The sequence below is a fragment of the Adiantum capillus-veneris genome, chromosome 23 (genome assembly GCF_014529385.1).
Source record: "Adiantum capillus-veneris isolate H3 chromosome 23, ASM1452938v2, whole genome shotgun sequence".
NCBI classification, from domain to species: Eukaryota; Viridiplantae; Streptophyta; class Polypodiopsida; order Polypodiales; family Pteridaceae; genus Adiantum; species Adiantum capillus-veneris.
The window spans coordinates 106654828-106799006 of record NC_140953.1 but is presented as its reverse complement, the minus strand read 5'-3'; the positions used below and the strand labels follow the sequence as shown (position 1 = coordinate 106799006).

The 144179-nt window shown below is 42.9% G+C and overlaps 1 protein-coding gene, 1 non-coding gene and 1 pseudogene across 4 annotated transcripts; 1 reads left to right on the top strand and 2 right to left on the bottom strand.

Moving 5' to 3' along the window:
• Positions 1 to 31321: 31321 nt before the first annotated feature.
• Positions 31322 to 77958, bottom strand: LOC147428314 (pentatricopeptide repeat-containing protein At3g09040, mitochondrial-like). Of its 3 annotated transcripts, none has more exons than XM_086496918.1 (2): positions 77378 to 77958; positions 31322 to 34620 (listed from the first exon to the last, which is right to left on the bottom strand). In XM_086496918.1, exons 1-2 carry the CDS (start codon positions 77471 to 77473, stop codon positions 32155 to 32157), a joined length of 2562 nt encoding a protein of 853 aa, XP_086353044.1. In that variant the 5' UTR covers positions 77474 to 77958; the 3' UTR covers positions 31322 to 32154. The 3 variants fall into 3 exon arrangements, with proteins under 3 accessions (XP_086353044.1, XP_086353045.1, XP_086353046.1); XM_086496919.1 differs by having other exon boundaries at positions 31322 to 34624; positions 77378 to 77957; XM_086496920.1 differs by lacking the exon at positions 77378 to 77958 and having other exon boundaries at positions 31322 to 34361; positions 34532 to 34624.
• TRNAG-UCC (transfer RNA glycine (anticodon UCC)) lies at positions 31370 to 31441 on the bottom strand. The gene has a single exon. It is a non-coding gene; the product is annotated as a tRNA-Gly (tRNA).
• On the top strand, positions 67421 to 70525 carry LOC147428315 (uncharacterized; annotated as a pseudogene).
• Positions 77959 to 144179: the final 66221 nt, after the last annotated feature.

Here is a 144179-nt window from a genome sequence, read left to right as displayed (position 1 = left end):
AAAGCTTAAAATTGATTCTTTGAACAACAAATCCTTGCATGAATTTAGTAAAGGTGTTGATGTATCACCAAAGGTTGGAAAGAATGTTAAATTTGCAAATGATTTTGCATCCACTGACATAAGTGTGCAATCATTCATGAGTCTAAGGGACACATCAAACAGAATGATGTTAGCATTGTATGGTACACATAATTCATATGCACACTATGTAGACCAAAAAGGAAAACTGTACAAAAAGGATCAACATACTAGCTCATAAAAGTGCGTCCAGTGATAGATCAGAAAGGATGGTTCATTTCAAAAGAAAGAATCTATTATAGCCCATCCTCTCTAGAGCTGAAGGATATTACCCAAGTGAATCCAGAAATTTGTTCAGAGCCAAATTCTCCTCCATCGGAAATCAAGCTTCGATGTTGTGACCAAACAAACATATACTTTGACCAAAACAGTCACAGGTATAGACGAGAGTCTAGCATCTATGATGCCTTGGGTCCTGAAACCACAGAAGCTCATATCATAGGAGACCCATGGGATAGACAATATCAGGGCAAAGATAATGTTATTTATAGCTTGACTTGGGGTATAATTTGTCATGTTTTAAGGATATACATAGGAAACTATGTAGAAGATTTGCAGATGCCAAACATCAACAATGCTATCCAAAGTGTACCTTCACAATCCCAAAAGGTGAGATTGTACCAGAGCGAAACAATTTTGAACTCTTATAATGAAGCAAGCTATAGTGATCACCCTAGGAAGGGGGAGTTGTAAATACATCAAGCTCAGCTTATGTACTAGGAAACGCTACACCAGTTAGAAGCCCTAGAGCCTCTAGCCAACAGACCCCTTCAAGGCAGAAACCATTGAACAACCATATGGTTGTTGGAAGTTTTCAATTGACCAAGGTTCTCTCAGAATCTCCAAACAAATGTGTATATGAAGATCATCAAGGACAGAAGTTTCAGTTGATCTTCACAAGTCAGAGTCAAAAGCCGATAAGTCCAATAGTGTTCAAATAGCTACATGTGATCAAGCTCACATATGGATATCAAGATCCACATGGTAACGAATACCAACAGGTTCATGACCTTGTACAAACCCCTACGGATGGCCCGACGAAAGTCAAAGACTATCCGAAGATGATGCAAAGCCTCAAGCTGCCAGAACAGGTGACAAAAAAGTCAAAGTCAATGGGAGCTAAAGTCCAGAAGGCTACACAAAGGTCACCACCAAAATTTCCTCCAAAGAGACAAATTCTACTAGACAGTACAATGGATCTTTTAAGGTCAAAGGTTACTCAAACGCAGGAGGACAATGCTCAACAATTGCAAAAAGGTGCAATATTATAGCCAATGGAGCCAACATTGATTGAAGTAGATGGTCAAAGCAAAGAAAATGCAAATAAAGTTCAACCAAAGGATGCTGCCACAACAAAAGAAGTCAATACAGAAACGAGACGATCAAGTGCAGCATTGTTGGTGAGAACGAACAAAAGCTGTCAAGAGATGTAAAGCTAGATTTTCAGTTAGACAAGAACCTCATGTCTTTTCGCACTTGGAAAAGATGTGGCCAACCACAGCTGGAAGATGCTCCTAAATTTGTGAGCATATCAGAAAACAAACGAGCAGAATGTTGGGGAATCATCTCCACCACCATTGAAGTAAGTTCACAAATAATCACAGCTCAATTCCATACCACAGCAAAGGATATGCCAGACGACATCATAGTGGGAATGCCAATGGCTCAGGAGATGCTAGAGATACAAAGTTCAAACATGATGGAGTTTTCAGAGACAACCAAGAATGGAGATCAAGACTGGTCACCCATGGACGACAGCACAAAGTCCTCAAGCACATTTAGAATGGAGACTGATACCAAAGCAAATCTTATGGAAGATGATTCATCTCCATCGGAAAAAACTTCAGAAGAGCTTAAAGCAAATCAGGCAATAAGAAGTGCTGATTAAACAGAACAAAGAGCACCCACAATAGCTATTGATCAGAGAATGCCACCAAAGCTAGAAGTTAAGAAGAACAGGGTTGCAGACAACCAAGAAGAAATAGGAAGCCCAAAGATCAATCAGACAGTGCCAGTCAAATTAGCAGACAAAGGTAAAGCTAAAGTGGACCTTCCACCGACTAGCAAAGAAGTTGTGACAACATATGTCTCTACATCAAAGAACCCTCATGGATCAGCTTCTTCAAGCGAGTCAAGCTTTTAAAACTTCAAGTCAATTGATGAACCAACTAAAACCTTTAAGGAGACACCCAGAAAAGCAAAGGTATATCAGCCCAAATACTCAAGAAAGCAAAGAAAATTCAAGCAAGTGTTGGTTCCAAGCAGTTTAGTCAAAGTCAATGATCCGGTTTGGATTAAAGACAAGAAATCAACACAGAAAGACAAACACATGGGATGGATAGCATCACAATGGAGCTTAAAAGAACAGGAGTACTATGAAGGTAACAGACACATATGGGTACCAAAACCAAAGCATATGAAGTAACTTCAAGTCCCTCCCAAGAAAGAAGTCTCACAAGGTATCAACCTCGACAATGTCCTAGAATACCTAAGCAGCAGGTATACGACAAAGCAACATCGAAAGATGCTAAAGTCAACCACAACTCTCAAGAGGATACAAAAAAAATATGGATCTCAAAGAATGTTCCTCTTGGAGAAGGATTCTACACATGCTATACAAAGATTTGGCTACCAATTTACCACAAGCCAACTGCAACTATACCAAACCTGCATGAAGATCTCAAGAAATCAACAAGACCTACAGCGAAGCAAAGTCAACAATGGAGATATAAAGGTCATCAAGAGATTTGGATTCCTAAGTCTTCCAATGCTCCTAGTCAAAAGTTAAATGTCAACGATCAACAGAGGCCTACAAAAATCAACAGGCCTATTTGGAAAATCAAACAGATGATGGAGTCTTCACAATCAAAGAAGGACGACCCAACCAACGCAAATGCAGATTCAAAGATGATAAAACATGTATAGCAAAAGAAACCTTCAATGCCAACTTGGTCCTTCACTAATCCTCTTTTTGAGGATTCAAGCTAACTTTTACCTAAAAAAATGTTTCTAGTAAGCTCAAGAACGTAAAAAGTCAAGTCCCCTGGGTGCAAAAAACACTCTTTGGCATAGTCAGAGTCGGGCTACTGAGCCATGAAATGAGCAAAGCATTAGTACCAAAGCTTCAAGTCATATTAAACTCTGTGCTAAGAGTCATAGTTATTAGGCTTACACTCAAGCTGGAAGAGTTGAGCATATCTAAAGTCATGTTGCTCATGCTGGATGAGATGAGCATAAGAGTCAAAATCTATTTACAATTGGTGGAGTGTCGTAGAGTCCAACACTCACGCACAGTGCACAGTAAGATGAGAGCACATATCCTCGTCAATAAAAACCATTCTTAAAGGGGTGCCAGCTTGCAAAGCCATGTCATATGCTTTTATAGCTACACCATCTTTCTAAAGAACCTCTCAAAATTTTTCTTGCACAACATATTGTTTCCCATGCATTTCTGTGTATGCATAAATAGGATGTTCCATCATTGGACACATGCGTTAGACACTCTTTTTGCTTCCACCTATGCACCTTGAGTGGACTACAACGAGCAGCAATCAATGTCATGCCAACCAAAAAAGCCATGCAGTGGAGTCACTACTGGGCGAATAGGAAGCTTGCGGATGGCCCAACACTCCCTAAGGCTTGGTGTTGACCTTCATGATAAAACCATTATGAGCGCCAGCAAAGACCTTGGGACACGACAATCGATAATGGTAAGACAAAATTCAATGGAGTCACTACTGGGCAAATAGGAGGCTTGGTGACTGCCCAGCGCTCCCTATCGCTTGGTGTTGACGTAGGTGTTAAATCCATTACAGGTGACATCAAAGACCTTGGGACATGATAACCAACAACAAAAAGTCAAAATTCAATTGAGTCACTACTGGGCGAATAGGACGCTTGGGGATTGCCCAATGCCCCCCATCGCTTCGTGTTGACCTTGGTGTAACTGACGAAGAAGACAATGGTGATGTGATAACAAAAATACAGTTGAGTCACTACGGGGCAAATAGGCCGCTTGGGGACTGCCCAACAATCCCTATCGCTTGGAACTGACCTTGGGGTTAAAATCATTACATGTGACAATGGAGTCAGTACCGAGCAAATAGCAGGCTTGGTGATTGCCCAACACTCTCCATTACTTCGTGCTGACCTACATTGTTTAATCCATATCTATCAGCAAATAATCCCTTCAGTACTTTATTACTATTTTTCATGCTAATAAGTACTCCAATAACGCGCGTATCCCAAAGGCACTTTTTTCCCACTAGGTTTTTTTCCTTTGGTCATCCAGGTATTAGACCCTAATTTAGAACCCCATCATTCTACTTCCCTTGTACATACTTTTCATAAATAAACATCAGTCTCATCATTATGCTATTACAACGGACAAATGCAATATCATCTCTCACATCAGACATATTCGGACCAATGAAGATGCTGCAACAAATTGAACCTCATCAATAAATTCAATGAAAAATGAAGACAATCAGTCCATCAACAACCAATCAAAACCTTCCCTTGCCTCCACGGACACCTTTCAACAGTGTCCGAGGACGGGCGCTAAAATAGGAAGGGGGGAATGTTAATTGAGTCAATGTCAGTTAACAGAAGCTGCTAAAGACCGAAGACGCACGAATGCACATCGAGGATGAATGCAAAGAAGCAATAAAGATTGGAGTTACACATTTTCCACGTTTTTTCAAAATGCTCACGTATTGTAAATTCCCAATTTATTTCAAGCCATTGTAATATTTTAATGTGTTACGGGCTCAATGGGAGTTCCAAGTTGTAAAGAATAGGTCACTTACTGTGCCTAGGTTGCCGATTCAGTAAGTGGTGAGCCCTAAAGGCCTTGGGTGCCCGGACTTACATTAATTATCAATCCGGAGGGATGAGCTACCCGGCTAGGGCATGGAAACACACACAGTTAGTGAGCTAATCGTGGCAACACAAATGGTTTAACTCTACGAGGTGAGCTTCTTGGCATATGGAGGAGCTAAGCCACAATGAAGGTCCATCTCCATATCCACTTCTCTTTACCTCTAATCAACCCAATCACACACACTATGATTGCAAGACGCACACAACACTAATCCTATCATGCAACACACTAATCGCAAGCACACACACATAGATCTATCAAGCACCACACTCCAATCAAATCTACATGCACACACAAGCAAAAGAGGGCAATCACACAAGATTAGAGAGGGATTAACCACTAATTAGTTAAGATCTAGTTAATCTAAGCATCATAGGCAATCATGAGAAGCATGAGAGAGGCATGGTGAGAGAGAATGAATCATTGATTAGTGTTAATCAAGTCTCATGAGCAAGGAGAAGCTCAAGGAATCCATAGTCACACACCTCAAGAGCTCTCACCAAAGAGTGCTCTCAACAAATGAGCTTGAGAACCCTCATTTCTTTTACACACTGCCTTATATACCTAGGGTAAAAATATGCAATGTCCGGACGCCCAAGGACTTTAGGGCTCACCACTTACTGAATTTGCAACCTATGCACAATAAGTGACCTATTCTTTACAACTTGGAACTCCCATTGAGCCCGTAACACATTAAAATATTACAATGGCTTGAAATAAATCCGGAATTTACAATACATGACCATTTTGGAAAAACGTGGAAAATGTGTAACTCCAATCTTTATTGCTTCTTTGCATTCATCCTCGATGTGCATTTGTACGTCTTCGGTCTTTAGCAGCTTCTGTTAACTGACATTGACTCAGTTAACACTAGTTTTGTCCAATTTCTCATTTGATATTAAGGTAAATCATTGTATAATACCAATCTTGTTGCAATAGATATGTGTTGGAGCTAAAGAAGAAGAAGGAGAGAAAAAGAAATTTGTCGATTGTGAAGCTCAAATGAGACCAACATGCACTCCACCTTGGGCCCTATCTATGTTGGAAATTGTTTCTTGAAAGTCCAATTAGGCCAAGGTCAAATGTGCTCACTTCCATCCCACACAATGACAATGTCTCATACATGTAGCATGACTCGTATGTCTCCCCACCTAGATAATCAAACTCGGTGGCAGCTTTGAGATCCCATCCCCAAACTCCTCATCGATCAAAATTTTAGCTCCCGCCTTGGAACCCACCCATTGGTAGTTTTTCTCCTCGATCGATATGTTGTGCTAGTCCACGTAATGCTCATTGGTGAAAATACAGGGATTTGATGATAGGTGATAGAGGCACACTTGGGAAAAGGTTTGAGTAGGGTAACTTGTGCTTGTTCATCCGTCGGTTGATATATGGGCATTATTCACTTGCCCAAATAGTTTTCTTTCTTATTCCTCCACAACCCCCTCATTTGTTTGAACCATTGTTGTTTCTTAAGTTGTAGTGATAGTAGAGGGTGGGCTTGATGGCACACGTCTCTCATTTGATGATGTCAAATGCAAATATTTCTCTCTTGCGATTGAGCGAAAGGGATCTCATCCACCTTCTCTTGGCCTTTGGAATATTGATTTTATAAAGAGTACACTGATTGGGAGAAAAGAGCAATTGAGTCAAAAAGAGGGGTGGAGAGTGATTGAGTGAGAAAGAGGGCCAAAGAGGAAGATGCCCATAATATTGGTGAGATGGCCTTTTGTAATATTTTTTATGGTTGGTATCACCTAATGCAAGAAGCTGGTAAACATCTCTCTCTAGTTTGGAGTTTTGGATTTGCTCATGCATAGCTCCCAGGTAAGTTTTCTGAACCAGATTCGACCCGTTTTCCCAGGTTAATCGGCATGAGTGCATGCAAGTAGCACTTCACAACTCAGGTACGCTTTGTCTGTGAAATCACTATAGGTATTTTTACGCTCCTACTCGACAAGGTTGACATTTGATGGGGTTAAGGAGCATGGCTCCATACGAGGCTACTCAAGCCTAGGGTAAGCCGAGCTAGACATAAAGATTTGTTAAAAAGAAAAGGTACGCACTGAATTCAACACACACTACCACACCACGAGGTGATTCATGCAAGTCGCCAACTTGGCAAGCAAAAGTTGCTTTGCTCAAGCAAGGTCTTGAAGCTACATGCAATTTGATAGCTAAGTTTCTTGAGCTATCTACTGTCCACATTGGGAAATTCAAGGAACTTTTATGATTCTCAATAAGACACACAATTCGGCAAGGCGCTCTATGAATAGGTAGCAAGTAGGCATGGCCTTGCTATCAAGTAACCAATTCATGGGATGACATGAATAGACTAAGAGAGCCTCAACGTAGGTAATCTCTTGTTTGAACACCCAAGAAAATCTAGCATGACTACCTTCTTTGGGGTGTTGGGAATCTCTCTCTTATATTCCTAGAGACATATGATTATTTTAAGATTCAATTGTGAATAAGATTCCAACTTGAGGGGATCTTTTAGTTAATTCATAGCATCGATTGTGCTTATAAGAGTGATATTTCCAGGGTTATGACCCAGATAATGCAAAATCATGATGGTCATTGATTGGCCTCTTTACAGTTGTACTTTCAAGGAAATAAATCCTCAACCTTCCAAGGCATAGTGCATAAGTTCATTATTGGACATAATAGATTGTGTTGGTCATCATCAACTACTAGCTTAACCAATTTTCATGCAAAATCTAACTAGGTTAAAAATTGCAAAATATAACCAAGGGGTAAGGGGTTACTAGTTAAATACCTTTCAACTTTGGATAGTGCAACTGATTCCAAGTAAGTGGAAAGTATTTTCAACCTCTAGATAAGCATATGATTTGGTTTCAACTCATTTCTAAATATGCTTTGATTGAGTTTTCTCGGTAGAATATATATGCTAGATTGCTTCCATCCATTTTGATATTAAGACATATGACAAGGTTATTAGTGTACCAGATACAATTATGCACACTGTAGTTACATACCTACATGGTAGGGTTTCATTTTTCTCACGTTGTTAGTCACAAGGGTGTAGCATGGTGTAAGAACTCATGGAGTTTGATGTAGCCAGTGTGGAGCAAGGTTTATGAGGATCCCTCTCACTCATGTCGGTGAGTGTTTTAAGTTACCTCCATACACAAGTACACTTGTACTTGATGGATGTCATACTTCTTGACATCATTATATGAGACATATTCCACATGTAGAGAACATGAGTCTCTGGGACTGACATTGGTGTCTCTTTATTTAATTATGTGTCGCGACAGAGTCCCTACGTGCTGGCCAAATCCGTTATGAAAACTATTTAAAGCACGCAGTATTAGGAGCAATTTCAACGGCCAAAAATTTTAGGTACTTAGAAAGACTTATTGAGGTTACAAGTGCTATTGAAAAACATTAACGGATGGTTGTTTGCACGTATAGCAAGACTATGTATTATTAATGAAAATAGTTCATTGTTTGTGCCTAGATGTGATTTCTTATTCACATTCTATTATTGTTAAAACGTTTTAGCAAGGCTTGCAAATGATTGCAGTAGGAATTTGTTAGCTTATTTTTAGAGATATTTACCCTCCTCTTTCATGTGTGCTATGAGCATCAATTCACCATACGCATTGGCAATTACAATCATGAAAATGGAGGTTCGGATCTGTTTTTGCTAAGTGCATGCACACTAGGTGTTATGGGACCTAGTGCTTAGCAAAGGCTAGTCTAGAGTAGCATGGAGATTAAAAAAATTGATAGCTTATGAAGTATTTCACACTTTATGTGCCGTATTTCTATGAGATTAATTGTGGGTCTAGAAATCACCATCAAAGGTCATGGCTCCATGTGTGATTGTAGATAAGTTGATCAAACTTTGCAAAATTTATCCAGTTCCCTATTCAATCTCTAAAGTAATCCAAGTTGGTTGTTCCTAACATTGTTGATTACTCAACAATGTTGCGAGTAATTGTGACCCAAGTTTATAGGTCATTTTTGGAAGACTATTTGTAAACGATCAGGAAATGCAGCTTAGTATTGTGAGTCATCCAAAGACGGATATGCAATGTACAAGTGCTAATATTGTGCTAAAAGATATTCTAAGTATGTACTTCAGCACAAAGCAATCCAATTAGAAAAGTTATCTCTCTAGTTGGAGTTTTCTTATCATGAGGAAAAGTATGTTGTAACTAGGTTGAGTCCCTTCATGTTAGGCTAGGTTTTCAACCTCGATCACTAGATATGGTGGGGTTGTTGACTGATGAGAAATGATATACTCGTTGCTGATTAGTTATGCCATCCTGTTACTTTCATGAAAAGTGAGAAGAGGTACTCTTCTAGACACCTCTCAACTGTAGGCACTCATTTAAAGTACTCTAGTGAGTTATAAATCGAGTCTCCACACTATGTTGGTAAGACCGGTTACACGAACGATTGCAAATGGAAAACAATGTGAACAATCAAGATGTTTTCTTGGTTACATTGAGCCTCCTACTAAACCGTGTATCGGTCAAATAGACAGATAAATCTGTGAGGGATGGCAATGTGGAAAACATTGGTATTCTTACAAAGATGCCACCACTTTTGTTTCAAGGACGGAAACGCTTCTCCAAGGAGGGAATAATATCAAGCCTAAGGGAAGACTGGTTAGACCAAGGGCCATGATGCTCATCTAGTTCAGGGGCTATATTTAGCAGGCCAAGGGTCTATATATAGCATGGATGGGTGGAGAGATGCATGCATCACTTCTTAGTCTCTTAGAATTTAAGGGAGAAACTTTAAAGGAATCCCCTTGATCTACATACCCTTGAACATGGATGGCTGGAGAGATGCATGCGTTAGTTCTTAGTCTCTTAGAATTTAGGGGAAAAATTTTAAAGGAATCCCCTTGATCTACATACCCTTGAACATGACTCAGAGCTTTCCATGTTAAGGAACAACTAGAATTTCTTTCCCTTCAAAAGCTCCATTTCATACGGGCTTCTCATTAGGAAAAATATGGACTCTCCTTGGGCCTTTTTTATTAGTGAAGGCTTAAGGGAGAACCAATGAGAAGGCTCTTGGGATATCACCTAGAGGGGGAGGAATGGTAGGGGTGCAGCCTAATTGTCTCCCTCTTTAATGCTTGGTTCTTAGAGAGAGGTGGGAGGTAGGCTAAGGGGGGGGGGGGGGGGGGGGTAAATAGGAGGAGAGAGGTGTCATAAAAGAGGGAGGGACCCCCCAAAAAAAAACGCGCATGCTTAAAAACCAAAATTGAATTTTTTTTAAAAAGTTCCAAAGTTGATCCATTTGCCTCCAAAACTGCCCCAAAACATAAACTAACTTAAAAAAGTCAATTTTTCCCTCCAAAATCCACTTTTCTCTCTCTCCCTCATTACTTTTCTCTCCCACACTCTCCCTCTTCTCCCTCCTCCCATTCTCTCTCTACAGTCAAGGCAGTCATAGCCAAAAGCTTTCCACCACTCTCTTCCTCTCTCTCCATAGCTCCCCCTTCTCTCACACCTCCATCAACCCTCTACAGTCCCACACTCCATAGCCCACAGCTCCACTATCCTCTCTACCTCTCACTCCTCCCCTTTTTCTCTATCTCCACTGTCAAAGCCACCATAGCCACCATAGGCAGCTCACCTCACCCTCCCCTCAATACTCAACTCTTTCAAATCCCTTCCTAAGCCCAACTTCCCAAGCATGTCCACGCATAGACGGCCCAAACCAGAGATAGAGGAGATTGTGTTGCACAACACAAAAGACTCAGAGGGGGTATGGATCCCACAAGTATTCAAGAAGGGTGCATGGATCTACATGCATCTGTCACGTGCTGGACCTCATCGCGTACGGTGTCGAGGCGTATTGGAACGTCATTGGAAGGGCCGGCTATTGGCATTCAAAGAAACAAAGTCTGGAATGGTGGCCATCGTGCAACACATCTACAGTGCAGGCACCTCATTGTAAGTTTTCATGGTTTAGCTATCCCATGCATACGTCATGTTTACGTTTATGTGATCATTATGTTTAACTAAGGGCATTTGTAAAGATGTTTTTCCATCCAGCTTAGTTGAGGAGCAGCCACTTGAGTGCCTCTCAGGCACGTTCATGGTTGTGCATGCTCACATTGGGGAGCTTATGTTTCCTAATGTTTCATCGAAAAAACTTATCGAGCAGCAAATATTCATGTACTCGCACAAGTACGTGGTGCTGAAGTCAAGCCAAAGCTATGGTAGGTTAGAAGCCGTGGAGACACCCTCATTGCAGAGTGCAGAATGGCCAACTCCAAACCATTGGGCTTTGCTTTCTTTCAAGCGCAAGGTGCTGCAAGATTTCCAAGGGTCCCTAAAGTTTGGTAAGGCAACCAGAGGGGTGGGTCTCAGTTGGCATTGTCCCATTCATTTGTTTATGCATGCATTCCGCTCTCTGCCGATTGTAGAAACACCAACAATGTTTGTTTGCAAAGAAGTTGACATAGATGCAATGGACACCATTCTAGGTGTCAATTGGGGCTATGTTGACGGTTTGCATGATGGTGACCGTTATAAGTGCAATGTGTCCCCCACACAGCTTTGCCTTCGGTATTTGAAAGCAAGGTGCACCTTGTATGCACGGTTTAGCTATGACAGGTGGATGCACAAACGTGGCAAATAGATACCCTTGCAGCTGACAGCCGAAGAGATTCAATCCTTTGAAATTCGTGTCCGCATGCCCAATAACGAGGTGGAGGTGGTTGCAGTGAATCCGCATTGGACTCTTGCCAATCTTCGGGAACACTTTGTCATAATAAGATTCGAGGATGTCGGTAATGCAAGTTTCAAACTAGAACAACGCAAGGTCTGCTTTGTGCTTGCTTAGCTACCTTTTCTTATTTTTTGTGGGTTTTTGTATTTTGATTGGCCATTTTTGGTTGTATAGATTGGAAGGCGGATGGAGGCCACTATGCTTGTTTACAAAGATTGGGCTACAGACGAAATCATCTTGTCTAAGTGAATTGGCTTGTAACTTTAATCGTTTATATATTGGATATTTTATTAAAGATTTTGAAAAGTTTTAAGGTGTTGTACTTGATTTTGTACTTGAGTTTTAAGGTGGTGTAAATTTATTTTTTAAATGCATATTTTTTATTTTTTTCGAGATGGAATATGTCTATATAAGGAGGACCACCTCCTCATTTCACCATTTTCATCCCAGCATTGCAGAGAGACCTAGCATACCCAATCACGCAAAGAGAAGAAATGGCTGCTACTAGTGCTTTAGATGCATTCCTTACTGAGGTTGGGCATGCAAATCGCCCTGAGCTTCAAGCATCAACCCAACCCGATTTGGAAACCACCTTGACCCTCCACTCTCAATCTCTTGAGCACATTACTTCATACATTTCCACGTGCATGGGGAGATTCATTGTTGAGTTACCAAACCGGCTAGGGAAATGGGTCCCTGAAGGCCTTCTCCACCACATCTACCAAGGGGACAGGCCATTTCATCAGCGGCTTGCACGCTTTGCCACCATAGCACAACCCGTCGGACAATATGTGCGGCTTGAAGCTGATGATGTGCGAGCAATGCGTAAGGGAAGGATCGGAAACACTTTTTTCTCTGTTCAGGCCATAATGATCTTCCTCCTTCACGAGTGCCCAGCAGGCCCTGACGTAGTGCTACCTCACTTGCAGATCGACGGGGTATTGGCTGATCTGAAGGACCCCAAGCCCGTGGCCATTGACTCATCCGCAGAGGAGAGGACGCTTGCCTTGACCTATCCTGTAGGGATTCAAGGCCTCTTGGAGGCCTCTCCATCAGTCGGTTCATCCTCCGGACCGCCAGAAGGAATCACCACACGGGATGCCATCCCCGAGGTAGAGATTACCCGCTTCTCCTCCATTGTGGTGGGTGGGGAGGAGTTTGTGTTTATGCACGATCTGGAGAAATCCTTTGAGCTTCGCATGGATGAGTGTTTCGCCATCCTCGATGCCCATGGCAAGTTTGATCTTGATACCACCACCTCCTATGACGATGATCTCCTATTGCCCATGGGGAATACTTTGGCGGACACAGTGGCGATCGCACAAGCCGAGGTGGCAGCGGCCGAGCAGGCCAAGGTCTCTGAGGAGGAGTTTGTGGCCGTGCAAGCCATGTGTTTGGCTAAACGCACAAGAGTGGATTCACCACCACCTGCTGCAACACCTGTTTTGCTTGATCCAAAGGGGAAGTCAAGCGTGGATCTTTACTTGCACCCAGATGCCGATGAGGAGGATCGTAGACAAGAGGTATAGATGCTCACTTACATTTGATTGTTACAAATGATTTTGTTAATGTTATATGATAATTCTGTGCCATATCTCAGAAAACCTATGTTCTGCAGGATGTTCTGGAGGTTGACGCCTGGGCGCAATGGTCAGGGGGGAGGAGGATGCCGTTCGGACCTCAAGCGGCACTTGCTCACTACCTCGGCACACTTCCCACTGGTGTCGTGGTGTTTGTCCATGCCGACTACTCTCCCAATGGTCGCTACAACATTTTTGCTCTCCGTTCACTCTCCAAGGCGTTGTGTTTAATAACACTTGCCCAAACGGCCAACCTTGTAGTGCTTGTAAAGAAAGATTTTGCAATATCCACTTTCGGTGTAAACTTTCGTAGGCGCCTTATTGCCCATGTCGGCATGAACCAAGCTGTAGGGGTTAATGACACCCAAGAAATCACAACCACTTTACTTAACAGGGAGCCACCCCAAAAGGCCAAGCGCTAGAAAATTGTAATTAGAAAGATCCTAAAGCAAAAGCCGGATATCATGTAAAGCATTGATTTCTTTAATGAAACTACTTTTTGCTGTCTATGACTCTCTTTCTTGCAAGGTTTTGAATTTCTTATATGTTGGGCTTCCATTGTGTATGAGAAGCACCATAATTTCTCCTATGACTACTAAAGGGTCTGGCAGGCATTAAAATTTAAAAAATGCATACTTTGTTATATCTAGGCTTCCAAAGTTATGTATGTGCCTAGTAAAGAGCTTGGAAGTCCCTAAAATATGCTGCCACAAGGGCGCGCATTGGGGCTTTCCATCAGCTGATAAACTGTGCAAATGCACGCCCTTGTGGCAGATGAAATTGGACACATCTAAGAGCATACCCAGGTACAAAACAGAGTGACAAGACATTAATACCCAGTTGCAAAAGAGAAAGACATGGATACCCAGGTAACCTTAAGCCCATCTTGCCCCAGATACCTAAAGTTGTATCAACAAACCACAAGAGTAAACTGTGGCAATATCTAAGCCCTTTTTGGAGTATAGGAACATACCCAGTTACAAAACAGAGTGACCAGGTAACCTTAAGCCCATCTTGCCCCAGATACCTAAAGTTGTATTAACAAACCACAAGAGTAAACTTTGTGGCAATATCTAAGCCCTTTTTGGAGTATAGGACTGACATGGACTAAGGGGGGATGATTGCCAGCAGCATCTATGCTAATTGAAGCATTGAAGCAAACAAAACATACTTATTGCTTGTCAAAATTGTCTGGAAACCACTGGAAAGTGTCTGGAAAGCACTAGGAAAGGCTGCCACAAGGGCGCTCTTTATGTCCATCCATAGGCCTCTGGAAGCCCCAAATGCGCGCCCTTGTGGTAGCCAATTTGGGGGAATTCCAAGCCATTTTCAACACTTTGTAGATGTTTTTGCCATGCAATAGTGAGTCACATAGCATGGATACACCAGGAAGTGCATGCCCCACTTAGCCAAGGTGCTAAACGTAGGCAATTTTTCACAATAACAAGCTAATGGCTACATACATACAATAGAAGGTAGACAAAAGTTGAACCAGTGCTACATTGCATGGTACAGAATTAAAACAATACAATGCGCAGTGGGGTATACAATAAAAGACGATTATATTCAAATTCTTCCCAATACAATGCACAGAGTGGGATATACAATCAAAAGACGCTTGTATTCAAATTCTTCCCAATCTTGGAGTTCCGTAAATACAAAAAGGTTGATGCCTAATTACAAGCTACTCCTCATGGTGCAAACGGCGAGCAAGCTGCATATCCTTGGGCATAATGGTTACACGCTTTGCATGGATGGCAGAGAGGTTAGAATCCTCGAATATGCCAGTTAAATATTGCTCTGCTGCCTCTTGGACTGCCTCTATGGCCACGGCGCCCATCCAAAACTGAGTGTTGTACAATTGCAAAACCTCCGTGCATAGCCTTGCAAAAGGGGCCCTCCGAATCAAGAGCTCGGTGCTCTTTTGATAGTGTCGAATCTCCGCAAAAGCATGGCTGCGCTTTCGTACCTTCTGAGGTCGACGTGGAGGTGCATTTTTGGCACGAGTCGGGGCAGCTTGCTTCCTCTTCTTGTAGACAATGATCTTTCTCTTTTTTTTCTGCACAGGCACTTCCAACACCTCATAATCTCATTCCACCCACTCTCCATCTGATTCGTGCTCTTCACTATTGACCGAATGTGATGGTGTAGGTCCACTCCCTTTAGGAAGTGTCTTACCCCCAATAGACATGTGAGCCTGATAAGTTTGTATTTGGACGCCAACCCATGGGGCATCTTCATCCGTTTGCGTCTCTTTGGAGCCTTCTGATGGTTGCTTTTGGCTGTTTGTTTCTTTGCCCTGGTCGCTCTCATCCTCCCTGTTGCCATCAGAATCGTTGGAGTCCGATGAATAGACAACAAGGCGATGCTTCCGTCTCTCTTTTGCTACTGTAGAGGACTGGCCATGCTGATTTGAAGCTCCAGCTTCTTTTGTGTGGACTTCACCTTGAGCTTGTGAAGTTCCAGCTTTTGTTGCTATACCTTTGAGTCGTTGACCATCCGGCCCCTCTGGATATGCAATCCTAGCCGTTTGTTTTGTTCTTGCCATGGTAGCACCTAGTAGGGAAAATGACAAAATGAGCCCCTTCAACCTTTAAATAGGTTTTTTTGAGATTTGGGCCCTTTCACACTATGCGGCCAATTGAGTGAAACTCAAATAAAGCAATTGAATTTAACAACTAAACGTGGATCATGCGGACGGCTGATGCGACGCCCAAAGCTGCCTTTTCGATATTTAGTTGCACGCCAAGCTTCACGGCCCAGGGACGCTCGCGAGCGTTTCCACTTCTCGGATGCTGCAGTACGGGAAGCGTTGCGTAACTGCTTTGCTAACATCGATTCTCTTGCTTTCTCAATAGTACGAGTTCTCCCAAAGGTGTGCCTAAAAAACCAGTTAAATATCTCTTGGAGGTAGTTGGAGTGTGAACTACCACCACCATGCCGAGTATTCTTGAAGTAGACTCCTTTTGCTCGATAGTGGGACTTCTCCATGCCTTGTGTACTCCATATATCAAGCGAACCATAGCGGTCCATGAAGTATGCACCATGCGCATAGTGAATGTGCTAAAACAACCGAAAAGGAGATAAGCGAATAGAAAAGTTGCATTTTCAAACATTGCATATGTATTAAGTCCGTTAAAACAAACCATGTAGTGTGTAATCTTGCTTTCAGACCATCCGTCCTTAGCGGCCTTTGTGAATTCTTAAAGCACCTTCTTGAACTCCTCTCGCTGCTCAACGGTGGTGCTTGAAAGATTCATCAATTGCACAACCTTTTGAAAGGATGACCATACTAGCTTGCGTTGGTTAGCAACCTCCACATTGGGATCTTTGTCCATCGTGCATGAACACAAATCTTTCCACAACTCCCACCGCTTCTTACTTGCTAGATCGACACTTGCCTTGGATACCTGCATTGGAGACTTTGACATCTTCTTGAAAAATCGACGTGCCTTGGCTCCATTCATGGAAACCTTCTGTGCCACCTCATATGTCTTCTCCCTACAAGTCTCTGCTACAATGTTCACCCTTGATCCGTGACATCCAATCTCATTAAGGAGCGTCTCCACCCCCTGCAAGGAGTCTTTTGACCGTTGAAGGGGCTTCATTGTGAAAGAATAATCAATGTGATCCTTTAGGATCCTATCAAATATTCGCATAAACGCATGCAATGTACAAAAGTGAACATTGTTGAGGGAGAAGGGAATTATGGGGTTCCACCCAGGATCTTTGCTATCCCTATTGGGCACCTGCAGCATATCACATGAAAGAACCAAAGTTTGCCACTCCCTATTTATATGGTCATCATTATCTTCGTCCTGACCTTCCACTTGAGTTGCTCGACTTGTCTTGTGCCCTTTCGTACAGAATGGACAGGGAAGTAAAGAATTTGCACCTTGTTTGCATCCAAGCATGCACTTTATGGTCTTTAGTGTTGGGGTATAAAGCCCAATGTGGTCGCCCAGGTAAGCGGGCGGGCCGCCAGGTATGTACACATATTCTTTTGTAAAAACCTAATAAGAACTCACTATGCTCTACACATTATAGTAGAGCGAGTTCACCATATCGTCGTGCTCTTCTTCTCGCACTCTCTCTCGCGTCGCACTTTCGCTCGTACTCCTTCAACTGGTATCAGAGCTCAGATCGAGGCTCGGGGCAGCACTCCAGGAGGCTAGAGTCACCAACTCAGATTGGAGTGAAATTCGACAGGCGAAGACACGGCCCCAAATCTCATCATTCTGAGGTCATCTCGGCCACCGTTCGGCTTCGACAAAGGTCTGCGCAGGCCATTTTCGACTACGTGGTCTCGACGGGTGCAGATCCGACTCTGCAAATTTGGGGTTTTCGGCCTACGACTGCAGGTGCTGAGGATATCGACAGTCCCAGAGTGTTGATTTGTGGCTGTCTACACATCGAAGGACGGCTCATAGTTCTTGGAGGCGTGTCACATACGACACGGGCGCATCCACACACAGACTGCAAGCGACATCCACTAGTTCATCAGGTAGCTTGTGTTTGCTGCTTGATATTCCAGATTTCATCCTGACATTGCAGGTACTTCCACATGGGATGTATTGTCAGAGATGATGTATGTTTGTTGAGGGTTTGCTGGCTGTGAGTCACGCAGCAAACAACCGCCGCAGCGGTTACTGCATACAGTGGGAAATTTGTGGATGTATGACTTTGTGGGAAGTCTATGTACTGTCAGATTTACTGCAGCCTTTGTTGAGGGTCGAGTGAGGTTTTATTGAGCTCGGGGATTCTCGAATGTTGAGATCCTTTCGGTGATACAGGTCTTGGAGCGATCCCTCGAGCACCCTTAGATAGACAGCTAGGATGTATTGACTGTGAGTTAGACAGTTGGAATTGCATCTTTGCTTTACTGCCTTGGAGGCATTGTCGCAGTCTATGCTTACAGGACAGTGACAGGCCAGTCAGAGACAGTACAGGTGCAGGACAGGTTTACCCGCAACTTACAGTGTCAGAGAGACAATGTGTTTTTGAGCTGTTTTTGGTCTGTTTTTTGAGTACACCAGAGCCATTTTACAAAGGAGACTCTGCCGAAATTTATGCATAGTCTGAAGCTTTCTTGGTTCATTTGACAGGTTGATATTGGTTAAGAGGTCAGTTTACAGGGGAAACTCTGCTGAATTTTTCCAAGGAAAGTAAACTACTGTGAAGCGTAGCTATGGCTGGATCACAGGACACTGCTCTTTACAATATCAAGAAGCTGGATGGAACCAATTTCCCATTGTGGAAGAAGAAGATTTGGCACGTGTTGGTACAAAAGAAGCAGATAAAACCTATAAAGCTCAAGGGGATAAAACCAGAAGATATGGACGAAGATGAATGGAGCGAAATGGATGAATTGGCACTTTCTACCATTATGCTGACTTTGGCAGAAAGCGTTTACTTCAATGTAGCAGACGAGATGTTGGCTTATCAAGCATGGTTAAAGCTGAGTGATCTTTATGAGAAGCAGAGTGCAGCTTCACAGGTATACTGGCTTAAGAAGCTTGTTGACTTGAAGATGAAAGAAGGGACACCTATGTCCAATCATCTGAATGAATTCAACACAATCTACAGTCAATTGTCAGCTCAAGGTGTCAATTTTGATGAACCTGTTAGAGCTATGTTCCTGTTGATCACATTGCCGGAAAGTTGGGACACTTTTCGCACAGCTTTGAGTAATTCTGCACCTCCAGATGGTTTGAACATAGCAGGTGTAGAAGGAAGTCTGCTTACTGAAGAAACCAATTGAAAGACAATGGACAAAGGCAAAGGAACAGCCTTAGTTGTCAGGGGAAGGACCAAAGAAAATTACAAAGGTGGAAAGAGGAATCAGTCTCGTAGCAAGTCCCGCAGTGCTAAAGGCAACAGTGACATAGAATGCTACCATTGTGGCAAGAAGGGTCACATAAAAAGAGATTGCAGAGAATGGAAAGCAGAAAAAGGCAAAGAGAAAGCTGAAGACCATGGTGAGAAGAACAAGTCCTTAGTGAAGATTCAAGAAATAAATGTGACAAACACTGTTGCAGAGGATGACAGTCTAGTGTCAGGAGACATCTACTTCTTGAAGAATACAATGGACTCAGCTCTTCTTACATCATTTGATGGAAATGCACTGAGTGACTGGATTATAGACTCAGGGGCATCACTTCATGTGTCTCCAAACAAGGAGTGGTTTACCTCTTATGTGACCACTAAAGATCATGTTCGGCTAGGCAATGGGCAGACATGTGAGATCTTAGGTGTTGGAGATGTTCAATTGAAGTTTCCGAATGGCTCTTCTTTCACGCTGAAGAATGTGAGACATGTTCCTGCAATTACAAAGAGCTTGATCAGCACAGGTTTACTTGATGATGTTGGCTACGTCACCACTTTTGGACAGAACATGTGGAAGATATCCAAGGGTTCTATGACAGTAGCACATGGAGTAAAGTCTGGAGGACTTTACATGATTTATGTATCAAATGTCTCTAAAAATGTAATCAATGTAACCGAGCAGCCGAACGTTTCTTTGTGGCATAGCCGGTTAGGACATATGTCCAAGAAGGGAATGGAAATCTTGTCTCGTTCTGTTTATTTGCCTGGATTTTCATTTAATGATTTTGAATTCTGTGAACATTGTCTGTATGGTAAGCAAACACAGCAGCCACATAAGCATAGAAGCAGTAGAAGAGATACACAGTTGGCACTTGTTCATAGTGATTTGAGTGGACCTATGCCTAACCTATCTCTAGGGGGAGCTTCTTACTTTATGACATTTATAGATGATTACTCGAGGAAAGTATGGGTTTACTTTCTCAAGCACAAGGATGAAGCGTTTAGTGTTTTCAAAATGTTTGTGACACTTGTGGAGAATCAGAGTGGCAAGAAGCTTAAATGCTTACGCACTGACAATGGTGGAGAGTATGTTTCAAAGGCCTTTCAGGACTTTTGTGAGTCAAAAGGTATAAAACGTGAACTTACTGCTCCTTACAATCCTCCTCAAAATGGTGTTGCTGAGAGGATGAATAGGACCATACAAGAGAAGGTCAGAAGTATGTTGTCTAATGCACAGCTGCCAAATGGGTTTTGGGCTGAAGCTGTATCAACAGCTGTTCATCTTGTAAATAGATCTCCTAGCAAGGTTTTGCAGAAGGATTCAATGCCAGAGATGGTATGGTCAGGCAAGGTGCCCTCATACAAGCATCTCAGAGTCTTTGGCTGTGAGGCATATACTCACGTTTTAAAAGAATTTAGGAACAAACTTGAGCCAAAGAGTAGAAAGTGCATCTTTCTAGGCTATGGTAATTCTGGTGAGATGGGGTACAGACTTTGGGATCCCGAATCCAGAAAGGTTGTCCGCAGCAATGATGTTCACTTTAATGAATCCAAATATCATTCTAAACCAGAGAGGGTTGAGGAGATTAGAAGAGTTGTCTTCCAAGAAGATGGACCTGCACGTGCAAGACAAAATGTCAGGGCTCAAGAGGAGCAAGGACAGGATAGAGTGGAACCACAGGTTGTGGCTGAGCCTGAGCCACCTATTGTGCGCAGATCTGGACGTGTCACGCGACCTCTTGATAGGTTTGTTCCATCTATGAACTATGTCATGTTGACTGATTGCAATGAGCCTTCATGTTACAAGGAAGCAGTGCAAATGAAGGACTCCGGGAATTGGCAATTGGCCATGCAGTCAGAGATGACAGCTCTACATAAAAACCAGACATGGAAGCTAGTTAAATTACCACGGGGCAAAAAGGCTCTACCCTGTAAATGGGTTTACAGGTATAAGATCACCGCTCATGATAGTCAACCAAAGTACAAAGCAAGGCTTGTTGCCAAGGGCTTTAAGCAAGAACAAGGCATTGACTTTGATGAAGTCTTCTCTCTGGTGGTCAAGATGACTACATTGAGATGCTTTCTTGCATTGGTTTCCATATTAGATTTGGTGTTGCACCAAATAGATGTCAAGACAGCGTTCTTGCATGGTGATTTAGATGTGGAAATTTACATGCAGCAGCCAGAAGGGTTTGTTGAGAAAGGCAAGGAAGATTGGGTATGCCAGTTGTTAAAGAGTCTTTATGGCTTAAAACAATCACCGAGGGCATGGTACCATAAATTCCACAAGTTTATGCTTTCTCAAGGCTACAAACGTAGTGAGTTCGATCATTGTCTATATACAAAGAAGGCTAAGGATGGCAGTTGGCTGATCCTTATTTTGTATGTGGATGACATGTTGATTGTTGGCAAGCACTTGGAAGAAATTTCAGCTTTGAAGTCAAAGATGGCAAAATCGTTTGACATGAAAGACATGGGTGAGGCAAGTCATATACTTGGTATGCGCATTGAGAGAGACAGATCAAAGAAGTTGATTTGGTTATCTCAAACAGAGTATATTGACAAGGTTTTGCAACGTTTCAATATGGAGAAGGGAAAGGCACTGAGTGTTCCATTGCCACCATATGTGAAACTTAGCAAACAAGATTGTCCTGTGTCTGAGGAAGAACAGGCTGAAATGGATAAGATTCCATATGCGTCTGTAGTGGGTAGTTTGATGTATGCAATGATTGCTACTCGCCCAGACATTGCATTTGCAGTGGGAGTAGTAAGTCGATACATGTCAAACCCAGGCAAGAAACATTGGGAGGCAGTGAAAGGAATATTGAGATACCTGAAAGCTACAAAGAGTATGCGTATATGCTATGGGAGTCAGGAGCTAAGTGTAAAGGGTTTTACAGACTCAGATTATGCAGGTGACTTAGACAACCGAAGGTCTACGTCAGGGTATGTCTTTACATTGGCTGGTGGAGCAGTATCATGGCGTTCTAGATTACAAGATTGTGTTACTCAGTCTACTACAGAGGCTGAATATGTTGTAGCATCAGAGGCATGCAAAGAATCAATTTGGCTTAATCAACTAGTAACAGATTTGGGAATCAAAGAAGAGATGCCTATGTTATATTGTGATAGTCAAAGTGCTATACAATTGGCTCGCAATCCAGTTTATCACTCAAAGACAAAGCATGTGGATGTGAAGTATCATTTCATCAAGGAAATGCTCGAGGATAAGCAACTTTAGCTTGTCAAAGTTCACACCACAGAAAATCCTGCTGATCTACTTACAAAAGGACTTCCCTCAGAGAGCTTTGCGCATTTTCGCAAGCAGTTAGGTGTAGGGTAGTACATCACTTTTCTACATCTCTTGTATATTAGCTTGTATAGTAGCTTCTCTCACACTTAAAGTACCACATTGGACTTTAAGTGGGAGGTTGTTGGGGTATAAAGCCCAATGTGGTCGCCCAGGTAAGTGGGCGGGCCGCCAGGTATGTACACATATTCTTTTGTAAAAACCTAATAAGAACTCACTATGCTCTACACATTATAGTAGAGCGAGTTCACCATATCGTCGTGCTCTTCTTCTCGCACTCTCTCTCGCGCCGCACTTCCGCTCGTACTCCTTCATTTAGATCACCACCTAAATGCCATTCAACATCAAAGTCCCCACGTCCTGGAACCATGAGCTTCTCACCGTTTATTTGAGCTTTAATGACCTCTGTGACCCATGGGATTCTACTGAAAATCCATGCAAGGACTTCATGTGTCTCTTTCGGAACTTCAATTGCACCAAGCCACCATATATCCTTCTCTGATTGCACACTAAAAGAGGGCTTTGTCGCTTCACTCGAACTGCAAGATTGCTTGGCATAAGCTAGGGCTTCATTCATAAGCGTGATGCTCATTCTCTCCAACTTTCTCCCTTTAACAATTACACACTCATCCAACTTCAGCACGAACACAAGCTTGCCTTCAAGAACTGCCAACAACATAAAGCCTCAGATTGCTTGTTATGACACATCATAGAGCATGTAGACAACTCTAAACTAACCTGCATCACTCAAATTGTAGAAAACAACCATGGATTGTTGCAATCGTATCAAGTCCACAAAGATATTGTTGAATTTGGTGTAAACAAACCCTTCGGTCCGCATCACACTGTTAGAAACAGTACCGCTTCCCTTATCGCGGCCCTTCCTTCCTTGTGATTTGCTACGGTGCGGCTGAAGAGGCATCGTGTCTTCAATATACAAGTAGTCCCCTAATCGGTGAACAACATCTTCATTTGACACCTTCTTGGCAATCTGCACTCTGTGAGGAAGTGGGAATAGATTTTTCGTGACTCCTCGACTTCTTAATGCATCTTTTAACACTTGATGTATTGCTTGATAGCCCTTGGTACTAATCCCAACAGCATCACAAATATCCTGAACATCTAGATCAGTGACAATATTAGAAAAATCACTAAGAACTCTCTTAGTGATTGCGTCTTTCAAGTGTTTTGCCTCTGGAGCATCAAGCATCCCAATAAAATCCTCTTTGTTGAAACAAGAACGAAGTAAAGTAGCCCTAGCTTTCGCATTCTCGCCGCCGCACGTTTCTTGGACGAAGTTCCTATTGCCCAAAACAACAATGATGAGCCGTATTAGACTTAAACCACATGAGGGACAGAACATGTTACCTCATAGCTATCACCCTTCGTTTTCTTGCACCTCCACGTGGTGCAAGAGTCTGAATTTCGGACAACTCTCGTTTCCTCACCCTACCTCCCATGGCAGTACTCTTCATGTGTGAAAGAGTATCCTCAAGCTTTTTAATTACATTTTCCTTGGTTGTGATGGTGCTCTTTGCCTCCTCAAGCGCACTAGTAGCTGTTTGCATCTGATCTTGAAGATTGTGGAAACTCCCATTGAGCAACTGCCAATGACGCAAGTAGATCTCGGACCGCGCAATCTCGTGTTTGTTGAGTCTCTTGCACTAGCCCAACAAACCTTGCTCTCCATTTCCAACGTATTACAACAGTGATGGAATGTTTGTAAAAGACGGATGAACATTCAGAGAAGGATCCTTTGGATACAAGCATCCATCTGTCCAAAGATCCACATTCTTCTCCCCTTGAGCGCGGCGTTTATTGGCTGAAGGTAATGTACCCAAGCATGTTTTCTTTGTCGGAACATACTCTTGAGGTAGGCGTAGGAAAAGCTCTGGAGACCTACCGCGTGAAGAGCTTGCTGGGACATTGGTCATGTCGTCAAGAGGCATTGTAGGATGGAGAGATGGAGCTTGAAAGATGGAGAGATAGAGCTTGTAGGATGGAGAGATGGAGCTTGAAGGATGGAGAGATGGGTGTGTAGGTGCAGCAGCAGGTGCAGGTGCAAGGGAGATGGGTGTAGGAGAGGAGCTTAGATTAGGAGGGAAAGTTTTCAATTTTGAGGGGAATTTCCTAAAAGTTTGGAGGGAGTCAAAAAATGTTGAATTTTGAGTAATTTAACTTAAAAATCTTTTTTTATTATGTGTATATGTTGGGGGTACTTTTTAGGGGGGAATAGAGTTTTTTTGAAAGTTTTTGAAAAAAGTCATTTTTTTTACCTCTTTGACCCACGGATTTGCTTAGGTGGCATGGGAGAGTTAAGAGGCCACTTACAAGTTGGCCAAAAAGTTAGAGAGAAAAGACCCCTTACCCCCCTACTTTTCAAATGGTTTACCCCCCCCCCCCCCCCCCTTCCCTACTTTTTAAATGGTTACCCCCCCCCCCCCCTTCCCCCTACCTTTTTAGGGGTTAAAGGTGGAGGAGACCCTACCAAAATAGCCCCATTCAAAGCCTTTGTCCTCCTTAATCTTGGCAGGCTTCCTTTAAATTAGGGATTCTTACAAGGCCCATGGAGAGTCCATTTTTTTCCTAATGTTTTTGGAAATCATTTTCAATGAGGTCTTTCTAGAATTTGACAAGCATATTCTTAAACTATTATCTTCTTTCATAATGCAAGACTTGAAAATTTTTTATTTCCTATGTGTGTGTGTGTGTGTGTGTGTGTGTGTGTGTGTGTGTGATGGAGAGGCGAGAGTAGTGTTTTACATAAAAGTAAGAATTGAGAAACATGAGTCACCACAAAAGGCTAGCATTAGACTTTAAGGATCATGATTGGAATATACATTGACATCAAGCATACATAACAAAAGAAGGTGGCACTCTAAATTGAAGTAAGACAAAATGTTTTTAATACACAAGCTTTGTTTAGCATTGATTATACCCGCACCTAATATAAAGCCTCTCCTAGTCTATATTTGGCTATGTTTGTGAATGAGAAAATACAGCAATAAATTCTACCTCTCTTGAAATGAGTTGCTCGATAAACATGTCCTAAGTCTTGCAAAACCCCCACACACATAGATATGAAAAGTGAAGGTGTTTGCAAATAAGGTAGGGATGCTTCTTGGCCATGCGTGCATTGTTCGGCTAGATCTTTTGTAATGTGTACCTCATATAGGCCCACATGTCCATACCTCCATGTGTTTCAATCTTTAATACCTCATCATTCTACTCTCTTAAAAAATTAGGGTGGATACTACAGGGTCATATTCATAGCACAAATAGAGAGAGAGAGAGAGAGAGAGAGAGAGAGAGAGACTCCAGGCTAATCCAAAGTAATAATTTACATTATTGGAAAGTTTGAAAATGAAAGTACAAATGTCTTGCCTTTGTGGGATCTACTAAAGGGATCACATAACCTCAAAAAAGCTTCTAGTTTCTTGAACAAACCTTAGGCATAAGCTTATGTGGAGAAAGCCATGTGCCTAGCATGTAATAAAGCCTATGTGTCAAGACAAGTCAACATTCCCATGTGTCAATGATGCCTACCTCACATGTGCCTCGTGCAGCTTATGTTTCATGTTATATGATATTCATTGTGTTAGCCCTACATACCTAGCTCATGTTATAAATGGAGAAAACCATGTGCCTAGCATGTAATAAAGCTTACATGTCAAGACAAGTCAGCATCCCCATGTGTCAATGATGCCCTCCCCACATGTGCATCGTGCACCTTAGGTTTCATGTTATATGTTATTCATTGTGTGAGCCCTACATACCTAGCTCAGGTTATAAACGGAGCTCATATGTACATGCATTTTCTAAGTTTGTAAAAGCATTCTTTTTTGTCATTTTTGAATGAAAATAACCCAAATTCTTACGTGATTTGCCCTACAAACATCCTCTATCACTCTTCCTTTCAATCACAAGGCAAACTTAATCGTCTTTGCAACATCAATGTAAATGGACGATGCAATTCTTTACCCTTATACCAAGGGTGAGTCCCCCCCCCCCCAAAAAAAAACATTTGGGGTCCCATAAGATATTTCAATATTGCTAGAGATAGGTGCTTGCAAAGGAGTCTGTTGTCTTTACTCTTCTCAACACAATAATTACCTTCAAATCATGTTTTCCAGTCTCCATCTCTGCCAAGCTAGTCTCTACATGCACCAACCAAATTTTGGTGGAGCACTTGTCTTTGTTCCAATGTTATTATCAGTGACATAGTGATGAAAAATATGCTTTCAATAGTATAAGAACCATTTTTGTACAAGACCTTTTGGGTGCTTCAAGTTCCCTTCAAAAGATGGTGGTAATACTCCATTGTTTTCATTTGTTATGTACCTTCCACACCTCTTTCCAACATTGGGTTTGCACTATAGGTAACTCTATTGCCAATATTTGTCCATCAAATTGTCCATTTTTACTCATTTACAATGTGTTCCATTACAATTGAATGGCTTTGACGTGCCTTTGTGAAGTGTAGGATTTTGTCAAGATTGACAATCAATCTTCCTTGCCCTACTAGGTTTCTGTACTTAGTCCGATGGGCGAAGTCCTCCTCAAGTTTGACAATCAATCTTCCTTGCCCTACTAGGTTTCTTGCAACCTCGTGTGACCATTTTGTACTTAGGCCGATGGGTGAAGTCCTCTTCAATATGGGTCACCTATGGGCTTCTTGCAGGCTACTTCCTTTACCCTAAGAAAATGGTATGTGGCTATGTAATAGCATGGCTTCATTCACTACTCTAATGAATTTTGATGGTGTGTTGGCCCCCCTTTCTTTGGGCCTCTCCAATGAGGGTCCCTTACCTATTTGTAAACTTTGCATGTAAGAGATCACCTTGGTGCTTTGGAAAATTGCATTTAGCATATGTGTGGTACAAGCATCATACAAAGGGATCCTTTGTTGGAATCCCTCTCATACTAGCCAACTTCCATGTTTGCTCTTATTCAGGTTTGTCTTTGGAGTGTTTGGACTATCTTGTCTATTCTAAGTGGACGTCATTCCACTAACCCAATGGACAATGAAATCATCCACCAACTAAACTATTATTCTATGGATAGTACATTCATGTCCATGAAATTTCCATTCTACCACCATTTTTTGATGAGTCAAGCATTTGATGCTCGTGCCATCACGGATGGAACCAAGTGCCCTCTCAAGTGAAGGACACAAAAATACTTGTTTATGTGTGTTAGTATGATCTTATTCCAATGGAATATGGCCTCATTCAAGCACTCTCAAAACAAATATTGAGCATCCATATCATGCTCCTTCATCTCACAAATTCCTATGATTAAGATTTCTTGCATGGTACATCATGGACAAAAAATCCCATAAGAAATATAAACTAAATATTGAGCATTTTAACATGCACTTTAAGAAATAAAGCATGCGACTAGGGGATCAGTGTACATAGGTTCATACATATGGCGGTCCAATGTTGCCCAATCACTTACTTACCATGCACGATCAATCTGCATCAAGATGGTTGACAATTCCTTGAGCCCATATGTTGCATTTTTACTGATCAAATTGACCTTAAATATTGGACTAATTATAGACGTTTTGAAGACAAAATCCTTATCAAGAGTATGAACGCGAGAGTGTGAATGCGATATGCAAACTGCTTGGAACCATCTTCGGATGACCAAGAAGGATACAATGGACGCTTATTGTGAGAGATTCTAGAGCTCTTTTCTACCCGCCTCTTCATTCAAGGAACAGATTGAGCGGTTTACCTTGGGTCTTCCGATAGAGATTCGAGATCACTGCTTGGAACAAAAGTCAGCTTCTATTCAGGAGTTGATGAGTCATGCGAAACGGGATTTTGCCATTCACTCTGGTAGTCTGACCTACCCCACCGATGAGATCATGACACAAAGAGCCAAACAGACTTTGACAAATGAAAGTAGAAAGCGAAAGAGCAACCTAGAAAAGAAGGATGCATGACCCAAGCTTACTCCTCAGGAGCGGGCTCGCTTCATTAGGGAAGAGAAGTGCTTTGGATGCAGGGAAATTGGACATATCTCCACGAAGTGCCCTTCCTCCCTTCACCCTTGACCCATCAAATCTAGAAATATACATTTATGCATGCGCAAATTATGATTAGTTTATCATACACGATACAAAAAGCCAGTAGAGAAGCTAAAATTCAACTAAGATTAACCTCTCACTAGTGATGTGGACTAGAGCAACCTTGGCCACCTTGAAGACCAAAACCTTTAGGCCCTTGTTGCCACACACAATGTAAGAGATATACTTGGTGAAGAACTCGCCGCCATTTTTTGGAGAGGAGATTTGGGCCAACTCATACACCTTGGGGCCATGCTTTCTCTTTTAAAGCATCCTTGTAGTTTTGCTCATAAGTCTTTGCATGTACAATGTAGTTTAGCATATCCCTTGTTTCTCGGTTCTTTCCTAAATGAAAATGCATAAGGTCAAATTAGTTTATCTTAATTTATCATACTTAAGCCAAGGTCGGTTTAGATTAAGGGTGTTGAATTAATATTTTTTTCCTTAATGTAGAACAAATGGATTCACAGTGTATTGTGACTTGAAAAATTGAGAGGTGGCTTTGTTAAAAGTAAGCTATTCTAGTTGTTCTAAGGGTTTTATTTGATTTTTTTAATGTATAATCAACCATTCACTAATATGTTGATTTTCTTCCACGATAGATGTATGAAAAGAGCTTACATTGAAGGAAAATTTTCCACATGCACTATGTACAACAATTGCATGACCGATACACTAGCATGATCACTACAATAAATATTTACACCAATACCTACTTTAGGGAATTACTACTTGATCAGGTCTACAACTCCAATAGCATCACCATTTACTTCCTAAATGACAATCAAATTTTGGATGGATTGGGTTCTATAAAGACCTTGAGATGGCATTGTCGGGTTAATTGAGACCTCTGTGTGTGTGTGTGTGTGTGTGTGTGTGTGTGTGTGTGTGTGTGTGTGTGTGTGTGTGTGTGTGTGTGTGTGTGTGTGTGTGAGAGAGAGAGAGAGAGAGAGAGAGAGAGAGAGAGAGCACTCTCCACTTCATCAATCTGTGTTTAAAAAGCACATGTGCACACCATGTGTTAAGTTTGTGTGGCAAGACTAGCTGGTAATCTTAGTTGACTAATCAACCTACCCCATATCTATGTAGTTACCTTATCTGTGATGTCACCCTCTGTGTGTGCTCTGGATGCCTCGCTCAAGGCATAAAAGGAACTTATGTGAAAACTTTTCAGTAAGCTAATCAATTAGTGTTTTTGTCAACGTTCTCTCTCTCTCTCTCTCTCTCTCTCTCTCTCTCTCTCTCTCTCTCTCTCTCTCTCTCTCTCTCTCTCTCTCTCTTATTTAGCCATTAGTGTGTAATCACACTCTCTAATTCCTTTGATTGTGATTCTATCATGAATGATACAACGACTTATCCACCATAGCCAATGATACCAACATGCATATTTTCATCGTTCATTTTCTTTCGTCTAGAAAAAGGGTCACACCATTGGTTACACACAAAGGTCATCTGATTGTGGAATAGATCACGTGGGGTTTGCTCAAAAAAGAAATTACGATAGGATGTATTTTGTAGCGAAAGGGAAGTATGCATTGAGCTTGTCATCATCATAGGACTTTTGAAAATTTCAAGGCAAACATGATGAACGCGAAGGCCAAGGTTCCCTGTAGTCGATTATGGGAGGTATGAATTTCCTAAGAACTAGTGGTCTGGATGGGACTGTTGCTTAGTCGATCTATTCCAATTCGTTCCCTTCAACAATGACTAATAGGTAGAGATAGCAGAGAAGCGTGAGTGCCAGCACAAGCACATGGTCTTTTTGCACAGTGGCACTTTGAGTATTGTGCATCACCATTTCCTCTCTTTCAATCGCCCAAACTCTCTCTAAATTGGTGGGGAGCTACTCCTTGCATAGATTCGCGCACTTTTTGCACAGTGGCACTTTAAGTATTGTGCATTACCATTTTCTCTCTTTTAGTTGCCCGAACTCTCTCTAAATTGGTGGGGAGCTACTCCTTGCATAGATTATTCAATAATAAAACATTAGATCGTGATGCGGATATAATGTGTGGGCTAAAACGAAGAACAATGTTCTTACGGTTCAAGTGTGAACTAACGTGCTCCTCTTGAAGATCTTCCCAATCGATACTTATCTCATGTAGCGTCGATGAACGAACGGTGTGTGAAAATGCTGGCAAAGTTGGCTTGGCTATTTTGGAGGAAGAAACAATGCCTTATATCAACAAGGTGATCTTGAACGATGGCATCCGCATGCTAAAACCTATAAGTTTAGCTCAAAGGAAGGTGATGACTATTTTTCAAGATCTTCAAGCAATTACAATTCAAGATGGCATTGTGGCAACCAAGGCTTGTATCAAGGCTCCTGAAAATTGTTTTCTGGAGTGTTTGAGAAGGGAAATTTTGAACTTTTCAACTAAAAATCTTGAAATTTGAGCCGGCCTCAAATCCTCTCAAAAAAAATTAGAGTTGACGTGAACAGGTTATGGATATAGTGAGCCTTCCATTTCCCGAGGCTTGGCTTGTACCGCACTTCTTAACTTCCACCTCCTCTCCGAATCCCAACCTGCGTAGATTCGGTAGAGATGGTCAAGATCGAGGGATTGCCTGAATGCAAAGTCTCAAGAAAATGGTCAAAGACCTTACACCAGTGGTCAAGAAAGGTTGGTCTCAGCATACGGTTCAAAATCCAGATTTTGCAAATTCGAAAAATTTTACTTAGCAAGAGGAGGAAACATGGCCGTCGACTTTCCCAGCAATGAACTAACGTTACAATGAAGCCAAAGACTTTTTGTCTTGAATAAATGGAAACGGGGACCATAGTTATAAAATGAAGGGCCTTGACCGGAAAATACTACACTAGTGGGAACGTCTGAAATACAAAATTATAATCAGAGCCTTTCAAAACTTTATTTGAAGTCAGATCCTCTTGCGTCCGCCGGGAATCGAACCCGGGTCTATTGCTTGGAAGGCAATTATCCTGACCATTGGACTACGAACGCTGTTGCTAACATGAGCCTCAGTAAAATTCACCCAGGACAATCTAGTACGTAAATGCCGTCCTAAATTGTGCAATCGGAGAGTTCATTGATCGCTATGCAATTCGAAGTCCCCCCAACAATTCTGATCAGATTGCTCTGGCAGCAAAGAAAAGAAATAACAAGAAGAGAAGATAACCACTACACAGTCTTTTGCTTGTTGAGACTGACTATTTGGAGCCCCTTGCCTGGCTCAGTGGGCTCGCCTTCTTTGTTATTGACTTCATGTACTTCTATGATGAGAATTTGCTCGCTTTTCAAATCTCGGATGCACCAGCAGGAAACAACAGCAGCAGACTAAGGGGCATGCCCCTTGAAGGCCTTCAAGACATTCCACTGCATTCAGTATCACCACCCTTAAGAAGAAAGACCGCAACCAGCAGTTATATTCTGACGGGCCACACAAGACCGCCGCATGCCTAGCTTCACCCGAATCAGCAGCTTGATGTCCTCCTCTACACACCGTCATTTCCAGAGAAAAGAGAAACTAGGCTTGCAAAGCTTTTTCTTTATAATACCATATTCTTCCACACTCAAAACCCAGAAATTCCCGGCTGCAAGCCAGCGATGATTCATATCCACCTTTTTGGAGTGGTACAAGGACGCTAACTTCTGCTCTGAACAAAAAACAGATGATGGAAAGAAATTAGAGATGCCATAGCTGACGCCGGCAAGCCTCAGCAGAGGTTATTGTAACCCCTCGCCTGCATGTGGACGTGCAACCTCTGTAACTTCTCCCGGATTTCAGGAGACGTCCGCATCCCAACCGTGAATCCGTGCACCTTGCTGTCAAGCTCTATAAATGCCTCCCCGGGCTTCTTCCACGCATTCGCGATGGCCTTCAATGCCAGAAACATCTCAGAATTCTCCTGCATACCGGCCGTGGCATACACCTTCGACATGAGCGTATATCCAGCTGCATGTTTGCGATCAAAAGCCGTTATGTGCTCCGAGCACCTCTGTGCTTCCTTGATGTTGCCATGAGTCTGGGAATGGCTGAGAAGGGACATCCAACCTACCATGTTCTCAGCTTTTGTCTTTGTTTCGAGAAGGTCTTTGGCCTCTTTCACACGGCCTGCCCTCCCAAGAACATCTGCTACACAATTCAAATGATCGAGTGTTGGAGCAATCCCAAATTCATCTGCCATAGACACTAAATGAAGATGACAAGCATCCGCTAAGCCCACATGGTTGCACGCTGTCAGAAGGCACATGAAAGCTTGCTCGTCGGGTTTTAGACCCGCACGCTGCATGCCTTCAAAATACTGGAGGGCCAATTTATACTCATTGTGATGAGCACACCCTCCAATCATGGCTGTCCAAATCACCGCATTTTTCTCGGGTAAGCGTTCGAACATCCTGCACGCATCAAGAAGACTCCCACATTTGGAATACATGTTGATTAATGAGCTTCCGACGTACACATCCAGCTCGCAACCAGTTTCCAACGCAGCACAATGGATCAACCTCCCCTCATCCAGTGCAACTAGAATAGAGCATGCTTTCAGAGCAGAAACCATGATAATGTGATTCGGTTCGACAACTCCACCCTCCTGTAAAGCGCGCATTAAATTTAGGACTTCTTGGCTCAAACCAGACTCCAGGTAGCCTGTCATCATGATTCCCCATATTACAACATCTTTACCTGAGAGTTGGTTGAAAACCCTACGAGCATCCTCAAGGATTCCGCATCTTGAATAGGTATCAATCAAGGAAGCCCCAACAAATTTTTCACACTCAAAACCGCTCTCGATTATCTGTGAATGTATCAATTTTGCCTCACCAATCATGGACCTCGTACATGCTTTCAGCATGTCCGTGAAGGAGATTCTATCCAAATTCAGACCCTCCTCCTGCATCAAGTCCGCGACATGAACAGTCTCTTGGCCATGCTTCTGTATAGCAGACCCAGATATCATCATACTCCAGTCCACAGAACGTCGCGTGGCCAATTTTGCAAAGACGTTATGGGCATCTTCAATACTCCCACACTTGGAATACAAGTTTACAAGTGTGCTCCTAACAAAGTTATCAACATCATTACAAGAACAAACAATGTGTGCATGGATTAATTTAGCTTGCCATAAGTCACCTGAGTCTGAACATGCTTTCAATGCACATGCAAGAGTGAAACAATTAGGCTGCACACCCTCCTTTTGCATTTCCCAGAAGAGCTCAAGGGCCTCTTGAGGTCGACCATGCTGGGTAAAACCATTCATCATAGAACTACAAGCCACCACATCCCGATGCTGAGAGTTCAAGAAAGTGTGGCGTGCATCTTCAAGGCTTCCACATTTTGCGTACATGTCAACCAAAGAGTTCTCAAAAGGACAATCTGGTCTGAGACCATTTTGGATGAATTGGTCATGAACTAGCATTCCTTGCGTAATGCTTGTGACACTTGCACATGCATTGAACACTATTGTGAAAATCACATTGTCTGGCCTTAGCCCTTGTCGCAACATTTGCAAGTACAGTTGTAAAGCTTCATGACCACGACCGAGCTTTGTGTACTGACCAATCAAGACACTCCAGGTTACTAGCTCCAACCTTGAATATCTTTCAAAAAGTCTATATGCATCCTCAAGGCAACCACATTGCGCATACAAAGATACTAGACAATTTATGATGAAAACATCCGCATCAAAGCCCTGTTCCAAAATATAGCCATGAATTGCCTTGCCCTCTGGCAAAGCTGCTAAAATGCTACATGCCTTTAAAACTGCAGCGATAGTGTGTCCATCCTGCTCCATAGCTGACTGACATGCTCGAAAAAATAGAATGATGGCCTGAATTGCTTGCCCAAACTTCGTGTAAGAACAGATGATGGCACACAGTGAAAGGCAGCCTGCCCTTGGTAGTCTTCTAAACACTTGATCAGCTTCTGTTAAACTCCCACCAGAAGCAAACATCTGAATTAGTAAGCTTCCTAGAAGATCAACTGTTTCAAACCCAATTAGACTAATAATTGCATGTGTTCTCCTTCCATATTTCAAATCTTTGTTGCGTATCGTCTTCTGTAGGACGCAAGAAAAATAAGCACCCAGATCATACCATCCTCGCTCCATCACGCTAGGCACATCTTTGACATTATTATCTACCGCCCATGCTTCTAAAGAGCTAACAAAAGCATCACCCGTAATCTGTCTGATCAACAAAAAAGTGGCCATCTCTCTCTCTCTCTCTCTCTCTCTCTCTCTCTCTCTCTCTCTCTCTCTCTCACACACACACACACTCTCTCCGCTTCTGAGGGTACGAAGTTGAAGCACCCCCACCCCCCAAAAATCATCGACATGCCGAAGAACGCGAAGGGAGGTGGCCAAGCCCGATGAGAAGGTGACGGCCTACTTGGCGGACACCCTCAATGACATCTCCAACCGCCTACACAAGCTGGAGAAAGAGGTCGAAGGCTTGACCAAGGAGAAGGAAGCATGAAAGGTGGAGGAGAGAGAGAAGGAGAAAGAGGAATGGAAGAATTAAAGGAGCAAATCGAACTCTTTCGTGCTTCTATCGTATCCCTCACCCTTGAAGAAGGAGAGATCAAAGCGGAAGCCAAGGAAGCCCTCAAGGAGGAGATCACCAAGGCTCTCACGGCGAGCATCGACAACAAACTAGAGGCCACCAAGGAAGGATGGCTCGAAGTAGTCAAGAAGAATATCAAAAAAGAGACGAGAGCGGAAACCCAAACAGATGAGGCGCTAATCATCCACACAACCATCGAGGAAGAGAAGATGCGACAAGCCCACCACCTCAATATACAAGTGACAGGCATCAAAGAAGAGGAGGGATCTACACCGGAGAGTGATGGGAAAGCCTTATGTACGAAGCTAGAGCCGGCAAAGACCTACACAAAAGATCCCTCATCCTCCAATTCCCCTTCGAGGAATCCCGAACCTCATTCATCCAAAAGAGGACCATCTTGAGAGGGCTAGAAGGCTCACCTATCTACCTTGACGACGACCTAACAAAGATGCGACAAGACCACCACCATGCATGCATGCCTAGAGTCAAAAAAGCTCACAAGGAAGGGAAGAAGGCAGTATACCGAGATGGTAGGGTCATCATCGATGGCAAGACCATCGCATAGGGACTCGCGGCCTATGAATAATGAGACACATGAGGAGATCCACATTGCAGTCTGGAACTGCAACGGGGATCTATGGACACACCCAAACAGACTTGAGGAGGTGATGAGACGACAAGACCTCATTCTCTGTCACAAGACAGGCACCATGTGCCAATAGAAAAGAACAGACTGAACAGACTTTTAGCACTTCAATAACAATTGAACTGAGAGAGAGAGAGACAGAGAGAGAGAGAGAGAGAGACGACACGCGACACGGAATGGCGGAATTCCACCCCAGAGAGTATTGGCCCCAAACCTTGGCGCCCCTTTCGGTATTTCTTTATATTGCATCAACCCAGTACAAGCCGGTACTCCAGACTTTGCACCTTCTCCAGGAAGCATGCCAGAGAATGAGCCCTTAGCACATATTTAAAGGCCCTTGGCCTATGAAAAGCAGTTTACATGAAAAGCCTTCAAACTCAAAAGCTCCTGGTCCAAAAGCAATGCCAAAAAGCTACCAGCGTAATTTACGGAAATCCGTATAGCTGCCACGTCATCAGTCAACGCAAAACGCGAAAATCCGTACACAAACTTAGAAAGCAATCTTGACATCAGTCAAGCTCGAAAAGTCGACTGACTTTCCAACTTGAAACCTGCACCAAAAATTTAGGGTTAGGTTCATTCCATAGGGTCGTAGCCGAGCACAGCATGGTCCATCAGCTCTAGGACAAATAGTGTTTCTTTGGCGGCGATAATAGCAATCGCACTAGACCTCCAAGGTCATCTGATCGTGAAGAGACATCTACTGGGAGATGTCGAGAAACTTCAAGTTATAATCTGCTAGGGTTTCCATGGCAAGCATTTCGGGATACCCTACTTTGCCAGAAGTTGCACTCCGAAGAAAGATGTTAGAAACAATACAACTTCGGGCAAAAATTTTCTTGAAAGCTTGCCAAGTCCTTGGAAGTGTGCGGCTTGGTAGCTATAGACATCAACATCTACATGGCACTGCTTTTGAGAAAAAAAACAATGACTCGAAACAAATCCTGGATCCTTCTCTTGCAAGTGATCTTTATGGCTTATGCCCTGTAAGACATGAGCGATGAAGACAGGAGCGCGCCCGATGCGCGATGAAGTAAGGGTGGGAGTGGCTAATAAGGCCAAGGTCGGAGCACGAAGATAAAATTTTCAATGAACTTTTGAAAGTGCAATCTTGCTCCGGGGTCGGAGCACGAAGATAAAATTTCCAATGAACTTTTGAAAGTGCAATCTTGCTCTGACGCTCCATGGTAGGACCAGTATGCTTTTAGAAAAGCACACGCCTGATGCTCTGATACCACTGTCACAAGACGGGCACCATGTGTCAATAGAAAAGAACAGACTGAACAGACTTTTAGCACTTCATTAACAATTAAACTGAGAGAGAGAGAGAGAGAGAGAGAGAGAGAGAGAGAGAGAGACGACACGCGACACGAAGTGGCGGAATTCCACCCCAGAGAGTTTTGGCCCCAAAGCTTGGTGCTCCTTTCGGTATTTCTTTATATTGCATCAACAAAGTACAAGCCGGTACCCCAGACTCTACACCTTCTCCACGAAGCATGCCAGAGAATGAGCCCTTAGCACATATTTAAAGGCCCTTGGCTTATATAAAGCACTTTACATTAGCACTTCATTAACAATTAAACTGAGAGAGAGAGAGAGAGAGAGACGACACGCGACACGAAGTGGCGGAATTCCACCCCAGAGAGTTTTGGCCCCAAACCTTGGCGCTCCTTTCGGTATTTCTTTATATTGCATCAACAAAGTACAAGCCGGTACCCCAGACTCTACACCTTCTCCAGGAAGCATGCCAGAGAATGAGCCCTTAGCACATATTTAAAGGCCCTTGGCTTATATAAAGCACTTTACATGAAAAGCCTTCAAACTCAAAAGCTCCTGGTCCAAAAGCAATACCAAAAAGCTGCCAACGTAATTTACGGAAATCCGTACAATTGCCACGTCATCAATCAGTGCAAAACGCGGAAATCCGTCCAACCTGCCACGTCATCATGTCAACGCAATTTTCCGAAATCTGCCGCAAGTCTCTGTGTGTGTGTGTGTGTGTGAGAGTCCTGCTTTATTTTAATCCTTTATGTCACCTGGGGCCCCATCGGACAGGGTCCCCATAAGTTGGTAGGACTTCTTCTTCTGTTACTTGTTCTCCTTAGGGTTTAGGCCCCTCAACCGGCATCTACAAGTTGACTTTATTTTCCAAGGCTTTGACACGTCATCAGTTTGTGACATTCTCCTAACAGAGACACATGAGAGCCCAGAACGGAGTTTACTCGCATGGGAGTCCTCACATCGAGGGAATACTCGCAAGCACACTATGCGAGGGTCAGGTGGGGTGGCTATACTCTTTAGATAGGGACTCCAAAGCAGGATACAGATAGTAGCACGGGACCCGCTGGCCCGCTACCGCTACCTTTGGATTCACATTGAACTATCACGGGAGAGGATCATTTACATTGCCCTCTGCTACTCCCCCCCCTTCAAGCTCCAAATTTGCTACTACAAAAATGGAGAGGCGGAGGGAGGACAAAACATCCCCATACCCATGCCTATCAGATGAGATCATTGAGTACTCTACATCCGGGGAAGTTTTCCTTATGGGAGACTTCAATGCTAGGACAAGTTGCGACCATTGCGAGACATACGGCATAGAGGACCCAGTGGCACTACACACCACACAAGAGGAGACTACCATGAGAGATTCAACAGACACGGTCCGCATCACAGAGTACAGCCACCATTTACTCAGATTAGGCTCTAGGCACCGTCTCCTTATTTATAACAGGATGGCCGAGTGACCCACTTCAAGAGGGCTGACATGCATACCACATGGAGTTACAACTGGGGGGGGAGAGTACCATGGATTATATCATGGGTTCCAGAGAGGCCACCCACCTAACTCCTTTTAATCCACCCCTCTACACCACTATCTGTGCTCACCTCCCACATCACATCCGTCTTCAGACATTGGCCATTAGCTCTTTCCCGTACCCCCCCCCCCCCCCAAAAGGACTATGCCACATAATACATGGTACAATAATGAGTACGGAGACCTTTACCGATAGTTGCGTATGCAGCGGACCATTGAGGCGATCATTGACTGAGATGTCAGGCAACAAATGAAGATACTCACACACCAAAAGCGATAAGCTTTTGACGAGGCTCAAGAGCTAGAGCTATACCACCTATTCATAAGCATGGACAGTGCCATAGCATGGCGCACCCTTCGAGAGCCACGACCGCCTACCACTATTGAGGACCCACAGGTATAGCACGATTATGCAGAGAAACTCTATGAAGTACCAAACCAACCTCTGATTCCACAACCACCCGAGCCTCGACCCATGAGCTCCTGTTTCTTCACAATAGAAATGGTCAAGAAGGCCATCCAACGTCTACAGATTTAAGGGATCTTGGCTTTATACGAGACAATTTTGGTGTAATGGGAGGGCACCATGTGCCAACAGAAAAAAACAAAAGAGACAACTTTAAAACACTTCAAAACAACAGAACTGAGAGAGAGTGCATGTCACGTGCACATCTAACCCTTTGTGTATGTAAACAAGCACTTCAAGTCCAAGGTTCGGTTAGCCTAGCTTAGGAAGTGTTCTGGCACTTTTGTGAGTCTGTTCGCAGATCGTGCATGCCCAGGCACTTAGAGTAGATGCATATTCTCTGGTTGCACACCGCATGATCATCAGCATTACCATCAGAATCCATCAGGAGCATTTTCCAGTGCATAAAACCTATTTTCCCTATTTTAGCCATTTTTCACTTATTATTTTTAGGTGACTTTTGTTGGGAATTGGGTAGGGCAAATTAGCAGAGCTTGTATAAAAGAAAACGTAGCGCTAGTAGAATCTGGCAGAAGAGGAAGAAGTGCACAGGCAAGTTACTTGCAACAGGCATCTCTCTCTCTCTCTCTCTCTCTCTCTCTCTCTCTCTCTCTCTCTCTCTCTCTCTCTCTCATCAATGGTATAACCTTTTTATCACCAAGGTGTGGTAGATTGGTGATGCCATTTCCCTCTTGAATAACAGGTCTTGAGTTCAACTCTACTCGTCGCCTAGATCTTTAAGGTCTCTTGGGATAGTTTCCTACGACGTTAAAACTCTCTTCTTCTTCTTCTTCTCAAGCAAGAACACCTGCAGAACCTGGCGTTTTTCACCAAGCAAAGCGCAGCGTTTTTCAGCAGCATTCCCATCGCCAAGCAGCCAGGAGATCAACGTTTTTGAGCTCCTCAAATCAGCGTTTTTGAAGCCAGCAATTCAGCGATTCAAGACCAGCAAACCAGCAATTATCAACCAGAAGATTAGCGTTTTTAAAGACCAGCAGATCAGCGTTTTTCAAGTACAGAAATTCAGTGTTTTCAGCAGCCGAGACAACAGCAGTTCCAGCGATTTCAACAGTTAGCATTTCAGCCATACGTCGTCACAGCTCTCGTCGTCACCGCCATCTCCAAACTTAGATCCACATTGCATCATAGCCTCACGACTTGCATCAGTATCTTGTACCAGATTTGTGCAATCAATAGCATGGCGAGAGAGGGGCAATTGGAGGAGGGCTTTGACAACATCCTGCTGTCGTATTCTTCTCTGTCGGTCTCATGCACCTTCAAAGTTCATTCACAGTGTTCACCACTTTGTTTGTGTCCATTGCACTCTCTCACTAAAGGAAGAGAAGGCTCTCCCTTTCGTAAGTAAAAGGAACCCTTGAGCACTCATCTTGAGCAAAGTTCAACATTCACTTCCGTTGCACCTAACATTGGTATCAGAGCTTTGGTAGTGTTCTATATCACTCAAGGCACAAGATTTTTTTTTGCTTGTTGCGATCGCCTCGTAATCCAAGTCCTCTTGGACGTGTTGATTCCTAATCGTGTTTTTGAAGAGAGACAGGAAACCCAAGAAAGAAGGGCTTGTCCAGCCTCCCCTTGTGCCTCTTTTCACTCATTGAGAGCGGACCGTGCAGTTATGTCACGTGACACATCCAACCCTATGTATCAGTGGACAAGCTATAGCATGACCAGGGTTCAGTTCATTCAAGTCAATCTAGAATAGGAAGTGATCTGGCACTTTTGTGAGTCTGTTCGCAGACCGTGCATGTCCAAACACTTAGATTAGATACATATCCTTTGGTTGCACACAGCATGACCATCAGATTCTAGTCAAATCCCATCAGTAGCATTTTTACAGTGCATAGGCCTATTTTCCCTATATTTGACAATTTTCACTAATTATTTTGAAGTGACTTTTGTTGGAAAGTAGGTAGGGCAATTTTGCTAAGATAATATATAAGCAAACTAGAGTTAGCACTTTCTGGCAGAAGAGGTAGCAGGAGCACCTTGCTCAACAGGCAACTTCTCAGAAAGACCAACACCCGCAGTAGCCCTAGAGTTTTCAGCCATTTGAGGACCTAACGTTTTTGTATCAGATCAGCCTTGGCGTTTTGTGCACAGCAAATCAGCCACGGCGTCATCACGACACAACAAATCAGCCTAGTGTTTTGCATTTGCAGTACAACCGCCGACGACAGCAGCAGATTTTCAGCCCTAGCATTTTTGCATCTGCATCATACCCCAGCGTTTTGCAAATTCTCCGCGACGGAACCTCAAGAAACACCAGCGTTTTCAGTGTTCAGCCCTAGCGTTTTTGCATCTGCATCATACCCCAACGTTTTGCAGATTCTCCGCGACAGAACCTCAAGAAACACCAGCGTTTTCAGTTTTCAGCCCTTAGTACTCGCAGAAGAACCCCCGAACCTCGCAGATCTCACCTTCCCGCAGCAGTTCCTCGCCGCACAGTCAGTTTCCGCAAGGTTTACAGTTTCAGCCCGGAAAACGCAGATTTCAGCATCTGTGTTTTCAGCGCGTCGTCGTCGCATCATCGTCATCGACATCGTCACCGACATAGAGTCAAAATTCAGCAGATAAAGATTTGCAGATTTCAGCCCCTTAGCGTTTTCAAATTTCAATCGTCTCGTCGTCATCGACATCGTCGGCAAGTCCAAGCATTGTAGAGATTTGTGCAATCATAAGTAGACCGCTCTCGCCATAGAGAGTGGGGCCTTCGGAGGAGGGTTTTACAATGCCTCTGGTGTCGTATTTCTCTTCTCTCTCTACCTCTCAGTCTCATGCACAGTGTCCATTCACTTTGTTAGTGATCATCGCATTCTCTCATTAAGAACGGAAGGCTCTCCCTTCCGTAAGTAAAAGGAACCTTGAGCACAGTTCGGAGCACTCATCTTGAGCAAAGTTCAAACATTCATTCAGCTGCACTTACATTGGTATCAGAGCTTTGGCAGTGTTCTGTATCACTCAAGGAAAGAACCACATAATTTTGTAAATTTTTTTTGCTTGTTGCGATCGCACGTAACCCAAGTTCTCTTAGGCGTGTCGATTCTTAATCGTGTTTTTGAAGAGTGACAGGAAACCCAAGAAAGAAGGGCTTGTCCAGCCTCCCCTTGTGCCTCTTTTCACTCATTGAGAGCGGATCATGCACTTAGCGGTCGGCCAATCGACATGAGGTGGGAAAAAGAAACCTTGGTGTGAGCGCAAGGCCGCCAAGGGGTGCGCCCGCGGAAAAGAGAAGAACTCGGGTGAAGAGAAGATGCTTCTCGAACACAGATTGCAAGCGAAAGAAGAACCTCAAGAACCTCAAGACCCTCAAGACCCTCAAGAACCCCAAGAACCCAAGTTTCTCGTGAACTTAAGAACCCAAGACCACAAGAATCCCAGACTTCGGTGGATGGTCATCACTTGAAGCGGAATGGATACTTCGCTTAGAGGTGATGAGCATGAGAGAGGCGAAGAAGAATTTTCCCCACCAGGAGGTTTTTCCGACCATCCCCCTTCCCCATATACGCCAAGGATTGCACTAACTCCTATGGAGGCTTTCGACAAGAGGATGATGGAGAGGAAGTTAGAAAGCGAAGAAAGAATAGCAGCCATAGAGCGCAAATACCAAGAAAGAATGGCAGCCATAGCGCGTGAGAGCGAGCAAGCACGCTTGGAAGCCAAAGAAAGACAAGACAAATTTGATCGCGAGAACAACGAAAGACAAGCAGAATATGCCCACGAGAACAAAGCAAGACAAGAGAAGAGCGATAAACACATGAAAGAGTTGTGGCGACTTTTTTCTCAAGTGCAGGCGCACTTTGCACAGAATCAGGAAAAGGAGACTCTCTCTGTCTCTATTTCTCCAAAGCAAGACACATGATTTGCATGATGATTTCAAGATATTTCCATGGATTTTGCGACTAACCTTCCACATAGTTTGCATTCAAGGAACACTCAATGTTTGACCATTGTTAATTATTTCAGCAAGTTTTGCATGTTGATTCCTTGTAAGGCCACAGTCACTGCACAAGATGTGGCACGATCGTTCATAAAGCATTCGTATCTCCTCTGTGGTTTGCCATAATCGATCGTTTTAGATGGCGATGTTAAGTTCACGTCCAATTTTTGGCGCGCACTCTTTGAAAATTTTGGCACCAAGTATCTTTCATCGGCTTTTCATCCACAGTCAGATGGTCAGAAAGAGATTTACAATCAATTGGCTTTGGATGTTTTAAAGTCATATGTACATGATCAGTAGTCTCATTGGGAGCTCTATCTTCCATTGGTTCAGGCTATTTTGAATAACTCTTTTTCCTCCGCCATTGGTCAAACTCCGTATGAGGCAGCTTTTGGCCATCCGTTCCAATCACTTTTGACTCGCTCGGTCAGTCAAATGCCTGATGCCAATGCTGAAAGTCAGTCATTGGATGAGATTTCTGAGAGTGTGAAGCTTCGGGTAAGCAAGGCTCAGGAATCTTATTCACGGCAGGCTAATAAGCATCGCCAGGATGTTTTGATCGAGGAAGGGGATTGGGTGTATTTAAGAATCATCAAGCAACGTCTTAAGCAAGTTGGAAAGAAGTGTCCCAAGTTGTCTTTTCGAATGTATGGTCCATTTCCTGTCATTAAAAAGATAAATGAGGTTTCAATGAAATCGTAGTTGCTTAACTCATGGTCAATGCACAATGTTTTCCATGTTTCTTGGTTGAAAGTGTTTCAGGGAACACCTCCAAAGGACATTTCGCAAGAAGAAGAACTTGAGATCATTGATGAAGCAGAAGTCATGGAGCTGGACCAAGTGTTGTAGCATCGGTTTCGACATGGTTCAAAGAAGCAAGTGAGACACTACTTTTTGAAGTTCAAAGATCGAGGAATCCACGAAGCAGTGTGAGTCGACGAAGAGTTTTTCAAAGATTACCCAGAGTTGTTGGCAAACTACAAGGAAGCCATGCAACTCGGTATCAGTACCTCACTTTAAAAAGGAGGGGATGTCACATGCACATCTAACCCTATGTACATGTGGACAAGCTACTTCAAGTCCAGGGTTCAGTTAGCCTAGCTTAGGAAGTGTTCTGGCACTTTTGTGAGTCTGTTCGTAGACCGTGCATGCCCAAGCACTTAGAGTAGATACATATCCTCTGGTTGCACACAGCATGATCATCAGCATTACCATCAGAATTCATCAGGAGCATTTTCCAGTGCATAAAACCTATTTTCCCTATTACTTGAACTTCATAAAGGTCTGCAATGCTTGCTTCTTTGGGCCGCGTTGAAAGCGACACAAAGTCATCTGTGACTCCGTGCTCATTCATGAGTGCATCGTGTTCATCGTGCAATATGGCATGCCTATAAAAAGGGATCACATAAGGACGGTGCTAAACTACAGGAAAGCATCACGAATGAAACACTTGAACAATGCGTGTTTACTAATCATTCGAACACAGAATACTTCATGTGGGGGTTCTTTGGACCTCAACTCGAGAGCCAAGATCCGTTTTTCGTGATTGATCGGATCTGCAATGAGGTTAGCTTCACTAGAAAGAGTATCAACTAAACCATCATCCTTGTGAACAATCACATCTTTATCCTGCAAATCAGCATGCTTATCATTATCATGCAATTCATCACGCTCGTTGAAATGAACACATGGAGTGGATCTCTCGGCTACACAGACCGCCTACAGACACGCGTCGAACGAACCACCCGACCATAGCCACCATCTGGCAGCTCCCCCGTGCTGAGGCCAGTGTCCGAGGACGTAGGCGTGCACGTGTAAGACCGAGCGTCCCATACCACCCGGCCTCACCTCCTCGAGGTGACCTCACGCACTCCTAGTCTCGCGGGCTAACCATTGGCACTCTGCTAGTGGGGGTTGATAACTGCAAACGAGGCCTTGGCCTCCCTTTTATAATAATGACCGGCCACATTGGCCGGGTTCACACTACGTCCGCCCGAACACTGGACGCTCATCCCAACGCCATCTGGGCTAGATCCCCTCTCCTAAGAGCGGGACATAACATACTTCCTTCCCCCCTTAAGAACCATTGATGTCCTCATCAATGAAGTAGGGATACTGAGCTTTGAGAGCTCTAACTCGTTTCCAAGTAGCAAACCTTTCAAATTGACCCTTCCATTTAATTAAGTACTCATCATAAGTCTTTTGGCGCGAATGACAGGTACGATGATCTAAAATTGCCTCCGACTCTCAAGGAATATTCTCAGTTTGCATATCTTGCCATACATTTTTCTCGATAGGCACATCGTCGGCTTCGCCCAATTTTATTTTAAGGCGGCTGACATGAAACACTGGATGTATGTACACTAACATCCGAAGGAAGAGCTAGTTTATAGGCAACTTGGCCAATTTTCTTTGTGATAAAAAATGGACCACAATATCTAGCTGAAAGCTTATAATGCTTTCCCGTTCGCATAGTCTTGGAATCCTTGGGTATCTTCAGATAAACCCATTGTCCCACATCTAGAGTCCTTGGAGATCTCTTTTTTGGTTAGCATAAGTAGTGACTCAATCACGAGCCGTTCTTATACTATCCTTAGCCAAATCGAGCATTTCTTGCATGGCATTCAAGAAATCACGAGTTTGGCGTTCCTTGACTTTCTCTAAGGCAAGAGCAATCGGGGATTTAGGCTCAAATCCATACATCAGCATGAATGGGCTAAATCCAGTAGCAGAATGCTTGCTACTATTGTAGGCAAACTCTAACTGTGGCTGATACCTTTCCCAATCAGACTGCCTGTGAGAGACATAGGCTCTCAACATGTCCTCTAACGTCTGATTCATCCTCTCAGTTTGCCCCTCGGACTCAGGATGGTGAGAAGACGACATACTCAACTTCGTCTGAAGATGAGCAAACACGTCTCGCCAAAACCGGCCAGTGAACTTAGTATCTCGATCACTGACGATATCCTCTGGCCGACCATATAGCTTGTAAATCTGATCGACAAATAAAACCGCCAGCTCATGGCTTTTAACTGTCGACTTCGTTGGTATAAACTTTGCCATTTTTGTGAGTCTATCGACCACAACCCAAATAGCGTCATTGCCCCGACTAGTATTTGGCAAACCAACGATGAAGTTCATAAAATACTCTGCCACTTGGCATCTCGGATTTCCAATGGATGTAGCAGGCCAGCTTTCTTAAGACGCTCTGCCTTATTGACCTGACACTGAGCGCATCTCTTCACATAGCCCTCTATGTAAGAGCGCATTCTGGCCAATAGAAATATCGCTTGACCAAAGCCAAAGTTCTTTGAATGCCTGGGTGCCCAGCGCTAAGAACATCGTGGCATTTGTACAAAATCCTTTGTCGAACCTCATTGATTTCCGGCATGCAGACTTTTCCATTTCTGAACAATAGTCCACCTTTAATGGAATATTGTTGATGTTTCGTCTCTCTGGCATGATTCACTTGGGTCTCCGGATCACCCAAGCCTGTATGCGAGTCATGCCCCGCTTCGACCTCATTCCATATCTTGCCAAAATGGCCATTGGAACGACATAGCCCTCGAAGAGAGAGAGAGAAATCCGTCGAGATTTCAGCCATAGACAAGGCATTAACCTCAAGAATCCAGCTGAGTACATCAGCAACTCGATTCTTGGAACCTTTTCTATAACGGATCTCAAAGTCAAACTCTTGCATAAGCTCAACCCATCTAGCCTTCCGGCCTCTGAGATCACCCTGATCACAGACAGCGCAAGGAGTGATGATTTGTCCATGCAACAAGCGTAGAGCCATACAAGTAGTGTCGCCATTTCCTAAAGGTGTGAACTATCACGTAAAGCTCCTTCTCATACGTTGGATAACGCATCTCGGCGTCACAAAGTTTCTTACTTTCCAACACAAAACAAGACGTCCATCCTGGGATAATGCCGCACCAATGGCATAATCACTAACATCCGTTTCAACCACAAACGGTTTGCTAGGATCCACAATGTGCAATATTGGAGTAGTAGTCACCAAGTGCTTTAGGGTGAAAGCATGTTAACCTTTCGCGCTTTTTGTGCTAGTTAGCAGTTTCAAGTTAGCACATCTTCAAAAAGTTGGGCGTCCGGTAAATTTTTTACAAATAATATCAAAATTTGTCGGAGGTTGTACATTTGGATTCTTTGTTTCAAGTGCTTTCTATTGATATATCATATGTCATAGATCTTGGAGATGTAGCTTAAGTTATTGTACTAGTTAGCATATGTCAAAATTGTGCTAGTTAGCATTGTCCGGGACATGAAAAAGCATGACAGGTTAACATGCTTTCACCCTTTAGTGTCTGAAAGCTCTCGTCGAGACGCTCATTCCAAACAACAGGGGGATTACCTTTACAATGAGGATCTGAAGTCTTCAGTCCTTCCACCCCTCCTTTTAAAAGTTGCGTAAGCGGCACAGCAACTTTAGAGTAATCCTTGATGAGTTTGCGAAAGAATCCTGTAAAGCCTAAAAAGGACTTTACTTCGCGCACATTCTTCAGAATGGGCCAATTTCACACTTTATCCAATTTTTCAGGGTCGACGCGAATTCCATCGCAAGTAATGATGTGACCCAAGTACAGATTCACACTTGGAAGCCTTAGCATAAAGCTTCTCAATTCTCAGTACTTCAAGAACAACGCGTATATGCGCTAAGTACTCAGACAAACTTCGGCTGTAGATCAAGATATCATCGAGAAATACAAAAACGAAGCTGTTGTAACAAACTGCTGACATGTCGACCTACTGAAGAACGGAGCTACCGGCTGAGGGGCCTAAACCCTAAGAAGAACAAGCAACAGAAGAAGTGTCACAAAGTGATGACATGGTTGTCCGAGAGCAGAAAACCCTAACCCTAATTTTTGCAAGAAACCCTAATTGTTGAAACCCTAATTCTGGAAACCCTAATTCTAAAAACCCTAACCCTTAAACCTACAAACCCTAATTTTGAAAACCCTAACCCTAACCCTAAGGGTAGCAGGCTGATTTTCGAAATTTGCGTTGGCTGATGACGTGGCAAGCTGTACGGATTTCCGTGATTTATGCTGGCAGCTTTTTGGCTTTGCTTTTGGACCAACAGCTTTTAAGTTTGAAGGCTTTTACTGTAAACTGCTTTTTAGGCCAAGGGCCTTTAAATATGAGGTTAGGGCTCATTCTCTGGCATGCTTCCTGGAGAAGGTGCAGAGTCTGGAGTACCGTCTTGTATTTTGATGATGCAATATAAAGAAATACCGAAAGGGGCGCCAAGGTTTGGGGCCAATACTCTCTGGGGTGGAATTCCGCCACTCCGTGTCGCATGTCGTCTCTCTCTTTCAGTTCAGTTGTTATTGAAGTGCTAAAAGTCTGTTCAATCTGTTCTTTTCTATTAGCACGTGGTGCCCGTCTTGTGACAGCTGCCTAAAAATGGTCTTAGCAGATCATTCATCATCTGCTGAAACGTAGTTGGAGCATTGGTCAAACCAAAAGGCAAGACCAAAAACTCATAGTTACCATAACGCGTATGGAAACCTGTCTTAAAAATGTATTCCAGTTTGATCCGTATTTGATGATAGCCTGATCGCAGGTCTATCTTTGTAAAATACAACACTCCATGAAGCCGATCTATCAAATCGTCCATGCGTGGGAGCGGATACTTATTCATAACAGTGAGCTTCTTCAACCCCTTGTAATCCACGCAAAAGCGCATAGTGTTATCCTTCTTTCAAGAAAGTAACACTGGCGCTCCCCACGGGGATTTACTTGGCCGAACAAAACCCCTATCGAGATAATCTTTCAGCTGCCGCTGAATCTCGTCCTCCTCAGTTTTACTAAACCGACAGAGTTGCTTTGAGAAGAGCTGACTACCAGCCACCAACTCATTGCCATGATCTACTCCTCTCGAAGGCGGCAAGCCAAGAGGTAGATCATCAGGAAAAACATCCTTGAAATCAATGATGATTTCCCGAATAAAGTTGGATTCATCGGAATCCCCAAGTTCAATAGAAGAACATGAAACATTTTTACGAAATCCAATGACAGAAGTACCAAGCACTAATGAATCAAAACAAACAAATGGTACACATTGATAAAAGTCAACATTAGAAGACTTAATATCTTTATACATTTCCAAAGCAGTAACAACTTGTGATTACAAAGCGACACGGATACATGAGGCATGTCTTGCTTAACAAAGACAAGAGAGTGATGTACATAGTCTATATACAATGAGTCTTGTTTATCATAAAACCATGGAATTCCTAAAATAGCATCTACGAGCATGCTGTGGAAATCCAGGTTCTCTTTGTGATCAACTAGCTCAAGTGACAAATCTGGAATCATCCGATTCCATACATCCGTATCCTCGCCACGAGCCATCTTCACGCGATACTCATGGTCACTGTCCCAGGTCCACAAGCTCAATTTCTGCACCAATTTTGCATCCACAAAATTATGTGAGCTTTCATTATCAAGGAGTACAGTCACGTCATGAACATTGATCTTCCCGAGGAAACGGAGAAGATCGTGCTTATCAAACACTTTGGTGCTAAAAGTACAATTAGTGCATGAATTGTGCGCTAAATAATGGATTTCAACTTGAATGACATCAGAGTTACCTGAGATCTCGTGAATCTGAACCGAAGGACGACCTTGCAGTTTCTGTGTCTTCTTCTTCTTGGGGCAATCCTTGATTTGGTGACCTATCTGGCCACATCCGAAGCAAGCCCCCTTCTTCACTGCATCAGCAACTAAAGCATTTTTTGGCTTTCTTCTTCTCCTGAGAAGATCTCGGCGGTGATTTGGACTTTTGCTGAAATCGCAGTCGCTTGCTCGAAGCGCCCTCACCGGACTGATGGTCTGAAGTTCTTTCCTACTCATAATTCGCTCCATTTATCAAATGGAACGTCGTGGCCTTTGCCACTGCATCCTCGACGTCAGTCGGGGCTTTGTCCTTGATTAAGGCCCAACGGTAATCCTCATGTAATCCCAGCAGGTACATGTGCATAGCATGCGTAGCATCCACCTTGCAGAAGGTGAGCGCCTCTTTGAAAGCTGTCGTATACTTATCAAAAGGTAGAGCTTTCATCGAAAAACTCTGCAATTTGGTGTAAGCTTTTGAAGAATCCATTTTGGCGAAATCCCTCTTGAATTTCACACAGAAATCAGCCTACGTCGTAGGCTTCTCTGTCATGTCGCGCCACCTGGTAAGTGCCTTATTGTGCACATAGAGAGGAATCATTTGAATCCTCCGTTCATCATGCTCCCCATGGAGATCAAAATACGTGGTCCACTGATGCAGCGAGTTATTTACGGCCAGTTCCGTACATTCCTTCTCCTCCCCTGAGAAATTTGTGGTTTTCTACGGAATCGTGGCAGTTGGACCACCCTGTGAACGCCTAAAAGCAGCAAACTGCGTCCGCAGTTGCTGGAGATGGGTTTCACCCTCGAAAATACGCGCAGTCGTCAACTGAGCCATATTTTCTAGAGCAGTAAGTCGGGAACTAAGCCCTTGCACGACCCCTTCGAGAGAGGCCAAGCGAATGTTCGTTTGAACGTTCACGTTTTCCAAAGCGGTAACACGCTGGACCACCCTGTGAACACCCAAAAGCAGCAAACTGCGTCCGTAGATACTGGAGATGGATTTCACCCTCGGAAATACGCACAGTCGTCGACTGAGCCATATTTTCCAAAGCGGTAAGTCGAGAACTAAGCCCTTGCACGACCCCTTCGAGAGAGGCCAAGCGAATATTCGTTTGAACGTTCACGTTTTCCAGAGCGGTAACACATTGGTCGCAGCTCTGGAAGGTACTTGTAATCCATGTGTTTAGAGCATGCATGAACGGAATTTGAACATTACCTGGTGCGTCGTCACGCTGCACATCCGAGCTAGAGGAATCCATGGCAAAGTGCGTTAAAAACGGGAAGTTTCGCGCGAAACTGGGCGTTTTTTGCACTTTTCAATCGCGAAAAGTTGAACTACAAAGAGCGCTACATGTCGGCGTACGCGTTCGAAGGCAAGCAGGTGATGGCGGGAGCGCAGGAGTGCGAGCAGGTGAGAGAGAGCAGGGTCGAGAGAGGAGCACGAGAGCCAAACTTCTCTCTCTCTCTCTCTCTCTCTCTCTCTCTCTCTCTCTCTCTCTCTCTCTCTCTCTCTCTCTCTCTCTCTCTCTCTCTCTGTGTGTGTGTGCTTCGCACAGAGAACATTACACGGAGAGTTTTAACTGTATGCTGAATTTTTAATCTAAAATCAGCAGTTCAATAAGAATTTCACTAATTTTTGTCAAAAATCAGTAAATTTAATGAAAAACTTGCAGTTCTCAGCTTTTCCGCACGCTAAATTGCTGAAGTTTATCAAAAATCAGCTAAACACATATAACAAACTGCTGACGTGTCAAAGCCTAAAGAATGGAGGCAACTTACAGATGCCGACCGAGGGACCTAAACCCTAAGAAGAACAAGTAACAGAAGAAAGTCCTACCAACTTATGGGGACCCCGTCCAATGGGGCCCCAAGTGACAAAGGATACAAATAAAGCAGGTCCCGCACACACACACACAAACTGATGACGTGGCAGATTTTCCGAAAATTGCGTTGTCATGATGACGTGGCAAGCTGTACGGATTTCCGCGTTTTGCGCTGACTGATGACGTGGCAGGCTGTACGGATTTCCGTGATTTACGCTGGTAGTTTTTTAGCTTTGCTTTTGGACCAGATTCTTTTGAGTTTGAACTTTGAAGGCTTTTCACCATAATTGCTTTTTAGGCCAAGGGCCTTTAAATATGCGGTTAGGGCTCATTCTCTGGCATGCTTCCTGGAGAAGGTGCAAAGTCTGGAGTATCGGCTTGTACTTTGATGATGCAATATAAAGAAATACCGAAAGGGGCGCCAAGGTTTGGGGCCAATACTCTCTGGGGTGGAATTTCGTCGCTCCTTGTCGCGTGTCGTCTCTCTTTCAGTTCAATTGTTATTGAAGTGCTAAAAGTCTGTTCAATCTGCTCTTTTCTTTTGGCACGTGGTGCCCGTCTTGTGACAACACATTAAATTTCACCTGCACCCACACTACTGAGAAGAAAAACAATAAATTAAATAACCATTTCATCAAAATTGCATGAAACAAGTATCATCCGACTCGAACCAGTCTATAGGTGTGCACACGGTCCATTCCGTAGCCAAGCCTGCTCTAATACCATGAAACGAACACATGGAGTGGATCTCCAGGCTACACGGACCGCCTACAGACACGCGTCGGACGAACCACCCGACCATAGCCACCATCCGGCAGCTCCCCCATGCTAGGGCCAACTTCCGAGGACGTAGACGTGCACCTGTAAAACCGAGCGTCCCATACCACCCGGTCTCACCTCCTCTAGGTGACCTCGTGCACTCCTAGCCTCGCGGGCTAACCAGTGGTACTCTACCAGTGGGGGTCGATAACTGCAAATGAGGCCTTGGCGTCCCTTTTATAATAATGGCAGGCCACACTGGCCGGGTTCACACTACGTCCGCCCTAACACTGGATGCCCATCCCGACGACGTCTGGGCTAGATTCCCTCTCCTAAGAGCGGGACATAACACTCGTGAATAATCACATCTTGATTGTCACAAATGGGAGCGCATAGCAATATAGAATATACTCGAATAAATAAAATTTATCACTTAATATTGAAGCCAGAGGATATAGAGAGAAATAGATAGAGAGAGAGAGAGAGTGAGAAGATCGACACAATACTGGGGACCAGAAGATGGGTTGGTCCCCCCCCCCCCGGTAATAGTATCTTTATTACTGAGAAGAAGTCTATACAAGCACTTGAACCGAACGTATTACCACGTTCATTCTAGAATAAGACTTGATGGTTCCCGAAAGCCTCGGCTTCCTATTCCTAGGGCAAAACCCTATTCCAAGACCCTTCCTTTCCTTATTCCAAATCCTCGAGAATCAAGGTTCTCGCCTCTGGATCTCACCTTCTAGACTCAGGGCATGGCATCCTTGCAACTCTTTTTTCCAACTCTGTTTCCACACTCCTCTTCCCGCAGAACAACTCTGCTTTCCCGAACACGAAGTCCTTACTTGGGAATTCCAACTTCCGGATCACAACTCAAGAGACTACCTCTCTCTGATCCGTGGATCTACTTCCCAAACTCGAGTACGAAACCCTTGGGCTGATCTGGCTCTTTCCTCAGAGCGCTTTCTCTGCTCCTACTCCCTCACTAAGAGGAAGTACACCTACAAACAAATACTTAGAGATCATAACATGAAAATCATTACCTTCAAAGTCTCGACGCTCGAAACGCAACTCGGTTCTCGAAAAACAATTCCCTGAAAGAGATCTCGACATAGAAAATCCTCTCTTCCAATCCTACACACAAAAGAGGTGTGTTCTCGAGTTCCTTCTCATAAATCAGCCCCGTCTACGATGTTTGTGGGCTGAAAACAGAGAAAAACAGCAGCTTGTCGCGATGAAAACATGCTTCGTAGGCACTTCTTCGCGAGGGAACTCGTGCACTTGGTCTTGGCGACATCAGGTACACTTGGGGCAGCCGTGGGCATCACCGGCAACGTCTTCTTTCCGGTTGAAATTTGCAGTAGCATCTTCTTCTTGCAAAAACTAATCTTCTCTCTGGGAGAGGGCATGTGATGCTTTTATAGCTCCCTCGCCACGCCAAAGATAGCAGAGCATTGGCTGCTCGTGTAGAGATCGCGGCCGTTTTTTTTTTTTTTTTTTTTTTAAATTTTTTTGCGCTCTTCCGCAAAAAAAAAAGAGAGAGAAAAACCGTTGGCTGGTTTTTACTAATTTATCTAATCATGGACTGCCCCCTTATGAAGTGGACGCCCGGTCACCTTTAAAAATGGTCTGAATCTACCCAAAAACTTAATAAAACCTTATAAGTCAAAAACAATGCTTTCACAGCACTTCCCAGGCGTCCCTGGACACAGTTGCAATGCAGACATAGACTTCCTCGCGGGAAAGCATATGCTTTTCTGAAAAGCAACCCGCTTTCTCAGAAAGCATCCGTTTTTCCTCAAAGTTTCCTCTGTACACATCTTCATTCAAGTGCTTGCTTTTCCTTGTGCACATTCCTAACACAGTTCGGAATTTCCTCCTGACTATGGATATTCCCTTTTTGATGCACCTGTCACCCACCTTGTGACGCATCAAGAATACCCATCACCTAGTCCTTTCCTACCGAACTTACGGTACAATCTCCTTCGCGATGCTCTATGTCACCCATCCTATGACGCATCAGAGATGTCCGTTCTTGGATGGTCAAATACTTTTTCCCGATGCTCCCTGCCACCCATCCAATGTGACGCATCAGAGGTACCCGTTCCTGGTGGACTTACAGATATTCCCGTTCACGGTGCTCTCGTCATTACTTTGAATGACGCACTAGGAATACTCTGTACTCGGATATCTCCAGTGAGAAAAACCCTCTCACTTTAAATTCCAATAATTCGTTTAGAATTATTTTTCCTTGGTGTTCCAAGCGAGAAAACACTCACTTATAAATCCAATAATTCATTTAGAATTATTTTTCTGTCAGATAAAGCCAATTTAGCAACATTGATCATGCAATTCATCATGCTTATCATTATCATGCAAATCACGTGTGTCGTGCTTTGGAGAAGAAACGACTAAGAAAGTCTCCTTCTCCTGATTCCTCTCAATCTGCACCTGCACATTAGAAAATAGTAGGACCAACTCTTGCATGCGTTGGTCTCTCTGCGCTTCACGCTCTAACTGTCTTTCTTCGCGCTCGCGATCCAATTCGGCTTTTCTTTCTTTGTGCTCGCGAACCAATTCTGTGTTTTTTCTGCGGCCGTCAAGGGCACTTGCTCGCGCTCACGCTCTATGGTTGCCATTCTTTCTTCGTGCCACACTTCTTGTTGTCTATTTTGTCGTATCATCATGTCCATCATCGACTTGACCAAAGCCTCCATAGGATTTGGTGTAATCCTTGGCGTAGATGGGGAAGGGGGAGGGTCAGAAAAACCTCCTAGTGGGGAAAATTCTTCTTCGCCACTTTCATGCTCATCACCTCCATGCGAAGTATCCATCCGCTTCGGGTGATGACCATGCACTGAAGTCTTGGGTTCTTAAGTTCACAAGGAACTTGGGTTCTTAAGTTCACAAGGAACTTGGGTTCTTCTGGTTCTTGGGTTCTTGTGGTTCTTGGGTTCTTGAGGTTCTTGGGTTCTTGAGGTTCTTCTTTAGCAATCTGTGTCACAGAAGGATCTTCTCTTACCCGAGCTCCTCTCTTTCCCGCGGCCGCACACCAAGGTTGCTTTTTCCCACCTCACGTCGATTGGCCGGCCGCTAAATGCACGGTCCGCTCAGAATGAGTGAAAAGAGAAACAAGGGAAGGCTGGACAAGCCCTTCTTTCTTGGGTTTCCTATCACTCTTCAAAACACGATTAGGGATCGACACGCCCAAGTGGACTTGGGTTACGTGCGACCGCAATAAGCAAAAAACATTATGTGGTTCTTTCCTTGAGTGATACAGAACACTCCCAAAGCTCTGATACCAATGTAAGGTGCAGCGGATGTGAATGATGAACTTTGCTCAAGATGAGTGCTCCGAACTGTGCTCAAGGTTCCTTTTACTTAAGGAAGGGAGAGCCTTCCGTTCCTTTAGTGTGAGAGTGCAAATGATCACAAACAAAGTGGCAAACATTGTGAACGGAGGTGCTGAGACTGAGAGATAGAGAGAGAAGAGTACGACACCAGAATGTTGTCAAACCCTCGAGCGGTCTACTATTGATTGCACAAATCTCTACAATGCTATGGACTTGCCGACGATGTGGACGACGACGAGACGGGCTGGAATCTGCAAAGGCTAAGGGCTGAAATCTGCAAATCTTGTATCTGCTGAATTCTGACTCTATGTCGGTGGTGACGGCAATGACGACGATGCAACGACGACGCGTTGAAAACCTAGATGCTGAAATCTGCATTTTCCGGACTGAATCTGCAAACTTCGGTGGATCTGACCATGCGGCGAGGATCTGCTGCGGGAAGGTGAGATATGCGAGGTTTGGGGCTTGGTCTGCAGTGTCTAGGTGCTGAAAATACAAAACGCTGATGCTAATGGCTGAACTGTCGTCGGGAATCTGCAAAACGCTAGGAGATCTGCTGTTTGCAAAAAACGCTACGCTGATGTGTGGTCTGCTGCAAAAACGCTAGGGAGTCTGCTGCAAACTGCTAACGCCAAGCTGATTTTCAACTGCAAAACACTGGGTCTGATCTGCAATGGCTGAAAACACTGGCCTTTCTTGATGGCTGAAAACGCTAAGTTGTCCGCCGGGGGGTCTTGCTGAGAAGGTGTACTGTCGAACACCGAGTCCCTACTGCCTCTTCTACCAGAAAGTGCTAGCGCTAGGTTTCTTATGTAGTCACTTGGCTAAATTGCCCTACCCAGTTTCCCAACAAGTCACTTAAAAATATTAAGTGAAAAATGGCTAAAATAGGGAAAATAGGTTTTCTGCTCTTTAAAATGCTCTTGATGGAATCTGATGATCATGCTGTGTGCAACCAGAGGATATGCATTTGTAAGTGCCTGGACATGCACGGTCTGCGAACAGACTCACAAAAGTGCCAGAACACTTCCTAAGCTAGGCTAACTTACCTGAAGTGAACCCATGTCATGAAGTAGCTTGTCCACGTACACATAGGGTTAGATGTGCACGTGACACATACTGGTTGTCTTTATAGAAATTCTTCTTCTTTGCAAAAAAGCTGTTGTCGTCAAAGTGCGAACTATCTGAAGATGAGTCCTCTGTAGAACGTAGAACTGTCAACAAGTGGGCGAGATTTAGACTTCTTTGCCCTTTTCGAAGCTTTGCTTTTGCTTCGCTTTTTCCCTTTTCTGCCTTCTTCGCTCCAGTCAGAGGAGCTAGAAGAACTGTCAGAAGAAGAAGAAGAAGAAGAACTAGGTACTCCTTCAAATCGCACATGCTTCTTCTGCTTTCTTGCCGAGGTAAATGTAGACTGACGACCCAAATAACCCAGGAAGTCAATGCCTTTCTTCTACTTTTTGTCGTGCTTTTCAGCTTTGTTCTACGCGTCAAAAAGTTGAGAAATCGGTGCATCAACCAGCTCTTCTAATTCTTGCTCTGTAAACATCCTTGGAGGGAGGTTTCTTGAGTGCCGGTTTGAGGGGTGGTTCTGTGGTTTGCTGCCACTGAGTGCACCTCGTCGAAGGAGGTCTGGGTCATAAATTTTGCAAATTTCGAGTCCTTCGCAAAATTTAGCATCATCTTTGTTGCATCATTGATCAATCGTCGACGCTCCATCTCTTCAAGCTCCGCCCGAGTAGGCCGAGGCGGCCCGTACTCCTCGTGTGAATCTTCTTCCTAATCTCTTCCCGCATCTCCGGATGCAAAGGAAGTCGACTGATCTCTGTCTGAATCCATAAGTGCCGCGTAAAAAAGGATCGGATTTCCCGGTAGAAGAGAAATCGATCGTGCTCCGATACCACTGTAACAGACTTGGACACTCCAAGTCAAGATTCTACCGCGACACGACAGGAATTTACTTCAAAACAGTTCACAATTCACAATTGATTCAACACTGCCTGGCGAAGTTCCGTGCCTAGAGATAATGGCCCCAAAGACTGACGCCCCTTTCGGTATTTCTTTTTGTATTAATCTGCAACTCAAAGTACCAAGGAGTGGGAGGCTCTCACTCTCAGACTCGTCACTCTGCGTCCAGATGCTCTGAGAAGTGGGAGGCCTGCCCACACTTATAAAGGTTTTACAAGGGATGCCAAAAGCAGAGCCCCAAAAGCTGTAAATCAAAATCAAAAGCTTTCATTCTCTAGACTTCTTGAGTAAAAGCAGTTTTAATAAAGTTCTCTCTCTCTCTTGCTAAATTGCGTAGCCCAAAAGCTGCCACTGCTTTTTGCGTAAGAAAGAGCTGCCATACAGCCATGCCACATCAGCATTTTCCGTGAATTTCAAGAGCAGCCAGCATTTCCGAGACTATGTGCAAGGGGAGGGTGTATGTGTGTGTACTGTGGACACGCCACATCATGTCACAAAGTGATGACGTGGCGGATAGCAGAAACCCTAATTTCTGCCAAAAACCCTAAAATTACTGCAAACCCTAATTTCTGCCAGAAATCCTAATTTCCAGAAATCGTGGAGGCTACAAAAAAAAAAAAAAATTTTGGAAAATGATGAGCGACACGAATTTTGCTTTTTTTTTATAAAAAAAGAGAAAAGACTCTCTAAGAGAGAGAGAAAGAGAGAGAACTGATGCTTTTTATTTTAAAAGCTTTTGGGACTCTGCTTTTGGGCATCTCTTGTAACCTTTAAATTAGTGGTGAGGGCTTCACCTCTCAGAGCATCTGGGCACAGAGTCTGAGAGTGAATCCCGACCCACTCTCTTGTACTTTGAATTGATTAATACAAAAAGAAATACCGAAAGGGGCGCCAGTCTCTGGGGCCAATATCTCTAGGCACGGAACTCCGCCGGGCCAGTGCAAATCTATTGTGATCTGTGAATTGTTTTGAAGTGGTTATTTGGTGTTGTCGCGATTGATTCTTGACTTGGAGTGCCCAAGTCTGTTACAGTGGTATCAGAGCGCGGCCGATTTCTCTTCTACGGGAAATCCGATCCCCGAATTTTTTTTCCGCGGCACCTATGGCTTCAGGCAATGATTAGTCGACTCCCTCTGCATCTGGAGATGCGGGCAGGGATCACAACGAAGATTCCGGCAGAGAGTATGGCCCGCCTTGGCCTACTTAGGCGGAGCGGCGAGAGATGGAGCGTCGCCAGTTGATCGGCGATGCAACAAAGATGATGCTCAATTTTGCCAAGGACCCGAAGATGGCAAAATATATGAACCAGACCTCTTTGGAAGAGGTACAAATCGAGTGGCAAAGAACCACAACACCACTCCCGAAACCTGCTCTCAAGAAACCTTCTGCCTCCAAGAAAATATACGGAGAAGGAACTGGAGAACGTGGTTGATGCATGGATTGCTCAGCTTTTTGACGCGCAAAAGAAAGGCAAAAAGCACGGCAAAAAGCAGAAGAAAGGCACTGACTTCCCGGGATATTTGGGTCGTCGGTCGACATTTGACAAGGCAAAGAAATTGAAGAAGCGCGTCAAGTTTGAAGACCTACCCAGTTCTTCTTCTTCTTCTTCTGACAGTTCTTCTAGCTCTTCAGACTCGAGCGAAGAAGACAAGAAAAGCAAAAAGCGAAGCAAGAAACAACGCTTCGGAAAGGGCAAGAAAAAGGCAAAGAAGGCTACATCTCGCCCAGTGAGTGACAGTTCTACTGAGGACTCGTCTACATACAGCTCAGATTCTGATGATGGAAACTTTTATGCGAACAAGAAGAATTTTTACAAAGCTAACCAGTATGACTTTCTCGAAGATAAAAGCAAGAAAGTCCGAGAGTTTAAGGAAGGTGGCCACTCGATCAAGTTTGATACTTCTTCAGGATACTCGGATGCTTCGAAGGCTTTGTCTTTTTTCAGCAGTTTGACATCGCTTTCGCGGGAGGACGCTATTCAGAGCACTCCAAGATTCGGAGAGCTGCCTCTTACTTTAAGAGGAATGCTCGTACTCGGTGGTCCACGCTTCTTTTAAACAAGATTGCGCCAGTTAAATGGCTGAAATTTAAGAAGCTTTTTATTTCTTCTTGGTTGACGCAAGAATATGAACGAGATATACGAGCTGCTTGGAACCATCTTCATATGACCAAGAAAGATACAATCAATGCTTATTGTGAAAGATTCTTGAGCTCTTTTCTACCCGCCTCTTCATTCAAGAAGATCTCGCTCAGAGAACAAATTGAGCGGTTTACCTTGGTCTACCTACAGAGATCCGAGATCACTACTTGGAACAGAAGTCAGCTTCTATTCAGGAGTTGATGAGTCATGCGAAGCGGGGCTTTGCCATTCACTCTGGCAGTCTGACCTACCCCACAGATGAGGCCATGACACAACGAGCCGAACAGACTTATGGGAATGAAAGTAGAAAGAAAAAGAGCAACCCAAAGAAAAAAGGATGCACGACCCAAGCTTACTCCTGAGGAGAGAGCTCACTTCATCAGAGAGGGGAAGTGCTTTGGATGCGGGAAACATGGACATATCTCCGCGAAGTGCCCTAAAAAGGCACAGAAAGAACAGAATGATAAAGACGACGACAGGTCTGAGAGTTCGAGAGCAGCTGAGGAATGTGGCAGAAAAGGCAGATAAAAAAGCAGAACTGGTACCACATGGCGTGGGACTTGCACCGAATCAAATGAATGAAAGTACAAACTTTGCCGCTTTTGGGGCAAAGTGAAGGATCGGGAAGCTCTTTTGAAGGAGCCAAGGTCAACTTCTTTTCACTTGGAATTGGCGACTCGATTTGGAATTAGGCCCGACAGACTGATGCCACAGGCGGAGGTAGTTTGACTGGCACCCGGATGGGATGTTGCCATTACACCAAGCATTGGCAAACTTTGTTTGCAATGACAGGGGTGTTCAGGGCACGCGAGTGACGTTCTACTCGAGATCCCTTGGTACCACAAGAACTACACCGTGGTTGACTACCGGGCCAAGAAAGCGACTTTGATAAATAAAGGGCTTAGAGATTGTACTTGATGAACTTCAGTTTCTTACTCATTCTTTTGGGAGAGAACTGAACGCTGGATAAAGTTTGAATATGTTTTGACCTGATCAAAAGAACGCCAAGATTTTTCTCCACACTCATGCCGGTTGCTTTTCAGAGGGCCTAAAGATCAAACCATTGATCTGATACCTGGAAGCACGCCACCGAATCGGCCACCATACCGTGTGAGCCAAGTACAGAATGAAAAGATTATGAGCCCAGTGAAAGACCTCTTGGAAAAGGGTCTTGTCCAGCCTAGTACTTCACCGTATTGCTCTCCAGTGGTGTTGGTTTTGAAGAAAGACGGATCTTAGAGAATGTGCATCGATTATAGCACTCTCAACGAAATCACCATCAAGAACAGATTTCCGATTCCTAGGATCGATGATATACTCGACAGGTTACAAGGATCCTCGTGCTTTAGCAGGATTGACTTGAAGAGTGGATATCATCAGATCAGGATAGCGCCAGGAGATGTCTCCAAGACAGCTTTTCGAACGACTTTTGGGTTATTTGAGTTTCTGGTGATGCCTTTTGGCTTAACCAATGCTCCTACGACATTTAACCGGATGATGGACATAACCGGATGATGGACAGGATTTTTTTCGAGAGTACAAGCTATTTGTTGGCACTTTCTTTGACGACAGAACACAGAGATCATCTGCTTCAAGTCTTTCACGCATTACGAGATCACACGTTAGTGATTAATGCAAAGAAAAGTGAATTTTTCCTACCAGAGATACACTTTTTGGGACACGTGTGTCAGCAGCAGGAGTGCAAATGGACCCGGCCAAGATAAAGACTATTCGTGATTGGCCCGATTTGAGGAATGTCCATGAAGTTAGAAGCTTCTTGGGACTGTGTTCGTACTACAGGCAGTTCCAAGGTGGTACCAAACGTACTGTACGTGGCGTATATGTACGTACTGTACGTTGTTCCATACAGGAAAAAATTTTATGTACGTAAAAATACGTACTCTTGGTAAAAAACCGCAAAATACTACATTTTCTAGGACTTCTCCAATATAAATCAAGAGAGAAGCCAACAACTTATAGGGACATTCAAAGACATGTTGTACAAGACAACCACACACTGTGTAACTACTACAAGAGACTTAAAAGTTAAGACGACGTTGATAATTGAACAAGAACATCAAGGCTCAAGAGTCAAATGAGATCTGAAATCATACCATAGGTGATAGCCTACAAGGCCCACGCCATAACAAAAGGCTCATCAGCTTGTCCCTAATATCCTGTGGAACCTTTTTGCACCCTCCACAATTGTTGGTCGTGCCAATGCCCGTCAGATGCTTGACGACACGAGAAATTGTACTCGTGAGCTCAAAATTACAGTACTTGCATTGCCATCGTCGAGTGCCGGAACCCGCTTGGCCTGGAGTGTTGATAATGCGGATGACATTGGTATGCTCCTTCCAGTACGGGTTGCATGGCTTAGGCATGATGAATCTGTCGCAAACAATAAGACACACGTGACACGAGTGAGACAAAGAGACAGAGAGAGAGAGAGAGAGAGAGGGAGCCTCGGAGCCTGCAATAAGAACTTGGAGAAGAGAGAGAGAGAGAGAGAGAGAGAGAGAGAGAGAGAGACTTTACCTGCACAGTGACACTCTGTTTCTCTGCAGAGATAATTGACTGCGTTATTGGTTTTCTGCAACCCAATGCAAGCGCCTAAAAAATAAGGCCAAAAAACTGGTCGCCTGGGCCTAGCAAAACCCTCAAGCTGAAAAGGGGGCAGAAATTTTTATAAAAAAAACCAGCACCGTATGGATCGATCCGTACGGAACGGATCCGTACAGATCAACCGTACGGTACGGAAGGGATCCGGACATACGTGTTGATCCTACCTTGGGCGGTTCATACGAAAGTTTGCAGAGGTTGCTTCCCCTTTGCATACCTTGACACAGAAAGGAGTACCTTTTTCGTGGGGACCCACAGAGGTGACTTCCTTTCGGACATTGAAAGAGAACTTGACTACGGGACCTATTTTGACTTTGCCGGACTTGCAGAAGTCATTTGAAGTATATTGTGATGCTTGTGGTCGTAGTCTAGGTACGGTCTTAATGCAAGAAGGCCATGTCATAGCTTACGAGAGCCGTTTGTTCTCTAGGCCGGAGATGACAGCACAGATTTATGAGAAAGAGCTTTTGGCGGTTATCCATGCTCTTACTCAATGGCGGCATTACCTACTCGGAGCGGATTTTACTGTCTTTACAGACCATCAAAGTTTGCGCTACTTCTTGTCACAGAAGCAGCTTTCGGAAAAGCAGATGCGGTGGGCGAACATCTTGTCACAGTTCCACTTCCAGATTGTCCATGTGCAGGGACAGAAGAATGTGGTGGCAGATGCTTTGTCTCGGAAACCGTTGGTTCTGGCTATTTCCGCGATACATCATAGGAGCTTCGAGGATATGGTCGATCAGTATGCCACAGATACAGATTTTGCAGATATTTTCACACGGATACGGGATGGGGAGACAGTAGCTGGATACTCCCTTCGGGAAGGCTACTTGATGATAAGACTATGTTGTGCGTTACACAGCCGTTGAGGGAAAAGGTTATGACTGACTGTCACAAAACGGGAGCGTACACGAGCACTTAGAAAATCTGAAAATTATAATTCTTTGAAAACATGAGAGAAGGGAGAAGATCGACACAGTATTGGGGACCAGAACATCTTCTGGTCCCCAATACTGTGTCGATCTTCTCCCTTCTCTCATGTTTTCAAAGAATTATAATTTTCAGATTTTCTAAGTGCTCGTGTACGCTCCCGTTTTGTGACAGTGGTATCAGAGCTCGGACTCCTCTCTTTCTCTGCAAAGAAGGACGATTCCGGGAAGAACGGGAAGAACCATGTCGAGCCAAGGAAGAAAACGTCCTCCATCTAGAGACGATGATCATTCTTAGAAGCCAGAGGGCAATGGCAAGCGAACTATGTATCTTTCTCCTACTCAACTTCAAACTTTCAGAGAAGAAGGAAGATGCTTCTACTGTGGCGAGAAAGGACATATGAAACCTGATTGCCCTCTAAAGCAGCAACGGCAAGAGCAAGCCTCTACGAGGCAAGAGAAAGCAAGGAAGGAACCCGCACTACCAAGCTCGAACTAAATTCCAGATGTTCAAGGAAACATAGAAATGGAGAAAGGAAAGCGTCTTCAATTTATTGAAAAGTACAAAGATTGTTTCACAGAAACACTTCCTGATGAACTCCCTCCGGTACGCTCGGAAGATCACTGCATAGATCTCATACCGGGTAGCTCGCCTCCCAATCAAACCCCTTATCGGGTAAGTCTTGCTCAGCAAGAGGAAATTTTGAAGCAAGTCAACGAGCTTCTAGAGAAAGGGTTAGTACGGCCAAGTGCTTCACCCTACTGCTCTCCAGTTCTACTGGTGCAGAAGAAAGATGGCACGTTTCGAATGTGCATAGACTATAGGTCTTTAAACAAGATCACAGTCAAGAATCGCTTTCCGATCCCTCGGATTGTGTCTTTAGTCGCATAGACTTAAAGAGTGGGTATCATCAGATACGGATCGCCCCTGAGGATGTCCATAAGACTGCTTTCCGCACAACCTTTGGACTATATGAATTTTTGGTAATGCCTTTCGGCTTGACCAATGATCCTGCAACGTTCAATCGCATGATGGACCGCATTTTCAGCCCGTATCGAGCTTTTACGGGAATATTCTTTGACGACATACTCATCTTCTTTAAGTCAGAAGAGGAACATCGGAAGCACTTGGACTTAGTGTTTCAAGAATTGCGAAAGCATGAGTTGCATGTGAATGCAAAGAAGGGCGAGTTCTTTCTCTCTGAGATACACTATCTCGGCCATATAGTCTCCCACAATAAAGTGAGTATGGATCCTGCCAAGAACCGAGTGGTAGAAGATTGGCCTATTCCCACTACGGTACATGATGTACGTAGCTTTCTGGGATTATGTTCATATTATCGAAGGTTTGTCCGAGGATTTGCTCATGTAGCAGGACCACTTCATGATTTGACAAAGAAGAAGATTCCTTTCAGATGGGGATCGAGACAACAAGGAGCTTTTGATCGGCTCAAGTACTTGCTAAGCCATGGACCTATTTTGATAGTGCCTGACTTAAGGAAACCATTTGAGGTTCTCTGCGATGCTTCAGGTGATTGTATCGGAGCAATGTTAAACCAAGAAGGCCATGCAGTGGCTTATGAAAGCAGACGGCTTAAAGATGCAGAGTTGCATGCATCAATCTACGAAAAGGAACTCACGGCAGTGATTCACGCCTTATCCAACTGGAAGCACTATCTTCTAGGAGCGGATTTTGTGATCAAGACTGATCACCAAAGTTTGCGGTATTTTCTTACGCAAAGGAAACTATCTGAGAAGCAGATGAGGTGGGCAAACTTTTTGTCTATGTTTCACTTCCAGATCCTTCACACGGCTGGGAGTAAGAATGTGGTCGCAGACGCATTGTCTAGGCGGCCAAGAGTGAACGCTATCACTTCGGTGTATCACCAAGAATTAGAAGCACTACCGGATTTGTATCCGAATGATCCAGACTTCTCCACCATTTGGGAAAAGCTACATCATGGAGAGAATGAGTTTCCCTATTCCATTCGGGACGGTTATCTCTACCACCATCAGGCCATATGTGTGGCGGAACAATTAAGAAAGAAGATCATGGATGAAGCACACGCTTCGCCTTATGCGGGTCATCGGGGTATTCTCTCTACGACCTTAGCAATGGAAAGATATTTCTTTTGGCCTAGCCTTAAAGCAGACATTGATAAGTATGTCAGGGAATGCTTGGTTTGCCAAAAAGTGAAGTATGATCGGCATAAGACGCCTGGGTTGCTATAACCTTTGCCTGTGCCTAATGAACCTTGGGAAAGTATTGCCATGGACTTCATCATGGACCTCCCTAGAACTCAGACTGGAAATGACGCGATCTGGACCATTGTGGACAGGTTTAGCAAGCAAGCACACTTTATACCAGTCAAGAAAACGATCAAAGCAGATCATATGGCTAGGGTCTTTCTAGCACAAATCTTTAAGCATCATGGAATGCCTAAGTCTATTGTGAGTGATCGAGATCCTCGCATGACACAGGAAATTTTTGGCGTGCCTTGATGGATAATCTTGGTACGAAGCTGAATTTTTCATCTGCCTACCATCCTCAAACGGACGGGCAAAGTGAGATAGCCAATTCCACAGTATTGGATATGTTAAAAGCTTATGTGTCAGACCGGCAATCCGATTGGGAGAAATATTTGCCTCTTGTCGAGTATGCGTACAACAATACCATACACTCATCGACGGGGAAAGCACCTTTTGAGATTCTCTATGGTAAGCCTTTGCTTCCACCCATCCTTTTAACTAAGGATAAGATCTTTGCAGCATATGAATTTGTCCGGGATTTGGACACCGCCTACGGGCAAGTTAGGAGAGCTATTCTACGCTTTCAGGAAAAGCATAAGAAAGCTACAGACAAGCACAGAAGGAATCTAGACTTAACAGTCGGACATTTAGTCTTACTCAAGTTTGAGAAGGCAAGACTTAAGAAACAAGCGTCTCATAAGGGGAAGGTGGTAAAACTTTCTACCCGTTACTATGGGCCGTTTAAGATCACTGAGCGAGTGAATGATGTCACCTTCCGAATAGAGCTACCGCTTAATTGGAAGATCCATAATGCTTTCCATGTCAGTTTACTCCGGCCGCCTCCAAGCCAGCCTAGTGCTGAGGAACCTCATGAGGTTGAGGAAACAGAAGAAATACTCCAACCGGAGCATATAGTAAGTCATCAGGAGCGGCCTCTCAAATCCGGAAAGATAACACGGAAGTATTTGGTTAAGTTTAAGAACTATTCGAATCTAGATGCTCAGTGGATGACGCAGGAGGAATTAGCAGCTTATCCCGAGATACTGGAGGTATATGTCCAAGCACTACAGTTGAGGTCAACTGTTTAGAAGCCAGAGGGATGTTGCTAATTGGACCATTTTCTTATTTTTAATGATTAAATCTCTTTTTTTAGGATATTTTATTATATGCACTAAGAACTGTTAAAAAGATTGTAGCTACAAGAACTGCCATCAGGAACGGACAACTCTGATGTGTCATTTGATGGGTGACGGTAAACATCGCGAAGGAGTTTCCGTACGTTCGGTGGAAAGGGCCAGGTTACGAGTGCCCATGATGCGTCACATGATGGGTGACCGGTGCATCAGTAAGGGGGCATCCCGTAGGCTAAGGAGGAAATCCAAATTGAGTAAGAAAATACGCGTAAGAACGCAAGCACAAGAATAAAGATGGGTTCAATGAAGCTTTTTACGAAAAGCAGGAACAATCGCGGGAAGGCAGACGCTTTCCCGTGAGGAATCTATGTTTGCATTGCATTCGTGCATGTGGTTGCATCCAGGGACGCCTGGGAAGTGTTGTGAAATGCATTGGTTTTAACTTATTAGGTTTTATTGAGTTTTTGGGCAGGTTCATACCAATTTTCAAATATGTCAGCCGCCCACTTAATAAGTGGGTAGCCACTTAGAAGATAAAGCAACAAAACCAGCCAGCGAATTCTCTCTCCCTATTTCGGGTAGAACAGCGCCAAAAAAAAAAAAAAAAAAAAAAAAAAACGGCCGCGATCTCTACGCGAGCAGCTATTCGTGCCAAGGTAGTACCGTACGTACGTACGGATGACATCCGTACGGTACGTCCGTACAGTACGGATCCGTACCGTACGGATTACATCCGTACGGTGCAGTATTTTTTTAAAAAAAATTTGGCCAGCGCGTGTGGCGTCCGTTGCAGCGATAGGGTAGCGTTTTATTTTTTTAGTAAAGCTCTTTACAGAGAGTGTGCGCTTCTGTAAAAGTTGCAGAGCAGGTGCAGAGCAAGTGCAGAGCAGGTCTGTGAGCGCCTTTCTTGCAAAGAAAGCACCATGCCTCGCGAAGCCAACCCCCTCTGGAACATTCACACTAATGTCATTGAGATTGTGAAGACTCCAGGGCAATCCGGATCAGGTACACGACGTTGGCAATGCAAGTATTGTGGGATGCAGAAGACCAGTACGGTCACTCGTGTCATCAGGCACTTGACGGCAATAGGATGTACAGCCAATTGTGGAGCATGCAAGAAGGTGCCGCCTGCTGTAAAAGATCAACTGATTGCAGAAAAATTTCCAACAATGGCAGGAGTAAACAAAGGTAGGGGAAAACAATCTACACAAGATGCTCTTCATGATGCCCTTCTCGGAGACCTTGGGGAGACGGACACTAAAGATCAAACGGTGGGAAGTAGTGAACCTAGTGCACAGGCTCAGTCTAACAGGAAGAGGGCTCGTGTCATGCAAGATGTTGAGGATGTGTTTTCTGAGGATGTTAATGATACGGAGGATGTCACAGGGCCTAGGCAGACCACCTTGCCCTCGCGTGTGCATACTCAATCTTGGATCAAGGAGCGACAAAAGGTGGCGGAGATGGAGATTGCTCGCACTCTTATTGAGTGCAACATCTCCTTCAATGTATTGAGGACTGACCGATGGAAAAGGATGGTTAAGGCTATTGCTCAGGTTGGTCCCACAGATACATGGACTGGCTTAGAGTACAAGAAAATGCGCACGACAATGCTTGATGAGCAAAAGGCTTTGATTGACAGGGCTTTGGTTCCAGTGAAGGCAGGATGGAAACAATTTGGGTGCACAATCATTTCAGATGGTTGGAGTGACATACGTCGACGACACATCATCAACATTCTTGTGTCATCTTGCCTTGGCACATATTTTTTGCGAGCCGTGGATGCAGGGAAGGCAGGGGAACATATCACAGGTCAGTTCATTTACACGCACATTCGGCAGGCCATTAGAGACGTTGGCGCAGAGAATGTGGTACAGGTTGTCACTGATAATGCATCAAATTGCAAAGCAATGGGTGACTTGATTTCAGCAGAGTTTCCATCCATAGTTTGGACCCCCTGTGCTGCACATTGCCTTGATTTACTCATGGAGGGGATAGGGAAACTCCCTTGGGTGCTGCCTATTGTGTCTGATGCAACAAAGATCACCACTTTCTTCCGCAAGAAGCACCAAGCACTTGCCATCTTTAGGAGCCACAGCCAGTTGGATATGGTACGGCCTTCAAACACCAGGTTTTCCTATATGTATTTGGTGCTCCATAGGCTCTTCAAGCTAAGGGATTCCCTGATGCAAACAATGGTGGATCCCAAATGGAGAGACATGCACAATTCCCAACACGAGAACACTAAGTACATCCAGAGGCGTGTTCTTGATGAGAGCTTTTGGACAGAGGTGCAGTCTCTCACAGTGGCTTTGCAGCCTGTTCACGTGTTGCTGCGTGTCACGGATATGGAGGGGTCCACACTAGGGCTGGTTTACCATCTATTCTTGCAGATGAAGAGCCACATTAGAGAGTGTCCTTCTTTGTCTCAGCAGCGGTATGTTTCCTTGATTGCATCATTGACAATTGTTGGCAATTGTTTTTTTTTAGATAGCTCGGACCTGCTACACTGAGATGCTTCTTTTTTGATGGATGTGTGCAGACGAGATGACATACTGGCTATTGTGGAGAGTCGGTGGACGTTCATGAGCCGTCCTATACATGGAATGGCTGCATGTCTCCATCCTCTCTACAAAAAGCAAGAACTATTCCATGATAGAGATTTGCTTGCACTACGCGATTCATACATCTCGTTGAGGTATGACGAGGACACACAACTGGAGATTGATGCTGAGATGACGAGCTTCATCAAAAGCTTAGGTCCTTCCTTTGTGCGGCCTGTGGCACTGAGACAGGAGGCCACCAAGTTTCCTTTGACTTGGTGGCAAAGCTATGGGAGACAGGGTCTTCCCAAGCTTACGGATCTTGCATTACGCCTACTTTCGCAAGTAAATACGAAACCTAAACCATTGCCACTTTTGCAGGTAAATACTAAACCCTAAACCCTAAATCATTGTAATTTCCCAATTGAAGGATTGCTCTGCGGGTGCTTGTGAGCGCAACTGGAGTGCCTACTCATTGATCCACACCAAAATACGCAATAGGCTAAGCACTGCGCAACTAGAGAGGTTGGTTTACTGTAGAGCCAACATGAAGCTTGTGCGAGCCTACCATGCTTTGAGGACACCAAAGCAGGTAATATTAAATATGTGGTTTTGTTAACTCGTCGATTTTACTTATGATTATATGATCAAACTCTTTGTAACGTACGTTCGGTTTTTTCTATGAGCAGGTAGATCCCACGCAGGTTAAGATGGTGCCTGATTCCACTATAGAGAACATTGAGCAGCAGACGAGAGATGAGCAGGAGGAGATTCTTCGACTACTTCATAGAGAGTTGGAGAGTGTGGATCGACGAGTGACCAGATCGCGAGCACGGGCCATACAACATTCCACTCCAAGAGCGAGCTCCAGATCCAGATATTGCACGATGTGAGAGCATTCGCAAAGGAAAGCTTCCTGTCCGCAAAGCACAAGTACGTGCAAATGAGGCGGTTCGTCTCATTTACGCCACAGAGGAGGAGGATCTTGAGGATGTTGCAGAGCAGCCACAGGTGTCTATGGTTGTGGAGCCAGAGTACGACGACGAGGGCAATGTCTTGTCACATGGAGACATTCTCTCCTCTGCAGAGAGCTCATCTTCATCCGATGATGAGTTCTAAGCTAGTTGTCTTGGGAGAGAGAGACTTGAGTCTCTTGACTGAGGACTCCATTGGGTTTTTTCTAGTATTATTCATGCTATGTATTAGTTTTAACTTTTGGCATTTGCACCTTGCTAGTTTATGAGCTTTTGTAGTTGGCATCAGACATTGGTCATGATTGCTATGTCATTCTCATTGGTCATGATTGATATGCCATTTTCATGCCGGGATGATTGTAGTGTTGAGTTTTGTATTTGCAGTATTTTAATCATCATTAGTCAATCTTTGGATCTTCACCCTTGTATGATCATTGATGTACATTGTCTCTTACCTTACAATGCTATGTTGCTTTTGAGATTATGGTATCGAGTCTGTCATACTATTACTGAAATCGGGTATTGTGTCCCATGTTCGTATATGGACCATGGTATGTCACTTGATTCATGTTTAATGCAGGTAGGCCTTTTCATTTAGCCATATAGATTGATAGTTTATATATTTGTGGGCTTCTTTTGTGAAATTTCAAATGTTTTTCCTAATTTTTAAGGGTTTTTTACCAATAGTGCGTATTTTTACGTACCTTAAACCTCAATCCATACAGGACTGCGTACCTTACGTACCGAATACGTACAATATTTTACGTTTGGTTCCACCTTGATTCGTGCCGTGGCTAGGGAGCTATAAAAGCACCACATGCCCTCACTCAAAGGGGGTACCAACGTCAGCAAGAGAAGACTCTGCCGCAAGAGATCGCGAGACTACGAAGCACGGAAATCGCTTTTTCCCGCGCAAGAGCGACAGGTATCTATTGTGGATTCGCCTTACGAATTGCGTGTTTGTGTGGTTTGTTTTGCAGGAATCTCCCGTCTTACGGGAAGGCCCTTCACGAGAAGTACGGCTTCACGCCTAAGTCACTTACGAGAAAGTACGGCTTCACGCCTAAGTCCCTTACGAGAAAGTACGGCTTCACGCCTAAGTCCCTTACGAGAAAGTACGGCTTCACGCCTAAGTCCCTTACGGAAAAGCATGGCTTCGCGCCTAAGTCCCTTACGGGAAGGAACGGCCTTGTGCCCAAGCCCTTTACGGGAAAGCACGACCTTCGGGTCTAAGATTACAAAACGGAGGGGTTTTCCTCGGGTTCTCGTGCTTGTATAAGAATTCTCCCTGAATAAAAGAATACTCTTTACGGGGGGGACCAGCCTTTGGTCCCCAATACTGTGTCGATCTTCTCCCTTCTCTCATGTTTTCAAAGAATTATAATTTTCAGATTTTCTAAGTGCTCGTGTACGCTCCCGTTTTGTGACACTGAATGCCACTGTCCACCTTTTACGGGTCACCGCGGCATTGCTACCACCATGAAGGGGGTAGAGAAATACTTCTTTGGGCCGAGACTCAAAAAGGATGTGGAAGAGTTTGTGCGCAGTTACTTGGTATGCCAGAAGGTCAAGTTTGACAAGCATAAGGCACAGGGATTTTTACAACCTTTACCCATACCCACCCACCCCTGGGAAAGTATTGCACTGGATTTCATTTTTGATCCCCCGAGAAAACACAATGATCACGATGATTTTCCGATTACATGGCAAGTCTGAGACGATTGTCTCCGACAGAGACCCCAGATTTAAGAGTTTGTTTTGGAAGGCAATTTGGGAGAACATTGGCACACAGTTGCAGTTCTCGTCATCGTTCCACTTGCAGACTGACGGGCAATTTGAGATTGCCAATTCAATGATTTTAGATTTATTAAAGTCTTGTATCTCGGATCAAAAGACTCAACCGGAAAAGAACTTACCTTTGGTGGAATTTGCCTACAATAACACGATACACTCTTCGACGGGGAAGACGCCATGTGAGATTGTTGAAAGTGCTGCGAAGGTTTCATTCTTCTTAAGCACGAAAGATTAGATATTTAAAGCGGATGAATATTCGCAAGATTTGGATACGGCTTTTACCAAGGTTCGCGAGACTTTGCAGGAGTCTCAAGAACGACAGAAAAAGGCAGCAGATCGCCATTGTCGCGACTTGAAATTGAAGGAGGATGATTGGGTGCTCTTACTTTTGAGAAGGCACGCCTACGAAAGAAAAAGGGAAAGGAGAGGCTTTTTCCAAAGCTTAGTATGCGATACTACGGACCTTTCCAGATCACTGACAAGATAAATGATGTCTCCTTCCGATTGAAACTACCAGATACTTGGAGGATTCACAATGCATTGCATGTGAGTCTCTTGAAACCTGTTAAGGGTGATGTGCCTGATGATGGGGAGCCTGATGAGCAACCCGAAGTGGAAGAAAACGAGGAGATCCTTGTTCCTGAACAGATTTTGGCACATAATGATACGAAGAAAGGTAAAGTCCGAAGGCCGTTCTTGGTTAAGTTCAAGAACTTTCCTGCATTTGATGCGAAGTGGATGGAGGAGGAGGACCTAGCAGATACTCCTCGCATTGTGAAACTTTACCTCGATGTTTTGGTTTAGCATAGTCTACTCCAAACGAAACCCAGAATTCAGCTTGGCCGGAGATCTGGTGCAGTGGGATGCACAAGAGGGGAGTTACTCCACTCTTTGTCAACAGATGCCTCAATTTTGATACTAAAGTCACTGATGTCTCTTTGAGCTTCAGGGATACTGAGAGCTGACAGTATTCTGCTGGATGACTTTATAAAATGGAATTCCTGATAATGATACTGATTTGTTCTTGACTTCTTGTGAGTGCAGGAACTGATAGTCGAAATGACTGCAGCATTTTGGTCTGATTGATCTCGAATAGACATGGTTGCAATAGGGGTTAGTCAATCGGACATCGATGAGGTCCCAATTGGATCTAGATGTGATTGCTAGCTACATTGTCAATAAATCATGGTCTAAGATCCGAATGAATGTTGAATGTCATGAGATGTCCTGTGATGTCTGGTGATGTCGTGTGATGTGACTGTCGATTTTGTACATGTGCTAGATGTGTGTTCCTAGTACGTAGGTACTAACAGTCAGTGTCTACTAAGACGGTTTATGGCTTTTGTCGGTTTTGCAGGCGTAATCGCGGTCGATTACAATACTTTCAAGAGGGGGGTATGTCACAAAGTGATGACGTGGCGGATAGCAGAAACCCTAATTTCTGCCAAAAACCCTAAAATTCCTGCAAACCCTAATTTCTGCCAGAAATCCTAATTTCCAGAAATCGTGGAGGCTACCAAAAAAAAAAAAAATTTGGAAAATGATGAGCGACACGAATTTTGCTTTTTTTTTATAAAAAAAGAGAAAAGACTCTCTGAGAGAGAGAGAGAGAGAGAACTGATGCTTTTTATTTTAAAAGCTTTTGGGACTCTGCTTTTGGGCATCTCTTGTAACCTTTAAATTAGTGGTGAGGGCTTCACCTCTCAGAGCATCTGGACGCACAGTCTGAGAGTGAATCCCGACCCACTCTCTTGTACTTTGAATTGATTAATACAAAAAGAAATACCGAAAGGGGCGCCAATCTTTGGGGCCAATATCTCTAGGCACGGAACTCCGCCGGGCCAGTGCAAATCTATTGTGATCTGTGAATTGTTTTGAAGTGGTTATTTGGTGTTGTCGCGATTGATTCTTGACTTGGAGTGTCCAAGTCTGTTACACATCACCTGTTTGTGACACCAAGAAGACCTCAGAAGTATTTTGACGATTCAGACAAGGATTCTTCTTCCTCTAATAGTTCGGATTCTGACGAGCCAATGTTTACAAAGAGGAAGCACTTTTACAGAGCCAACCAGTATGATTTTCTCCAGGACATGAAGAAGAAACCCAAGGATTTTAAAAAGGGCGGGCAAGCAATAAAGTCTGATACTTTTTCTGGTTTTAAGGATACCCACAAGACCCTCGCTTTTATTCAATAGTTTGACATTGCGTTCTCCGAAGGACGCTATTCAGAGCATTCCAAAGTCTGGAGGGTAGCACCTTACCTCAAGGGAACACACAAACCTCGTGGTCTACCCTACTTCTACAAAGGGAGGCACTGACAAAGTGGCCTCAGTTCAAGAGAGTCTTTACTTCTTCATGGCTCACTCAAGAATACGAACGTGATGTGATTACAGCTTGAAATCATTTGAGGATGACTAAGGAGGATACTTTAGATATTGTCAGAGATTTTGGGACACTTTCTTACCAACCTCTTCTTTTAAGAAAATTGAAACAGACTTGACACTCCAAGCCGTGAATTTGCCACAACACACTTAAGAAAACTGGAAGAACTAAACAAAACTAAGAGAGAGATGACACAGCACGGCGTAGTTCCGCGCCTAGAGAGATTAGCCCTAAAGACTCGCGCCCCGTTCGGTATTTCTTTATCATTAATGCTTCACTAAGTACAATGTCCTAGGGTCCTCGTCTCAGGAGTGCTCCCAAGCTTATCTGCCTGAGACTAAGGACACTTTCTTGTCAGCCTCTTCTTTCAAGAAAATTACGTTCAAACAACAGAGCGCGATTTTGTTGTGGTCTACCTAAAGAGATACGCAATCATTGTCTGCTGCAAAAGTCTCCCAAGTCCATGCAACAACTAATGGGACACGCAAAGCAAGGGTTTGCAATGCATGGGGGCACTCTTACGTACCCTATAGATAGATTGGTCACAGTTTGGACCGAACAAGACACGAATAACTAACAAAAGAAAAAGGAAACCAACACAAGAGACCTTCAGTCCCTCGATTGTCGACAAAGCAACAAGTCGAATACTTCAAGGAGGGTAAAGGTTACAGTTGTGGGGAACACGTGTCACGGGCATGTGTTAGTCAGGTGCCCTAACAAGGCACCAAAAGAACAGCCAGAGAGTTCTAGAGCAGCGGAGGAGCGAGCAAAGAAAGGCAAGACAAAAGCAGGACTGGTAGCAGATTTTGTGGGGACCAACCCTGAGTACATGGATGAAAGTACGAAGCTCTGAAGAGCGAGGGGCAAAGTACAAGATCAAGAAGCCCTTATCTTCTTCGACGGAGGAGCCAAGGCCAACTTCATTTCGACTGAATTAGCGGGTCGACTTAGAATTATGCCAGATAAAATGAGACCACCGGCTAAGTCAGTTCTAGCGGCACCCGGATTGGATACTGCCATTACAATTGTCATAGGCAAACTTCGGTTGCATTGCCAAGGGCATCTAGGGCACGAGGACTTTTACATCATGCCTTTGGAAGGGTGTGACATCCTCTTGAGAACCCCTTGGTTCCACAAGAACAATGTAGTGGTCAACTACAAGCACGAAAAGCAATTTTGAAGAATGAAAAGGGTAGAGAGATAGTACTTGATGTAAAATAGAACGGCGAGTCAGTCCCACTTGTATCGGCTTCGATCATTTCCATATTAATGAAATCTAGTCTGTTCGTTTACTCGATCTTCTTACGTGAGATAGATGACAAGAATATGTCAAATTTGTCCGACCTTCAGAAAGAATGAAAGGAATCTTTGCAAGCTCAGGCTTACTGTTTCTCTAAAGGCTTACTAGGAGAGTTATCTCCTCAACGTCCTGAAGATCACACTATTGATTTGATTCCGAGCAAAACGCCACCAAACCGGCCACCCTATAGAGTAACTAGAGCCCAAAACGAAGAAATTATGATGAAAGAACTTTTGGAAAAAGGACTGATTCAACCCAGTATATCAGCTTGCTGTTCGCCAGCATTGTTAGTCGAGATGGATCTTGGAGAATGTACATTGACTACAGGGCTCTCAATAAAAGCACCATCAAGAACAAGTTTCCAATACCCAGGATCGATGACATACTGAACACGTTACAGGGTTCTACTTGTTTCAATAGAATCGACCTGAAAAGTGGATATCGCAATGATAAGCAAAACGCAACAACGTTTTAAAATGCTGACTATGCACAGGGAGGGAGGGCGCGTTACCAAGGGACATTAGCTGCAGGTTGTGTTTCAGAACGCAAGCAAAATCCCACCACGTGGGTGCTTGGACTTCTCGGCATTTCAAAACGTTGTCGAAGCCGTTGAGTGGGTACAACGCTGGCACTGCCAATGTCTTCTGCCTACGGCATTTCAAAACGCTCGACGGAGACGCAAAAAGTTCGACGCCGCTGTCTAGGATGCCCATCATGTGAGCTAGCAATGCTAGCGTTTTAGAACGCCGAGGAATACATGCTCTCCAACGGTAGCAATGTTTCATCATCGGCGGCCTTCAGCTAAGGTGACCAATGTTGCCAGGGGAGGTCACGAAGCACGAAGTTCTGATACCATGTCAAAGTCGAAGATGTAGAAGCGTAGAGACCAAGGGAGAAAGCACGAGAGAGAGAGAGAGAGAGAGAGAGAGAGAGAGAGAGAGAGAGAGTCTCCTAAACCAATCAACCTTGGCAATGAATAATTGATACAATGGGACCAAGGGGTCACATGTATCCCACCTCAGTAAATTGCCCTACCCAGACTTCGACAAATAAGTAAAATACATACCTAAAAGCCAAAATAAATAATGGGATCGACGCACGGACCAGCCCTTAGTTGCTTTTCGAACTCAGATGCTTATAGATTTGACGCTTTTCATGTACAGCTTTTGAGTTTGGGCTAGGGCCCTTTAAATATATAACAAGGGCACTCTCTCTAGCATTCTACCTCGAGGAGAAGCAAAAGAGAGCACCCAAACCTTGTATTCTTTGCAAATCAATATTAAAGAAATACCGATAGGGATGCAAGTCTTGGGACAAATGTTGTTTGGGGGTGGAACTCTGCCACTCTGTGTCTCGCGTGGATTCTCTCTCTCTCTCTCTCTCTCTCTCTCTCTCTCTCTCTCTCTCTCTCTCTCTCTCTCTCTCTCTCTCTCTTATTTAGAGTTGTTTGAAGTACTAAAAAGGTTGCTCAATGTGTAGATTGTTGTGATCTTTGTGTTTCTGTCAGATCACTCGCCGGAAGTGATTACACTTAAAACTACACGCCTGCAATTGCGTGTGACATGTGTGGGACTGCACACCTTGAGCAGGTACATGGTCCAATAACGTCTGGTATAACATGCACCAAGGCGTTGCCCGCATGGTGCACCAACAAGGTGCACCATGCGGGCATTTAATCATCCCCTAAACCACTGTGAAGAGCATAGCAGTACAAAATATCTTTGTCCAAATACTACTAGGAGCGTCCCTTGAAGTGGAAGGCCCACCTCTCAGAACATGCATACATCCAGCCTTCCATCTCTCTCTCTCTCTCTCTCTCTCTCTCTCTCTCTCTCTCTCTCTCTCTCTCTCTCTCATATACACAGACCCACAAACAAAGCAAACGCCAACCTGCAGAAAAGATTGCCCCATTGTGAACGAAGCGGTGGTGACATGACATGGAAACGGCCCATAAAAATTTGCCCCTGCTGCCATCTGCATGGCCATCGTCACGGCACTCCACCACTGAGCTTGTCAAGGCCGCTGTCACACATGACCAACCATGTGCGAATGGACATTATGTGTCCAGGCCACTTGAGTATGTAGAGATTGAGAGATCCACAAGGCGGCACAGGAGGCACAGGAGTCGCACGCTGAAAGCTCATCCTCTACTCAACATACAAGAGAGAGACTGGCCGTGGGCTAGGGTAAAACCCCCAATATAAGGCCGCCTAAGCTTTGCAGCAAATTACGAGCCAAGTGCTGCACAGATTCTATCTTGGAGGGGCGCTATCAACAGGTCGTTGCAAGGCGCGCCCACTGCAAAAATTTTGTCGCGATCGAAAATGCGCACGCGATGCAGGACATAAGATTCTCTGTGCAGCCTTGAAAATGCAGCCAGTACGCAGTATGTCTGGTCGTTTCTGCAAAACGTCGAGGCGCAGAATCTGCTTGAAAAAGCGATGTGCTCGTTTGAAAGGCTTGAAAAAGCGATGTGCCCGTTTGAAAGGGCAAGCCGCGGCACACGTGTTTTTGCGGAGAATATACAGAGAGAGAGTTAGTTTGCAAACCGAGAAAATATGTTGATTTCCATTGAAAGAGGTGTCCACTGAATACAACAATCCTCCACAAATCATCAAACCGATTTCCACAAATTGGCACAACACAATTCAGCAGGATTTACTGAACACTCAAGCCTTCTACAAATTACAGAAACGTCCAGATATACACGCCTTCTACAAATCACAGGCCCATTCTTGTCATGCTATTTGAAAACTTTACAATAAGGGCATTTAATTTGCTCAGCTGAACTTTCATCTCTAAAGTGGCTCTCTCTAAACTCGCTATGTGCTACTCTAATTCACAAATATGTACATCTGTCACATTCACTTGGTACTCATCTACAGATCTACGTAAGGACTCGACTAAGTTAGAGACATGTAACTTGAATGTTTCGTATCCCTCCCTACGGGGCTCATGAAGCTCTTTCCAAATTTGAATAATGATTTCTCCTAGACTCTCAAAGCTAGTGTCGCTGTCGTTTGCCGACTCCTTTGTTTGTGTGTCATTCAAGTCCGCTGACTGATTGTCTTCGTCCATTGCTTATTTGCAATACACATACAATTACTATCAACAAAGCAATAATAAAATATAATGGCAAAGTTTACTCATCAAAATAATGAAACACAGTACAACGCAATAGTGGTTACTTCGCTTCGGTGCACCAAGGGCATGTAAATGTCCCCTATCTGTGGCGGTCTTTCATCGCTCTCCATGTCTCCACTACTGGTTGCCTCATTGATATCTACGTCTTGCTCATTTGTCATGTTCATACTAGGCAACTTTTTCCTTCATCAAGAAAAGTGCATACCGTCACGCACAGTCGCAAATACACTTTGGGAAAAACAATGTTATATTAGCTTACTCTTCAATATCCTTCCAGTGAGATATGAACCAATCCAACCTCAGTTGGCTGCTTCTGTATAAACCATCCGCCACAAATAACATTATAACATCCTGGTACGTAGTGGAAGCCGGAAATGTTATGCACCTCCAAAGTGCTTTCATCTTCTTTAAGCTCATTCCTCGTCCTTGACAGGGAGTGATCCACACCGTCGAAGGATAATACTTACCATTGCAGAGCATCTTGTGCAATGTACTCAAGAAATCATTCCCGAATGGATGTCGCATTTGAAATCGCCAGTACATCAAAGCACGGTCAAAGATATTGTTATATGTCAAGCAGATGCGATTCTTCGTGTCATCCACTCCATATAGGCTATACAATTCAACTCCTTTGTTTACTTCTTCGCAGTTATGTTGTGCTCTACTTTCTGAAAGTGGGGTTCATCGTTATCTTTCATGCAGTACTCCACCATTCCCTTGAACGTATGCAAGTTTTTTTGCCTCAATGCTCGACATAATACATTCCCTCGAGTTGGATTTTGTTTGTCCCATCCTAAATAAGCGTTCACTTTTCTATTAATGGCAATTAAAGACCTAGCCAACATGTGTATGACCATTTGAAAGTGCAAATGGTAGACATTGCCGCCCCTCTCTACTGAACATATCCCGGGAACAGTCTCCTTCCTCAAGAACTCATGCATTCCACCTAGTAAATTGGTATCAATGTCTACACCACCCACGGCTACAGTGACGCTAACTTCCATCACCTTCTTCACCTCGTCGCCATCCCTCTTGCGTCTCTCCGTGGCGCTCAGCATGGGCCTCCCCCTTCTCTTCAGTGTGCGACCAAGCTCGTTTGCAAGCACAGATTTCCTTTTCTTGGGTGGACGACTACATTCGTCTGCAATTCCTCGTGTTGATTTCTTCCGTTGCACCATTGCACCTACAAATACATGCATGAACTAAAACTTCAAATATTGCCTTTTCTTAAATTGAGCATTCGGAATAAACTTGGTATTAGCTCCAATTTTCACATTTCAAATCTGACCCCACGAATATTTGTTGAGGACTCTGCACTCAGAGAGTGAATCACTTCGCATCATGAACCCGTACGCTATGGCCGAGCCAGGGGTGATGCTATCAAATGAGCTGCGACGTGCGTCGCAATGTGACACTCTCTCTCTCTCTCTCTCTCTCTCTCTCTCTCTCTCTCTCTCTCTCTCTCTCTCTCTCTCTCTCTCTCTCTCTCTCTCTCTCTCTCTCTCTCTCTCTCTCTCTCTCTCTCTCTTTCCCCCCTCCGCTCTTTTGTTTTTTCCCTGCGATTAAACAACCCCCCCCCCTTTTTCTCCACCCGCTCGCCATGTTGTGTCCCACTGCCAAGCTACAGCGCTATCCACAGCAGCTCGGCTCCACTCACGCCCGCCCCTCCCATGTGCGCCATATTTTCCGCCTCTGACCACGCGCCCATGTCACCCCACCTATCATGTTGTGAGCGTGATGGAAACACACACAACGCCTCTATAATGACCCGACACACACTCTTGGGAGGATACACACACACACTATGGGGCACCACTCGGCTTACATAACCCACCTGGCCGAGACAAGGAACGCACTAATGGAGTGAGAGGAGAGAGACTACCCATTTGCCCACTCCACACTGAGACACACACACACACACACACCCAAAAAACTCAGCTCAAAAGAGGAGAATTTGTGATTTTAGATACAATTGATCTTAGGCCAGCACCAATGGGGCAAATAGCTCACACAATATGAGTAAAATATGCCAGATACAATCACAAATTGGAGCAGAGACTTCGCTCATAGCAGAAACTTACACAACCAAAACAACAAAAAAACAGTGGGAATTCGCCAAAATAGACAGTGCCATTGCGTCTGGAATGGCCCAAAACCCCAGTCTACAATGTCAAAGTGCTCAAATCCGACCTCGGATGAGCAGTTTATGGCCAAAACAGGCTCCAAAAACAGCAAAAACTCAGTTGCGGTTGTTCCTTCTCTTCTCTCATCATTTTTCCTCATCTTCTCTTAGGTTTTTCAGTTCCCACACTTAGCTTTATTACTTGGGCACCTTTGGCCTTTTAGTTGACCTCAAACGGACCCCGAACAGGCCAAAAAGTTGCCTCACAGTGCATAGTTGTCACCTTTTTGCATCATCCGCACACCTGGCACTCGACTTTTTCCAATAATGCATCCTGCAACCACGTGAAGTGGCCCGCAAATACAGTTTTCATGATGACCTTTTTGCATAATTATCACAAGAAAACACCCACGTTGTGTCCGTACTTATCCACGTGCAAGTCTTGACCCCATTCGACCTCCTGACGCCACTAGATGCCATCTGACGCACCTGCTTACCTCATGTCATGGGCCCGCGGATAGCTTCCTCGAGAAGTTTTACGTGCTACCAACTCCTCATTATTATAGAAAAAACACATTGGTACTGGTGATAGTGAAAATCGATGCACTATGTACACGCTGCCCTACCTGTACACATGTGGGCCTCACGTAACCACCTGGCTCTGGAAAATGGGCAATCCTTTATTCTATGTACCATGCATGGGTATGTACATATGCGCAATCCCTTGCTCCAAAAAACTCCTAACATAGTTTTCCCATCCCCTTCGGTGCACCAAGGGCATGTAGATGTCCCCTATATGTGGTGGTCCTTCATCGCTCTCCACGTTTCACCAGTGGTTGCCTCATTGATATCTACGTCTTGCTCATTTGTCATGTTCATGTCAGGCAACTTTTTCCTTCATCAATAAAAGTGCATACCGTCACGCACAGTCGCAAATACACTTTGGGAAAAACAATGTTATATTAGCTTACTCTTCAATATTCTTCTAGCGAGATACGAACCAGTCCAACCTCGGTTGGCTGCTACTGTATAAATCATCTGCCACAAATAACGTTATAACATCCTGGTACGTAGTGGAAGCCGCAAATGTTATGCACCTCCAAAGCGCTTTCATCTTCTTTAAGCTCATTCCTCGTCCTTGACAGGGAGTGATCCACACCGTAAAAGGATAATACTTACCACTGCAGAGCATCTTGTGCAATGTACTCAAGAAATCATTCCCGAATGGATGTCGCATTTGAAATCGCCAATACATCAACACACGTTTGAAGATATTGTTATGTGTCAAGCAGATGCGATTCTTCGTGTCATCCACTCCGTATAGGCTGTACAATTCAACTCCTTTGTTTACTTCTTCCGCAGTTATGTTGTGCTCTACTTTCTGAAAGTGGGGTTCACTGTTATCTTTCATGCAGTACTCCACCATTCCCTTGAACGTATGCAAGTTTTTTTGCCTCAATGCTCCCTCGAGTTGGATTTTGTTTGTCCCATCCTAAATAAGCTTTCACTTTTCTATTAATGGAAATTAAAGACCTAGCCAACATGCGTATGACCATTTCAAAGTGCAAATGGTAGACATTGCCGCCCCTCTCTACTGAACATATCCCGGGAACAGTCTCCTTCCTCAAGAACTCATGCATTCGACCTAGTAAATTGGTATCAATGTCTGCACCGCCCACGGCTACAGTGGCGCTAACTTCCATCAACTTCTTCACCTCGTAGCCATCCCTCTTGCGTCTCTCCGTGGAGCTCAGCATGGGCCTCCCCCTTATCTTTAGTGTGCAACCAAGCTCGTTTGCAAGCACAGGTTTCCTTTTCTTGGGTGGACGACTACATTCGTCTACATTCCTCGTGTTGATTTCTTCCGTTGCACCATTGCACCTACAAATACATGCATGAACTGAAACTTCAAATATTGCGTTTTCTTAAATTGAGCATTCAGAATAAACTTGGTATTAGCTCCAATTTTCACATTGCAAATCTGACCCCACGAATATTTGTTGAGGTCTCTACACTCAGAGAGTGAATCACTTCGCATCATGAACCCGTACGCTATGGCCGAGCCAGGGGTGATGCTATCAAATGAGCTGCGACGTGCGCCGCAATGTGAATCTCTCTCTCTCTCTCTCTCTCTCTCTCTCTCTCTCTCTCTCTCTCTCTCTCTCTCTCTCTCTCTCTCTCTCTCTTTCCCCCCTCCGCTCTTTTGTTTTTTCCCTGCGATTAAACAACCCCCCCCTCCCTTTTTCTCCACCCGCTCGCCATGTTGTGTCCCGTAGCTTGCAGTCTACGTAGCCCAAGCTACAGCGCTGTTCACAGCAGCTCGGCTCCACTCACGCCCGCCCCTCCCATGTGCGCCATATTTTCCGCCTCTGACCACGCGCCCCTGTCACCCCACCTATCATGTTGTGAGCGTGATGGAAACACACACAACGCCTCTATAATGACCCGACACACACTCTTGGGAGGATACACACACACACACACACACTATGGGGCACCACTCGGCTTACATAACCCACCTGGCCAAGACAGGGAACACACTGATGGAGTGAGAGGAGAGAGACTACCCATTTGCCCACTCCACACTGAGACACACACACACACACACCCAAAAAACTCAGCTCAAAAGAGGAGAATTTGTGATGTTTAGATACAATTGAGCTTAAGCCAACACCAATGGGGCAAATAGCTCACACAATATGAGTAAAATATGCCAGATACAATCACAAATTAGAGCACAGACTTCGCTCATAGGAGAAACTTACACAACCAAAACAACAAAAAAACAGTGAGGAATTCGGCAAAATAGACAGTGCCATTGTGTCTGGAACGGCCCAAAACCCCAGTCTGCAATGTCAAAGTGCTCAAATCCGACCTCGGATGAGCAGTTTATGGCCAAAACAGGCTCCAAAAACAGCAAAAACTCAGTTGCGGTTGTTCCTCCTCTTCTCTCCACATTTTTTCTCATCTTCTCTCAGGTTTTTCAGTTCCCACACTTAGATTTATTACTTGGGCACCTTTGGCCTTTTAGTTGACCTCAAACGGACCCCGAACATGCCAAAAAGTGGTCTCGCAGTGCATAGTTGTCACCTTTTTGCATCATCCGCACACCTGGCACTCGAATTTTTCCAATAATGCATCCTGCAACCATGTGAAGTGACCCGCAAATACAATTCTCATGATGACCTTTTTGCATAATTATCACAAGAAAACACCCACGTTGTGTCCGTACTTATCCACGTGCAAGTCTTGACCCCATTCGACCTCCTGACGCCACTAAATGCCATCTGACGCACCTGCTTACCTCATGTCATGGGCCCGCGGATAGCTTCCTCGAGAAGTTTTACGTGCTACCAACTCCTCATTATTATAGAAAAAACACACTGGTACTGGTGATAGTGAAAATCGATGCACTATGTACATGCTGCCCTACCTGTACACATATGGGCCTCACGTAACCACCTGGCTCTGGAAAATTGGCAATCCTTTATTCGATGTACCATGCATGGGTATGCACATATGCGCAATCCCTTGCTCCAAAAAACTCCTAACATAGTTTGCCCATCCCCTAGTCTGCTAGATCATTCATGATCAGCAGAAGTAGCAAAAAAAGATATGAGACTCGCTGTGTCACAAGTCTCCTCACCAACATTACTTGCTCCACCATCATTAACCTGGCATGATATAATTTAAGACGCAATCCATTTACCCTTGACTTATGTAGAATCCCATCCAGGTTAGCCAACTGATATGTACTCTTTGGAAAACACTCCACTACCTTGAAAGGGCCTTCCCACTTTAACTGTTGTAGCGCAAAACCAAGTCATGCTTCTTGATACCCTTACTTTTGACCTTTTCATTTGTCTTGGCTAAGGCCTTATCTTGCATCTGCCCATAATGCTCCAATGCACTCATCCTATCCAACTGAACCTCTTGTAATTGTAAGAGCCTCTCTTTGAATGCATCACTAGGCGGCCCAAGCAACTTCTCCAGCATCTTGACAGCATGCAACTCTACTTCCACAGGCAATAGTGCTTCCTTTCCATACACCAAATGAAAGGGAGTAAACCCTGTACCTATCTTGACCGAAGTACGGTAAGACCATAATGTAGTAGGCAATTCCAAATCCCAATTCTTTCCTTGGTGCTATGTCACTTTCGAAAGAATTTGTACCAACTCACCATTGAATCTTTCATTTAAGCCATTACACTGCGGGTAATAAGCAGTGGTATGCTGGTGCCTAATCTCCATCTTCGCGCATAAGAAGTCTAATAGTTTAGCTCTAAATCCTGGCCCCTTATCTGAAAGTAGCTCCAATGGCACCCCAAACTTGCAACATATTTCATCATACACAAATTTTGCCACATCCTTTGCAATGATTTGTTTTACTGTTGCAGCCTCTACCCATCTAGAGAGATAGTCCACTGTAGTTAAAATATAGCTTTTGCCCCTACTTGTGATAGGTAACGGGCCTATTGCACCAATCCCCCACTTTTCAAACACATCAAACGCCATAATGGTTTTTCGTAGCTCTTGCTTCAACACTCTCTTCCCAAATGCTTGATACCTATTGCAAGACCTACACCAATGGTGAACATCCTTGTGCAAACTAGGCCATACATACCCTTCTTGCAAGATATTATGCAAGGTGATCTTTAGAGCAAAATGTCCGCCACATGCACCTTCATGATTCTCTTTCAACACTCTATAAAGCTCCTCTCGCCAAGGTACACGTCTCAACACGAGATTAGTCCCTTTCATGTACAAGACATCACCAATCAATTTGTACCTAGATGCTCTACGCACAAAACCATGCTTCTTAGACTTTTGAATGTCTTTCGGAATGATTCCTCTTAGCAAAAACTCCTCTTCTTGAGCCAAACTTTCCCGGCCATGATAAAGAGGTAAATTGGTCCTCAACACAAATAGCTCCCCAATCATGCTTTGAGCTGCTTCATGTGCCTCTCCATTTAGAGCACGTTCAATGTGTCTGATGCTCCATGCTTCGAACTTTTTTAACAGGCCTTGAATTCTGAAACACATTTCCTTCAATGAGGTGTTCTTGCTCTTCCACACACCCAACACTTGCTTCACAACTAACAAGGCATCACCTTTTATGTTCAACCTTCCGAATCCCATGCTTCAAACAAATGTGTAATCCGGCTTCCAACGTAGCATATTCAGCCTCATTGTTACTATGAGCATCCAATTTGAACCCTCTCTTGCATACTAACTTTCCCTCTGGATCATAAAGTGCTTATACCCCCTGAAGCTGCATCATGGCTCTTTCTATATGAGCCATCAAAGAACAACACATGTGCATTGCTGATCTGTGGCACTTCTTCAACTACCTTTCTCACCACCTCTTCCTTAACAAGAAGGGGATTCTCCTTATAAGTCAACAAATCAGCTAGGGTAGCTCTTGTACTATCTTCCACTAAAAAAGAGAACTCGAACTCTTGCAGCTCCATTACCCATTTCTTGACCACATTTGACATGTTAGTGCCATTAATTAACTGTGGCAAAAAAGCGTAACTCGTTAAGGAAACAAAAGGTCGTGGTAGCAAGTAATAACAAAATCGTCAACAAGCAAATATTACACTGGCCATCACTAGCTCTACTTCCGAGAATTTTCTCTCTACTACCAACTTCACTTGGCTTGCACAATACACTGGCCTCATATAATGGCTGCCCTTCCCCTTTTGCAATAGCATGGCTCCAATGGCATCATCCCCTACTGATGGATTTACATAAAACGCTTTCTCCCAATCAGGAGCCTGCATGGCTGACAACCCCCCTAACACCTCTTTCACCTCTTGAAACACTTCTTCACACTTGTCATCCCATTGCAATGGATCATGCTTTGCCGCTTCTTGTAATGGATAAAGGAGCTGCGAAGACAATGGAATAAACCGCGCCATGTACTTCACTTTGTGTATAAAGGTTGCCAATTGCTTTGTACTCGTAGGTAATGGAAGAAGAATAATAGACTTAACCTTGTCTGGATCAGCCTCAATGCCATTTTCTGACACCATGTAGCCCAATAACTTCACCCTTCGCTATGCTAGATGAAATTTCTTTGGATTTAGTTGTCCTCCACATTCATCATATCGAGCCAATACCATCCGCAGCTTCTCGAGGTGTTTAGCCCTACTGATGTAGACATAGAAGTCGTCCATAAAAGCTTTAACACAACTACCAATGAATGGTTCCAATACCCAATTTGCTCTCTCTTGATAGAAAGATGGTCCATTTGACAACCCAAATGGCAATATCGTGTAACAATAGCAGCCCCATGGCGTTATGAAAGTTGTCATTGTTAGGTCTTTAAGAGCAATCTTCAATTGAAAATAGCCTGAAAAACCATCACACACACTGTACCTCTCATAACATGCCACTGAATCCAAGATCTGATCAATGAATGGAAGAGGATATGGGTTCTTCTTAGTGGCCGCGTTTAAGGGTTTAAAATCTACACAAATCCTCTACTTCCTATCCTTCTTTGAACTGACTACTATTGGACTCACCAATTCTGTGGTTTCCACTCTGACTATGAACCCTGCCTTCAATAACTTGTCCACCTCTTCCCGCAAGGCTTCCATTTTCTCTTGACCCATCCTTCTTAGCCTTTGCCGCACTGGCTTAGCACCTTCTTTCAGCTCTATATGCATCTCTTCTCCCTTGAACCCTCTGATCTCTTCATATGAAGTAATGAACAAATTAGGAAAACTAACCAGCATGTGCAAATATATCTCCTTCTCCATGGCTGATAGGTCTCCACTAATCATTTGTTTCATCAATTCCCGCTTCTTTGACAATTCAACCTTGGTTTGCATCAGCTTTTCAATCACTTCATAAGGCCCTTCACTTTCATCTTCAACCTCATTTGCAAATGCAACTAAACCACACTCCTGGATTTCTTTGTCTATCAAAAGAAATGCAACATCAACATTCTCATCACTGCTTGTAGTACTATCACTGTCCTCGTCAGTCACTGTGGAATAGTCTTCATCACTAGACTCATCTTCATCTTCATAAAGCTCTTCCAATTGTTTCCTTGTGTCCATATCCTCATCACTGCTGGTAGTACTATCACTGTCTCGTCAGTCACTGTGGAATAGTCTTCATCACTAGACTCATCTCCATCTTCATAAAGCTCTTCCAATTGTTTCCTTGTGTCCATATTATATAGCTTCTTAGCACCTGTATTTCCATAGAGGCTAATTGTACCACGTCTCCAATCTTGAACAACTCCCATTGCACGTAACCATGGTCTGCCCAGTATAATAGGATATGCTCCCAACCCCGCTAGCATCACATGAAAATCAACCACTGCCTTTGCATCATACGCCTCCACTTCTAAGCTCTTTACAACACCCAAACATTTTACTTTTTGATGGTTTGCCAATGTGATCCGAAAGCTGACACCCCAGTCACTGTAAGACCCATCTTCTCAATGCATTAGTGTGTTATGACACATATTTGGGCTCCACCATCCACATAACCTTGTCCCATATTTTTTCTTTTGTGCCACACATCTACTATTGGGCAAATGTCTGGTAGCTCGTCCATTGCCAACACCCTTCACTGAATCTCTCTCTGGCTCTTTCTCCATTGGGTTAACCATCCTCTTCCACTGTCGCTTTAGCTTAGGCACCACCTCTATAAGCTGCCCAAAAGTAACATCTGCTTTCCTGCTTCTCAGATCCTCCTTCAAGTCATAGCTTAATTGCCCATCCCCTAGTGAAAAATCTGAAACATGAAACTTGCGATGAACCCTTCTTTTCCTCTTGGCCTTGACATCCTCGCCTTCATGGCTCTTTCCCTTCTTCTTACTAGGACCTGGGGCACTTCTTCCTTCCTTGTCCTCTGTGGTCCTCTTCCCAATAGGCATCACTAATGTATCCTCTAGCTTTGATGCCTTCTCCAAGGTGACTACACTTATCACTTTTGTCTTTCCCTTTTCCTCTTGGGTTAATCCACTGGTTGCTTCTTCTCCCTTAATTTCGATGCCATAATCATTTGACCTAGTTAGCACTTGTCTTGGCAATGGATACATGTCTCCCCCCATCCTTGGTGGCTTATCACATTGCGGGCTGATGTGTCCCAACTCTCCACAATTATAACATGTGGGTGTCTGCCTCCAGAACCTACCATTGCTTTGTCCAACACCATTCCTAGGTCTTTCTTCACCTCCTCGTGCTATAGTGACCATTGCTAGCATAATCTGAGGGGTAATAGAAACCACTGGTTCATGATGAACCCCTGGCATGCGACCTTGTAAAGAGTCCATAGGCTGAAACTCAGACCTCCTGGGCAAAGACTTCACCCCTAGCTGGCTCATTTTTCTCAGCTCCCACTCTTTGTTCCTTGCCACCTCCAATGCATCTTCATATGTTCTAGGCTTCTTTAGCTCCAATCTCCAACGTTATTCTCCCAAAGACCAACCAAGAATCTGTCCTTCTTCATCATGTCAGGTGGGGGTACTTGTGGTGCTAAGGCCTTGCACATCCGCTCCCATGCCAATTAAAACTTACGTATGTACACATCTACTGGCTCACCTTCTTTCTGCACCAAACCTTGTACTTCTTGCCACACTTTCTGAGGATCTTCTGTCTTCACAAACTCCACTTCCAATCCATGCCTTAGATTGTCCCAACTCAATCTTATAGGTGGATCAGCCACACGCAACTCCTCTTCAAATGCTTTGGACCAAACTCATACATCACTCTTCAAACAAATCTGGAGAAGATGTAACATCTGTGCAGGATCGTGATTCCGATTGCTAATGCAGGCAACCTCCATCTTTTCAGAGAGTCGGCCGACATACGCGTACAGAGGTGTAGCGACACACGTGTGAGTGCAACAAGCGAACACTGGGCAGTTTCGCACGTCCGCAGCAGACATGCAGAAGCATGAGGCGACAGTAAGAGAATTATAAATAATGTAGATGGACTGTGTTCAGTGTCGGTTTTCGTGAGGGAGAACGAAGCAAGAACATGTATGATCGTGTATGTCTAGGTGGTAGCATGTGTGCATAGTGGTCCATTCTGCACTGGCGAGAACTGCAGCAAGGGACATGATAGCTAGGGTGGCAGGGGCGCATGGTCAGAGGTGAAAAATACGGCACATCTGGGAGGGGTGGGCATGAGTGGAGTCGAGTTGTTGTGGACAACGCTGTAGCTTGGGCTACGTAGACTGCTGCAGGCTGCGGGATGCAACATGGCGAGCGGGTGGAGAAAAAGGGGGGGGGGGGGGTTCGTTTAATTGCAAGGAAAAAACAAAAGAGCGGAAGGGGGGGGGGGGGAGAGAGAGAGAGAGAGAGAGAGAGAGAGAGAGAGAGAGAGAGAGAGAGAGAGAGAGAGAGAGAGAGAGAGAGAGAGAGAGAGAGAGAGAGAGAGAGAGAGAGAGAGAGAGAGAGAGAGAGAGAGAGAGGACGGGTCACATTGCGGTGCACGTCGTAGCTCATCTGATAGCATCGCCCCTGGCTCGGCCATAGCGTACGGGTTCTTGATGCGAAGTGATCCACTCTCTGAGTGCAGACCTCAGCAAATATTCGTGGGGGTCAGATTCGAAATGTGAAAATTGGAGCTAATACCAAGTTTATTTTGAATGCTCAATTTAAGAAAAGGCAATATTTGAAGTTTCAGTTCATGCATGTATTTGTAGGTGCAATGGCGCAACTGAAGAAATCAGCAAAAGGAATTGTAGACGAATGTAGTCGTCCACCCAAGAAAAGGAAATCTATGTTTGCAAACGAGCTTGGTCGCACATTGAAGAGAAGGGGGAGGCACATGCTGAGCGCCACGGAGAGACGCAAGAGGGATGGCGACGAGGCGAAGAAGTTGATGGAATTTAGCGTCACTGTAGCCGTGGGCGGTGAAGACATTGATACCAGTTTACTAGGTCGAATGCATGAGTTCTTGAGGAAGGAGACTGTTGCCAGGATATGTTCAGTAGAGAGTGGTGGCAGCGTCTATCATTTGCACTTTCAAATGGTCATACACATGTTGGCTAGATCTTTAATTGCCATTAATAGAAAAGTGAAAGCTTATTTAGGATGGGACAAACAAAATCCAACTGGAGGGAATGTATTATGCTGAGCATTGAGGCAAAAAAACTTGCATACGTTCAAGGGAATGGTGGGGTACTGCATGAAAGATAACAGTGAACCCCACTTTCAGAAAGTAGAGCACAACATAACTGCGGAAGAAGTAAACAAAGGAGTACAGCCTATACGGAGTGGATGACACGAAGAATCGCATCTGCTTGACACATAACAATATCTTCGACCGTGCGTTGATGTATTGGCGATTTCAAATGCGACATCCATTCGGGAATGATTTCTTGAGTACATTGCACAAGATGCTCTGCAGTGGTAAGTATTATCCTTCGACGGCGTGGACCACTCCCTGTCAAGGACGAGGAATGAGCTTAAAGAAGATGAAAGCGCTTTGGAGGTGCATAACATTTCCGGCTTCCACTACGTACCAGGATGTTATAACGTTATTTGTGGCAGATGATTTATACAAAAGCAGCCAACCGAGGTTGGACTGGTTCATATCTCACTGGAAGGATATTGAAGAGTAAGCTAATATAACATTGTTTTTCCCAAAGTGTATTTGCGACGGTATGCACTTTTCTTGATGAAGGAAAAAGTTGCCTGACATGAACATGACAAATGAGCAAGACGTAGATATCAATGAGGCAACCACTGGTGAAACGTGGAGAGCGATGAAAGACCGCCACATATAGGGGACATCTACATGCCCTTGGTGCACCAAAGCGAAGCAACCACTATTGTGTTGTACTGTGTTTCATTCTTTTGATGAGTAAACTTTGCCATTATATTTATTATTGCTTTGTTGACAGTAATTGTATGTGTATTGCAGATAAGCAATGGACAAAAACAATCAGTCAGTGGACTTGAATGACACACAAACAGAGGAGTCGGCAAACGACAATGACACTAGCTTTGAGAGTCTAGGAGGAATCATTATTCAAATTTGGAAAGAGCTTCATGAGCCCTGTAGCGAGGGAAACGAAACATTCAAGTTACATGTCTCTAACTTAGTCGAGTCCTTACGTAGATCTGTAGATGAGTACCAAGTGAATGTGACAGATGTACAGATTTGTGAGTTAGAGCAGCAAATAGCGAGTTTAAAGAGAGCCACTTTAGAGATGAAAGTTCAGCTGAGCAAATTAAATGCCCTTATTGTAAGGTTTTCAAATAGCATGACAAGAATGGGCCTGTAATTTGTAGAAGGCTTGTATATCTGGACGTTTCTTTAATTTGTAGAAGGCTTGAGTGTTTTGTAAATACCTTTATTATCAATATATCCTGCTGAATTGTGTTGTGCCAATTTGTGGAAATCGGTTTGATAATTTGCAGAGGATTGTTGTATTCAGTGAACACCTCTTTCAATGGAAATCAACATATTTTCTCGGTTTGCAAACTAACTAACTCTCTGTTTCGACATCGTCTACCACAGTGGGCAGCAGGGCGAGCTCAGTCGACCCCCGTCTTTGTGTGTGTTTGGGGGGGGGGGGGGTGGTCTACAGACGAAGAGGAAGCTCAAGCGAGAGGGTGACGAGCTCACGCAACCTGGTAGGGCGGCGGATCCATGGCGAGGCAAGGGAGGTAGAGGACGCAGGCGAAAGGGGGGCGCAGGATTCCAGGGAGCTGACATGGGAAGGGGGAGGTGGGGGGGAGATTCCGGCATATCCATTGAATAATTGAATTTTTATTTGAGTATGCCAATATGTGACGTGTGGTTTGGGGCCATCGCCACGTTATTTGGTCAGTGGAATTGGACCGAAAATACATCATTCCCCTTTTGCCGCAAGGTCTTGACAGGCAACAATTTGCACTAGCCACGAGTTTCTCAGACCAGGCTTGTTTCATACGAGGGTATTATGAGACAAAGTGGCCAGCTAGGATCGAGATCAAATCCGACGGCTCTATATAAATTTCGAAGGGACGTAACCACTTCAACACTAATATTTTCATATCCCATTACTCGTCTAAATGATACTTAAGTTGGGGGGCCACGCGTCCCTTTACAGAAGCCCGGTTTTTAATTGGCCCTTTTATCCTAGAGGGACAAAAACAACGTCTCAACATCGTGTTGGGCGCTCAAGCTCGGACCTGCTCCAAATGTTGAGCAATGGAGATTCTCAAACAATAGCAGACGTTGCTCCAACAAGTATGACTTTGTCTTATTGTCGGCTGTTATAGTTAATAAGAAGTAGAATATGAGAAACGTACATCATCAAGGGATTGAAGTCACACAAATTTTTTTACATCATCCTTTTGCAGGACGAAACAATGGTTGTTCAAGTTTTAGGAGCCGGTCAATGGATGATTAGAAGCCTTATGCCTTTTCAAGTGATCTAGCTCCTTTTGTTTAGAGGGGAACAATCTTGCTCTTTACCCTATGTGGACACTACTCCCATTTCAATACTATAACTTTCTTAGAACTATTACTTCCTCAAGCCACCCCCAAATTCTAATCAAAATCGATCTAGGCAAACCCATGCCCAAATATGTTAGAATAAATATGGACAATGAGTCTTTTTTTCTTCAACCTATTGTCTTCAAACTTCAACCAGAAGCTTGCTTCCACTACAGTCTCAGATTCACAAGATCAAGGACCATTCTTGAAGACGTCCTAAAAAAGTCACAAAGCATATTTGAGTCTGTTTCAGTCTCAAAGGATAAGAAAGAAGCTACAATGCAATCAACACTAGAAGAAAAAGTAGCTGAAGAACAGCATCTTCATCCCAAGGCAACAAAGAAGCACAAAAATAAATAACCCCCAACAGGAAGGGAAAAGAATCGAGAAAAGCAGAACCTAATCGCTATGCTTTGTTGGTCACCTCAATGATGAAGAGTTTGTTCCTTCTTCTACGGAATACCCCTACATAGCACAAAGCGATATCAAAACAAGTCAACCAAGTTAATCTTTCCACTTGACAAGAACTTGATGATGGCGAACATGATTTCGTGTGCATCAACCATGATGATCCAAAATCTTTTCTAGCTCATGAGTTTAAGCGGGTGGCTCAAGTATGTCAACCTAAATATCAGAATCAATAACATTGCATGTTGGTCCTAACAGCTTTATGTAAATGGCTAACATGAAAGACAAGATGAACTCATGAATGTGTTGGTAACTCTAACCTATAAGCATGCTCATCAATCTTCTTAAGAATTTGGAACATACCACAATGTCCTATCTATTGGTCCTAACTGCTTATATAAAAGGCTAACATGAAAGACATGATGAATTGATGAATGTGTTGGTAAATCTAATTGTAAGCATGCTCACCAATCATCTTAATGTTGGAATTAGGGATGCAGAGAAACACACACAGCTTGGAGAAGACGAAGGAAGCTCAAGGCACACAATAGAGAGTGTGTTACTTAGTGTGCAATGGAAAGATAGATAGCCCTACAGTGATGGGCGTATATACAATGCCAGGGGGAAAAAACCTCCTAAAGAGGGAAAAAATGCCCCGGCGGTCCTAGTGTGTTCACACACATCACTACCACATGTATATGGTAACAAATCCCCCCTGGAGTGATGCAGTGAACGAGAGCTGGCACATGAGTAAAGGGAAGTGCCATGCCCTAAGGACAGGATCAGTCCACAAAGGGGAGTAAGCCCAAAGCTTTGCGGAAAGCTTCAAGCTTCTCACGAGACAATGCCTTTGTGAAAAGATCTGCAAGGTTGTCCTGTGTTGGCACATAAGCCAAGCTGATGTCTCCTGCTAAGAGCCTCTCCCTGACATAGTGGTAATGCACCTCAATGTGCTTTGTGCGAGCATGAAAAACTAAGTTTCTCGCAACTGCCAATGCGCTCTGACTGTCAGTGTAGATAGTGTTGGCAGTGTCCTGTCCAACACCCAAATCAGCCATAAGGCGTCTGAGCCATACACACTCAACCGTAGCTGTGAAGACTGCCCTGTACTAAGCCTCACAACTCGAAGTGGCCACAGTAGGTTGCTTCTTGCTCAACCATGATATACATGAACTGCCAAGCATGAAACAAAAACCACTTGTGGACACTCTCGTGTCAAAAAAACCAGCCCAACCTGAGTCCGAAAAAGCATGTAAGTCTAGCGGCAATGATCCCCCCTTGGGATAAAACAAGCCAAGATGTAAAGTGCCACTAAGGTAGCGGAAAATCCTCTTGACAGCCTGCCAATGCTTAGACCCTGGGCTATGCATAAATCTGCTGACCTGTGAGACTGCAAACTGAATATCTGGCCTCGTGTTGCATACATAAATGAGGCAGCCAACAACAGTTTGGTAAAGAGTGACATCAGCAGGATCACCAGCATCATGTAGACTCAACTTCAAACCTGTTTCCATGGGAGTGGCAATAGGTTTGCAATCCTCAAGTCCAAACTTACATAGCAATGTCTCTATGTAACTTTTTTGACACAAGGCAATACCACCATCACACTGCTTAAACTGTATACCCAAATAATGATGCAACAGCCCCAAATCTTTCATCTTGAAAGTAGCATTCAAATCAGCCTTAAATTCAGCAATATGTCTCTCATTTGGTCCAGTGATCAGCAAATCATCAACATAAAGAACCACGATGAGAAATACATCACCCTCACGCTTTACATACAATGTGCTTTATGTTGGACTGTTACGAAAGTCTTGTTTGACCAAATGAGTGTCAGCTTTCTCATATCAAGCACGAGGAGATTGCTTCAACCCATACAAAGCCTTGTTACATTTGCACGCTTTGTCCTCTTGTCCTTTTATGACAAAACCGCGAGGCTGCGTTACATAAACTTCCTCAAATACGTCACCATTCAAGAAAGCAGTAACAATGTCTGATTGATGTACATCCCAACCAAAATGAGCTGCCAATGCACATAGAAAACGTACAGTAGTCATACAACAAGTGGGAGCAAAAGTCTCTTCATAATCTATGCCTTTTTGCTGTGCATAACCCTTTGCAAAAAGTCGAGCCTTATGGCGATCAATCTCACCATCCGGCTTGCGTTTCAACTTGTAAACCCACTTCGTACCAATGGCCTTTTTGCCAGGAGGCAAATCACATAAAGTCCATGTGTCATTTTCTATAAGTGCATCATATTCTGCTTGCATGGCAGCCATCCAATTTTCTGAATTCTGTGCTTCATCAAAAGACAGAGGCTCCTCAACATCATGTAAACTAGACACAGCCAAAGCATAACAATCTGATGCATAAGATGCATGGCGAGAGCCTGAACGAGTACGACTAGACAAAGGTGCATCCAATTTACGGTCACGCAAAGTGTGCACCAACCATTTTGGCATACCTCTAGCCTGCTCATTTTCAGCCCTTTCCTCATCAAGTACATCATGTACATCTGCATCAGTAATAGGCTGATCTAAAATATTTTCAAAAACCCCCATAGGCTGTACATTTGCCTCATTGGAACTTACATTTGTATTTCCACCACTGAAAAGAGGCAACAAAGTGTCATAAATGTCCTGTGAGCTTACATTACTGTCTCTAGTACATGACAGCAAGGGCCGAACAGAATCTTCCACAAACACTACATCCCGAGAAACCAGAATACGTTTTGTTTGCGGATGATACAACCTGTAACCTTTGCTTTCAGCACTATAACCAACAAAAATACATTTGACAGCCTTATCATCCAATTTTCTGCGCTGCATTTGTGGCACCAAAGCATATGCCAAACAGCCAAAAACACGCATGTGCTCAATAGAAGGTTTTCTATCATGCCATGCTTCATATGGAGTAATAGACTGCAAAGCTTTTGTAGGACACCTGTTAAGTACATAAGTGGCACACATGATGGCCTCAAGCCAAAAAGAATGCGGCAAAGCTTGACTTTTGACCATACATCGTGCCATTTCCGTCAGTGACCTGTTTTTCCTCTCAGCAACACCATTTTGTTGAGGTGTATAAGGCACTGTACATTGGTGTTTTATCCCACGACTAGCCAGAAATGCATTAAATTCATGAGACATATACTCCCCCCCTCGATTGGAACGGAGGGTGCCCATAGTACATTTCGAGACATTTTCACCTATAGCCAGAAATTGTTTGAAGCACATAAAAACTTCGGACTTCGCTTTAAGCGGAAATACCCATGCAAGCCTGGAGTAATCATCAATGAAAGTCACGAAGTATAGGTAATTGCCCAAGGACGGAGTTTGCATGGGCCCACAAACATCACTATGCACAAGCTGCAACCTGCATGTGGCCCGAACTGAACCATCCTTTGGAAACTTAGAACGCTACATCTTACCCAAAATACAGCCTTCACAAACATGTTTGACAGGTGCTTCAAGAGGTGGCAAAGAAGCAACCATATCAGATATCTGCAAACGCAGCAAACTGGCAAAATTCAGATGACCAAAACGTGCATTCCAAAGTTTTGCATCTGAAATAGCCCTTGAATCTGCAACAGCATTTGCAAAATTTTGTCCACACTTGTCATACAAAGTGAGCTTATACAGCCCACGGCACAGAAGCCTAGATGCAACAATTTCATCACCAAAACTGAGATCATGAACTGTACATCTGTCATCCACAAATTTGACTACAAGTCCAAGTCTAGCAAGTGCGGATACAGATAAGAGATTCTTCTTGATCCCAGGTACATAAAGTGCATCAACAAGTGTGAAGGAACTGCCATTAGCAGCAGTGAGCACAATCTTTCCAACTCCCTGAACTGGATAAGAGGCGTTGTTGGCACAAGTGACTGAATTCCCATGAGGGACAGACTCGAGAGAGGTAAACAATTCACGATGTGAGGTAATGTGCTTTGTAGCACCACTGTCGAAATACCACACATGTGAATCTGCAGCAACGACTGACAAGCATGCATCATGGACAACAGGATTGTAAGTGCACTCTGCGCTAAAAGTCCATTCTGCATCAACATCAACAACACAGTCTCCTTTCACAGAAGACTCAACAATGGATGCATTTGTAGTGGAACCACCCTCTTTCTTCTTAGCCTCTTTGGCCTTCAACTTAGGACACGACTTGATCAAGTGATCATTGGCTTTACAATAATGGCAACGCATCTTCTTTTTGCCCTTATCACCAGAATTGCCAGACGAAGTACTGCCAGCAGAAGCATTAGGAACATAATTTTTGCCACTCGCAGCAGAACCATAAGAAGTGCCTGCATTGCTGTTACCACCCTTTCTTTGAGAAGCAATAAAAGCCTGTTCAATTGCACGCTGCCTAGTCCTGTTTTTTCTGGAAAGTGACTCTTGCAAGAAAAGTGACTTCTAATTGGGCTAAGGCACTCGGATAATCCATGTGGATTTTGGAAAAGCAAATATTACCTTTGGGAAATTGCACGACAAGATAAGAGATGGAGATAGAACAAGATATGTGATATCAAAAAGGCAAGGAAAAGGAAGAGAAAGTAAAGACAAGCCTAAGAGAATTTGACAAAGATGACACATGAAGATTAAGTTGAGAATAAATGGTCAACAAGTGTAACTTCCAGAGTTCTTACCAGAGCTCAAAATAAAATTCATGTTGTTTGCATGGCTTTGAGGGTACTAGTTTATGTCGTTATATAGAAACAATTGTAGGTGCATGTATACATTGACAATGGAGCTCAAGTTTGTGTGATGATTGTACTGGAAATGGATAAATATGTATTTTTTGCAGCTCATAGATGGCAAAAGCTATGGATTATACAAAAGGATAGCAAGTGTATGGAAAATTCATTATTAGATTGCTCTTTATGAGTTTTGGCCATTATTATGTTCGAGCAGATAGTCTGTATTCATTTTGAGCATTCCAGAAATATATAAATAAATACATGCAAGAGGAAAATTCTCACTCTTGCACGGGGGGAGATTGCACCCAGTGCATGTGTTCATCTTTTCTTCGCTCCCCTCTCTTCTCTCATTGTGCTTGCCTAGCACTCCACTCTAGGAGGTGCACTTGCATGTTCTCTCTCTCTCTCTCTCTCTCTCTCTCTCTCTCTCTCTCTCTCTCTCTCTCTCTCTCTCTCTCTCTCTCAATGGTCTTGCTCAGGGATTTTGTGTATATACCATTTGCAGTTATGTGATTGGTGATTCTATTGCTCGTAGCAGTATTTTGTAGGTCCTTTGCACTCCCGACTGTTGCAATGGTATTAGAGCTTAGGCTACGTTCCGAGGCTATGGAAATCCTTGTATACATAATACAACAATAAAAGCTAATCCTGTTTTCTTCTACATGTTCATTTTACCCTTTTGTTTCTTTCTAGCAAGTGGAGTTGTATATCTTTCTTAGCATATTTTTGTGTTTTTCTCTTTCATAGAGAAGAATAATAGAATATAATAACAAAGAAAAAGGTCTTAGATTAAGATAATTAATTATTGTATGGATTGAAGAGCTTGTAGCTATAGCATTATGCATAAGAAAAATTAGAAAGAGAAGTAGAAGAAAATATTTCTTTCCATTTATTTTCTTTCTCTTAGTGTGCTCCTCATACGAAGAAATTCTATAGAGAAATTAAGAAAGAGAAGCAATGAGTTTAGTATCAAAGAAAACAATTCCGATTCACCTATGAAATACGGTCTCTGAGTTCGAAGAGGATGAGAAAGAAATAGTAGAGAGATAGAACCCGAAGGAAATGAGAAGTTGAGGCAAGGAGAAGCTTGTTTTATTTAAAACAACGTAGGACCGATGCCCAGGAGTAGTACTCGAGCATGCAACTAAGTTGATACGTAAGACGTAAAACATAAAAGTAGCGATAGTAGTCTTTATTCCCAATCATGGAAAACACCTTATAAGAAGGTTAATATTATGGGCTCATTTATTCCACTGATTTGTCTGTATTTATCATCTTTTCTTATTGATGCTCATTATCATCGCATTCGTTAGTGCAAGCAATAGCACCTGACTATTGTACCACAAGGTGCAGCTAGTGTAGATGGTAGCCCAATATGACGTCAACACACAATGTAGAAAACATAGACATTGAAAACACCTAGAACGGCAATAGAAAATGCATGCAACAACCCATAATGTTCATTATTGAGCCGTTCCTTTGTTGTAGCAAGATCAAGCTCTTGCTCTTCACTGCTCACCTACCAAGGTAGATCAGCCAGTAGTTCTAGGTAGGTTCTAGCACTAATGTAGTCGGTGGGTTGTTGGGGTTGCATCTTTCTTAACCATCTAGAACCAAAACCAGGGCCACCGCTAGGAAATGAAAACAATTTCAAGTAAACTTGGGCAGGTACACTATACTTGTCGTGGTAGGCATCTCCATGCAGCCAGCCCCTCTACCCCCACAACCTCTTGCATGCCATAGAAGCCACAAAATTACATGGATGTGAGTCAGTGCAAAAAAATAGGTGGCCATAATGTCTCCCACCCACATAAAAAACATGGAACCTCTCATTTTCGTAGCATGTAGCCACCTTTTTCTCTCTCTTTATCTCTTTCCTTCACTCTCTCCCTCCAACACAGTAGCACTAACTGCTCACCGCCATACTCGATATTGATATCTATCGCATACCATACAATAAAGCACTAAGCTATGTATGTTCTCCAAGCACCCCACGCCCCTCAACTCGCTATCACACACGGAGCATGCATCTGTTTGTTTTTTTCCTTGATTATGGACGATGAGAGTGTTTTTTATTATTTTTATACTTCTTTTTATTTTTTGGTCAACCAAAAGTGATTACATTTTTTGTGATGTAAATATAGAAGCTCCCCTAATAGCTTCCCCACACATAGCCGACCCTTATTACCTCAACATTGCTCTTCTACCCTCCACCTTTCTTGTTGTTGTCCCCTTCACCTATTCTCACTTGGTCACTCCCTTGGTTTCTCCTCAACTACCTGCCAACTTTTGTTCTCAACTTTGCCACTTTTTACTAACTTAACATTTGCATAAACCAAGAATTACTTTTTGCATGTATGTGAGCAGAGTTCATCATCAACCTTAATATCAAGCAATGATGAACTACTGGGATTATTTTTTCATGTAGCTATACAACTATTCACATGAGCTCAAGTGATTTGGGATGATCATCAACATTTTGTACATACTTGAGTATTCCAACCTACTCCAATTTGATACTATATAGGTAGTAAATGTCTTTTTATGCCTTGCTCAGTCCATTGGCCACTTGCAAACAAATTGACCAATTTAGGTAGTGTGCAAATTCTCATCTTGGTGTAGATTCACTGATTTAGGCAACACCATTTATCCATACAAATTTGCCGATTTATGTAGCATCAGTGTAGATTTGTAATTTAAGCAACACTAGTTATCTTTGCAAATTTGTTGAGTAAGGCAGCACGAGTGTAGATTTGCCAATTTAGGCATTACATCAACAAACAATAGATTCACTAGTTTAAACAATATAAAGTGTAGATTCTTCCGTTTGGGTAGCACAAGTGTAGATTTGCTAATTTTAGGCAACACCAATCACAAAATCATGCTGCAATGACTGACCACCACTGTCCCTAGTGTGATTTTGTTACTTGGGTATATAATGGAATTGATTTGGAATTGCAGTTGGATTTGGATTTAGTTTATGATGATTGGTTGTTTACACTGTGAATGGAATTGGTCTTGAAATTTATGAGAGTTGATTATTGAATGATGAGTGTGGCCAATGATATCCTAATACATAAGGCTATGACATATATTGCTTATTCTCGTGGCATGGGAGACTAGAATATGCAATATGTGAATGACGACAAGCATAAGATTTTTTTTTTTGGTTTAAGTCATGACTTTTATTTTGTACCATGATATTTTTGACACATAATTTTAACCTTTGTTTTTGACAGGTACAATTTGCAAATTCTTAACTTAGCAATTGAGAACAATTGCTTTCATAATGGAGAAGTATATAATGGAATGGATAAATATGTATTTATTGCAGCTAATAGATGGCAAAAGCTATGGATTATATAGAAGGATAGCAAGTGTATGGACATTTCAGTATCAGAGTGCTCTTTATGAGTTATGGCCATTATTATGTTTGGGTGGATAGTGATTTTGAGCATTCAAGAAATCTATAAATAAATATGTCCAGGAGGAAAATGCTCACTCAAGTACAACGGGAGAATGCACTCAGTGCCTTTGTTCATCTTCTCTTATCTCCCCTCTCTTGTCTCACCATGCCTATGTAGCACTGTGCTCTAGGATGTACACTTGCACATTCTCTTCTTCTTCTTCTTCTTCTTCTCTCTCTCTCTCTCTCTCTCTCTCTCTCTCTCTCTCTCTCTCTCTCTCTCTCTCTCTCTCTCTCTCTCTCTCTCTACGTCTCTCTTAGAACAGTCTTGCACGAGGATTTTGTGTATATATGATTTGCAGGTATGTGACTGGTGATTCTATTGCTCGTATTTTGAGCATTTTTCAAGCGCTCTGTGCTCCGACTGTTGCAATGAAAGTATGCCACGAGTCAAGTGGATACAAAGGTGGTAATAAGGTTATGTATATACAAATAAGGATGGCCAACCACATCACAACTACATGTTTAGGGATAGCACAAAATGTAAAGGTATGCCTTTTGGGAATCAAGTGCCTTAATTGTTTCTTTGTGATGAAGGTATATGATGATGCACATCCCATCATATTGGAGAAACGGTGGTTGCTCACGATTGGTACAACGCAAGATTGGGAGTGTTAGCGAGTTGCCACTGTCTCGGGGGATTTGTGTTTGAAAGGTGAGCCTGCGGGAAGGCGCAAGGCCTCTAGCTGTGAGAGGTGTGAGAAAGAGAGTTGCAACATAGCATACACAATTAATGTAGACAAAGCTTAAAACTGACAGCTTGAACAAGATTTTGAAGCTTGATTACTGAAAGCGGACAATTATTAGTACCGTTGCTTAAATTAAATGTTAATTGAGGATTTAAGCTCCTTACATCGATTTAACCTACCTTAACTTAGGTGATAATAGAGAAAATAAAACTTCAGCTATCTCGATGATGATAATGTTGAGGTTGATGATAATGATGTTGTTATGCTTTCCCCTTCACCTTAATTGGCATGCCAAGCTTTCCTTGAAAATATTCCTCTCCTTCGTTCTTCGTCTGCTGCTTCAAGGTTGAGAGAGAGAGAGAGAGAGAGAGAGAGAGAGAGAGAGAGAGAGAGAGAGAGAGAGAGAGAGAGAGAGAGAGAGAGAGAGAGAGAGAGAGAGATCTTAGGGATATGATTAATTATGGCTTATGAAAGATCAAGCTGATGAGCTAGGGATTGAGAAAGAGATTCTGGCCTGGGTTATGGCTTCATTCTGATCAAGCTAATAATATTGGGCTTAACAATATAGACTTAATAGATTTCAAGCTTTTGGGAGAGAGCAAGAGATGGACATGACAGTGGGAGGGAGATAATTCAAGGCTTGAGTATGAGAGGGAAAGAGAGAGAGCTTGATGGAGTTTCTCCTCCGAGAGAGCTTGCAATTCCAGTCGGCTATGGAAGGCGTGGCATGAGAAAGCTTTCCATCGTGGTTGGCTATGGAAGCTTGGATTAGAGTGGACTATGGCGTCTTGGATTTGAGTGGGCTTCGGAGGGTTTGATTAGAGTGGGCTAAGGAAGCTTTGGATTTGCGTGGGCTATGGAGTTTAGGATTAGAGTGGGCTTAAGAGTTTTGATTAGAGTGGGCTTAGGAGGGTTTGATTAGAGTTGGCTAATGGTGTTTGGATTAGAGTGGGCTATGGAAGCTTGGCTCGCGAGTTCTCAAGGTTCATGGCCTCCGGAGAGAAGAGAAAAAAAAAAGAGGCCTCCTTATTCTCTTTATAAGAGCTGACCTTGGCAGTTCTTTTGCTTTGCATGGGTAACTGCCCTTTGCTATTTATGGCCAACCCACTAGCGATATCGCTAGTGGGCAAGATCCCTTGATGACATGGCATGGAAGAGGTTGAGGTGCGTGAAATCCGGCGGTGATGGGGCCGAATCGCAGTGCAAAGACCAGCTGAGCATTGTTCATTTAATTGGCAGCTTCATGTACGCCCTCTACTGCCCAACACAAGCTCTCCCTCCCCCGTTTCCTGCTCTGTTCGCTGCTGCCGGCCATCGCATCCTTCCCCTTCACATTATGTTAAAAAAAAACCCTTTTTGTGGGCTAATGGGCGGCCACCCTTCCTTGGGCGGCCATGCCCCCTTGGCTTTTGGTAATTTATGGGCAGTCGCCCTCTTTAAGGCACCACATTTGGCATACATAGTATCACATGCTACTGGGCGGTGTTAACCCTCACGGCTCACAGACACCCCATCACGTACGACGGACGTGTATTATGTATTTGGTAGAGTCAGGTATCGGGCTTGTCGGACCAATAGGAAAAGGGTAAGAGTGATCGCCGATGAGAGGCGCACTCTAACTGGGAATTCAAGGGATTAGTTGGCTAAGCATGGGTGCCCAAGTGTGAATGGGGTGAGCTCATATAAAAGCCAACTAAACCTAAAATTCACTCATTCTCTCATTTGTGCAATAGAATAGTGCTCTTGCTCCATCTCCATCTTCTTCTTCTTCACCTCCTCGTGTGTGTGTGTGTGTGTGTGTGTGTGTGTGTGTGTGTGTGTGTGTGTGAGAGAGAGAGAGAGAGAGAGAGAGAGAGAGAGAGGGAGAGTGTGTGTGCGATCGAGCATTACGAAGGCACGGCGGCGGCGAAGCGGTTGAGCACGGCACGACTGCGGCTTCTTCTTCATCGCGGCGAGGAATCCACCACGAAGGTGAGCGTAGAGCGGTGAGTGACACACCCTTTGCTCTCTTGAGCTTGCTAGTTTAGGCTTGTTGTGTGCTTGGAGCCATTTGTGGCTCGCACACGGTGTATTGGCAAGTCCCTTGCTTCGACAGTGCGGCAAGGAGTGCACATTTTTGGCGCCGCTGCCGGGGAAATGCCCTACACTAAGCTCGGTTAAGCACTTTACGCTTTCTTGTGGTGCAATTTCTATCATAGGAAAGGCAGGGAATGAGTGTGTGTAGTTGTGTGGAGATTTTTGTTTTTTGCGTTTTCTGCGTTTTCTGGTTTGCATTGCACAGTTAGCATTTCTTGCGTTTTTGCATTTTCTGCATTTTCTGGTTTGCACTGCACAGTTTTGTTAAGTTTCAATTTCTGCATTTTCTACATTTTCTGTGTTTTCTGGTTTGTGCACATGTAGACGCACAGTTAGTTAATTAAGCAGGCTAGTAATTAGGTGAGACAGAAAGCAGGTAGGTGAGGTCAACGCGCACCAAAACGCGCACCCAAAAAAAAAAAGCTTTAAAAAAAATAATATTTTTTTTTTCAGAGAAAAAAAAAAGCGAAAAATAAAAACGTGAGTGAGGGGGAGGTTAAATTTTCGAAAATAAAAAACGTGAGTTTTAAAACGGACGGGTTGGTTTGTATAAAAGTTAAATCGGGATCATTTCCCCAGGCCCAGGCCCAGGCCCACGCCTCAGTCCTCAGTCTTATGACATATACTAGACTCACTCTTATATATATACCCTACTCCCTCAAGAGGGAATGAGAGCATGTGGGACAAGTCCTCCACTCTCCTCCCTTCTCTTCCCACTTGCACCCTTAGACTTGCTATTTGGAGCCTAGTTCCCCAGCTAGGAAAAGACTATTTCGGGCTTTTCTGGAGCAAAATAGAACCAAACGGTGGGCTGTAAAGCACAACACGTCCCTCCTAGCGATACGCTCGTTTCGAGCTATCACACGGCCCATTCCACGACACGCTCTAAAAAATCTAGCAAAAAAACAAACAAAAAAACACGCAAAAAACTAGTCACAAGGCCTCATAGAGCAGCTTTTTGACACCTTAGGGTATCAAAAGCACATGCACTTACGCTCTGGGCGGGTGCTAGAACACGAGCATATTGAGGGTGCCTATGTTCATACGGACACCCATTACCCATCCACGATAGGCTCTAGACCCTCAGCGGGGACACAAGGTAGCACCACCCAAGACCCTAAAATAGCCGCTAGTGATTCCTCCTCCGACTCAGAAATCATGGAAGCATACCCTACCCAAAACACTGAGAGAGAAGGCCATGCACCTCCCGAAGCTCCACAGCCTAGTACTAGTATGTTTAGCCGTTTCATGGAAACATTAGGTAGAGCTACTCGCTCGGAACCTGATGCAAATGAAGCACACGAAGGGGGTGGGGAAGTGGACTCTCCTTTCACATCGCACGTGGACCCCACACCCCCAAAGAGTGTCCATGTGGATATCGTGCCAACTTCTTACCAAGAAGGCCCTGTTGAGCTGCCTCCTTCAGAAGTTCCCTCTAGAGTACCGTTGGTGACAAGTAAAACCACGGGGAGCAACATTGCTTCTACCTCACAAGAAACCGTTAACACGTCGACTCTAGAAGGATTGTTCATTAATGATCATTGGACATACGACCTCCACACTGAGGTGTTGACGGATCTACACTCTGGCCACGCCTACCATGTAGGATGGATAGAGATTGTACAATCCACCTCTAGTGCCACGAGCATCGAAGATCAACAGAAAATGATCTCTAATGTTATCCATGGCATTATTCAATCGGAAAGGCAAAACCGAGGGGTAAATATACTCTCAACTGGCCCCATGAGATTTCTGGATACGAGCAAGGCTCAACAGCCTACTCTATCACAAATGGAGACTCCTCTAATGAGTCCCATGGACCCATCTTACGTCATTTCACCTGGGGTCTCTATGCAATCTGAGCCTCCGAGCGAGAACTTTAGCTTCCCTAACTTGGCTCAACCCTCTATTAAGGAAAACACAATGCTCACTCCAGGGATAAGCCTGACAGAGAATGTACCGATGACATCTACGGTTAGCGCAGTGCCACTACCTAGTGTCGTAGTACCTAATATGGGGCCTCGACCGTATGTGCCTCTAGCCCCTTATGCACACATGGCCCCCACACCTCCAATTGTACCACTTGTTCATGCTCCTCGAGTGCCCCTCCCTAGCCCTTATCCGAGTGGACCTATGCTCGGTTATGTTCCATATCCTGCATCATCCACACATATGCCAAGACCGGTACCCGTCTCTCTCCCAAATATGATTCCAAGAGTACCTCCACCGGCCCTGCCTCCTCACATAGGTGACTTGGCAGTGTTTGCTCAAACCATAGGTCGATCTATCGCGGAAAATATGCATCATGCATCTGATAGAGAGCCTAGAAGTAAGGCAGTACAAATTGCCAAACTCACGCAAAAATTCAATGGGGACGAAGATGCTAGAAAACACATTGAAGTGTTTGAACAAGTATGTGATTCCTTAGGGGAACGCAACGAACTACATAAGTGCAATGCCTTAAGCTTGACATTAAGTGGGAAGACTGGAGATTGGTATAGAACCCTAAGGGTGGACGAGAAAACAATCTACCCTACCCTTCGAAGTTTGTTTCTAAAGGAGTACATACGAGAAGGTGTGCTTTGGGGTGTAGCATCTCAGTTACAGAAGGCCGAACGTAAGGAAGGAGAGTCAGTAAGGGACTTCATTAGTCGTCTAAAGCACTTAAACTCTCGCTGCCCTGTAAATGAGCGCTTCAACAATAACCAACTGCTTGATCGATTCATTCGAGGGTTGAGGAATGAAGGAATCTATAATGGACTAGTGATTAGAGGTATCACAACCTGGGAAGATGTCATTGCCAATGCAATCCAATTAGAGGACAACTTGATGATAGCAGGCATGAGGGTGTCTACTGACACGAGATCCACTAGCTCACAAGCCATTGAGTATGAACCCATGACTGCAAAGCCCATTGCCAATGAGCCAAAGGTATTTGAGACATTCTTGACAGACCTCACCAAGGCAATCCAAGAGTCTCTTAAGGATAATCGACCCCCTCAAAATAGTCACATGTATCCAAGAAGGGAGCAACAATGGTGTTCCATTTGCTTAGGTCCACATAGCACTAATGAGTGCCCTACGTTTAGAGTAAAATTTAATGGAACTTGCAATGCATGTGGTAGGTATGGTCACCAAGCTAAGGATTGTTTAATGATCAAACATATGATGGCAAGTAGACCACCTGTAGCCTGGACGGATGCACCTCGAGCTCCTGTATTGATGCTTGCTCCACCTGTTGAGCAACTACCGCAACACATGGTCCCTAGATCTCAAAATGTTGTACAAGCTACACCGCTACCACCTCCTGTGCTAGGACCGCAGCCCCCACATCCAAGAGTCGCCCCTATGAACCAAGTGGGTTGTGAGCCATCTAATGCTTATGCAGATGGCTGTGAGGAGGAAATAGACACTAGTATTGCCTACGGACTTGATACATTGGAAGAGTGTCCTATATACTACATGGAAGATTGTTGGGGGCAAGTCAAGCCGGTTTATCAAGCTGCTGCTCTCGCATCCAGAGGTCAAAATATCAACACTCAGGCTAGGAGGCCACCTCTTCAATGCTACGAGTGAGGTAGACCACATCGAGCAACGGAGTGCCCTATTAGGCTGCAAAAGAATGCTGCACAGATGCAAATGAATCAAGGGAGCATGTCTGCAATGCCAATACTCACCTGTAATCGTTGTGGCATAGATCACTTGATTTCCCAATGCCCCTATAACCCAAATGCGCCTAAAATCACACCCCTAAATTTGGTCGAAATTGCTAGTGTGACATCGCCAATACCACCCGTCGCACCCGCTTATGCGATTACACGGTCCATGCTTCAAGGGCCAGGCCATATCCTCGAAGAGAGAGATACCGCGTCAGTTATCCAAGCAAAGAAAAAGAAGACACGAAGGAAGAGGTCGCAGAATACAGGAAATTCAAAGCCAAGTTCCAAAACAAACATAGGAACAGGAGATGACCCTGTATATATGAATGACCTCGAGGATGATTCAGATTCAGTCGAGACAATGGAGACTAGAACCAATACCACAAAGGGAAAGACCGACAAAGAAAACCGTAACATGGAACCAAATGAAAACCGAATAAGAGAAAACCATAAAGAGCCTCTGAAAACACCACAAGTGTTTCCAAATCCAATCCAAGACCCCCAAGATAAACCGCAGGGGCAAAAAGGGAAGAATCGTAAAAAGAAGATTGGGACGTACCCAAACCCAGTAGATGAGATTGAGCAGGTGAAACATCTAAGAGGTTTAGTGGAGGAGACTCAAGGGGAACTAGAACCAGAACCCATGCATGTCAAAATTCATGACACAGTGTTTCCCACGCAAGTTCATCCACCCCACATGAACCATAGACCGTTAGCCATATCTAGTATCATCCAAGAAGGGAGTGAGGACGGGACATTAGAAAGTGAGCATACACCTTTCTTGTTGGAAAGGATGTTTAACGAAGGAATACCCAATCCCATTGAGGAATATGAGATTCCATCCTCACCAGTTTCTAGTCAAGGACCTACACCCTGCAAAATGCCAATGAATGTTGCCAAACTAGTGGACTTCATGTCTTCTGAGGTCCGAACCACGATCATAGCAAAGCTGTATGGAGATCATGAGTTATTCCTTGCACTTCGAGCATTCCTTAACGGAGAGCTACGAACGGGATTACCGCAGTTTGCGCAACCAAATAGGCCTGACTCGATTATGAATGATGAGGAAAATCATGTGCAATCACTTGACTTAGATGGACACGAGTCTGTGATCGAGATACCCATTAACGAATTAGGGCAGTATTTTGAAGGCGACGAGTCTAATGCAACCCTACCCATCACTACCAAGGGATTGACTATAAAGGGAATTCTTGATGGTGGTGCGGGAGTTAGCATCGTTACAAAAGATTGTTGGGAATCCATGGGAAAACCCCGCCTCAGTGTTACTAACATTGTCGTAAAGATGGCAAATGGTACCATAGCCAAACCTATGGGGATGCTCAAGGATCTTAAGATCAAAGTTCTAGGATACGAGGTACGACATACGTTCATTGTAATGGATTTCTCTAAACACCTTATGTCATATGAAATGATTTTAGGAGGACCATTCATGAGGGAAGCACAAATGGTTCATGATTGGTCTAAAAATCATGTCTATTTGCAATTCCAAGACTCTGTCCTTAGAGTGGATTTGGAGACTGGTAAGGTACACCCCTTAGGGAGTAAAACCATTATTGATCATCGCTCTGACACCACAGTTCACTCGGCCCCACTACAATATTGTTACACTTGTAAGAAGGATACAGACATTGGCCAAGATTCTCCTTATATGGATATCCTACCTGGGATGACTGAGTCGGACAATGTGGATTGGGTCCACCTAGCAGCAACCATAGACACTTGGGGAAATAGGGGGACGACCTGGGTAACACCTGAGGGGGATGAAATGCCTGTACCCTTAAATATGCTACAAGCAATGCATATCGCTTCCGACAAGACTCATCCTAATGTAACGAAGAAAACATACAAGTGGGTCCCTAAAGCTTCTTTAGTGACCATAGCTAGTGCTAAAAAACAGAAGCCTTGTAAGAAACGTACCACTCGCTCCAAGAAAAGTAAGAAAATGTTGCGATGGATCCCTAAACGACTATTGGAAGCCCAAGGCTACTATCAAGGAAATGATCAAATCTGGGTGCCAAAACGTAGATTGTGCTCTTACCTATCACCTGACCCAAGTGAGCCCAATCCCGTAGCTCCAAAACGAATCAATGATCGTGGAAAAGGAAAGATCACAGAATGCTACACACCTAGTCCAGAGCTAGTTTGGGTACCAAAGAAAGAACGATTTGTTCCACCTAGCTCAGGAAGGGGGGAGTCTCATGAAGCTTCTAGCTCCTCATGTAATACATCCATAGAGGTAAAAGCTTCTACACAGCCCATCTATAGTAGTGGACCTCCATGAAGCTACAAAAGAATCCACACCTCCCAGTGTTCAAGAATCACCTGATGAACCACTTCAAGTTCGATCCTGGGAGAGTACCTTACCACCCTTGCAACTTGACGAGGCACCTAGGGTAATAGAAAACTACTCGCAAAAATCCTCACCTATTACCAACTGGAACAATTGGTTTCAAAGGGTGACAAGCTCATTTCAAACGGTATGATCTACCCAAGGAAGGGGGGAGTGTTTGCTGACAGTCATCATTCATTTGTTTCCCTCTCAACCTTTTTCCCTGACCTCTCAATCACCACTCTTAGGGAATGTACATATAAAGCTTTATACTCACAAAAAAAAAATAAAAAAATAAAGAGCAAGAGCAATTAGCAAACGAGTATGCACATTAAAAGTCAAAACATTGACTCAGACCTACACATGTCACATCTGGTACACTGAAACAGAAACCTATGTCATGACTGTTTTAGAGTTGAGTGATTAGCAAAGTTCTCTTTTTCCACTAATGTGCCTCCTGGAGGTATTCCTTTTGTTTCCTAGTGTGTACAGGAGCGTGTTGCTATTGATAGGATTTGGACCTTCATGGAATCTTTATCTCGACTCACTCTTCAAATCAAGCGCGACCATCGACACAAACAGGTGTTTCTTGTCCATTAGCATTGCCCTTATCTTTTTGCATCCATGTTTGTCTGCTTTGATTGTGATTGGTAGCATAATATTCAGCGCATTGGCTTAGTATCAAACATTTAATTCAATGTAATATTTTGTCATAATCACTTGTCTAAGTTTAAAAATCAAGCAGTCCGACTAAGCTAGTTTGACCAAGTTAGGTGTTAGAGATCTTTTCTTAATACCATGGGGAATGCCTTCCTAATAAGCAATGGTTACTTAGGTTCTTAATCCAATTTAGGCAGCATTGTATGAAATGTACTAGGGCTTTCTAGTGGGCTTAACCCTATTGACCTTTAGCTTAAGTATTATAAAGGGAGTTTACTAATGTGATGAGCCTGGGGAGGGTAACAGTGTTATATGACCCCCCAAAGTTACAAAATTAAAATGCTGAAAATGAACAAACAAAAAATCGAAGTGCCACAATGTAAAATTTTAAGCTGGAAGAGAAATCTCAGCTTGATTTGGTACTTCACTCACATGTATTGCCTATGGTACTTGAGCCCTAGAGGTTCCCACTGTGGGCGCTTTTCCTTGAAAAGCAAATAACCCAAGGCATACAAAATAAGCACACACATCATAATTGAATCAATGTGAAAAGACTTTGGGGGGTCAAAGAAAAAGTAATCAGTCAGGCGATGATTTCATGAGAAATTCCTTTTATAATAGCTTAACTACAAGGTCTTCTAGATATAGCCTCTAGTCAGCCCTCGAACATGAATACTTGGCTCTCGCGATTAAACAACTTAATTGACCACTGAAAATTAAGAAGCTTACCCATGGTATTAATATTCGATCTCTAGTGCCTTTTGACTGTTAAATTAGCGACCCCGGACTTGTTTAGTTTTTTACCTTTACATCTGTTTATGCATTTGATTACATTGCAATTTAATGTTCATTGCTAACAAATTGTTTGAAATTCTTTTACCAATCAATTTGTCTACCTAAAACTGCATATGCTTTTTAAGAGAATGCAATTACTGTGAATGTTGTTTGATTTTGCAGTGACTGAAGAAGGCTAAGGACATTCATCTCAAATGCTCTTCCACCTCGACGAACGAGCTTCAACTCAATAGCTTCCGAGGACGGAATCTACATCAGGAAGGGGGGCATGTTAACCCTCACGGCTCACAGACACCCCATCACGTACGACGGACGTGTATTATGTATTTGGTAGAGTCAGGTACCGGGCTTGTCGGACCAATAGGAAAAGGGTAAGAGTGATCGCCGATGAGAGGCGCACTCTAACTGGTAATTCAAGGGATTAGTTGGCTAAGCATGGGTGCCCAAGTGTGAATGGGGTGAGCTCATATAAAAGCCAACTAAACCTAAAATTCACTCATTCTCTCATTTGTGCAATAGAAGAGTGCTCTTGCTCCATCTCCATCTTCTTCATCTTCACCTCCTCGTGTGTGTGTGTGTGTGTGTGTGTGTGAGAGAGAGAGAGAGAGAGGGAGAGTGTGTGTGCGATCGAGCATTACAAAGGCACGGCGGCGCGAAGCGGTTGAGCGCGGCATGACTGCGGCCTCTTCTTCATCGCGGTGAGGAATCCACCACGAAGGCGAGCGTAGAGCGGTGAGTGACACACCCTTTGCTCTCTTGAGCTTGCTAGTTTAGGCTTGTTGTGTGCTTGGAGCCATTTGTGGCTCGCACACGGTGTATTGGCAAGTCCCTTGCTTCGATAGTGCGGCAAGGGGCGCACAGGCGGTCGGCCCTTTTAAGGCATTGTTGTGTAAACCATTTGAAGCTCAAGGGCAAGATCTTAATAAGTTGTCGTAAAAGCATCACATTTGGTGTTTACATCATCCAAGGCATAGCTAAACATGGCATTCCGCTCTGATGGCTTCTATCATTAGTGTAAATCAATATGAACCTCCCTTGATCTTGCCCTTATTGGCATATGTATCGGCCAAAGCACAATTAAGAACATCATGTTTATTCATTAACCGGCCATAGATTACAATTTAAATGAAGCACCAACTATCAATAAGACCATATTAGGTATTTTGGTAAAAATCTCACATTATGGGAATCTCCAAATCGACCGAATTCATGTAATTTGGGAATTTTCCACTTAAAGTGGGAAAAATTGAGGTGTGTGGCTAGTAAATAAAGTGAAAATCTCATAGGATTGTGGTGTTGATAAACACCAAAAGTCAAGAGGATGTACAACACATGGATTTGAATAATAACTATAAATTACATAAAACAAAGGAAGATACAAAAAAGATTTTGTTTACAAATTGACTAGTATAGTCACAATAGAAGCTCCACATAATTCTACTCCACATTTGATACCATATCTGAACTTTGATCCAAGTGTGGCTGATGTGCACGAGTGAGGCCTTCTTTGGCTTTTAGAGCATGTCTTTCTGGAATCTTTATTCTAGAAAATGGTCCTTCTTTGTTGGGTCTCCAGGACCAAACAATTGCATCTATAGTTTCCCACACTTGTGGGTCCTTATAGTTGACAGCCCAATAACCCTTCCAACAATTACTGTAAGCTTGAGTATCTGTCATCCCACTTTTTCTCGCGCAAGGTGCCCAATATTGAATCAAGAGTTTTCTGTAGTTTGGTGATGTAGGCTCATTATCAATGTCAGATAAAGCCATTGCAAGCCACACTGGATAGATTTCTGTGTCACTCGGAACAATCATAAGAAAGTCACCTTGGTGCACATCAGACATAGGGTCAAACTCTTCCCTTGGCCTATCTCGTTGAGGCCCACAAAAATGATCGTTCAACTCTTCAAGGCCTAGGAATCTTTCTGCTCCTTGTTGCAAATTCATTGTAGTGCTTTGTAGATGAGAATATTCTTGAGTTTTTGGCCAAAACATTTCATACAAGACTCCCTCTGATATGATTGCTTTTCCAATCTCTTCAATTACCTTACTCCAATAATCTATCACGGGTCTATAATATCGCGGAATACTTGAACCATTCCCTAAATTTTTCCAAAATTTTATATAGTTCTTTAGCCCCAAAATGACTTCTTCGTGGGCCTTGACATACTCCCCATTTGTACTAGAGGTGGATCTCCATGTGGTAACATTGGCTTGCCTTCTGTGTCTGTTTTCCAAAGGCGAATACTTCCACTCCAACTTGATACACCTACATGTGCCTTATATTGCATCATTGGTGTCTCATCCTGCATAAAGAACCTGAACTGAAGCGGTTTGGAATGTCCAACAAGTATGTCTTGTCCATCACAAAGATAGCCATCACAATATTGCTTGAAATCGGGGATCTTTGTGAGAAAAAATGGAGCTGGAGATGAAGATGAGATGTTTCGTAATGTATCCATCAAATGTGGCAAAGTATAGGTTTGTGTAACTCTCAACTTCTCTGAAAACCTACTAAACATGGCGTCTATGTCCTCATGCGTATGCCCAACCATTAAAAATCCCAGCTGGATGGTTTTGAAAACACCCCTTGCAACAAGCATTGACAAATAGGCAAATAAGTATCGATTTTTGTTTTCCCCTGCACAATTATCCAATTGTAGCAACAAGTTCTCTGGCAATCTGCGAAATGTTGACCCCAATTCCTCTTCTGCAATTTCTGACGACTGCACAATGGGCTCTTTTCCATCACTCAAGTTATGGTAGTCCAAAGCATCCCTTGAGTTCAAAGCATGTAGTAGTGAAATATTGCTCCTTGGAAGTCCATTTGTTACTAGATCACCAAGAGGATGCTTATCTATCCTCTCGAGGTTATGTAAACAATTAGCAATTGAGCCAATTGTAAGATTTGGATCAGCTGGCCACAAACCATTCAAGACAAAGTGTCCGTAATGACCTTCTCCATGTCCATGAGTGATCATGCCAATCAATGCCACCTGCAGATTATATCCTAAATCCACACCGTTGGGAACAATGCGTAATCTAGGAATGGCAGTCTTCTTTTGATCCATCTTATCATGGATTATGCATATATATTTTTGTGGTTGAGTTTCTGAATACGTGCGCCATGCATAATATAGGCTTCTGCAACTCTTTTGTTGTGTCATGTGAACTTCTCTCTCCCTCAAGAGAAGAGCTCTCTCTTCAAGAGAAGGTTTAGCTTCTAACCTTGCCTTGATTGAGCTACAAATATTGCACTTAGAGAACTCACTCGTCTTTGTTAAAGTGACATGTGGGTACACTTTGTTCCAAATTCTACCAAAAGAAGATTGGGATAGCTTCTTCTCATAGCCCATTTGGTCAAGTGTCGTGTTGATTTCACATAAAATATCCACTTGTTTGTATGTTGATGGAATCACCAATTGAGTCTCTCTTGAGCCATCTAGCAGTGTTCTACTTCTATGTGGCATCTTCTCAGAGTTGTTTTTCACAAACTCATTTAGTAGTGCTCTTGCTAAACTAGTATGTTGAAGTCCCCTTCTCAATGTACATGTGTTCCCATGTACATAATGGCGCACACCATTTTCAAAGTTCTCCTTGTATCGATAAAATGATGTCTTTGGTATTCCATGTAGCTCATACCATGCTCTACAACAAACAATAGAGCCATTTAGCCTGAATTGGTATCGTGACTTCTCATCTTTCTGATAACATATAGAAAGAACATCATAAACATAATTAGTGCGTGATTTTTGAGACTCTCCCCAAAATTGTTGTCGTAACCTTGTCACCATATCACGATCTGCAAATTGGCAGCATTTTTGTGCACAACAATCAATGCATGATACCCTTTGAATTGATTTGTTTGAAAGGTAAAAAGTCGAAGCTGGTGCTGCTTTTGATTTTTGAGTCCTGTTCATGAAAGTGTATCGTCTCTTCCTTGACAACTGGACAACATTACTCCCATCAAGTTTTTTTCCAACATTGCCATCGTTGGATACATCCTCATATGTAGCATGCATGCCATCAACAGGAACAAAGCGTTGTAATGGGCTCCCATTCAACATTGTTGTCTGCTTGATGGGCCACTTTAGCAAAGTGATGCTACCCACTTCAACCACATCATGAATGCTTGCATTTTCTCTTTCAATACCCACACCCACACAATCAGGACCAAGTTCCTGAAAGTTGACATAATCATGTGGAAATACATATAAGATGGTCCCTTCATTCATGGTTTGCATCATTGTGTCATCTTTTAAAAGGACCCTCTGATTTCTCCAAGACTCTCGAATCATTGCTTCAAATTCTGGGCTTGTCATAGGTATTGCATCTGTAACTAGAGGATCAGAATGATCATGTTCTTCATCACCATTGTAGCTTTCGTGTGGATCAATTAAGTTCCCATTTAATACAAAAGATTGCAAAAGAAGCTTTGACCATCGAACAGCACTCCATAATGAGCCTTGGAGAGATGAAGTATCCATTGTAGGAAAAGGTAGGACCACATCCTTCAAGCATTCCTCCACTAGTATGGAGACATTTCCCAGCCCTATCTTTGTACCACCACAAGTGGAATCTGGATCTGTTCTACACACACAACCAATACCAACGATTTCATTGTCAAGTATCATATGTACTTTCTCCCCAGATTCGAAGTCCATCCTGTAAGTAAAAAGATTACATTGTTAAATCCATAGTTATAGAAAAATACTCTTCAAACAAAAAATCATGCTACAACATGAAAAAGGTTTGCATAGGTTGGACAAGTGGTGAACCTTGAGACCAAATCCTCCTTGCTATATTAATGGAAGCAAGGTTGGACAAGTGGTGGACCTTGAAACCAAAGCCTCTTTGCTATATGAGAGCATAGGTTGGACAAGTGGTGGACCTAGTTGTAATACCCACTGCCACCTATCAACTACTATAGGACTATGCTTTCCAATGTCCAAGTATCCCTTGAGTCTTTCAAGGTTGAACACGTGGTGGACCTTGAAACAAAAATCCCCTTTCTATATCAGAGCATAGCTTGGACAAGTGGTGGACCTAGTTATAATGCCCAATATCCAAGGTGAAATACCTTAGGACTTTGCTACCTTTCTTGCCAATGTTTACGTAGCCCCTCATTTCTTTAATGGAAGTAAGGTTGGACAAGTGGTGGACCTTGAAACCAAAGCCTCTTTGCTATATTAGAGCATAGGTTGGACCTAGTTGTAATACCCACTGCCACCTATCAACTACTATAGGACTATGCTTTCCAATGTCCAAGTATCCCTTGAGTCTTTCAAGGTTGAACACGTGGTGGACCTTGAAACGAAAATCCCCTTTCTATATTAGAAAGGTTGAACACATGGTGGACCTTGAAACGAAAATCCCCTTTCTTTATCAGAGCATAGCTTGGACAAGTGGTGGACCTAGTTATAATGCCCAATATCCAAGGTGAAACACCTTAGGACCTTGCTACCTTGCTTGCCAATGTTTATGTAGCCCCTCATTTCTTTAATGGAAGCAAGGTTGGACAAGTGGTGGACCTTGAAAGCAAAGCCTCTTTGCTATATGAGAGCATAGGTTGGACCTAGTTGTAATACCCACTGCCACCTATCAACTACTATAGGACTATGCTTTCCAATGTCCAAGTATCCCTTGAGTCTTGCAAGGTTGAACACGTGGTGGACCTTGAAACCAAAATCCCCTTTCTATATCAGAGCATAGCTTGGACAAGTGGTGGGCCTAGTTATAATGCCCCTCCTTTCTTTAATGGAAGAAAGGTTGGAAAAGTGGTGAATCTTGAAACCCAAACCCTTTGGCTATATATAGAGGATATCTTGGACAAGTGGTGGGCTTAGTTGTAGTATCCAATGTCCAAGGTCCAAGGTGAACTATGTAAAGACCTTACTTCCAAAAACAAAGTCGTACAAGTGGTTCTCCTTGAAACCAAAACCTCCTTAGTGTATTAGAACATAGCTTGGAGAAGTGGTGGACTTAGTTGTAATGGTGAATGTCCAAAGCAAACTATTATAGGACCTTGCTTCCCAAATCAAGTTTGGACAAGTGGTGGATCTTGAAACCAAAACCCCCTTACTCTATTAGAGCATAGCTTAGATAAGTGGTGGACCTAGCTGCCATGGAAAATGTTCAATCTGAACTGCTGCAGGACCTTGCTATTAAATGTCTAAGTAGAGCTAGCTTCTTTAATGGAATCAAGGTTGGGAAAGTGGTGCATCTTGAAACCAAAAGCCCTTTATTGTATTAGAGCATAGCTTGGACAAGTGAGGGACCTAGTTTTAATGTGTGATGTCCAAAGAAAAGTATTACAAGACCTTGCTTTCCAATATTTGAATTGGTCAAGTGGTTAAAACTAAGTATAAAACTTTGACCATTTTCTTCTCGAATTGCCAAAAAGCTAGTTTTAGACACCCCTAAATGAAAATGGTTTAGGGTGGCCCTAAACAATGTTTTTTCAAAGACTTGAACAAAAGGGTTGCCGAAGAGTAATGACAATTTATTGTGGCTTGAAGTGCCTGAGTATGTGAAAACAAGCCTAGGTTTTCCACGAGGCAAAAGGTGACATAATAAGAACATTGGAAACTTAGGATTGACCATGTGGCCTAAACTTTGGCAAGTGAAGTGGTGGCCAAGTTTTGTGGCACAGTGTGCACTTGGTCCTATATGTGTTGACCACTTGGCTAAATCTAGGACCATAAGGCCAAACCTTTGGCACCTTAAATATAGTATGGGACATAATCTAGAACTGCTACAGTAAATTAGTAGTATAGCTAATATGTTAATATTTGTATTATATTTAAGTATATGCTAATATAATTTATGTTCAAAATTTCACTAATGAAGAATGTTCCCATTTAGCACTCCAGATGCGGGGTCTTAGGGCAATGCCACAATGGGGTGACAAGGCAGCGCTTCCACGTGAGGTTTGGGGGTAGCGCTCTTGATGGGGATGTGGAATATAGCGCTCTCGATGGCGGGGCTTGGGAGGTTGATTTTGGGATATTGTTCTGGGCGGGGTCCGGGGCAGCGCCCCGGGTGGGGTCAAGGGGCGGCAGCCCCTTGTCGCCTCCGGCGCGACTGCCGGGCGGGGTCGAGGGGCAGCGCCCCCGCGGGGCTAGGGTTACGCATGTTTTTCATATTTTCAACCATGATTTCTTTAATTTTGGTCGTGTGAATTGGTTAATTTTTTATATTGCTTTTGTTTTTTTTAATCCTATGATAAAACATGGACTTGTAGCATACGTGGCATTCTAATAAACCCTATCAAGATTAGGCACACAGAGAGCGCACGAGCAACGCACACAGAGAAAGCAGGCGAGCAGCAAACACACAGAAAGCGCACACGGATCGCACACAGTTGGAGTATACGCGCGCGTAGAGGAGCAAGCTCGGCATCGTACACAACACACAGGTGGAGTACACAGGATTGAAAGTTCGCGCACAAGATAAAGAAACAGCAGCGTACACAACGCTTTCTAGAAGGGCAGGATCGGGCAGTCTTCTCGGGAGACATTGCACACCTCACGAATAGAGAAAAAACAGGTATTTCTCTCTCTCTCACTCTCTGTCTTTCTCCATATAGAGAAGATGGTTCTCTGTAACTCTTCTTGCACACACACTCTCTCGTCAAAAGACAGAGATACATAGTTTAAAAGTATCCCCGCACACATACACATATTCCCACACATCGTCTTCCTCTCTTCCACATACATAACCACAGTGAAATCTAGTATCTTGCTGTCTCTCTCTTGAAAATACATGCACATATTCCCACACATCGTCTTCCTCACTTCCACATACATAACCACAATGAAATCTGTTATCTTGTTGTCTCTCTCTTGAAAATATGTGCACATATTCCCATACATCGTCTTCCTCTCTTCCACATACATAAACACAGTGAAATCTGTTATCTTTCTCTCTCCTCTCTCTAAAAAACAGGTATTTATCTCTTTCTCTCTCTCTCTATCTATCTATCTTTGTATCTTGCTATCTCTCTCTTGAAAATACATGCTCATGTATGTGTGCGTCTGTGTTATCTATGTGTATGTATGTATATTTGTGTTATTTCATTGTAATACTCATACATAATGCAGATACACAATTACACTTAATTACGATATGCACACATAGTATATATACATACATAAATATCACAAATAACTAACACATTGTAATACTAGTAAAATTGAATGGAAGACTTACTTGCGTGATCTGTTAAAGTCGATTCTTGTAGCGAGTTCTGGATGTATGCTGAGCTGATTTTCCTCTAATCCATTTGTAGATATGATTGTAACTTCTGTTTCTCAAAAATAGTAGTGTTGTTTAGTGATACACCTAATGGACATAAATGGTTTAAACTAGGACATGTAGACCAAAAATACGTGTATTTCTTTGGATGAATATATACACTTTTTGGTGACCCTTACCACAAGTGGTGGACCTTGAGACCAGTGGACTATAAGGACCTCCAAACAATACCTTGTACACTCAATCCTTCTTGGTATCTAGGTTGGACAAGTGGTGGACCTTGTTCAAATTCTCTAACCACTCTCTCTAACATGGTGACATAATTTAGGTGTGATAAATTCATATCTATGCAAACTAATATCAGTTTAGGCTTGTTAATTTGAATTTGTTTGAATTTATGTACAATATAATGTTTTGAGGTTTGCATATTTGAATTTAGGTGGTATAATGATATCTTTTTGTGGTAAACTTGAATTTAAAATCAATTTCGCGTGGAATATTTTAAATTTAAGTAGTAAAATTTAAATTTTTATAAAAAAGTTTGAATTTTAAAATTTGGGCGGGATATTTTAAAATTTAGGTGGGATATTTAAGATTTGAGAGGATATTTTAAATTTAGGCGGGAAGGTTTTGAATTTATAGCGAGATCTCCCTTACATAAGAGAGTATAGGTTGGACAAGTGGTGGACCTTCAAGCTAGAGCATCCATGCTACTGGACATGATAGGTAGGGAATCTAGTTGAATATTGTATGTATAATATATATGTAATAGATCTAGCTTGGACAAGTGGTGGACCTTGGAACAAAACCCCATGTAAAACATATCATGCACATTCCAAGTGGTCAAAAAAATATCATTTAAGATATAGCCTTATAGGTTGGACAAGTGGTGGACCTTAACACCCAGATATTCTTCATATAATGACATAGAGTGGAAAACTGGTGAATCTTGAGACCAAACCATGCTACTAGCGATAATAGCTTGGACAAGTGGTGGACCTTGAAAGTAAACCCCCATCTACGAAATATAGTGGGTTTAAGGTATTTCGATGGAGCCTAGCATCTTGGAGACATCGTGCATCTTGCTTCTCTTCATGTTTCAATGGAGCCTATCTTGGACAAATGGTGGAGCATCCTTCTCTCCATGTTTCAATGGACCCTAGCTTGGACAAGTGGTGGACCTTTGCTTCTCTCTATTATTCAATAGAGTTAGCTTGGACAAGTGGTGGACCTTGGAACCAAACCCCATGTAAAACCTATCATGGTCACTCCAAGTGGTGAGAAGAATAACCTTTAAGATATAGCCTTATAGGTTGGACAAGTGGTGGACCTTAACACCCTAATATTCTTAATATAATGACATAGAGTGAAAAAGTGGTGAATCTTGAGACAAAACCACTCATGCTACTAGCACTAATAGCTTGGACAAGTGGTGGACCTTGAACGTAAACCCCCCATGTTTCAATAGAGTTAGCTTCGACAAATGGTGGAGCATCCTTCTCTCCATGTTTCAATGGAGCCTAGCTTAGACAAGTGGTGGACCTTTGCTTCTCTCTATGATTCAATAGAGTTAGCTTGGACAAGTGGTGGATCTTGGAACCAAAGCCCCATGTAAAACCTATCATGGTCACTCCAAGTGGTAATAAAGAATAACTTTAAGATGTAGCCTTATAGGTTGGACAAGTGGTGGACCTTAACACGCGCATATTCTTAATATAATGACATAGAGTGGAAAAATGGTGAATCTTGAGACAAAACCACTCATGCTACTATGATAATAGCTTGGACAAGTGGTGGACCTTGAATGTAAACCCCTCATCTACGACATATCGTGGGTTTAATGTTTTTCAATGGAGCCTAGCATCTTGGAGACATGGTGCACCTTGCTTCTCCTCATGTTTCAATGGAGCCTACCTTGGACAAATGGTGGAGCATCCTTCTCTCCATGTTTCAATGGACCCTAGCTTAACAAGGGGTGACCTTTGCTTCTCTCTATTTCAATAGAGTTAGCTTGGACAAGTGGTGGACCTTGGAACCAAACCCCCATGTAAAACCTATCATGGTCACTCCAAGTAGTAAGAAAGAATAACCTTTAAGATGTAGCCTTATAGGTTGGACAAGTGGTGGACCTTAACACCCACATATTCTTAATAAAAGTGGTGAATCTTGAGACCAAACCACTCAGGCTATAGCAATAATAGCTTGGACAAGTGGTGGACCTTGAATGTAAACCCCTCATCTACGAAATATCGTGGGTTTAATGTATTTCGATGGAGCCTAGCATCTTGGAGACATGGTGCAGCTTGCTTCTCGTCATGTTTCAATGGAGCCTATCTTGGACAAATGGTGGAGCATCCTTCTCTCCATGTTTCAATGGACCCTAGCTTGGACAAGTGGTGGACCTTTGTTTCTCTCTATGAATGACCTTTCAATAGAGTTAGCTTGGACAAGTGGTGGACCTTGGAACCAAACCCCCATGTAAAACCTATCATGGTCACTCCAAGTGGTATAAAGAATGTAACCTTTAAGATATGACCTTAGGGTTGGACAAGTGGTGGACCTTAACACCCTAATATTCTTAATATAATGACATAGAGTGAAAAAGTGGTGAATCTTGAGACAAACCACTCATGCTACTAGCAATAATAGCTTGGACAAGTGTTGGACCTTGAATGTAAACCCCTCATCTACGACATATCGTGGGTTTAATGTTTTTCGATGGAGCCTAGCATCTTGGAGACATGGTGCACCTTGCTTCTCCTCATGTTTCAATGGAGCCTACCTTGGACAAATGGTGGAGCATCCTTCTCTCCATGTTTCAATGGACCCTAGCTTAGACAAGGGGTGGACCTTTGCTTCTCTCTATGTTTCAATAGAGTTAGCTTGGACAAGTGGTGGACCTTGGAACCAAACCCCCATGTAAAACCTATCATGGTCACTCCAAGTAGTAAGAAAGAATAACCTTTAAGATGTAGCCTTATAGGTTGGACAAGTGGTGGACCTTAACACCCACATATTCTTAATAAAAGTGGTGAATCTTGAGACCAAACCACTGCTACTAGCAATAATAGCTTGGACAAGTGGTGGACCTTGAATGTAAACCCCCCATCTACGAAATATCGTGGGTTTAATGTATTTTGATGGAGCCTAGCATCTTGGAGACATGGTGCAGCTTGCTTCTCTTCATGTTTCAATGGAGCCTATCTTGGACAAATGGTGGAGCATCCTTCTCTCCATGTTTCAATGGACCCTAGCTTGGACAAGTGGTGGACCTTTGTTTCTCTCTATGTTTCAATAGAGTTAGCTTGGACAAGTGGTGGACCTTGGAACCAAACCCCCATGTAAAACCTATCATGGTCACTCCAAGTGGTAATAAAGAATAACCTTTAAGATGTAGCCTTATAGGTTGGACAAGTGGTGGACCTTAACACGCGCATATTCTTAATATAATGACATAGAGTGGAAAAGTGGTGAATCTTGAGACCAAACCACTCAGGCTACTACCAATAATAGCTTGGACAAGTGTTGGACCTTGAATGTTAACCCCTCATCTACGACATATCGTGGGTTTAATGTTTTTCGATGGAGCTAGCATCTTGGAGACATGGTGCACCTTGCTTCTCCTCATGTTTGAATGGAGCCTACCTTGGACAAATGGTGGAGCATCCTTCTCTCCATGTTTCAATGGACCCTAGCTTAGACAAGGGGTGGACCTTTGCTTCTCTCTATGTTTCAATAGAGTTAGCTTGGACAAGTGGTGGACCTTGGAACCAAACCCCCATGTAAAACCTATCATGGTCACTCCAAGTAGTAAGAAAGAATAACCTTTAAGATGTAGCCTTATAGGTTGGACAAGTGGTGGACCTTAACACCCACATATTCTTAATAAAAGTGGTGAATCTTGAGACCAAACCACTCAGGCTACTAGCAATAATAGCTTGGACAAGTGGTGGACCTTGAATGTAAACCCCTCATCTACGAAATATCGTGGGTTTAATGTATTTCGATGGAGCCTAGCATCTTGGAGACATGGTGCAGCTTGCTTCTCGTCATGTTTCAATGGAGCCTATCTTGGACAAATGGTGGAGCATCCTTCTCTCCATGTTTCAATGGACCCTAGCTTGGACAAGTGGTGGACCTTTGTTTCTCTCTATGTTTCAATAGAGTTAGCTTGGACAAGTGGTGGACCTTGGAACAAAACCCCCATGTAACACCTATCATGGTCACTCCAAGTGTTAATAAAGAATAACCTTTAAGATGTAGCCTTATAGGTTGGACAAGTGGTGGACCTTAACACGCGCATATTCTTAATATAATGACATAGAGTGGAAAAGTGGTGAATCTTGAGACCAAACCACTCAGGCTACTACCAATAATAGCTTGGACAAGTGTTGGACCTTGAATGTAAACCCCTCATTTACGACATATCGTGGGTTTAATGTTTTTCGATGGAGCCTACAATCTTGGAGACATTGTGCACCTTGCTTCTCCTCATGTTTCAATGGATCCTACCTTGGACAAATGGTGGAGCATCCTTCTCTCCATGTTTCAATGGACCCTAGCTTAGACAAGGGGTGGACCTTTGCTTCTCTCTATGTTTCAATAGAGTTAGCTTGGAGAAATGGTGGACCTTGGAACCAAACCCCCATGTAAAACCTATCATGGTCACTCCAAGTAGTAAGAAAGAATAACCTTTAAGATGTAGCCTTATAGGTTGGACAAGTGGTGGACCTTAACACCCACATATTCTTAATGAAAGTGGTGAATCTTGAGACCAAACCACTCAGGCTACTAGCAATAATAGCTTGGACAAGTGGTGGACCTTGAATGTAAACCCCTCATCTATGAAATATCGTGGGTTTAATGTATTTCGATGGAGCCTAGCATCTTGGAGACATGGTGCAACTTGCTTCTCGTCATGTTTCAATGGAGCCTATCTTGGACAAATGGTGGAGCATCCTTCTCTCCATGTTTCAATGGACCCTAGCTTGGACAAGTGGTGGACCTTTGTTTCTCTCTATGTTTCAATAGAGTTAGCTTGGACAAGTGGTGGACCTTGGAACCAAACCCCCATGTAAAACCTATCATGGTCACTCCAAGTGGTAATAAAGAATAACCTTTAAGATGTAGCTTTATAGGTTGGACAAGTGGTGGACCTTAACACGCGCATATTCTTAATATAATGACATAGAGTGGAAAAGTGGTGAATCTTGAGACCAAACCACTCAGCTACTACCAATAATAGCTTGGACAAGTGTTGGACCTTGAATGTAAACCCCTCATCTACGACATATCATGGGTTTAATGTTTTTCGATGGAGCCTAGCATCTTGGAGACATGGTGCACCTTGATTCTCCTCATGTTTCAATGGAGCCTACCTTGGACAAATGGTGGAGCATCCTTCTCTCCATGTTTCAATGGACCCTAGCTTAGACAAGGGGTGGACCTTTGCTTCTCTCTATGTTTCAATAGAGTTAGCTTGGACAAGTGGTGGACCTTGGAACCAAACCCCCATGTAAAACCTATCATGGTCACTCCAAGTAGTAAGAAAGAATAACCTTTAAGATGTAGCCTTATAGGTTGGACAAGTGGTGGACCTTAACACCCACATATTCTTAATAAAAGTGGTGAATCTTGAGACCAAACCACTCACGCTACTAGCAATAATAGCTAGGGATAACCCCTAAGATATAGTCTTTCAAGGGGTGAGAAAGAATAACCATTAAGATATAGTCTTATAGGTTGGACAAGTGGTGGACCTTAACACCCAAATATTCTTAATATAATGATAGAGAGTGGAAAAGTGGTGAATCTTGAGAGCAAACCACTCATGCTACTAGCGATAATAGGCTGGACAAATTGTTGATCTTGAATGTAAACTCCCCATGTACAAAATAACGTGGGTTTAAGATATTTCGATGGAGGCTAGCATCTTGGAGATATGGTACAGCTTGCTTCTCTTCATGTTTCAATGGAGTCTATCTTGGACAAATGGTGGAGCATTCTTCTCTCCATGTTTCAATAGACCCTAGCTTAGACAAGTGGTGGACCTTTGCTTCTCTCTATGTTTCAATAGAGTTAGCTTGGACAAGTGGTGGACCTTGGAACCAAACCCCCATGTAAAACCTTTCATGGTCACTCCAAGTGGTCAGAAAGAATAACCATTAAGATATAGTCTTATAGGTTGGACAAGTGGTGGACCTTAATACCCAAATATTCTTAATATAATAACACAGAGTGAAAAAGTGGTGAATCTTGAGACCAACCCCTCATGCTACTAGCGTTAATAGGTTGGACAACTGGTGGACCTTGAATGTAAACCTTCCATGTTTCAATAGAGTTAGCTTCGACAAATGGTGGAGCATCCTTCTCTCCATGTTTCAATGGAGCCTAGCTTGGACAAGTGGTGGACCTTTTGCTTCTCTCTATGAGAAGAATAAAGTTAGCTTGGATAAGTGGTGGACCTTGGAACCAAACCCCTATGTAAAACATATCATGGACATTTCAAGTGGTGAGAAAGAATACCCTTTAAGATATACGCTTATAGGTTGGACAAGTGGTCGACCTTAACACCTAGATCTTCTTTATATAATGACATAGAGTGGAAAAGTGGTGAATCTTGAGACCAAACCACTCATGCTACTAGGGATAATAGCTTGGAAAAGTGACTGACCTTGACGTTAAACCCCACATGTAAACAATATCGTGGGTTTAAGGTATTTCAATGGATCCTAGAATCTTGGAGACATGGTGCAACTTGCTTCTTTTCATGTTTCAATGAAGCCTATCTTCCACCAATGGGGGATCATCCTTCTCTAAATGTCTCAGTGGAGCCTAGCTTGGACAAGTGGTGGACCTTTGCTTCTCTCTATGTTTCCATAGAGTTAGCTTGGACAAGTGGTGGACCTTGAAACCAAACCCCCATGTAAAACATATCATGGTCATTCCAAGTGGTGAGAAATAATACCCTTTAAGATCTAGCCTTATAGGTTGGACAAGTGGTCGACCTTAAACCTAGATCTTCATAATATAACGACATAGAGTGGAAAAGTGGTAAATCTTGAGACCCAACCACTCATGCTACTAGGGATAATAGCTTGGAAAAGTGACTGACCTTGACGTTAAACCCCACATGTAAACAATATCGTGGGTTTAAGGTATTTCAATGGATCCTAGCATCTTGGAGACATGGTGCAGATTGCTTCCCTTCATGTTTCAATGGAGCCTATCTTGGACAAATGGTGGAGCATCCTTCTCTCCATGTTTCAATGGAGCCTAGCTTGGACAAGTGGTGGACCTTTGCTTCTCTCTATGTTTCAATAGAGTTAGCTTGGACAAGTGGTGGGCCTTGGAACCAAACTCCCATGTAAAACCTATCTTGGTAACTCCAAGTGGTGAGAAAGAATAAAGTTTAAGATATGGCCTTATAGGTTGGACAAGTGGTGGACCTTAGCACCCATATATTCTTAATAGAATGACATAGAGTGGAAAAATGGTGAATCTTGAGACCAAACCACTCATGCTACTAGAGATAATAGGTTGGACAAGTGGTGGACCTTGAATGTAAACCCCCCATGTACAAAATATCATGGGTTTGAGGTATTTCAATGGAGCCTAGCATCTTGGAGACATGGTGTAGCTTGCTTCTCTTCATGTTTCAATGGAGCGTATCTTGGACAAATGGTGGAGCATCCTTCTCTCCATGTTTCAATGGACCCTAGCTTGGACAAGTGGTGGACCTTTGATTCTCTCTATGTTTCAATAGAGTTAGCTTGGACAAGTGGTGGACCTTGAAACAAAACCCCCATGTAAAACCTATGCTGGTCACTCCAAGTGGTGAGAAAGAATAACCCTTAAGATATAGCCTTATAGGTTGGACAAGTGGTGGACCTTAACACCCAAATATTCTTAATATAATGACATAGAGTGAAAAAGTGGTGAATCTTGAGACCAAACCACTCATGCTACTAGCGTTAATAGGTTGGACAAGTGGTGGACCTTGAATGTAAACCCCCCATGTTTCAATAGAGTTAGCTTCGACAAATGGTAGAGGATCCTTCTCTCCATGTTTCAATGGAGCCTAGCTTGGACAAGTGGTGGACCTTTGTTTCTCTCTATGTTTCAATAGAGTTAGCTTGGACAAGTGGTGGACCTTGGAGCCAAACCCCCATGTAAAACATATCATGGACATTTCAAGTGGTGAGAAAGAATACCCTTTAAGATATACCCTTATAGGTTGGACAAGTGGTCGACCTTAACACCCAGATCTTCTTAACGTAATGACATAGAGTGGAAAAGTGGTGAATCTTCAGACCAAACCACTCATGCTACTAGAGATAATAGGTTGGACAAGTGGTGGACCTTGAATGTAAACTCCCCATGTACAAAATATCATGGGTTTAAGGTATTTCAATGGATCTTAGCATCTTGGAGACATGGTGCAGCTTGCTTCTCTTCATGTTTCAATGGAGCCTATCTTGGACAAATGGTGGAGCATCCTTCTCTCCATGTTTCAATGGACCCTAGCTTAGACAAGTGGTGGACCTTTGCTTCTCTCTATGTTTCAATAGAGTTAGCTTGGACAAGTGGTGGAACTTGGAACCAAACCCCCATGTAAAACCTATCATGGTCATTCCAAGTGGTGAGAAAGAATACCCTTTAAGATATAGCCTTATAGGTTGGACAAGTGGTGGACCTTAACACCCAGATCTTCTTAATATAATGACATAGAGTAGAAAAGTGGTGAATCTTGACATCAAACCACTCATGCTACTAGTGATAATAGGTTGGACAAGTGGTGGACCTTGAATGTAAACCCCCCATGTACGAAATATCATGGGTTTAAGATATTTCAATGGAGCCTAGCATTTTGGAGACATGGTGCAGCTTGCTTCTCTTCATGTTTCAATCAAACCTGGCTTGGACAAATGGTGGAGCATCCTTCTCTCCATGTTTCAATGGAGCCTAGCTTGGACAAGTGGTGGACCTTTGATTCTCTCTATGTTTCAATAGAGTTAGCTTGGACAAGTGGTGGACCTTGGAACCATACCCCTATGTAAAACCCATCATGTGCATTCCAAGTGGTGGTAAATAATACCATTTAAGATATAGCCTTATAGGTTGGACAAGTGGTGGACCTTAACACCCAGATCTTCTTAATATAATGACATAGAGTGGAAAAGTGGTGAATCTTGAGACCAAACCACTCATGCTACTAGGGATAATAGGTTGGACAAGTGGTGGACCTTGAATTTAAACCCCACATATACAAAATATCATGGGTTTAAGGTATTTCAATGGAGCCTAGCATCTCAAAGACATGGTGCATCTTGCTTCTCTTCATGTTTCAATGGAGCCTATTTTGGACAAATGGTGGAGCATCCTTCTCTCCATGTTTCAATGGACCCTAGATTGGACAAGTGGTGGACCTTTGCTTCTCTCTATGTTTCAATATAGTTAGCCTATATTAGACAATTAGTAGACCTCCAATCTCTCCATGTTGTCTAGAGCTAAGCTTGGACAAGTGGTGGACCTTACTTCTCCCTTCCCTTAGTTTACTAGCTTAAATGATCACTATGTATACTTGCTTAGATCTAGCTTGAACAAGTGGTGGAACTTGTATTCACACAAACTTAATCCATTACAAAAAAGTATATGTTAAAATAACATTTGGTTTTTTTTTGTTTCAGGAAAGATGGCTCCAAAAAAACAGGTTGCAAGGGTTGCTGTCTCAGTTGACTATACTTGCAATGATCTTAGGAAATGGTATTTGGACATACATGGTATAGAGGGTGCACAATTTCATAAGGTGCATCTATTTATTGCCAAAAAGGATAATGACAGCTTGTTTGAAGATGTTGGACAAGTTGTGGAAGCATCTGTCTCTGTAGTTGATAGTCATCCAGAGGTGGAATGCATTGACATTCTAGTTCCAATGAATCTAGAATTTCAACTATCTCCAGGAGCATATGCATTGGAGCGCATGTCTAGAAACAAAGAAGAGACAATGTTTTCTCGAGGATGGAAGTTTGCAGAATCAAATCCAAATATCACAGCAGATCAACTTCAAAGCTCCATCATTGCCACACTACAACGAAAAAAGGTGAAAGCTTCACGACCACCATCCACAAAGAAGCAAGCAAAAGTGCAGAAAGTAGAAGCTAAGCGAACTAGCTCCATTTTGGATGTAGACAAGGCATCTTTGGCATCCTCATCAACAGAGGGTTCAATGTCAAAGATGAGAATTGTGGATCCAGATGTTTTAGAAGCTGAGGCCATGAAAGGACAAGAAAAAGATACAGGTGGAATGAATAAGTACATAAATTATTTTCCTTTCCAATATAGGGAATTTGATATCCCTATTCAAAATTGTTGGCTTGCTCCTGATCACTATAATGCACGTATTATGGATAAAAAACACGCTGAAAGTGTGTTATTTGGATTTTCACGGAGTACGACCAAGCCTGCAGCATGTGCATATTTGATGCCTGTTCGAAATGCAAAATCAAAGAAGGGGACTCCTTTGGCAGTAGAAGAGGTAGAGGAGCAAAAAATTAAAGATTATCATTATTGGATTCTTGATGGGCAGCATTCAATCTATGCTGCAAAAGTTTTGCTTCACAATGAACAAAACAACAAAGAGATCTTTGAAAGACTGATTAGCGTGTATAAATTTAGAAAGGCTCGCATTGTTGTGAATGCTCCTCCATTTGTTGCAACTGCTATATCTGCCATTGCAAATGAGGAGGCTCAGGCATTGTATGTCAAGCAACCTTACAGCCAAATATTGAGACATTTACGGAGTCAATGGATCTTCTCAGGACGACCACCAAAGGCAGCAAGTGGAATTGCAGAGGGACATGCATCTCGTGCCGGATGGGATGTAAGTTATTTTCTTTGTCTTTTTGATAGTGTTTAATTAACAAATCTTGCTCAATAGTTTAATTATTTCTCTATTTCTTTTTAGGGTTTTTCTTCGATTGGCAAGAATGAGTGCAGCAGCAAGTTGGATTGCTAAACAGGCACACATGGTCACCTACTCTGATTTAGTTTATGATTGCTGGATAGAAATCATTGAAAATCTAGAAGAGGAGAATAAGAAACCCCCAACAACTGTATTTAGATATCTTTGTGGCCTGAGGAATCAGAGGTAAAGACTATTCAAGAAGAGATTAGAGATGAGAAGATTTTACTGTCAAAGAGTGCAAAGGATGGTGATGCAACTGACATGTATGATCGAATCAAGCAGTTGGAAGCAAGACAAATTGATTCAAGATGCACTTCTTGAAGGCTTCAACAATTTGAATGAGTCTTCACCATGTAAAGACTGGAGGAGGTGGTCAAAATGTATAACATCAATGATGTTGTTTATAAAACAATTTTAATGCTATGCGAGGAATGGATCAGATCTAGTTTGACGCGTGGAACAAAGAAAATGGCTTTTCCAGATGGAGCAATAAAATACATGCAATGGGCAATTCACCTTCAAAAGGAGAAAACTGAGCCTAGAGATTTGCCATGGTCAATCTATGTGGTGAGCCTACAAATGGAAGGCAATCTCTACTTGATGCGCCACTTCAATAATAAAGTGCCTATTGGCTTATGTGTTTTTAGATATGACAAAAAACGTTGGAGGCAATTTGAAGTGGAGTGAGGAGACATTTAACAATGCTTTGGATGGGATCTTGGCTATTGCTGGAGGGTCAACAGATCCTGGATTTGTCTTTCTTGCATTTGTGGATTTCACTAACTTCACAAAATTGCAATGTGCCTTTCACGCCATGGGAGATAATCTGAGCTACCATTGTTGTGGTGCATTGCATCACTTTCCATCAGCTCCTTGCAAAGGAGCAATTCAATTCCTAACAGTTATTGCCTTCTTGGGACAAGGCAATGCATTTGAAGACCTGAGAAGAAGATCAGAGGAACATCCCATGCCAATTGATTGTTCTCTTCTTCAAGTAGCAGATAACGATATGTCAGATTTGCAATATTTGGAGGCCAAAAAAAGAGCTTTGGTCAAGCACTACATTCGTACATATTGTTTTGAAGACCGCAAGCTTGTTGATGTTTTTGGTGATGGCTCCTTGGTTGCACAAGAAGGAATACAACAGAAAAAAGAAGTCATCTGCTTAATTGATAGTGTGGAGGAGCAAAAAGCATGGAGACCATGCTGCTAGACTTTGTTAAGTCTCATGAAGATATAGAAAAATGGGCTGGACTTCAACAATCCACTTCGCAATCAGGCGACATTGTGCCTGTTACAGAGGAGTGCTCTCCACAAAGAGAAGAAGAACAACAACAACACCATCCTCTGTCAATGGAGGACTTTTTGGAAATGGAGACACGTATGTTTTGAGTTTCTTGTGCATGTTAGTGTTTCTTGTTACTGATTTGATACTCTTAATGTTAGATTTTGCTTTATATAGTATTGATTGAGCTTGTATTTTTTATCTCAAGCATTCAAGGTTTGAATGTAAATAGTAAATTACTTGAGTTTTTGAATGGTGGATCTGTAGACTAAAACTAAAACATTTAATACTTCACAAAGACTTAATTACTTAAGAGCTTGAACTCAATAAGTTTTGGACCTTTTATCAATACCCCCTTGATATGATACATTAGATCGTAGCATGGTTAAATGGTGATGCTTCATAAATTGAACCTAGCTTAGACAGGTGCTGGAGCCTAAATTTAAACTAACCTTGCTAGAAGGGAGCTTATGTTTGGACTTTGAGAACTAGCATAAGTAATCAATTAGAGCATAGATTAGACATGTGGTGGTGGCGCGGCCTTAGAGACCAAAATCTTAATGAGCTTGGAAAGGTATTTAAGTACTGCAATTTACTTAGTTTTAGTACTCATTAAATGCATAGCTTGACAAAAGTGGACTTACATGGATCCTAATTTCAAGAGGTGTGGTAGACCTTCAAAACAAGCTCATATAGCTTGGACATGTGGTAGACCTTGCATGAAGACTAGTTTAGACAAGTGTGGTACACCTTGTAACCAACACCCATTTGTTATATTAGCTTGGACAAGTGGTGGACCTTGCTTTTATGTTTCAATGGAGCATATTTTGGACAGGTGGTAGACCTTGTTTCTCTCCATGCTTCAATGGAGAGAAACTTTAGCTTGGACAAGTGGTGGACCTTGTTTTTATGTTTTAAAGGAGCATATTTCGGACAAGTGGTAGACATAGTTTCTCTCCATGGTTCAATGGAACCCACCTCAGACAAGTGAAGTACCTTGAAACCAAACCCCCATAATACAACCTACTAAATAGGTTGGAAAATTGGTGGGATATGAAACCATCCATGATAGAGCATAGTATAGGTGAAAACGTAGTGGTCCTTATATCAATTACCCATGCATAGCTTGGACAAGTGGTGGACCTTGATTCTCTCTATTTTCAATGGATCCTATCTTGGACTAGAGATATATCTTACTTAGTTCCATGCTTCAATGGATTGTAGCTTGGATAAGGAGTGGAACTTCAAACAAACTCCACAGCATAGCATATTTAACAATTCATCATGGGTTTTATAGAGATTGTCCTGCCTATTTTGGAGAGTTGGTACACCTTTATTCTCCATTCTTCAATGGATCTGAGGTTGGACAACGGAGCTGGAGAAGTGGTCAACCTTAAAATGAAACCTCCCATGCTACAACCCATCATAGATCGTATATGTAGTGGACCTTGAAACTCTTTTATGTCCCTAGCTTAGAGAAGCATTGCACTCTTGATTATCTCCATACATGAAGGCAAGGTTGGACAAGTGGTGGACCTTCAAACCAGAATCTCTATGCAATAATAGGCAAGTGGTGGAGCTTGTTTTCTCCTTGTTCCAATGGAGCCTAGCTTAGACAAACAATGGAGCTTGCTTCTCTCCATGTTTCAATGGATCCTAGCTTAGAAAAGTGGTGGAGCTTTGCTTCTCTCCATGTTCCAATGGACCATAGCTTAGACAAGTGGTAGACCTTGAAAAACACCCCTCGTATACAACATATTATGGGGTTTTCATGTTTCAATGGCTCCTAGCTTGGACAAATGGTAGAGCTTGCTTCTCTTTATGTTTCAATGGATCCAATCTTAGCCAAGGGGTGAACCTTGAAACAAGAATCCCCCCCCCCCCCACCACAGTCAACTATTATGGGTTTTGAAAGCACTGGGAGAAAATAATAGCTTTGATAAGTGGTGGACCTTGCTTCTCTCCATGCTTCAATGGAGCCGAGGTTGGACACATGTTGGAGAGAAGATGGTTGCCCATGAAATAAGACCATGCATGCTATAATCAATCATATGTTGTACACATGGTGGACCTTGCAATTGTTTTATATGCCTAACTTGGACAAGTGGAGGACCCTTGATTACCTCCAGATATCAACAACAAGCCAAGTTTGGACAAGTGTAGTACCACCAAACCAGAATCTATATGCTACAATAGAGTATAGGTAGGACACGCGATGAACCTTGATATCAAACCATCCATGCTACTAGAGATGATAGGTTTCACATGTGGTGGAACCTTGTATCAATGTTCTATGTGTAGTTTTTGACTAGTGATAGACCTTGAAACTAATCCCTCTAGGCTACAAGAAAAAAGAGATGGATGAGGAGGCTAGACTACTTTTGTTGCATCAATGCATCCCATGTTACCACATATACTATAGGGTTCTTGGATAAGTGTTGGATCTTGTGTCAATGCTCCATGTCTAGCTTGGACAAGTGGTGGACCTTGGTTCTCTCTATGCTTCATCAAATGGGCAATAGATTGGAGACACAGTGGCCTTTTTTTTCCAATGATTTTATTTTTTGGAAACCTTGGAGGCACCATGTAAGAGGCACTCTAAGTCTTCCATACAATGGACCTATTGGACTATAAAATAATGATATCTTTCTTTGATATTGTCATTATTTTATGCATAATATTTCTTCTTTTTGCAGACACAAAGGAGTTAAGTGATATAAAAACTAGATGTATTTCACACTATGATTGGCATGAAGATCCTTTTTGGACACCAACTTTTCCTATTCCCAAGATGTAATTTTCCATATTAACGGTGTGGATTTTTGAAGTGCGACTTTCATGTATTGAAGGAGCTGGTTATGGCTATTTGTGCATACTACCCTGGAAAGTGGTTTGACTATTCTAAACTATGGAGGGCATAAGTATAGATTTCAAGACTGGAAAAAGATATGCAAAATATTTCCAAGAGCTTATAAAAATTCTCTTCTAGAGGATCCAAACATAGAAGAAGAGGAAGATCAATCATACATTATTGGTGTGTAGAAGAAGAAACGTGTCGGGCTATATAAATAGTTCTCACAGTACAAATGTCTGTCCCAACGTACGCTATACATTTGATCCAAATTTGCCACCTTGGCATAAATGCACCTCTTCACACATCAAGTCAGAAGAATATGGCCATGTATGCATTGAGACTATTTGTCAAGTTGAAGCAGGAGAAGAGTTTTTTGCCTATAACTTTACTTGACATTGTAAAGTATGTACATGGATGGAAATCTCAAGTACATGCATCATTTTCATTTTTCATGGATGAAATCTCAAGTGAATATAACATTTGATTATTGTTTAGTTATGCTCAACGAGAATCTAGAGTGCTCTTATGCTTTGTGTGTTGTCTAACATATTTGACTACTTGGCCATAGAATCTTGATTCTACTCAGATTTGTGATAAATCTTACCAAAATTTAATCAATGTCTAGGTTGGACAAGTGGTGGGGCTTCAAACATTACTGTCTTAAACAAGTGGAGTTATCTTACTTAAAAGTGGTGGCCTTTGAATCCAAATCTAAGCCAAATCTCTAATTATTTTCTTGTAGTCTAGGTTGGACATTTGGTGGACCTTGTATCCATGTTTCCTCAACAAGGTGGCTTTAGTTTTCACTTTAAGTACTCATCTTTAATAAAGTGTAGGATGGAAAATGTTGATTAGTAGATTGTATTTTAGACAAGTGGTGTTTGGTGTACGAATGCTGAAAATGGTTGCAAGGATTCTAACAACGACTTTACCTTAAATAAATTTCTTACTAGGAGTTCTACATATAAATATGGTGAATAAAATTCTAGTGGTTTTGAGATACCATTTGTGTGTGTGTTTCTTAGATTCACAAACTGGGATGGATAATGCTCCTATGGTTCAGTCAACAACTATAGAATCCATAGATTCTATGGTTTCTAAAGTGCCCAAGATGGATGATATTTCTATACTAGAGTCTAGTGTTGTGCAACTTGAGCAAGCTTCCAATAATGAGAACCAAGAAAACGATGCTTCAAAAATGCAACATACATCAAAAGAGACTGAAAAGTCCACTCACGAGCTATTGCCAATTGTACTACTACGTCATGTAGCGTAGATGTTGAGAAATCCATGCTTACAATTATATTGGATTTAAATGGTCTATTGTTGAAACGTTCCCCTCAACCATCCACACACCACAACTCAGTGCAAATGGATTCAAAAAGATATATTATACTCAGGCCAGGTTGCATCCAATTCTTGAAGACTATTTTACAAAGGTTTAATGTTGCAATTTGGTCGACAGCTACTAGGAATAATGTGTATCAAATCCTCCTTGCAGCACTAAACAACTTAGCTGAGGATACATTGCCTTTCTTTGCAATTTGGTCGCAAGATGTTTGCTACACCGCTCAAACTCAAAAATTGTTTAGACCCGACAATCCAAACGTTGAGGCAATGTTCAAGCCTCTAGCCAAAATTGCCATGGGGTTTGAATGTGATCCACAAAGAACAGTGCTTATTGATGACTCTCCTTACAAGGGATGTATTTCACCAGCAAACAATTGCATTTTTCCACCACAATTTGATGCTGAGAAGATGGTTGACAATATGCTCTTGGAGGAGCTACTGCCATACTTGATTCAGCTTGATGAGAGAAGGGATGTGCGTGATTTAATTGCTTCTAATCGTTATGGACAACCTATAGTGACAAATGATAGTGAATACAAACAAATCATTGGAGTATTGGAAGCAGAAAAATGATGTTTGGTCAGCTAAGGTGTTCTTTACAAGAAGAATACCACCTGCAAAAGGTGACAGAGATGAAACTATCATTGAAGATGCAAGTGACACAAGCCACCGCAATGAAATGAGAAGAGCCCAAATACAAGAGATCTTGGCAAAGGAGCGTACACCCATTGAAAGCATGAAGGCGTCACAATTGACCACTTTAGCTAGGCAAATGGGTTGTAACACAAAAGGAGTTTTGAGGCAACCACAGCAAAGGCTTATATAAATAAGGTGAAAGCTGAGAACAATCTTCTAAGGCTGGATAGAAAGCAACCCTAAGGTACTAGTGACATGTCATATATTCTTGATACACATGCTTGAACACTCATGTGCATGTATCTAACAAATCTTTCTTTTTATTCCTTCTTGCAGGATCTTACAAAGGATACTACTAGATGGAGCTCAATCAATAGAGATTTTGATATTTTTGCTCAAAATAATGAAGCAGTCACCTACATTTTTTGTTTATCAATTTCTTGAGAGACTTTATTTTAGTTTGTAATCATCAAATGAAATGAAAAGTATCCTTCTTATTAAGATTGTTGATCTTTTTCTGTTCAAACCTTTCAATTGTGATTTATAGTTTTTGTTAGCATGAGATTGTGCTTTTTTTAGTTTGAAAAAACATTGTCAAGATCCAAGTCTTTTTGGCTTTACTTAAGTTATTAATTGTGAAAGATCCAAGTCTTTTTTCTTTACTTAAGTTATTGAATGCCTATGTAATAGTCCTTAAAACAATATCGGATGGCTTTCTTGCTCCCATGTCTCACATTGGTCTTTAGGTAAGACAAGTGGTGACCTTGAAAGTATGGTCTCATATCTCGATCAAGTGAAGAGACATGAAGCTTAAATATCACTACTATGTATCTAGTGTTAAACTCCATCGAGACAAAGACTAGATAGCCAAATTGCAGTCGAGTTTAAGTGAAAAATCCATTTGAGCTAAGGTAAAACTTATAGTGCCTCATTTTTTCTAGGATTCTACCCCATCAAGGAAGTTATAATCTAGCACAAACCAATTAAGACTCTTTTGGAGCCTAGATAGGACAATTCGTGGAACTTATGAAACTTATTATTGAGTTAGAGTCTAGTTTAGATAAGCAAAAGATCTTCAAACCAGCACTTGGTCTTACTATTCAATATTCAAAGTCCCTTGAGGCTAACAAATTACATACCCACTTGTAACCTAACTAATGAGTAATTATATAGATCTAAGCAAGTATATATAATGAGTCTTCAAACTAATAATCCAAGGGAAGAGAGTAGCAAGGTCCACTACTTGTCCAAGCTCAGCTCTAGACAACATAGAAAGATGCTAGTTCTACTAATTGTCTAATATAGGCATGGAGAAATGATAGAAGGTTGACCACTTGTCCAACCTATCATCTCTAGTAAGATGGGAGGTTTGGCCTTAAGATTCACCATGTAAACCAACCTATACATCATTGTATTATGAAGAGTAAAAAAGCCAAGCTCCACCACTTGTCCAAGCTAGTTCTAAAATCCACATGGAGATAACAAGCTCCACCATTTGTCGAATCTCTCTTCCATTAAAACATGAAAAAACTCATCTATGTTGTACAGGGGACTTTTTTCCAAGGTCCACCACTTGTCCAAGCTAGGATCCCTAGTAGCACGAGTGGTTTGGTCTCAAGATACACCACTTGTACACTCTATGTCATTATATTAAGAAGAACTATGTATTAAGGTCCACCACTTGTCCAACCTATAAGGTTATATCTTAAATGGTATCCTTTCTCACCACTTGAAATGCCCATGATATGTTTTACACGGGGGTTTCATTCCAAGGTCCACCACTTGTCCAAGCTAACTCTATTCAAACATAGAGAGAAGCAAAGGTCCACCACTTGTCCAAGCTAACTCTATTCAAACATAGAGAGAAGCAAAGGTTCACCACTTGTCAAAGCTAGGCTCCGTTGAAGTATGGAGAGAAGTAACCTCCATCATTTTTCCAAGATAGGTGCCATTCAAACATGGAAAGAATCAAGATCTACCATGTCTCCGAGATTCTAGGCTCCATTGAAACACCCTAAAACCATGATATTTTGTACATGGGGTGTTTACATTCAAGGTCTACCACTTCTCTAACGTATTATACCTAGTAGCATGAGTGATTTGGTCTTAAGATTCACCACTTATCCACTCTATGTCATTATATTAAGAATAACTGGGTGTTAAGGTCCACCACTTGTCCAACCTATAAGGGTATATCTTAAATGGTATCCTTCACCACTTGTCAAGGTCCATCACCACTTTTCCAACCTATAAGGTTATATCTTGAATGATATTTTTCCTCATCACTTGTAATGTCCATGCTATGTTTTACAAAGGGGTTTTGTTCCAAGACCCACCACTTGTCCAAGCTAACTCCATTAAAACATAGAGAGAAGCAAAGGTCCACCACTTGTCCAAGATAGGCTCCATTGAAACATGGAGAGAAGGATGATCCACCATTTCTCCAAGATAGGTTCCATTGAAACATTGAGAGAAGCAATCTCCACCATGTCTCCAAGCTAGGCTCCATTGAAATACCCTAAACCCATAATTTTGTACATGAGGGGTTTACATTCAAGGTCCACCACTTGTCCAACCTATTATCCCTAGTAGCAAGAGTGGTTTGGTCTCAAGATTCACCACTTGTACACTCTATGTCATTATATTAAGAAGAAATATGTGTTAAAGTCCACCACTTGTCCAGCCTATAAGGTTATATTTTAAATAGTATCCTTTCTCACCACTTGAAATGCCCATGATATGTTTTACATGGGGGTTTCATTCCAAGGTCCACCACTTGTCCAAGCTAACTCTATTAAAACATATAGAGAAAGAAAGGTCCACCACTTGTCCAAGCTAGGCTCATTGAAACATGGAGAGAAGGAACCTCCACTGTTTCTCCTAGATAGGCTCCATTGAAACATGGAGAGAAATAAGCTCCACCATGTCTCCAAGTTGCTAGGCTCCATTGAAATACCCAATACCCATAATTTTTTGTACATGGGGGGTACATTCAAGGTTCACCACTTGTCCAACCTATTATCCCTAGTAGGTTTGGTCTCATGATTCACCACTTGTCCACTCTATGTCATTATATTAAGAGGAATTAGGTGTTAAGGTCCACCACTTGTCCAACCTATAATGTTATAGCTTGATGGTATTTTTTCACCACTTGTAATGCCCATGACATGATTTACATGGGGTTTTGTTCCAAGGTACACCACTTGTCCAAGATAAATCTATTGAAACATAGAGAGAAACAAAGGTCCACCACTTTTCCAAGCTAGGCTGCATTGAAACATGGACCTTAATACCAAATTATTTCTAGTAGCATGAGTGATATTTTGTACATGGGGCGGTTACATTCAAGGTCCACCACTTGTCCAACCTATTTCCCTAGTAGGTTTGGTCCCAATTTCACCACTTATCCACTCTATGTCATTATATTAAGAATAATTGGGTGTTAAGGTCCACCACTTGTCCAACCTATAAGGTTATATATTGAATGGTATTTTTTTCTCACCACTTGTAATGCCCATGATATGTTTTACATGGGGTTTTGTTCCAAGGTCCACCACTTTTCCAAGATAACTCTATTAAACATAGAGAGAAACAAAGGTCCACCACTTGTCCAAGCTAGGCTCCATTGAAACATGGAGAGAATGATGCTGCACCATTTATCCAAGATAGGCTGCATTGAAACATGGAGAGAAGCAAGCTTTACCATGTTTCCAAGCTAGGCTCCATTGAAACACTCTAGGGGGTTTTATTTCAAGGCCCACCACTTGTTTAACCTATTATCCCTAGTAGCATGAGTGGTTTGGTTTCAAGATTCACCACTTGTACACTCTATGTCATTATATTGTGTTAAGGTCCACCACTTGTCCAACCTATAAGGTTATATCTTAAATGGTATCCTTTCTCGCCACTTGAAATGCCCATGATATGTTTTACATGGGAGTTTCATTCCAAGATCCACCACTTGTCCAAGCTAACCATATTCAAACATAGAGAGAAACAAAGGTCCACGACTTGTCCAAGCTAGGCTCCATTGAAACATGGAGAGAAGGAACCTCCACCATTTCTCCTAGATAGGCTCCATTAAAACATGGAGAGAAGTAAGTTCCACCATGTCTCCAAGATGCTAGGCTCCATTGAAATACGCAAAACCCATGATATTTTGTACATGGGTGATTTACATTCAAGGTCAACCATTTCTCCAACCTATTATCCCTAGTAGGTTTGGTCTCACAATTCACCACTTTTCCACTATATGTCATTATAATAAGAGGAATTGGGTGCTAAGGTCCACCACTTGTCCAGCCTATAAGGTTATACCTTGAATGGTATTTTTTCTCACCACTTGTAATGCCCATGACATGCTTTACATGGGGGTTTTGTTCCAAGGTTCACCACTTGTCCAAGCAAATTCTATTGAAACATAGAGAGAAACAAAGGTCCACCACTTTTCCAAGCTAGGCTCCATTGAAACATGGACCTTAATACCAAATTATTCCTAGTAGCATGAGTAATTTTGTACATGGGGGGTTTGCATTCAAGGTCCACCACTTGTCCAACGTACTTTTCCTAGTAGTTTGTTTGGTCGCAAGATTCACCACTTGTCCACTCTATGTCATTATATTAATAATAATTGGGTGTTAAGGTCCACCACTTTTCCAACCTATAAGGTTATTATTGAATTATTTTTTTCTCACCACTTGTAATGTCCATGATATGTTTTACATGGGGATTTTGTTCCAAGGTCCACCACTTGTCCAAGCTAAATCTGTTCAAACATAGAGAGAAACAAACATGCACCACTTGTCCAAGGTAGGCTCCATTGAAACATGGAGAGAATGATGCTCCACCATTTATCCAAGATAGACTCCATTGAAACATGGAGAGAAGTAAGCTCCACCATGTTTCCAAGATGCTAGAGTCCATTGAAATACCCAAAACCCTGATACTTTGTACATGGGGGGTTTACATTCAAGGTCCACCACTTGTCCAACCTATTATCCCTAGTAGCATGAGTGGCTTGGTCTCAGGATTCACCACTTGTCCACTCTATATCATTATATTAAGAAAAATTGGGTTTCCATATCTAAATGGATCTTTGCTTGGATAAGTGGTAGACCTTGAGACCTAAATACCCATTCTACACTAGAGCATTGGTTAAGCCTTATACACTTCAAGCATACCTTTAACAACAAGTAGTAGTTATTAGTTGACTTAAGTCTAGTTGAACTCCATGGTATTGAGACTAAGAGAGAGTGTAGCATAAAAAAGAGTCAGGATTTTAATTTGACTTTCTTTCTATTAATGAGTAGATCATAGATGGATTTTGGTATCTAATAAAACCTTAGGGTAGACAATGTAAAAATCATGTCTATTGTTGTGTTTGCATTAAGTGTTCTTGTTCTTTAATTTCAGAACCATTACAGAAAAATGGATTGGCTATATGCTGGCATAAATTGAAGAAAACTATTGAATTACCCATCCAACCTCCTCCAAGACCTTGTCCAAGGAATGAATCACCTCCTTATCACCTACCACTTGCTTTCAAGGACATCAAAAGAGTACTTATCTTGGATCTAGAGGGGTTACTTCTCAAGACAGTTGAAATGAAACATGGAGATTCTATGCCATCTTGGGCTCAACACATGCGACTTGTGGAGGACAAAGATGAAGTTTATCATGTGGTGCGACCAGACGCACAAAGTTTTTTGGATTTTTGTGCTGAATACTTTGAGCTATGGATATGGAGTTGCTATAACTTAACAAGGGTGCAACGCATCACACAAAAGTGTTTTCCTGAGCAGTATACCAAGTTCAAGGTGTTTATGAGTAACAAAAATTGCCAAAATCCAAATATCATGTTAGGATTTACAAGGGTTTATCACAAAAATCTGAGTGATATTTGGAAGATATTTGAGGATTTGGATGCAAACAATACCTTAATTTTTGATGACACTCCATATAGGGTGATGTGGAACATGCCAGGGACATATCTTATATTTCCAAAGATGTGGAGGCAAACTTCCGAGCAACTTCAAAACTTCTTGCAGAGAACCATAATTCCATGGTTGGTAGGATGGTTGTATGCAAGAGATAAGAGAGTCTATACATACAACACAATTGTAAATCAGTATAGTGATTCTGAGACAAATTATGTCCTTGGTGTGTACTTGTCAACACGAAAGCATTGAATAAATATGGCTATAAGATGCTTTTTTTATTCTAGTGTGTATCTTTCAACATTTGTATAATTTGATATAGTCTTTTTTTTAAAAAAAAAAGGTGTGTCAATTTTATGAACACTTGAATGGAGTGCACCCTACTCTAAGGGGACTTCAATGTACTATTGGAGTGCATCCTATTGTAAGGGGACTCTGATGTATTGCTAGAGTGCACCCAAATTTTTGGGGACTCATTTTTTATTTGATTGGGGCCTATGTTGGGTCATATAGTAAAAGAAATTCATTTTTTGTCAATTCATATCGAGGTTGCATTTATTTGGAACTATGAAAGAATTGATGTTTGATGTCAAAATAAAACTTGTAAGTGTGGATCAGAGAATTCATGGACTTTAAATATGTGAGAGGGATCTTTTTCTTGGGCACAAATGTTTGCTTCAAGAATTTTGTCATTACATACTTTATGTGAAAGAGTTTTAGAACCTAAAAGACTTTGAAAACAAAACTATGGAATCTAAGTGCATGTATTCTTGAATGGCTTGAAAGTTGATGTATACATGCATGTCGCCTTGATGAAGATTTAGATCTGACAAGATGGAAAGATATAATTCTTGGACGTTACCTTTGTCAATTTGGTAAT

Coding starts and splice junctions, on each gene's coding strand:
- LOC147428314 (XM_086496918.1), bottom strand. CDS start 77,473: ATGGCCATGCAGATGGCAGCAGGGGCAAATTTTTATGGGCCGTTTCCA. Junction 34,621..77,377: donor TGGGGCAATCTTTTCTGCAG/GTTGGCGTTTGC, acceptor TTGATCAGACAG/ATTACGGGTGATGCTTTTGT.